Source organism: Dipodomys merriami, unplaced genomic scaffold, assembly GCF_024711535.1.
Source record: "Dipodomys merriami isolate MVZ:Mamm:240054 unplaced genomic scaffold, mDipMer1.0.p SCAF_129, whole genome shotgun sequence".
Classification (NCBI taxonomy): Eukaryota; Metazoa; Chordata; class Mammalia; order Rodentia; family Heteromyidae; genus Dipodomys; species Dipodomys merriami.
In genome coordinates this window covers 1,553,140-1,675,035 of record NW_027202593.1, presented here as the reverse complement: position 1 = coordinate 1,675,035, position 121,896 = coordinate 1,553,140, and the positions used below count along the sequence as shown (strand labels likewise).

Here is a 121,896-nt window from a genome sequence, read left to right as displayed (position 1 = left end):
GAGCTGCAAGGGGGAGGGGCCGGCTCTCAGCCAGAAAAGCACAGTTACAGGGAGTGCACAAGGCATTTGGCAATACAGTTAGGTGTGCTCACTTGCTTTTTCTTTTCTTCTTTTCTTCTCTTTTTTTGTCAGTCATGGGGCTTGAACTCTGGGCTTGGGTGCTGTCCCTCAGCTCTTCAGCTCAAGGCGAGCGCTCTACCTCTTGAGCCACAGCGCCACTTCTGGTTTTCTAGTGGTTTATTGGAGATAAGAGTCTCACGGACTTTTCTGCGCAGGCTGGCTTTGAACCATGATCCTCAGATTTCAGCCTCCTCAGTAGCTAAGATTACAGGTGTGAGCCACCGGCACATGCTGCTTTTTCTTTTTCAAAAAATATAATTATAACCCTTTTGTTCCAAATAAATACACCCCCATCACATAAAGATACAGCCATTTAACAAATGAGATAGAAAACAACATTCCATCCCCAAATAGCAGGTTTCAAATGGCCTTTGCTGAACGGACAGGCTATGGGATGCAGCGTCCATCTCCATACCAAAGACCAGAGCAGTACGTATTTGTCTTGACACACAGTCTGTGAATAGCTGAAGTCAATCAGCTCCAACATTCCCTTAAAAAAAAAAAAAAACAGCAATGCTGGGATTTGACCTCAGGACTTTGTACTTGCTAGGCAGGTTCTCTGTCACTTGAGTCATGCATGCCCTTAGCCCTTCTTGCTTTAGTCATTTGTTTTAGGCAGGGTACTGGCTTTCTGGCCTAGACCTTGCTCCTCTTCCTCCTCCTCCTGTGTAGCTAGGATGACAGCACAGGCCACGGCATGAGGCTGTGGCTGTTGTTGAGATGTGGGTCTTAGAGAAGTTTCTGCCCAGGATGGCCTCCAACAGCATTCCTCCCAGCCTCTGCCTCCCAAGTAGCTAAGGTTAGACATGTGCTATCATGCTCAGCTTAAAATTCTCATGTTTGTGTAATGGCAGATACGTGATACTGGGTAAAATATTTCAAAGAACGGACTACACATTCAGTTGGACTACTCAGCATTACAACTTTAAGCCTAGACACATTAAATGGAGTGTTGCACATATTTAAAAATCAAGTTATTTCCTCTGAAGTTAGACGCTCTTTTCCCTTGAATTTTCATGATAGGCAATCACCTTCCTTGATATGTTGATGTATGAAAGGGAAGTAGGTCCAATCTTAATTCTATTCTTAAGAATGAAAAACATCGGCCCTGGATGCTGAATTGCTCCCACCCTCGCAGCCCCTTCCCCTCCCAGACCAACGTGTCACCTTTCTCTCACATGTGCAGGATTACAATTTAAATGCAAATTGCTGGTGCAGTCCCAGCACGGTCCCCCCCCCCCCCCACAGCTGCCTGCTCACAGTAAGCAGAGGCTCATCTGTATTCTGCCACACGCATTACTTCAACTCAAAAGAGCGATTCATCACTGCCTAGAGACAAAACCCTGGTGTCGTCCAGTATCCAGGTTGGGGAGGAATGTCTTATTTGACCCCATCGGGAGGCTTTCTGCAAAAGCAAGGAGGGCTGGGAGCTTCTCTTCCTGTAGCTAGCCAGTCAGGGAGTTTCCCAGAGGCACTAGGTATTTGCAGTGAGAGACTTCATTCTGATTATGAATCCAGTGAGGTGGGGCACAGAACATCTATGGTCACCTGACACAGACAGGGAGACAGTCTACATGCGTCCTGACACCACCCACAAGAAGAAAACCAACAGCCACCTGCCAAATGGATGCCAGGTGGCATAGATTTTATTTTTATTAATTTTTTTTGGCAAATCTATCTTTTAAATATAAGGTTACTTGAAAATAATTCTTTGGTTATAGTAGAATTAAAATAAAAAGTAGAAAGGCCTCCAAACCTCTTACTACAGGATGAAAAATACCCTTGCTTTCAGCCACAGGATGGCCACCCAACCAGTGATTCAGATTCAATGAATCTAAATGTAAAGGAAGGAACACTGGGACCTGAACTCCAGGCAGGGCAGAGCAGGAACGGATTCCTGGCTCTCAGGCATGGTGGTGGAGAAGCCTGGGGAAACGAATGGCCCCAATGCATTAAAATGTGTCTTTGGAGGGAGAGTCATGACACTGGAAAGTACAGAAAACCAAGTCCCACTGGTCTGTGGCAGGGCACTGGAGCTTGGTGGGGAATACTCAGAGAAGAAGGAAGCAGGTGCAGACTTGGGATCCCAGGTTGAAGTTTCATTTCACCTGGTATATTTCAAATAGCTTAGAGGGGGAGGGGAGAAGGAGAGGGAGAGGGAGAGGGGAGAGAGGGGAGAGAGGGAGGGAGAGGGAGAGGGAGAGGGGGAGGGAGAGAATTTCCTCTGTATAAACCATTTGAGCTGCTTTCCTTCCTCCTCCCCTCCCTTTTTTCCTGTACTTCCCTCTATATATCATTTGATGTAATTAGACTCGGATCATCTTAAACATCAGGTTGTAATGTCATATAGTTTTTTGTGATATGAAATCTGTTATCATAGTTGTCTTTTCTTATTACACATTGATTCAACATGATTTCCCAGCTAGAGTGCACATTCAATTTTCTAAGTAAGTGAATGTGCACGGAGATTGTAAAGTCAGGTCACACCATGCAGTTGCTCTGATAAGCCATTTGGATAAGTCAAGCTGAGGAGCAAACTTGTTTTTCCTTTCCTGCTTTGTACTCAGGGCTTTCCACCTAAGTGATTCAGGAACTAAAGTCAGAGCTTTGCCTCTTTTGGTTCCTATAGCCTAGGGCTCTGTCCTTCTTGCACTAAGGACCCAGGAGTGTAGCCCAGCCAATTGGCTTCGTTTGCCAGGCCATCAGTGGACTGAGACAATGGGGAGGAACAAGCAGTTAACCTATGCTGAACCTGATTTTGTAGAAGTCTACACACAACACATTCCTACATATCTTCAAGGAAATCTGCCAAGTGTGTAAGCCCAGGACAATGCATGCGAATCGAACACACATTATCTGACCAGACAGTGGGTTCACATTGACACCAACACCAGAGGAATGAATGGTGGGGACAATCTCTTGGCTGCACTGTGGTGTCCCTGTGGGTGACTTTCACAGGAGGACTTGCCTCCCAGAGACAGGAGCAAGCCAGCACAGCACATGGTTACTTGTCTATCCAGCAATTGGATGCAGCTTGTGCAATGCTAGAAGAAGTCACAGCTGCTGCCCTAACATGTAAAACTCATGACATGTTTCTGAAAGTGGTTTCAAAAAAAAGACAAGCATCATCTCAGTCGTGCAGATTAGTCTCCGTAGACCTTTAACTTTCTCTTCTTCCTAGAGATCAGATTATGATCTCACACACAAGCACAGCTCTCTGTTCTAGCCCATAGGTTTGCCACTTCTGGGTTTTAAAAAATCTTCATGTGGAAAAAAAGAACAACAAACCTTCGTGTGGCTCCGACATAAATAGATTTGTTTTACACCAATGCTGCCTGGAAAGGGCTGGGTGTCATTGTGCCAGTGACTATCACAGCAGACCACTGCCGAGGGCCCACACGGCCAGCTAGCCAGACTATTAAATAGACATTGATAACGGACGTTTTGGTTTGATTGTCATTTATTGTCCTTTTAAATAATCCTCCTTCTAAATACAGGAAGTGGGGACCATGGGTAAGGATAGAATGTGGCCCTCCAGTTCTGTCAAGTGCTCCTACCTCCTATCTACTTTAAATTATCACAGACAAACAAGACAAAAGGAGGACAGCCAAAGTACAGTGTGGTCACAACTGTGGCTGCTGACATTAGCTCCCTGACGTCACGTCACTGGTGTCCCTGGAGGAGTTGGTGCTTTCACGGGTACTGCGTGACGGCTCCTGTGTACTGTGTGTACCACAGCCTGACCCTGGTATGTGTTAGAGAAGCATTTGTATTGCATGGAGCGAGCGTCTGGATGATTCCCGCATGGTGCTGTCCCCGCCTCCTCTCAGAGCACCCTCATCACCAATCAGGTAGCACTGTGGGCAGTTGAGGGGTCAAAGACCGGCCAATCATGGTGATGCAGAGGGGCTAATGCTCACTGGCTTATATGGTGGAGAGGTCTAATTCGCAATAGATTTTGCAGATTTTCTGCACCTACCAGTGAAGATGTCATCTGTACCTTGCCAGCCTCCTGAGTAACTAAAAATGCCTCTGGGGAGCCAAAGGGCTTTCTCTCTCCATTTCACAGAGAGAAGCAAGAAGGACCAGCTGATCTGGGAAAGGTGTGTTGGTACCAGGGTCAATGTCGAGTCCTTAGCAGGTGTCTTGAGCCAGCAGGCTGACTCAGGAACATTCTGCTGTCTGGAGTCTACTGCAGGTAGGATTTGATGCACAACCTAAAGACAACGGTGTAGGCTACAAGCATCTCCCAGCTTGGCTTTGCCTAATTTGAAGACAATGGCGATCAGAAGAAAACCCCATCCCCACAGTGTGGATTCTGGACCTGGTCAGCTCCCGCTCCCGCCCTGTGGAGAAGGGGGACAGCTCCCATGGGGAGGGGTGAGACTCCGAAGCCATGCATAGCTGCAAGGAGGAAGGCAGCCTGTGCTGTAACAGGGACCCCAGTTTAGGAAGACAATTCTCCAACGGTCTGTTGGCTAGGCAAGCGTCCAGGATTTCCCCCTGAAGCATGTCTTTCTCTCATGTACAGAGTCTCAGGAGAACCTTAAGCGTGAAAGAGAATATGCTAAATGATTTGGGTGACGGAACACTCCAAACACGCTTTTCCACGGAGTTTCTGCTCTTCCGACCGCGAGTGGCTTTACTCCTGCAGCAGGGTCTCTCTCCAGTTGAACCCCCCAGTCGGTCCATGGGTCAGGGGAAGGATGGGGGGGTCTGTGAGCTGCCATATTCCAGTTTCTCCCAATTCTTCACAAGAACAAAAGCCTAGGTATGGAATCTGAAGGCAGAGCAGTAAGGAAATAAAACACAGAAGACACAAGGTTAATACTTTCCTTTCATCTAGACTCAAAGACACCTGGGTGGCCCAGAGAAGCCAAGAGAAACATCACCTTATAACCCTTATCAAAAATGAAGAGCGGTCTCTTAGAGACACATCCCCTTCCAAAGTCAGTGACAACTGATAGAAGTGATAAATTAGGGGCAAGACGATTTGTCTTCATTAGAAGGATCCATCCACGTGAGCTCTCCTACTTGAAGTAATTGTCACAGATTGCTGTGTTCAGGGCGGGGAAGATGGAGTTAACATCCACACAGGGCTCCCCCTCTGCAGGGGGCATCCTCAGACCCCCCCTGCCCTCGTGGGTGCCTGCAACCTGAGCGAGCACTAAAGCCTCTGGACATTGTCCACCCTGTCTTTACATACCCATGAGCGATCATGTCTAAATTAGGCACAGCAAGAGATGGATAAAAAGGTAGGTAAAGATAGAGCAATTATAATAATGTGTTATGACAAAACATTATGGAGAATGTGGTCCCTCTCTCGGTATCTTACTGCATTATGCTGTATTTTCAGATTTTAGTTGACCTAATGACAGAACTCAAAGCTGCAGAGGAGGAGGGACGGCTGCAATGCTAACACAGCGATTCCATGCCAAGTTCAAAAGGCACCTCAAAGATTTCTGAAATTTTCCTTGGACACAATGGGAAAGATCGATCAATCCGTCTTTTAAAATGGAGTCACTCTTACGCTCATTGTAGGCACTGCTTCCCATGGCTGGCTGGCTCGGACTGCGCATCAGCCTCAGCTTTCAGCGGTGTCTGACTGACCTCTGCTCCTCCACTCCAACGTCCCTCACGGCTCCTCATTCCTGGCTACTCCCACAAGTCTTGGCCCCTAGAAGCCGGCACGAATGCCAACACATGCCTTTCTCTTACTCCAGGCTTAACGAAGTGCCTTACACAGGGCACCATCCAATAGGTCTTGCTCAAGTCAATCGGTAAATGACGCTCAGCTCAACAGAAATAGGCACAGCAGAGAAATTAGCTCTCCACCATTCACCGAACTGTGCGGAATGGCTAGGAACCACGACTGAACAAATAGGAGCGTGAATCACCTTTCGGACCATTTGCACGAAGTCCTTGGAGTTCTGAGGTGACAGGCCCTGCAGCTGGCAGGTGCAGGCTTCAAGGGAAGAGGCGTGGGCCACAATCAGGATGTTATTCCCTGGGGACAAAGGCAGGGATGAGAAGACACAGGCTTGGTAAGTGACGGAAGCCACATGCTCCACCATGGAATACACATTTTCAAAAAGAAGACAATGTGCCCAAGCAATATTCTGGAAACTCTTCCTTATTGTATGGTAGACTCAGCTTCCTTCTTTTTTTCTTTAGGAAAGAAAATCAACCTTTTAGTCTTCGGATAATTATATCCAAAACAAAGAAACAATAAAGGTTTCAGGGAGGGGGAAAACTATCATTCAAATTGGATCACCGTACATTAGGAACACTTATTAAAATACCACACTGAAGCATTGTGTTGATTATTTCATTGTGTTAATAATATGTACAACTATACTATATCAATTAAATATTCTTAAGGGGTTGGGTTATATCTTTAGTGACAGAGCATTGCCAAACTTACATAATGCCCCATCAATGGAAAGAAAAGAAAAAAGGAAGAAAGGAAAGAAGAAAGAAGGAAGGAAGAAGGAAAGAAAGAAGGAAGGAAGGAAAAAGAGGGAAGAAAGAAAATAATTATAACTTGCAGGTTTACACACACACACACACACACACACACACACACACACACACACACACACACACACACACACACACACACACACACACACACACACACACACACACACACACACCCCTCTTTAGCTATTCTCCTGAATGGTAATCTTGCATAACAATAGTGCACCACCAAAACCAAGAACTAGGCTATGGTAGAATTCACTCAGCATCTTCAGATCTCAGCAGGCTTCATGCATGGCCTCATACACACGCTTGTGTAACTAGAGTTAGGACTCAGGAGGCTGAGATCTGAGGTTGGCAGTCTGAAGCCAGCCTAGGCAAGAAAGTCCGTGAGACTCTCAGCACCCATTAAGCGACCAACAGCTAGAAATAGAGAGATGGTTCAAGTGGTAGGGTGCCAGTCTTGAGAGGAAAAACCTAAAGGACAGTGTCCAGGCCCCGAGTTCAAGCCCCAGGACAGGCACGCACACACACACAAGACACAGCTCGGGTTCCATATCCAAGGCACTCCCAGGGCTGTGAGCACTGGAGACTCCTGGTGAGTAGAACATATTGGCTCATGTTTATCTAAATGGTAATAAGCAGGAATTTTCCATTCACTGTGGCTCAGTGCCGCCCCAAATCCTAGTCTTTGCTCCTTTGTTTCTCTGACTGGGTTAACTTAAAATCTATGGTGACTCATAGGGCCAATGTATCATTCGCTGCTTGAGATTAAATTTTGGAAAATACAACAGCAGACAATCTGGATCCCTACCCATCCCTGCTCTTGGCAGCAGGAACTCAGCGTGTGTGAGATGTCCAGGCTTTGGGGTCAACTGTAGGCCGTCAGTGCTATCCCAGAGGACTTCTGGGAACTGCCATACAGGCGTGAAGTGACTGTAATGCAACCTGAGCTATTCAGTGGACTAACGAAGTCGACCAAGGTCCCCAGACTACATGTTGGGCACCCACCCCGAATATTACAAGCTCGTTGTGAGAAGATGCTGGAGAGAGTCTGGGAATCAAGCTCTATTTTTTTTTTTTAAAGCAAGTTTGTCCAAGCATGTTCAAGCATCTCGAATGGCCTCCACCAGGATGGAGAAAGGCCCACGTGTTTCAAGAGGAACTCCAAAATAATGCCACCTACCTTTGCTTTTACATTCGCTGATGATCTCCTTTGTGACTTGGAAGCTTCTACTAATGTACGTGTCATAGGATTCTGAAACCACTAATTTGCTGATTGGAATATGAGGTCTGCAAGAGACACAAAACAGGAGATGAAGAGACTTCACTCCTGAGGCAAAGCAACAGGCTTTGTCAGAACGCTTCCTGCCAAGGCCTGTTCCCAGCTACCACATTACCTAGTTCCCCATTTTCCTGGAAAGGAGAGGGGGACATGGAGAGTCTCCAGGACTTTTCTGCCTGGGGTGGATTTCAAATCATTAATGGGCACCAGTGGTTCACACCTATAATCCTAGCTACTCAGGAGGCAGTTCAAAGCCAGTCTGGGTGGAAGAATCTGAGCGACTATGACCTCCAGTTAACCTAGCAAAAAGCCAGAAACAGAGGTGTGGTTCAAGTGGTAGAGCACTGGCTTTGAGTGAAAAGGTCAAGCTTGCTAGGCCCCAAGTTTACATCCCAGTACTAGCACCATTAAGAAAAGAAAAGAAGAAGAAGAAAAAAAAGCCTAAGCCTGCAGAGAGCACCCGTGGCCCTCAGCGGGCTTGGTCATCTGGGCCGGGCGACCGTGCTTGCGTGTGTACATGTGTGTGTGTGCATGTGTGCGTGTGCGTGTGTGTGTGTGTGTGTGTGTACAGTGTTCCTCGCTGGCCTCATGTGGCCATTACCTGTAGGTTGTATCAACGCTTAGACTGGCAGCAGCTAGCTCGGAGGGAGGAATCCACGCAGGCAAGCTGTTCCCAGGAACCCACTTGGTCCACTCGAACAAGCCAGGCTCAACCCGGATCTTCAAGTGATTGTCTTGTTGTAAACCTTAGAAGCAAAATGAAACCAAGAGAACGGAACTATCTTATGTCCTTGGTAGAAAAACAAATTATAGACCAAATGTCTTTTTAAAAAATCCCAGTCAGTTTTTCTCTTCCCATTAGATTCTCTATACAGCTGTCCAAGTGCAGACATGTGGGTTTGGACAAGGGGCATCTTTTCTATGTTTGTCCACACATGAGCTTAAAAATGCCCTGGCCACACCTCTGCAAGGGATGCTGGTGACAAATGGGAGAAATCCTGCAAGTCAGCACACACACACACACTTCGTCCACCGCTGGGGCGGTTCTGCGTCCTGTGGGGGTCACCAAAAGACTTAGGCATTTGTCCCCTGAGCCTTCACTACTGTCCGATCACTTCCATTGGATTGGAATGTCATGTCAATCATTCACTTCATCAGAAATCCTAATGCTGAGTATTTCTAAGCTCTTCTTTTTTAATGTAGTGTGACCACACAGGTAGGATCTGGCAGCAAAGGGAGGGTTTGCTTAAGGCTACAGAACTGAGTCAAGTGCACTGTCAAATTATTTATGGGTTTATCTACAGCTGGCTCATTTGTTTGTCTGGCTCAAGTACATAGCCCATCTCTCTCTCTCTCTCTCTTAAAATTTTCTTCTCAGCAAAGTGCTCATGGATCCCTGCTGTGCAAACCTGTGGGGAATTTAGGGTTCACGTGGAATATCTTTAGAGCCTTGGTGCTTTTCAAGTCTTTCCAAGTCACTAAGGAGACTGGAATGAGGAAGGCTGTAGATTCACAGGGGCCCTGTGGCTGCTGTGAGCCAGGGAATCTATGCAGATAAGGGATGGGTCATGGCTCTCTAAGATGTAGGTATTCTGCAATCCCACAACTCATCCACGATGGCTTCAACTCCTCAGGCAGAAAGATGCTTAGTCATACTTCCTTTTATCTGTCATGTTGACAGAGTATGATTGTGTGATCTGTGTAAGTTAGGTCATCTTGTAAAAGAAATCTTGCTTAATAATTCCAGATTCAGAGCTCTCCCTGGTGACTACCCCCCGCCCTGCCCCCCCCCCCCCCCCCCCCCCCCCGCCATGAGCACTCATGCCCGGAGAGGGAGGGCTGAGCTGCTGACTTGCGTCACCTTTCAGGATGTTGTAGGCAGTCTGGACACAGCGCAGGGAAGGGGAGCAGTACACGTGATCGATCACCGTGTTGCTTTCCAGCAAGGCTTCACCTGCCAAGGAAAGTCAAAGGGAAATCAGCCGGACAGACTCGCAAGGGAAATCAGTAGACAGACTTGCGTGGCCTCTGTGGGCATTCAAGCAGACTTCTTGCTTCAGGTCCCACCTCACCTCTCTTTGCTTGTCTCTCTGGTCTTGCAGGGTGCTGTGTATATACGCGTTCACGCGCACGCATGTGTGCACATGCACACGCTCCCTGAAATATTTTTATTTTTTATTTTTTTTTGGGTCTGGTCGTGGGCCTAAACTCTGGGCCTGGGCGCTGTCCCTCAGCTCTTCAGCTCAAGGCTAGCGCTCTACCACCTGAGCCACAGCACCACTTCCAGCTTTTTTCTTTTTGCTTATGTGGTGCTGAGGAATCGAGCCCAGGGCCTCATGCGTGCAAGGCAAGCACTCTACCACTGAGCCACCTTCCCCGAACTGTTTTTAATGGGTGAGGGCTTATGCTTGTACCTCCAGCACCTAATGAAATAGCTTGCACAAAGTAAGTGATTTGAGTATCTTTCAATGGCTAAGCAGCAAAATGCCTCATCTCTGCATGGCCGGATGGAACAGGTGTGTGAGGAATGGAGATCTCTGGAGCAGCTTTTGTGAACTCAGTGCTCATGAGGCCTCTTCCTCCTTACCCTGGCGGATGCCGCTGTCTTGATCTGCTAGAAGCTGACCTGTGTGCCGCCCCAGAGATATAAGCCAACCAGGCCTGAGCTTGCCGGTCACATTCACCACTAAGTGTGCTAACTGCTGACTGCAGCCCACCTCCAGTGGCTGCGGGATTGATATCCTCCGTCTAGAAACGTTACAGAAGGCCCGGGAAGTATGCAGGCATGGCCAGGGCACCAGTCTCTCCACATAGGGGTCAGGAAACGCCAGCAGTCACTCCAGAATGCTTACCCACGAGTCGGGCTTGCATGCATCCAAACACAGTGATCGGGGCGTCCTTCTCATAGTCCCGGAAACCTCCGCTGCGCTGCGGTAAGCTGTGAGGCATGTTCAGGTTGGTGCGAATGTAGCGGCCTAGAAAAATAAGGCCACACAAAGCTCCCACGAGTCCCTCATCCCCCCCTCCCCCCTTATTGGTCCGGACTCCTCCCCCTCCTTCCCAGCCAGAGAGGCTGAATTTGGGCTCCCTGGAGCAGATGGAAAATGCTGCATCTGACATTCTTTCTTCAGTTGATGGACTCAGAATCTGCTCTTCCTTCTGTGCACGGAAGTGTCTGGTGCTAGTTTCTAAGTGAAACAGCAGCCAGCCACTCTGAAGGAGGTGGGGTTTTCTGACAGGCAAAGCCTCCTTGTGTTAAGATGACACTCCAATGAAAATGGAGCCTCTTTGGTCCCTAGTGCCCTCAGGTTACAGAGTGTGGACAAAAATACTCATCTCTTCCCTAAAACTCAAGACAAACAAGGACTTAAAAACTACAGGCAGGGTTGGGAAGGTGGCTCAGTGGTAGCATGCTTGCCTAGCATGCATGAAACCCTGAGTTTGATTCCTCAGTGCCACATACACAGAAAAAGCCGGAAGTGGCACTGTGGCTCAAGTGGTAGAGCTCTAGCCTTGAGCTGAAGAGCTGAGGGACAGCGCCCAGGCCCTGAGTTCAAGCCCCACAACTGACAAAACAAAAACAAAAATAAAAACAAAAAAACTATAGGCAGTAGCCAGGTGTTAATGGATCACACTGGTAATCCTAGCTGCTCAGGAGGCTGAGATCTGAGGATCGCAGTTTGAAGCTGGCCTGGACAGGAAAGTCTCCAAGACTCTTACTTCCAATAAACTACTGAAAACAGCTGGATGTGGCAATGTGGCCCAAGTGACAGAGAGCTAGCCTTGAGCCAAAGAAGCTCAGGGACAGAGCCTCAGACCTGAGTTCAAGTCCCAGGACTGGCAAAAAAAGAAAAAGAAAAAGAAAAAGGAATGAATGAAGGAAGGAAGGAAGGAAGGAAGGAAGGATGGGAGGGAGGGAGGGAGAGAGAGAAAAAAGAAATCACTGGCATTTTCTAATAGTCACCCAAACCCATAAATGACTGGATGTAGGTAAATGTAGCTTGACTCTGCCCCCTGGGGGCCGTAGCGAGCCACAGGGCAGAGCAGGGTAGCCAGCGACAGGGCTGACTAGGGCAGTCCTCTCACAGAATCCCCCAACTCCCCTGCCCCAGTGGATGTTGGAAACCACACACAGAACCAGCCCTGTACGTACAGGGTTCTCCCCCTGTGCAAAGGTACCTAATGCGGAGCTGAACTCAACAGTCAGGCATAGTAAGAGCTCGACAGCAGCAAGAAGAGCACAACAGGATGACAAGACATTCTGTAGTGACACACCGTCACGTGCTGTCTCAAACAAGGCGTCTTATTTAGACTTCTTTTGAGGATGTGAAGTGCTACAGAGCCTGTGCTGAGGAAGAGCCACAGAGGTGTGGCCGTGGACCTGTCTGGCCACCATGTCAGGGTTCCTTGAGTCCCATGCACGTGGGACACTGTGACGGAAGACCTGACGACCAACGTGGCCGTGGCGATGAGCAGGTGTGAGGTGCACCGTGTGGATAACACCGGACGTGGCCGGACAGCTTGGCCTTTCATGACTCAGAATGGTTCCTATAAGGCCCGAAGGGTTTACTTGTGCGATTTCTTTCCCGAGATGCTTAGGCTGTGGTTGACTGTGGGCCACGGAAGGCCCAGGGACTGAAATCGTGGCTGAGGGAGGGGTGGGGGCAGGGCCTGGCTGAGGGGGGTGATGGGTGGGCCTGGCTGAGTTCCCACCTTTGGCATCAAAGCACTGGGACAGCCAGTACTTCCCAAACACCACGTCCATCCGCTCCCCGTGCCGACACACGAAGAGGCATCGCTTCTGGGGGCCGGGCTGGCTGTTCACTCTCAGGGGCTGCGGAGAAAAAAAAAGACGTGGTCAGGACACACGGCCCAGTGAGACACCTCCGGACCGGGAGGGGAGCTCAGAGAGAAAGGTTCCTGCCAACAAGACCCCGGCCAGTCTTGAAGTTGGGTGGCCTGTGTATAAAACGGGAAGAAAAACATCCCATAGACCTCGCGGGTGATTTGGAGGCTCTAAGGAGATTCGTGACAGTGCTCTGTGGAAGCCCCACGGTCATCATCGTGGTGCTGCCTTCCGTGGTAGCAGCCACGAATGCAACGCGGGTGGTGGTTCAGAGGCCAGCTTGCTGCGGTGAGTTGAGACAGTTATCTGGTGAGACAACGTTCTCCAGCAGGGCACGGTGATTTTCTATGGCCACTTCTGCCACCTGCCCATTTCTAACGTCTGCTGGTGGCCACAGGGTCTTTTGGAAAGAAAAAGTCGTAACTGAATGGCCGTTTTATATTCCACACCGCCTGCAATAGCAGCGGAGCTCTGATTTGCATATGCTAATCGCCACTCGGTCTGGCCTCCGACTCTGTACACAATGGTTGTTTCTAGAAAGGGTTCAGGGTGAGGGAGACTAAGGATTATGGTTTCTGCAGCTGCTGGTGGAACCCGGTAGTTGTTTCTACATCCTTCTTTCTGGCAACGTCGTCAATACCATTGTCTTGGCTGCCAAGTCCTTGCTGGCCGCGCTCTCCGTGGGCTGCTAACTGCTCGGCCACAGCTAACGGTGCACTGGTGTTCTGCCCTTTCTCCCTAGTCCGGATTCAAACCCTGGGGCCCAGCCCAAGTGCTCCTCGCTCTCCATCCTCCACCAGCTTCTCTCTGCTCGGCTCAACCCCGCCCTCCTCCCATCTCCAGCCTTTCCAGCCAGCTGCCACACACAGACTAATTCAATGCTCACCACCCACCACTAGCGGAGCTGCTGCCGCTGTTCTCTTTCATCTTTACAACACAGATGCAGAAAGCAGATAAAACAGGAGTATCTATCTGTCCTGCTTTAGCGGGAAACCCTCTTCTTCCCTCCCTGCTGCGGCCCTCCCTCCCAGCCGGGTCTGAACTGCAAGGCTTGCGGGACTCCAGCCTCCACTGGCTGTGTGTGCTCTGTGGTGCTGTGTGCCTTCCCCCCTCGGGGACAGCGTGGCCATGCTGAGACTCAAGAACAGCATTAACCCCCCCCCCGCCCACCAGCATCCTGCCTGGACGCGAGGGCCGCCCTCGGGACCAGCCTTACCTGCATGGGCTGGCAGATGATGGTAAGAGGCGTGGTCTCCCCCAGGCTTTGGTCCTCATACTGCCTCCTGTCTAAGAGTCCATCGCCAAATGTGAGCGAGTTGGACGAGGCTGTGTTTAAGATCGAGTAAGAGCTGTAGAGGAAGAAGAGGAAGATGTAACCGCTGTGGCTGGAGGGGGTCACGGTGTCTAGTGCTGTGATCAGCGGGATGTGAGACCTGTCAGGAACCCATCTCTGGTTTGGCGGAGGATGGGAGGCTGACGCGGAGCGTGCCCTCCCTGGGAAGGCCCTTCTTGGTGTATGCTGAGGTCTTACGGCTAGTCAAGGAGGAGAGGATGGACCTCGGTGCCGGGAACAGATGCAAGCATCCCTTTGTGCAGGAAGGAGGCCGGTGCCCTGGCATGGCTGGTACCAAAGGCATGTTAGGACCGATGAGGCGTCAATTATGTGCCACCGTTTCAGCTGTTTTCAAGGCTCCAATCAATTAAACAATGTCTTTGGGGCCTTTACTCTTTTCCATTGGAGGAGTAAGAGGGAGTTTTGTTTTGTTTTTAAATACTATCTCCACCACTTCCCTAAGGGTCTAAGAAACCTCATGGCCAATATCCCCGTTCAGTTCCTTCTGTCTCCACCCAAGGCTTGCCCCAATCATACCCACAACAGGATGGTTAAAGGTAGAATTATTAGCACAGTGCTGGTGGCTTATGCCTATGATCCTAGCTACTCAGGAGGAGATCTGAGGATCGCAGTTCAAAGCCAGCCCGAGCAGCCAAGTCCCTAAGACTCGAATCTCTAATGAATCACCAAAATGCCAAAGTGGAGCCGTGGCTCCAAGTGGCAGAGTTCTAGCCTTGAGCAAAAAAACTCAGGGACAGAGCCCGGGCCTGAGTTCAAGCCCCAGACTGGTGTACACACACACACACACACACACACACACACACACACACACACACACAGAGAATTATTTCAGAGGATGACCCTCACAGATGGTTAGAGGCATGAGCCAGGTGCTCTCGTTTTTTGGGTACCTAGCTGACCACAGAAGCTCCAAACAGATCCAGCAGAGAGAACTGAGAAAACATGCCACGTTCAAGTCACTGGGCACAGAGAGACATTGAGAAGTTTCATCTCACAACAGTGCTATTTAAACATAGTTGTTAGGCAGATTCAGCAAACACCTTCCTCTCCATCACCGGGTCATGTGGATGGAGACTATTTAAACTTCAGGTTTCTCGCTTCTTGATAATTTAGGTGGACATACATATATGTCCCAGGTGCTCAGCACAGCCTGGCTTGTGTCTACTGACTCAGCATCTTTTCTGGATTATTCTTTTTTTTTTTTTTTTTTGCCAGTCGTGGGGCCTGAACTCTGGGCCTGGGCACTGTCCCTCAGCTCCTCAGCTCAAGGCTAGCGCTTTACCACTTGAGCCACAGTGCCACTTTTGGCTTTTTCTGCTTGTGGTGCTGAGGAATTGAACCCAGGGCCTCATTCATGCAAGGCAAGCGCTCTACCATTCAGCCACCTTCCCAGCCCTGGATTATTCATTTTTAACACAGTCTTACTATTAGAATCTTTGTTGTGGAAAGAACTCTGTAAGGCTCATTTCGAAAGCTCAGCATGACAGTACATCCCTATAATCTCAGCACGGGCAGGCTGAGGCAGAAGGATCTGCAGCCACCATAGCCACACATGGAGACCATCTCAGGTCAGTGAGAATGAAAAGACTCCTCATATTTGCAAGCAAAGACCTCTAGAGATCTCAGTTCCTGAGAGGGATTTTCCGCTCTTGTGCAACTCTGCATCCTGGGCCTTCCCTGTGGGGGGAGACTCAGTGGGTCGGGGCTGCGATCCCCAGAACGTAGGAGGCCTTGTTGCAGATGGCAGATGTACGGCCAAATTAAACCTGGTCGCAGCAACTTTAAGTAGTGGCAGCTCTTACCACCAGCACAGGCCGGATATTCTCCTTTATTTTACATCAAGACCCTCCCCAACGCCAGAGAGCTGACACAAACCCATGCTGTGAGGCCGAGGGCTGGTGTCTGACCCTGGAGCTATGCTCCCACTTGCGTTGCAGCCTAGGCTCCCCTCTCTCTGCAGCTCCTCCGGTGACAAGAGAGCCAGCTGTTTCTTTCCTATCATCCCTGGAACCCAAGGTCCAATGTGGTGGCCTGGGGCTGTCTGCTCAAGAAAAAAAAAAAAAAGATTGCCAGCTGCTGAAAGCGGGTGAGGGCGATGGCGCCCGGAGCCTCTCCTCGGGGCCAGCAGGGCACGGGCGCTGCCTGGAACATGCTGTCCTGTCCTGGGCCCGCGAGGGCTGGACGAGGATGTACTCGTGCCTCATGGGGAGGGGGGGATGCCAGGCCCAGGCCCCGAGGGCAGTGGGAGCCACTGAGCCGTCGCCGCATCTACCCGACCCCCTCTGTGGCCTCGGGTCCAGCCCCCCAGGACACAGGGGGGCACTGCCCTGTGCTCTTCCCCACCAGGCCGTCTCCGCTTGGCTCTGGAAGGTGGGCCACCCTGAATAATCAGAGCAGGACAAGGTGGAAGGCTGGTACCACAGAGCAGATTGACAGCGAGCCAGGAAGCGGCCCTTCTGGACTCACAGCCTCGGGAAGCCTTGGATTCAACTCCCACCAGGAGCTCAGACACACAGAGCCCAATGTGGACAGAGGGCGGGCAGAGCCGTGCACTTCCCCTGCCTGCCAGGCCTCAAGCTGGCCCATTTCCTGGCAATCTGGAGCCAATAAGGCCTGGCTCTCTTCCCCACTGACCATTTCCTTTACTGTTCCAGCCGCCTCCTGCCTCCTGAGTCTGCCGCAGCAACGTACTTCTCCAGGCCGCAGCCGGCCGGCTGGCCGGCATCCACTCACCCGTGGAAAATCCAGGTGCTGCACTCGTCCGCCTTGGTGATGTAGTTCTCAGGCAGGAGACCGGAGCAGCCGGTGGTCAGGGAGGTGCCGTAGATCCAGCCCTCGCTGGTGCTGGTCTGCTCCATCGGGGACATGAAGATGAAGTCCCCGGGGACCAGCTCGAGCTCGTCATCGTTCTGAGGGGTGTAGGGGTAGATCACCTGTAACGTCTGCAAAGGGAGGCGAAGGTGTGAGCCCGAGGGGGGCTGGGTGTTCTGTGCAGCACGCAGCCTCCCACAGCAGGCCCTGGGGTTCTCAGGCTCCAGAAATTCCTCCTGGAATTCCGATGAAAAAGTACTTCTTACTGAACACCATGCCTGTAATCGCAGCTACTCAGGAGGCTGAGATCTGAGGATCACGGTTCAAAGCCAGCCTGGGCAGGAAAGTCCGTGAGACACATATCCAGTGAACCATCAAAAAGCCAAAAGGAGAGGTGTGTGGCTCAAGTGTATGTGTGTGCATACACATGCATGCACACATGCACACCCGTGCACACACACAGAGCACGCCTCTTGCCAGATCTGGTGGCTGTACCTGCTACTCGGGCATGCTCCTTCCTTCCCCTCCTATCAAGATTCAGGGATGAGGAGTTTTTTTGGAGGCTCATCCCGAAGTGCAAAGCTCTGCTGTCCATGGGAGGAACTGGGACCCATCCCCTGCTCTGTCTGCAGTGCCACGCACAGGGAAGACATGGGAGACCCAGGGTGTGGGCCGTGTGTCTCTAGTGTGGGGCCCCAGAGGGGCTGATGGGGAGCTGCGGCTACAGGACGCACTTGGGAGTGAAGACCCGCCCTTGCCTGTAACTTGGCGTCTAAGCAACACATGGTCCCTGCCTTCAAGGAGCTTGCTCCAAACCTGCCACTCCCCCAGGGCCTGTGCAAGAAAACTGCCCTTCTTAGACCATAGTGAGCAGGAGGAGACCCGTTCCCCAGGGAGCCAAAGAACCCCCTCCCCTCACCCCTGTTCTTTCTTAGAGCTCAGAAGAAGCCGCCAGGGATGGCCACAGGGCCACACCACTGGATTGACTCCACTTTGGGGGACCCTTCCTGTCCTGTTCTATATGACATCACAGGGTCACTAGCAGCTTAGGCCTTCTATCATTCTCTTCCACTTCCCATGGGGAGAGGCACTGAGTGACAGGAAGGCTGGAGACCGGATCTACAAAGCACACAGCAGTTGGACACTAAGTAGCATTGATCTATTAATGAACCGCATGAGAATGAAGGTATTGCAGCAAATCTAAAAGTATAACGCAGGGAAGGGGGAGGTGGAGGAGCAGTTTAGTGGCAGTGTTTGCTTGTTAGCATGCTTCGGATCCTAGTTTGTAAAAGCTCCAGCACTGAAAAATAACAATTGGGACCCAAGCGTCCTCTGTCCATGTCTGTCTATCCTTCTTCCTTCCTTCCTTCTTTCCTTTCTTCTTTCTTTCTTTCTTTTTGGTGCCCATACTGGGACTTTAAATCAGGCCCGGGTGCTATCCTCTAGTTTTTTCTGTCAAGGCTGACAGTCCATCACTGGAACCCAGCTCCATGTCTGGCTTTGGCGTGGTTGACTGGAGAGGAAGTCTCAGGGCTTTGAATGGAGGTTCTCTGATAGAGCTGGGATCGCAGGCATGAGCTACTAGTGCCTGAGCCTCCCCGTCGTTTTCTACTTCCCAAAGCCAGCTTAGGAGAAAACCAACACCTCAGCCTGAGACCGAGGCAGTCAGGACACAAGCCTTGTTTGTGCTGTCACGCATGGATTCTTTTTTACATGTAGCTTCTGCCTGTCACAATTCCTGAGTCAACCTCAGGTACGTTTCCCTCTATGACCACACGGACGCCACGCTCAGGTGGCAGTGTGTTACTGTGTCCCCTCTGAGGTCGCAACGATGCTGCTGTGACAAACAGGGAGGCCCGCCGGGCTCCTGTGTCAGGCGTTAGAGAGAGGCTCTCCTCCTCCATGTACCACTTCCCAGGTCCAGGGAGCATGATGGCTGGTTTTTTTTGTTTTTTTTGTTTTTGCCAGTCATGGGGCCTGAGCTCTGGGCCTGGGCGCTGTCCCTCAGCTCTTCAGCTCAAGGCTAGCACTCTACCACTTGAGCCACAGCGCCACTTCTGGCTTTTTCTGCTTATGTGGTGCTGAGGAATCGAACCCAGGGCCTCATGCATGCAAGGCAAGCGCTCTACCACTGAGCCACCTTCCCAGCCCCTATGATGGCTGTTTCACAGCTGAGCAAACTGGAGATTACATAAGTCGTTAAACGTCAGCCCAAACTCCAGCTAAAGTGAAGAGGCCAGGCTTTAAAGCTAAGTGTGCTAGACTCCAAAATAAGTGCATTTTGAAGAACTCAGCCCTTCCTCGAGGTTTTGGTGGCTAGGCATATAAATGGCGCGGCCTCACCTCACGGCTAATGGGGAAGAGTCCAGGAGAGGCACAAACAGGCGTCTGCCAGCTCAACCCCCCCAGGTTGTCCCCAGGATCCCTGTGCTTTGCCCACGTCCTTGCCTGAAACTTTCTTCTCTGGACATCGGTGCCCCGATTGGAACACTCGATCCCGCCTGCTCCACGGGGACAGAGGAGGGAAGGAGAAGGAGAGGGACCCGGTGGGACCAAAAGACCCCTCGGGAGTCTAAGGGGGCCAACGAGCGTTTTATCAGGTGGAGCCGTAGTGCGGGAGCCTTTCCAAGTCAGAGATAAAAGAGGGCGGGTTATTTTTAGAAAATAATTCATGGGGCGCTGGCTGCCTCCTTCCTTCTGTGCCAGCTGAGAATGTGGGTCAGGCAGAAAGCAATTACCTCTGAGTTAACTGGAGGGCCGCGCTGATTAGAGGACAGACCAGGTAAAATTCCACAGCCAGCCGCTCCTCTGAGGAAGGTGACCTCTCTGAGGCCCTGTGCGGGCAGCCAGGACTTGTTGCTTTGCCAGGGCCCTCAGAGTGGGACCAGCCTCACCTCTCTCGTTCTCCTTAGGGCTCATCCTGACTCCAGGAGACGCCAGAGCCTCAAGTAAGATCAGACCCAGTCTGCTTCATCGACCTTTGGGGAACCCTGCCATCAGCCGGCCGGCCAAGGAGGACAGGTCAGGCCACACTGACACCTAGACCGGAAGCAGGCATTCACGCTCGGCCCTTCCCAGCCCTTCCAGAACAGAGACTGCCCAGCACACACTGCAGGCTCCCGCTGCCTTTTGAATTCAGAGTCCGAAAGACAGATTAAAAGTCCACGCAACAGGTAAAAGGGCAAAAAGGGGCAGCAGCGGAGCTCACGGGACACTGATGAATGTAAACTACGCAACTCTTGGGTGGAGACGGGAGGGAGGGAGGGACCAGAGAGGACACTGAATGAAAGGAAAGGCACTCAGCACCGACTCATTAAATAGCAAGGCCTTTGGACATCACCTGTATAATAACAGTAAATTAGATTACATTTTTTTTAAAGTATGTAATACCAGATGCTGTGGCTCACGCTTGTCATCTTCACTACTCAGGAGGCTGAGATATGAGGATTGGGGTTCAAAGCCAGCCTAATAAAACACTCAGAAAACTGGAAGTGGTGCTGTGGCTCAAGTGGTAGAGTGCTAGCCTTGAGCTGAAGAGCTGAGGGACAGCGCCCAGACCTGGAGTTCAAGCCCCATGACCAGCCAGAAAAAAATATCCAAAACTTATGAATTATTTCTGGAACTTTCTATGTAATATCATTGAACTATCACAGACTGGAAGGTCTGACTCTCATTGACTGGAAGGTCAATGAGGACACTGCGGGACTGATAGGGTCTGTCTTAGATGGAGGTGCCCATCTTTATTGGTCAAAAAACGTGGGCTCCGACTTCAGCTCTGATTCTCACTTTGCTCTGTGGCTTTGGACCACACACTTTCTCTCTGTGTTTCAGACTCCCCTTCTGATCAAAACGGACAAGACAGCCCTGTTTCACCATAGCCCGGGCCAGGCTGGGAAGGACACTTCATCTCTCAGGAGGATGCGGGTCGGGTCCTTCTTCCACGCCGGGCTCAGTGGCCCTCCCACGCTTCCTGCAGCCATGCACACTGCCCTCACGGGCACGGGTGTGCTTCCTTTTCCTATCTGTCCGTCCTCTCTCCTCAACGACATTCAAAAGTCCAGAGGGCAGGACCACATGCTAACCATCCCGGACAGGCCTGGGGCTGCCCGACCCACTGGCTGGCGGTGGCTGGGCCGCTTCTCTCTGCAGGGCCAGCAGCGGGCGCCCCTGCCTCTCGCGCTGGCCCTCTGCCCCCGGTGTTGGCAGCGGTGGGAGGGCTCACCTCATGGTTGGCGAATCGGATATCCCGAGAGAATATGGTGGCCACCCAGTCACAGCCCAGCTTGACGTCGATGTTCTGGGCCAGCTTCTCCAGGGTGGGCAAGTGGCTAGCTTGAAAGTGGTAGGCCAGGGTCACGTGCAGCTGCTTCTTGTGGGGCTCCACACGGACTTCTAGAGAAAAGGAGAAGGAGGGAGGGAGAACGGGGCGATGGCCACCACGGTGCAGGTCAAAGTGCAGTGGTTAGACCCAAGATCTCTCTCTCCTTCACTGGAGTGGAATCAGGGCGTGGTCCTCACCCCCAAACACCCCCCACCACTCAAGAGGTAAAGAGCCGCACACACAGCTGGGCTCTGTGGTGCAGGCCTGTAATCCCAGCGACTCAGGAGTTGAGACCTGAGGACTGCATTTTGAAACCAGGTGGGAAGAAAAGTCCGGGAGACTCTTATCTCCAATGAGCTACTAAAACAGCCATGTTACCGGCAGAGCACTAGCCTTGAGTAAAAGAGGCTCAGGGACAGTGCTGAGGCCCCAAGGACTGCCACAAAAGATGAAGAAGGAGAAGGAGCAGGAGAAGGAGGAGGAGGAGGAAGAGGAGGAGGAGGAGGAGGAGGAGGAAGAGGAGGAGGAAGAGGAGGAGGAGGAGGAGGAGGAGGAGGAGGAGGAGGAGGAGGAGGAGGAGGAGGAGGAGGGGAGGAGGAAGAGGAGAAGGAGGGGGAGGGGGAGGAGCCCAGCACGTGTAAGGAGTTAATCCCCTTGCCTTTCCTCTCAACTCTAGTCGGCCATCAAGATAAGGAAGTTGCAGCCTAAAGGGGGATATAAATTAAGGGGAAAATTCTATGAAGTGAAGTAAGCCAGGCCCAGAGAAACACAGGCCCCATGGTTTCCCTTATTTGCAATAACTAGTATATGTCTGAGACAAGCAGAAAAGGTCAGGTAAGTTGATGTTAGGTGAAATGAACCCCAAGATAAGGACTCAAATGTTTTTTCTTTCTTGTGTTTGTTTCTAACATATTTATATGATGATTTCTTTGTTGTTTTGTATATCTCTCCCCCATGGTATAACCCCTGCTTTCACTGTATTTGATGTTGGTATAATTTGTGGAGGGGAAGGGAAAAAACAAATTGTTTAAATAGGGATACAGGTGGACCCATTGCAACAATGAGAGGCATAAGACGTTATGTCGAAAAACAAACTTTACAACTTTGCCTCGGGGGTGGGGGGTGGACGGTGTGTGTGTGTGGGGGGGAGAGATGGGAAGGGATGGTAAGGGGAAGAAAAAAAAGAAAAAAAAAAAAAGCAACACAGAGCACACTTTGTAATCAGATGACTTTCCAAGGCTGCATTGCCTCCATTTGGGAGACAAGTCTATTTTCGAAGTCTACAGGCTAGAGATTTCCTTCTAAAATCATTTTGGCTTGACTAATTAATTATTCCTTGTAGGAAGCTGTCCTGTGACTACAAGGTGTTTATCAGCATCTCTGGTCTCTATCCAGTAGGTGCCCTAAGTGCTCCAAATGACTCTACATATTTCTACCCTGGAAGATCAAGTCCGCCTGGCTGCACACCACTGATTTAAACATCGACTGCCATTCTGAGACATTCTAAAACAAGAACAAAGTCCTCTACGTGAGAAAATGGCTTTTGCTTCTCTTTTGTACGACAGACGAGGGAAGATCTGTCTGTCTCCCAGGCTAGAAGAACGATGAAGATGCAACTAGGAAGAAAAATCAGGGAATCTAAGAAATCAGGGCTTTCTGCTAACCTAGAATGAGGCGTCGAGGCCTTCCGTCTGCAGTTCTTTCCCTTTCCTGACACACGGCCCTGCTGGGGGTATTCTCCAGGAGGCAGGTGCCTGTCTGTCTCTTGCTCACAAGGTAAAGCTACTCAGTGTATCCGCGAGGTTTTCAGAACTTGCTGAAGGAATGGATGCACACCGATGAGTCTTCCGAAATTTACTCAGGGAAGGAATGTCGGGTAATAAAGATCTGGACCAGACAGATTTGCTGCACCCAGCAGGGATCACGAAGTTTCCCAAGTCACCACCAGGGGGCTGCACAGGGCAGTAACGCCAAGCCCCCGGCAGAGTCTTGGAGAGGGCCGGGCTGGCCTCTATTCCCAGGCTGAATCAGGTGCGGGCCTTGTCTGCCTTACTCCATATGCGCTCCAAGAATCTGCCGGGGTCCTGGCTGAGCCCCGCTTTTCTGATTTGAAGATTTGGGTTTTGTGATGACAATGTGGGTGCTGACTCATTCAGTGGTTCTGACGAGGGCTACTTTAGGCATTTTAAAGAACAAAGCCATTCCCTTAAGGTCAAGGGAGAAAGGCAGGAAGTAATCTGCCTCTCCATTGTGCTGTCTCTGAAATATCCAATTTCTGTGGGATGTCAGCAGCTACTGAATGGAGAGACAGACTCAAGGCTGGGCTCCAGGAGAGAAGGGGTGCCTGGCTGGAGGCTTGCTCCCAAAATTCACGTCTTTCCCTCTCTGGCCCTCCACAAAATGAGGGGTTGGCTGGCTGTGGGCACCAGCCCTGGCACTGACGCACACAGCTCACACCTGCATGCTCTAGCTCCGGCTTCTGCCATCACGTTCTACCTTGTCAAAGGTTTTTAGCCTTTGACCATGGATATGAGCCACAATGAAGCTTTTCCCCTGCTGGGCACTGGTGGCTCACGCCTGAAACCCTAGCTGCTCAGGAGGCTGAGATCTGAGGATCGCGGTCCAAATTGGGCAGCGAAGTCCCTGTGAGACTCTTCTCTCCAATTACCACTCAAACCAGAAGTGGCTCCGTGGCTCCAAGAGGTAGAGCCTTGAACACAAAGAGGCTCAGGGACAGCGCCCAGGCTCTAAGCTCAAGCCCCATAACTGACCCAAAAAACCCAAACCATCCTGCCCCTTTAGAGGGGGATGATCCTAAGTATTTTGTCACCACCAGTGCAGCAGCCCCATTTCTTGTCCCTCTATTGCCCAGGGAGCTGGCCCGCGGGCAGATGCGCGCGCTCACCAGTTTTGGATGCGGCTTCGGCAGCAAAGTCGGCGGCGAATTTCTTGAGGACCTCCGCGCTGTCTTCCTTCACGAAGAGGCCGATGAAGTTGGAGGAGGTGTAGAGCTCCAGGGGCAGCGGGGCAGAGAACTTGCACTTCCAGCGGCTGACCGTGGCCTGCAGCGCCTCCCCGAGGGCGTCTACCTTGCTGTCCTCACACTGGCAGGGGCAAAAGCGGGTTTCATCAGCACAGTGGGGACAGGGAGGCCCGGGACAGGGAGGCTGGGAACAGGGAGGCCCGGGACAGGGAGGCCAGGGGACAGGGAGGCCGGGGACAGGAAGCCCCACCATTGTCACACAGCACTGGGTTTGCTGTCCCCAGGGCTGGGGGCCAATCACACAGTCATTCAACCACCACTGCTGTCTGCTCAGCAGGGGAAGAACTTCCGGGTCCCCACCATCAGGGCAGCGACTGACCTCTTCCCGCCCCCTTTGCCCTGCAGTGCCCCCTGGATGCCACCAAAGTGCCACAGGACTGGTCCGACAGGAAGCAAGAACAAGAGTTAGGATTGAAGTGATATTGGTCAAATGATGGAAAACTTCCCTGGGATGGATGGAGTAAATTCAAGAGTGACCACAATGCGCAACAATGTAGTGGCTACCTGAAAATTGCTAAGAATGTAGATTTCAGTGGTAGAGCCTAGTGGTCGGGTCTAGCATGCACGAGGCCCTGGGATTGATATACAACCCTGAAAAAAGACTTAAAAGATTTGAAGTGCTCACACAATACAGGATAAGTATGTGAGTTAATGCATAGATTACTTGGTTTGATTCAACAATGCCACCATCAACATACATGTCAAACTGTCACACCATACCTCACAAATATACACAACTTTTCTGTCATTAAAAAAAAATAAGTTGGTCACTGATGGCTCACATTTGTAATCCTAGCTACTCAAGAGGCTGAGATTGGAGGATCATGGTTTGCATCCAACCCTGGCCAAACAAATCCAAGAGACTTATCTCCAATTAACCACCCAAAAGCCAGAAGTAGAGATATGGTTCAAGTGGTAGAGCACCAGCCTTAAGCAAAAAAGCCAAGCAAGAGTGTGAGGTTCAGAGTTCAAGTCCCAGAACTGGCACAATGAAAGAAGTAAAAGTTTTAGAAAAGAAGAAGAGGAGGGGTAGGAAGAGGAGGAGGAGAGGAAGAGAAAGAAGAGGAGGAAAAGGAAGAGGAGGGGGAAGAGGAAGCGAGAGAGGAAGAGGAAGAGGAGGAGAAAACAGGAGGTTGGACAGGACAGCCATCCTGCGTCACCGCTGCCTTTCCTGTTCCCCCGGGGGAGGGGCGTCTGCCCCGACCTCCACCGTCACCGGGAAACGTGGATCTGGGCCCTGAGCTCCGGGGCTGGGGCGGGAGGGTGGAGCATGACTATCTCCAACTCTGGGATGACTAAGAGGAAGTGAAAATCACTTTAATTTGCAGAGTGAATGGCAAAAGAGAAGGTATTAGGAACATTCTTTTTTTGTTTTGTTTTAACCTGAGAGAGTCTATCCGAGGGGGAAAAAAGCCAAATGTTGTCTTAAAAATGGTTCTAAAATGCGACCATTCTACCTGGTGTTGGATGTCTGCAGACATGTCAGTTTTCCCCCGTCAGCACGGATTGTTGAAGTGAGTGAGTGGCATGGGTTTAGAACAGTATAGGGAGGAAGATTTCAGATTTAATGTGGTTGCCGAATAAGAGCTTCCTGATAGCTAGAACTGTGGACCAGGAGCTGTGGCGGATGAAAGGTTATCTTTGCTGTTTCTAGACACCTCTAGGACCTTGTGGGCAGCTTACATAAAGTGGGTATGGCCTTCTCTGCCCACAGAGCACATTTCTTGTTCTCCAGGCTCCAGGCTCCTCTCCTTCAGTGCTGCAGGAGGGGAGAGGACACACTGGGACCAGCCCTGAAAGCCGGGGCGGCCCCCGAGGGCCCTGCTCGCTCCACGTAGTGTTGGGCGCACGGGATGCTGCACCTAACCCGGGCACTACTGGGCCTCATGCGTGTAAGGACAGGGGAACGGGGGCTAGCCAGAAGCCCCCGATGACTGCCACGGCCTGGGAGCGGCCCCCCCTCCCACGCCAGCTCCCGGGGCCTGGCGGTGGCGGCCGGGCCCGCAGCTCACCATGAAGAACTGGCAGAGGGTGATGTGCGGGAAGATGTTGTGGGCCTTGTTCTTCCCGCAGATCTGCTTCGACTGCTGCCAGAAGTCCGAGAGCTTCTGCGCCAAGGGGCCGGTGGGGCGAAGGTAGAGGACGTACTCGCGGGGCAGGGGGTCATCCAGGAAGGGGTCCCCAACGTGGGAGAAGAGCCTGCAAGACAGACACGGGCCGGGAGGGCCTTCCTGGAGGACCGCGGGGGAGACCGGGTGACAGCGCAGGGCACAGACAAGGGCGCTGCCTTTCTCCGGGTCGCCTTGCGCCCTCCTCCCCCAGCTCCCTAGCAAACCCAGAGGTGCTCCCCAGGAAGAGTCGGCGGGCTAGGCTGGGTGCTGGTGGCTCACACCCGCAGCCCGAGCGATTCAGGAGGCTGAGATCCGAGGATCCCTGGCCAAAGTCAGCCCAGGCAGATGAATCCACCAGACTCTTATCTTCAATTAACTGGCAAAAAGCTGGAAGGGGAGGTGTGGCCACCCTGTGTGGTACTCAAGGGATGACATCTAAGTTCACCTGCCCAGCACCCAGACACCTGGGGAGAATCTTTAGGACCACAGTGTGACAGGTTCTATATTGGAAAGACTGGGAAAAAAAACAAACACATTTTTTTTTTTTTAGGTCAGTCATAGGGCTTGAACACAGGGCCTGGGTGATGTCTCTCCCTGAGCTTTTCTGTTCAGGGTGAGCGCTCTACCACTTTGAGCCACAGCACCACTTCCAGTTTTCTAGTGTTGGAGATAAGAGTCTCACAGACTTTCCTGCCCGGGCTGGCTTTGAGCCATGATCCTGAGATCTCTGCCTCCTGAGTAGCTAGGATGACAGGCATGAGCCACGGGTGCCGGGCTTGGAATGCCTTTAAACAATCCCAGGGAGAAGCACCAGCTGGGGTCCAGGCTGAGAAGACAATAGACTTGACAAATGGGCTGTCATCCAGGCTGTGGGCTCCTCCCCCCGCGGAAGGGTCTATTAGCGTCCAATGAACGCAGAATAATTACATGCTATTTTCTCCATTTGTTTATTTCATACCAACCAGTCACATGCTGCCTGAACGCTTCTTCCTCCCGTGGATGCCAAGGCTTTTTGTCTAGAAGAAAAAAATCAAGTATCTATTGTTAGTATTTTTAGCCTCCTCTCAGCTTTCCATGCTGTAGCGAAGCCGTAGTGACAAGACCTGAGCATGCAGACGACGTGCTGTGTGGATGGGGATGGGGAGGGAGGGTTGGGGGGAGGGGAGACACCTGCAGCAGGTTTGGCCGGCCGGGGGGGGGTCCACACCCAGACACAGGCATGGCAGGACTTGTCAGTAATTCCTGTGTAATTAGCATCTGATTTGCATGCGGCCCATGAGCTCTATTTTCAGTCTTTTCCATATTACGGTTTTATTTTTGCTTCTCTCCAAGTTGTCACGTCTTGCTTCTTGCCTCCTCCCTTGCCACCCACTGATTTTCGCTGACCCAGATCCCCTCCCGAGAGGCTCTTGTTGGCAGCCCCGGAAGGCACAGGTGGGCTGGATGGCCGTGAAGACACAGGGCCGCACGTCCCCAAGGACAACTGGGTTTGGATAAACCTACAGGCCTCTCTTGTCCCCCTCCAACCACGACCGCCACAGCACTGGGTCAGATCCGTCATCTCTAACTCTTCTAAAGGCATCTGGGGACACGCGGGGCTGCCTTAGAGTGTGGGCAGGGCCGTGAGACCAGACTCACTGGTGTGGGAACCACTCAAAGCTCGGCTGGTGGGGGAGGCCAGGGTCTGTGTCGGGGGGCCGTCAGCGCCGGCGTGTGGACGGGCAGGTAGTCAGTCAGAGGGTCCTGAGCACTGGGCACACGGCTTGAACACCATTCACGGCCCCTGCCCTCCCTCAGGGAGATTTCAGTTCATAGACCCAGACCCAGCTAATTCATTGTATTATTCACGTGGCAACTGCAATGGAGGGAAGGTATAGAAAGCCTCTAGGCTTCTGCCTGTTGAATGGAGGTAAGAGTCTCTCAGATGTATCTGTCCAGGCTGGCTTTGAACCATGATCCTCAAATCTCAGCCTCTCTAGTAGCTAAGGTTACAGGTATGAACCACCGATGCCAGAAAACCTCTTTTTTTTTGGTGGAGAAGCCATGTACCCAGGAAAGCACAGCCACGGCGATCTGTTAGAGGTTAGACTCTCTGAGGGATTGAATACACCAAAAAAAGAGGCCATTGTTTCACAAACAATGGCAAAAGGGGAAACTCACTGGTGGTCAGACAATGTACTGTTTATAAAAAGCATCCGATTCCTTCTCCCCACACTCTTCCCCCAGAGCCCACGGAATATATCTGACTGAAATTTAATTTATTTCATCAAAGAAGCTAAGGAGAATCCTCTGGAAATGAAAGATCTAATTAAGTTATGGTCTCCGTAACTCAAAAGACACATTTTTGGAGAGGGTTTATATAAAAATAAGTAACCGAGAAAGATAATGAAAGGTTTGCGTGTTATAAGACTGGGATAAAAGGTTAAGGAAAACCAAATTCTTTCTAAAAAAGAAAAGGAAGATCATTGTGCCTTTCTAGTGAGAGTCAACTGAACGAAAATAAATGTTGGCTGTAACACAAAGGACTCAAGTTAGTTCCCAGAAAGAACTTTCTGCAAGTAACAGGATATATACGCATATGCATATATATACGTACATATATATATATATATATACACACACATACATATGTAGATATATAATTTCTAGAAAGCATTTCCCTATCTAAAACAGGGGAGTGAAATTCCCAGAGCGTTGAGTCCTCTGGAAGAGTCCTCCTCCCAGCAGCCTCGGTGCTCCGGTGGCCCCTCCCCTTCACCCACCACCCGGCTGGCCGCGATCTGGGTTGATCTTGTTCCCAGAACTCTGCCCACAGAACAGACGGAACATGGCCAACGGTCCTACGAGTCTCCCCAGCCCTGCTCTGTGGAAGAGAGGCTGTTTGCACAGAACTCCACTTTTGTGACACGGCCCAGGGCCTGGGCCGCTGCCGAGGGTGTGTGGGAGGGGGTTGGAAGGGTGGGCCCTAAACCCCACGCTGGCCCGGACACCTGCTACCTCGGGGGGTGCCGAGGGCAGCACCCTGGGCAGTGCCCACAGCCTTGGCCCCACAGCAGGACCAAGCCGTGAGGGACATGCCCATTGGCCCTACACCAGGGGCACGCGTGCATGTGGCGGGAAAAACATCCCGGCTCTGTCAAGCTGGGGTGGCAGCCAGTAGTGTAAGAAGAAGCAAGCAGCCAACAAAATGCAGAGTGGCAGAGGTGGCAGAGGTCTGAGCAGTGTTCTAGCGGACACACAGGGGCTGCCACTAAGTAGTGGAGACCCGGCCACATTTCCTGGTGGCCTAATGGCTCCGATGCCCAGAAAGTTCTTCCTCCTGTCCCAACAGTGGCCCACATGACCCAGATGGCTGGCAGCCCCTTCCCTAGGCCTGGCTGGGCTGGCTACATCTTCCTTACCTCATAAAACGATTCGGTCTATCACTGCCAGCCAGGCAATTCCCCAAGGCTCGTGAAGCAGACCTGCTAAAAGCCTGGGTGGTTTGGCTGCACAATTTTATCTCCAAACTTGTGCCCCTCTGTGAGGATGCAGGAGGCAGGAGAGAGGCCTGTCAATCCACATCAACCACAATGACCCTACCATTTCCTTCAGAGGAAATGAAGCTAATGGAGAAAGGTATATTGATCCTCAAGGTCTAGTTTCAGGGCCAGTCTGCCAACGCCGTCAGTTGGCTGGGGTTATAATGGCTTCTGGTCTCCGCCCGTAGCTGGTGTGAGAGCTGTTCATCTAATGATCAATTGGACGGCAGGCTTGTCTGGCTGGTCAACGAAGGAAAATGCACTGGGCTCTTTAATAAAGCAAATCAGTACCGCCCCCCTCCCCCTTTCTTTTCACCAAGACTCTTTTTTTTTTTTTTTGTCGGTGGTGGGGCCTGAATTCTGGGCCTGGGCGCTGTCTCTCAGCTCTTTTTTTTTTTTTTTAATTGTGAAAATACTGAAGAGAGGGGTTACAATTACATGGGCAAGATAGTGAGTACATTTCTTATCAAGCATTGTAGCCTCCTCCTTTGTTTCCCCTTCCCATCCCTTCCCAGCCTCCCCCCACACCCCCACCCAACCTTCCTCGCCCCCCCCCCAAAGTTGTAAAGTTCACTTTTGACATAACGACTTGTACGTCTCATTGTTGCAATGGGTCCACCTGTGTCCCTATTTAAACGATTTGTTTTTTCCCTTCCCCTCCACAAATTATAACAACATCAAATACAGTGAAAGCAGGGGTTATACCGTGGGGGAGGGACATACAAAGCAACAAAGAAATCATCTTATAAATGTGTTAGAAACAATCGCATGAAAGAAAAAAAACATTTGAATACATATCTTAGGGTTCATTTCCCTAACATCACCTTATCTGACCTTTTCTGCTTGACTCAGACATATACTAGTGATTGCAAATAAGGGAGACCATGGGACCTATGTTTCTTTGGGCTTGGCTTACTTCACTTAATATAATTTTTTCCAAGTCTTTCCATTTCCTAACAAATGGGGCAATGCCATTCTTTCTGATGGAGGCATAGAATTCCATTGTGTATATATACCACATTTTCTTGATCCATTCATCTACTGAGGGGCATCTGGGTTGGTTCCATATAAACATAGTCATGCTGGCAGCTTTAGTATGGTCTTGTTTGTGAACATTTGGGTAAATGCCCAAAAGTGGGACTGCTGGGTCATAGAGGAGTTCTATGTGAAGTCTTTTGAGGAACCTCCATACTACTTTCCAAAGTGGTTGAACAAGTTTACACTCTCACCAACAATGCAGTAAGGTTACCTTTTGTCCACATCCCCTCCAGCATCTGTTGTTATTAGAGTTCTTGATTTTAGCCATTCTAACTGGGGTGAGGTGGTATCTCAGTGTTGTTTTGATTTGCATTTCTTTTATGGCTAGGGATGTTGAGCATTTCTTCATGTGTCTATTGGCCATCCTTCTTTCCTCTTCAGAGAAGTTTCTCTTTAAGTCTTTCGCCCACTTATTTATTGGGCAGTTGTTTCTTTGAGGATTTGTTGTTGGGGGATTTAATTTTTTGAGTTCCAGGTATATTTCAGATATGAGACCTTTGTCCGTTGTATGGCTAGTGAAGATCTTCTCCCAATCCGTGGGCTTTCTATTGATCTTGCTAGCTATGTCCTTTGCCATGCAGAAGCTCTGCAACTTCATGCAATCCCATTTGTCCAAACTTTCTTTGATTTGTTGTTTCTGGGTCTCTATTAAGAAAATTTTGGCCTGTGCCAAGAAGACCTAGAGTTTCTCCTATTCCATCCTGTAATGTTTTCAGAGTGTCTGCTTTGACTCCGAGGTCTTTGATCCATTTGGAGTTGATTCTGGTGCAGGGTGATATATAAGGATCTAGCTTTAGTTTTCTACAAGTAGTTAACCAATTTTGCCAGCACCATTTACTGAAGAGGCTGTCTTTCTTCCATTCTATTTTTTTAGCTCCCTTATCGAAGATTAGATGACTATAGGTCTGTAGGTTCATTTCTGGGTTTTCAATTCTATTCCATTGGTCCTGAGGTCTGTTCTTGTGCCAGTACCATGCTGTTTTGATTACTATGGCTTTATAGTAGAGTTTGAAATTTGGTATTGATATTCCTCCAGCACTGTTCTTTCTGTTGAGGATTGTTTTTGCTATTTGGGGTCTTTTATTGTTCCATATGAATTTTTGGATTGCCTCTTCTATTTCCTTGAAGAATGAGGTTGGAATATTGATAGGTATTGCATTGAATTTGTAGATAGCCTTGGGAAGTATTGTCATTTTCACGATGTTGATCTTTCCAATCCAGGAGCATGGGAGTTTTTGCCACTTTCTAAGTTCTGTTTTTATTTCCTTTTTCAAGTTTTTAAAGTTTTCATCATAGAGGTCCTTCACTTCTTTGGTTAAGTTAATTCCTAGGTATTTTATTTTTTGTGGTGTCCCTCAGCTCTTTAACTCAAGGCTACCACGCTCTACCACTTGAGCTACAGCGCCACTTCCTTTTATTTATTTATTTTTCTGCTTATGTGGTACTGAGGAATCAAACCCAGGGCCTCATGCATGCAAGGCAAGCGCTCTACCACTGAGACACCTTCCCAGCCCCAACCACCAAGACTCTTTTCTAACTCATAAAGAACCTAATAAGCCGCCCACCCCTCCATGTGTGTGTGTGTGTGTGTGTGTGTGTGTGTGTGTGTGTGTGTGTGTGTGTGTGTGTGTGTGAACATCCCCTGTAACAAATGACAAGACGGACGGAAAGCAACAAGAGAGAGGAGCCCCTGCCTCGCTCCACACCACTAAACTGGGGAAGGAGAGGGCGGGGCAGGGAAGCAGATGAATGTGAGGAGTCATTTCGGGTTGCTGATGACAAGAGACCAATTTCTTTCCCAATCCCTTCATTACCCCCTCCCCCACGGTCTACGCCACTAAGTGGCACCAGCTACAAATAACTCCAGTATGGGCGAGTCTGGACCTCCTGACATCCTGCGTCTCAGCCTTGGTGGGTCGGAGAGAGGAAGGCACCCAGAGCGGAGGAGCCTGCGCGGACGTCTTACGTTACGGAGCTGACTGGGCGCTGTGCGCGCTGAACACTCCACGCCAGCAGTCTAACCACAACCCTCCGGTGCCCTCAAATTCTCCTCATTGCACGGTGAGAAGAGTGAGGCTTAGGGTACCGTCCTTAGATTGATGGGGTACACCATAACGAAAAACCATCCCCTGCTGCCCGACACTCTGGCTTCCAAACCAAGCCACCTCCCCAACCCTCCCCCAGTTCTACAGAAGAGAGTACTGTTATGGCGTAATCAGACCCCATTCTGCCATTCACTGGTTCCAAGGGTATCAACTGTGTGCCGAGCAGACCCTTAGGGGGCGCTGTGGCCATCCTGCCTCTGGCTGTCAACGCCTTTGGCCGTGACTTAACTTCTCTCCAGTAGAATGGGGAGAGGGGATGACATCTGTGATTTCATGGGATCCGCACGCAAGACTCACCCTGGGGGCAGCCCTGAAGCAGCAGGAGGCTGTGGGCAGCCTGTGGAGAGCACGTGGAAGTGGATTCGAGTCCCGCTTCTAGGAGGGGGCACAGGGCTGGGGTCCCCATGAGCCAGGGCCAGGCTCCTGGCCTAAACAAACTGAAATAACAAATGTGCATGCACGTGTGTGTGTGTGTGTGTGTGTGTGTGTATGGGTGGGTGTTGTAAGCCCTTGTTTCTAGTGCCAAGTAGTAGAAAACAAATACACTCAACTTTTCAAGGGGGGGAGCGAGAGGCTGGAGAGAATGCACATCGACTTCCTCTTGGCCGGTCTGTGTGCATGTGACCTAGCCCAGCTTCAGGGCGAGCTAGGCATTTAATGCAAGAAGTGCAAAGCTCCAAACTAGAAGCAACTGGGCCGATTCCTTTCTCTCCTCTCTTTCCTGTTGCTTAAGTCATTCTAGGCCAAGAGTTACAGCTTGGTGCGGGAAGAGGAAGGACGTGGACTCCAGACGCTCACAGACTGTCCTCTCTACACTCAGTCCCCTGGGTGGACGCTGGGACTGATGGACCCCAAGGTCCCGGTCATCAGAATGTAGTAGGGAGGTGCTGGCTCAGACGGACCCTCCAGCCCCTTTCCTCTCTGGTCCCCACCACTGCCTGCCTCCTTAGTCCCTCCCACCCACCCATGAGGTTACGTCTGCTTCCAATCCTCCCGGATGGAATCCTTTGGCAACATGGTTCTTGGCAGGTGCTTGGGAGTTCCACCAGGCAGCTGAAATCCCAGGAAATTCCACCTCCCCATCCTCTACGACCCTTCTTACACTAAGTTACACCGCTAAGCTGCTGAGAAGGTCAGCAATGGCTGCTTTCCCTTCCCCAGGGCTGCCTGGTATGCACAAAAGGGACCTAACCAAATAGGAAGCAGAGGCCCCCAGCCCCTGGCATACACACTCTACTTGTCCTTCCTTCTGCACCTCAGCTCTCAGAGCTCAGGGTCCTGCCTTGAACTCTGGGGTGTGTTTCTCACCCCAGCACCTTCCCCTGGCTGCAGCCCTCAGGGAGCGGCTGAGGAAGGAGTGGATGAACTCCCTTCTGACAGGCTAGAGCCTCCCATCACACTAGCCCCCCCCCCCACCCCCAGCACCTGATCGAGGGCAGGAGAGAGGGACCAGGCGGCAATTAGGAATATTAAATTATAGAGAGAGCAAACAGAGCCTGTCTGCCTTCCACGGTCTGGATTACCTAGATTGAGCAGATAGGATCTGTCTCCATTCAGGCTGTAGTTAATGAAGGACCACAGACCCACGTGGCTTTGCAACATCAGGGATTTCTCGCCACAGTTTTGGAGCCTGAGCGAGAACAGGGAATGGAGTAGTTGGGGCTGGCATGGCCCCTTCCTGATGGCAGCCTGCTGACTCCTCCTTGTGTCCTGACACAGAGGGCAGTGGACAGGAGGGTCCTCTAAAGACTCTCTTCCCCCCTCCCCTCACCCCAGAGCTGGAGATCAAACCCAGAACCTTGCCCATGCTGGGAAAGTGCTCTACCATTGAGCTACCGGCTCTGGGATGTTTCAAAAGGCACTTATCCCATTTATTAGGGAGTCTGATGGCTCCTCAAGTCCACCGCACCCACAAAGGCCCAGGAGAGCATGGAACAGCCTAGAATGTGCGCATGCGCACACGCACACACGCACGCGCACACACCTATCTGTCCTTGTAGGTAGGGAGGTAGGTAAAAATACCTGCAGTCTGATTTTAACACCTGAGAAGGGCATGCATGCTGTGATACGAGAGCTAGGCTACAATGAACACACCATTTCAGGTCTCAGAGCCAAGGTCCCCGAGTTCAGTCTTCTCACATGACCAATGAGGAACTGAGGAGGTGGAAGATTTCCCAGGGTCCCCTAACACCTTGCCGTGTGCTCTTTGCACATAAATGTGGTCACTGTCTCTGTTTAGCTGCTGTTGCTTTAGGTCCTGTGCCAGATTGCAATCTCTCATGCCCCAGCAAGTGCTGGTTTACTGAGTACTCAGACCCTTTCACAGAAAGCAGCAAGCGGGAACCCCTTCAGGAGGGTCCTCTAAAGACTCTCTTCCCCCCTCCCCTCACCCCAGTGCTGTCGGGGTGCGGTTGGGCTGGGCCCTTCCACCCTGGTATAACTTCCTCCTCTGACTTCCTCTGCCCTGCAGACCCTACCACAGCCTTCCATGCAGCAGCCAGAGCCGCCTGGGCTGTACAGAGACACGGGGACGGGCTAAAGGGCTCTCTCTGTGGGATTTAGGAGAAGACACTGGGAAGGTTGGGGTGCAGATGGAGGAGCTAGGTTAAGGAAACAGGCCAGCTTCCTTGGAGGAGGGGGAAGAAGAGAGAAGGCAGCGCACAGAGAAACACAAGGCCGTGAGGCCTGGAGGGGCCTCGGCGGTGCGTGTGAGCCCTTCCCACTTCCGGTCACCCGAGGAAGCCGGGGCAAGACTGTACTGCTCATCACAATGTCTTCCACAGTCCTCCTGGCACGGCTCTGGGGCCACTTGTCAAGGGGAGGAACTAGGCAGGGGAAGGGGAGGAGAAAGAGAGAGGAGAGAGGAGAGGGCAGGGAGAGGAAGGGAGAGGAGAGAGAGATTAGGCTTCAGTTGACCCTGCTTAGGAATCTAGGTTAGCCACCGCTCTCATTACAGAGAAGATTGGGCCCGTGTTTCTGGAGGACAAAGAGGACCTGAGTCAGCTCTAGGTGGCTCTGCGTGGGTTCTCAAGGCCAGATGCTCTGGAGAATTTTCTGCACAGCTCATTCTTACGGCTGCATGCAAAAGCCACCCACGAATGTGGTGAGGCCACATGTGCCGCGCCTGCCAGCACAGCACCTCAACCTCGCTACTGACCCTCTTCCTTATCCGTGCCCAAACTGCCCGGGACTGCCAGGGCCCAGGGCCGCTGTGAGGATGCACACCTGCCTGTTGAGCTGGGCTTCAAGAGGCAGGAAACGCCTGACCCACCAAATGACCAAAGCAACCACCCGCCGGGGGCCTGGCCTCGGCCGGGTCCTTCTTTAGTCATGAGATTTTCTTAGCAGTCCATTCTTCTTTCTTTCCTCCTTCCCTCTTTTCCTTCCTTCTTCTTCTTTCTTCCCTTCCTCCCTCCCTCTCTGCCTAGTCTTAAAAATGACAGGCCCTTCCAGCTAACTTGAGGAAGTAGACTTCTGTCCCCAGTTCAGAGGACGGCCTGAGTCACTTCCCCTCCTTACTTCCTCCTGGCTGATGACCCCTCCCCCCCAGGGGTTTGGGGAGAGATCGCCAGTTGGGGCTAAACTGCTGGGTGGGGAGGGGATGGGTGGTATGCAGGAGCACAGGCAGAGCTGGCTTCCTCTGGAGGCTGGACAACCGGGGCTGGGAGCGCTCATTCTTCAGAGCTGTGGGCCCTAGGAATGTTCCCTTCCCATGCAGAAGCGAGGATTCAGAAATCCAACTTCCGAGCCAGGAAAATGACACCTGTGCGGTTTGCCTGAGACACTGGGAATTGCAGATCTTGGACAAGAGCCCCTCCCACCGCTGTGTGGGCCGGGTCATCTTCCCTGTCCCCCATTGGCTCCTGGGCAGGGAGGGAGGGGTCAGGGAGAACCCCAAGAGGGAGTGGAGCCCACTGGCCTCCGCAGGGTCCTACTTCCCAGCCCCAGTGCCTGGTGAAGCAGCCATCCCTCCAACTCCAGCCCATCCTGGGGGAGGGAGGAAGCCTGCAGCCTCCCCCAGCTCCTCCCAGGTGGAAGGGCCCTTGAGCATTCTCTGCAAGCTCATCATACACACCCTGGCCCTGCCACAGCCTGGCCTCGTAATGCAGATTGCCCGTTATCTCTCAGTACCCTCAGGGGATCACTATGAAAATCTACAGAAAATGGCATGGCCAAATACTCTAAATCATCCTTAAATTGTGGTTATATGGTATTGTTGGGGGACAATGCAGTTTTGCATGGGTTTTATTTGGGGAGAGGAAATAGCAAGAAAAGAGTTTATACATGTTCAGTCCTTATGTAGTTTCTTGTCTTTTCTCTTTCTCCTCTCTTCCCTCTCCTTCTCCCTCTCCCCCTGCCCATTTGGTGCCAATATAGTAGTGGGGCTGGAACTCGGGGGTCTGAGAACTGTCCCTTAGCTTATTCATTCAAGGCTGGTGTTTCTCTACTCGACTCCCAGCCCCACTTTAATTGGAGATAAGAGTCTTAACAGCTTTTCCTGCCTTGGCTGGCTTTGAACCTCGTTCCTCAGACTTCAGGCTCTTTAGTAGCAAGGCTTACAGGCATGAGTCACCAGCACCTAGCTTACTTGTGGGTTTAATTTTTAAGTTAGAAAGCTGGCTCCTGGTGTAGCAATTGGTGTCATCCTGGCTGGGACCTCTGTGATTGGGTGTAGCTTAGTGCTCGCCCAGCATGCACAACTCCCGGGTCTGCCTCCCCAGACAGCAAAACAACACAACAAAACAACAAAACCCCTCTGCGACCCTCTATTCATCTAAAGGCCTCTCCTGCTGGAGAAGGTGAATGGGTAGATCTAAAATGAGGTACAGTGGTGATAGCGGGATATGGAGATGGGTACCAAGACCATCTGGGAAGAGCTTACACTCCGATCCCAGCAGCAGCCTGGGGGTGGAGCTGGCCTCCATCCACAGTAATGGATGCCACCTTCCCGGGCAGCACCCCCAGCAGCATGCCAACTCTGAGGGCCAAGTATAAACAGATCGCCCAACCAAAATATCTAATTAGCAGGCAGCTGGGTGCTAGGAGGTGGCCCCCACGCAGGGCCACCAGCATCTCCCAGACCTGCCACAACCGGTCCCAGACAGGGCAGAGCCTTACGAGCTCGGATGCTCAAGGCTCAGGAAGGCAGAGCGGGCCGGGCCACCGTCCACCGCTTTGGAGCTCCTGGGTCTGCAGAAAGCGTCACCCAGTCTGGGGATGGATGGATGCCCTTGGTGTGAGGGTTAGATCTCATTTTGGGGACCTAGCTACTAACCTCGAGAGCAACATGACATCTAGCTTGCCAGGCTATGAGCAGAGGAGTCCTGCTGGGCTCTGCTCTCGGCCCAGCCCTGACATGGACGGTGCGCTTTCCTGTCCAGCCAGCCAGGCTCAGAGAGTGCTGTGAGCACCAGGGCCTCAAACCCTCGCTCAGTTCTTCATCTCGCTGGCCAGGCAGTAATGTGGCAATGCCAACTCAACTCAAACTCCATCCCCCACCATCAGCGATCCTGTACCAGCTCCAGGGACAAGGGCAAGAATTTGACTTCCTGAGTCTCACCAGGAGAGCCTGGGCTGTGTGTTCCACTGACTTGACCTCAGCTGCCTGGAAATGACAGAGCAAGGGCCGGGATAGGAAACGCAAGCCTTTAGGGTCATCTTCCTGAAGCCCACTGTGTGAGTCTCCAGGCTCTGCAGAGAGAGAACATTCTAGAAATGCAGAATTAGGCAACGCGCTCCAACATTCACCCGAGTCTAGATTCTCGGCATTTCCAGTCACTTTGCAAGACTCCTTGGGGAAGAAGGCTGTAACCGGATGGATGTGTTTGGTCCTTACTCATTCATCAAGTTCCCTGGCAGCATGTGGCCGGCTGAGTCTAGGCTTGTATCACTTCAGGGTTTTAGATGCCATTTCATGGGCATATGGTACCTTCGAGTCTTCTCAACCAGCCTGAGTAATATGCTAGAAGGAAAGGGGAAAGGCAGGCACCCTGCCCTCCCACCACATCTCAGTAAAGGGCACCCAGCCAGGGGTAGCCAGCTTCTTTCATGAAGACATGACTGAGTGTCAGGCGTGCACTAACAAACACACGTACTGTGGGATAGTGGAGCAAACTTTGAGCCCTGGCTCTGCTATTTACTACCAGCTGAAGTAGAAGAATACAGCTGAGCTGCCTAGCAAGTTCAAGGCTGGCCTGTGGAGCCCAGCCCTTTCTCATCTCCCAAAGAATACAGAATAACATCGATTAGCTCCTCGGCTATTATTAGAGTTAAAAGACCGTGGAATGGCATAGTCAAACCCACAGAAACTCCAGGTGCCAGGGGCTCACACCTGCAATCCTAGCTACTCGGGAACCAAGATCTGAGGGTCATGTTTCAGCGCCAGCTGCGTCTTGAAAGTCTGTCACCATTTTCTCAGATTAGCCAGCAAATATCTGGAAGTGGAGCTGTGGCTCAAGTGGTAGAATGCCAACCTTGATGGGAAAAGCTAAGGGATAGGTCCCAGGTCCTGAGTGCAAGCCCTAGGACTGATGTGTGTACATGCATGTGCACATACGCATGCACACACACACGCACATACACACACACGCACATACACACACACACACACACACACACACACACACACACACACACACACACACACACACACACACACACACACACACACACACACACACACACACACACACACACACACACACACCTTGGAACTGGAATTGAATGTTGTTCTACAGCTCACTAGCTGTTAATTTACTAAATCCAGCTCCCCTCAGTTTCCCATGTGACAGTACAGGGTAGTAATAATACACAGTGCTGTTTGGAGGTTTGACTGACATGGCATGCCGGGCACACGGGCATTCAATGAAGTTGCTCTGTTAACATTCTAGATGTACAAAGCGAAGTACAATGGTAAATGCAAACAGTTGTGATTATTTTTCTGGGCTTTGGGCAAATAAGGGATGCCAGTATGCAGAGTACTTTGCATATAGCCAATGCATAATAATTACCCACCGCGCAGATAATTATGGCATGCACAGAAGCAGTTCCACTGTGGAATTCAGCCCGGAGATTAGTATCATTTGCAATAACTACATTCCAGGCTGCCAGCCCTACAAATCAGACCCAACTAAAGAGCGGCACACAGGCCACAATGCAGCTGCGACTCAGAGGGGGGGGCGCTGGTGACAGCACAGAGCCACCAGGGACCGCAGCTAAGTACTTCCGCGTGTCAGCTGAGGGCTCTTCCTTCCCCAGCACCAATAATCATACTGCCATGTGTGGTCTGGCTGCCGGTGTGACCGGAGCAGGACACTGGGGAGCCAAGGGAACACACAGTCATCCGCTGTCACCGCCACAAAGAGACCCCTCCACGAGAGCACCCACACGTGAGGGCCCTCTCTCTCCCCTTCCTCCTTCCTGCCTTCCCGTCCATATCCTCGCTCCCTCCCTGACAGTCAAAGGACTGTGGCCAGCCAGCATCCAACACAACTAGCATTCACAAAGAACCTGGGTGCTAGGACACAGCACAGGGGACTGAGAAGAGATTATAGTTGGGTGTGGACCAGGCCTTAAACGTGGCCTTATGTCTCTGTGATCCTCAGGCTGATCTTTTACGAGGCTTTGGGTAGTGTCCAAAACCTACCATGGGGAAGGGAGGGAATAGAAATATTCAGAGAAGACTCAAGGAGAAGATAAACATAAAATAGTTGCATAGATCTATTTAGCCTACATGGAAAGTGATCTAATGCTGGGTACCAGTGGCTCACGCCTGTGATCCTAGCTACTCAGAAGGCTGAGTCTAAGGATTGAGGTTCGAAGCCAACCTAAGCAGAAAAGTCCAAGAGACCCTTAACTCCAATGAACCTGCAAAAGGCCAACAGTAGAGGTATGAGAGAAAAGCAAAATCAGAGTGTGAGGCCCTGAGTTCAAGCCCCAGGACTGCCACCAGCAGCAGCAAAAAATGCTAAAGTGAGTTCCCTTCCCAGGCCATTGTCCATTTTTGCTCAGAGATGGGCTCCCGGGGGGTTGGGGCTGGGTGATGGCCAGGCTTGGCTGGGTCCGGCCATGTGTTGATCATTACGGATGCTGGATGAAGATCCGCAGGGCTCATTATTCTATTCTCTCCACTTCTGTGAACGTTTGATCGTTTCCACAATAAAAAGTTAAAACAATGGAAGAAACAGGGCAGCTGCTACCCAGCTCCCGCCCACTGCTGGCATCTGGGATGAGCCCGAGGTGCCCACACTGAGGCTTCATAGTGCCAGATTTCATCAAACCACAGTGTGGTGTGGCTCCACTTTTCAGGGGCCACCCTGTATTTCTTCGAGCACCAAGGGGGGTCTTCTTGCCCCAGTTTCACAGGATCGAGGTGCTAAGTGTGGGGTTTTCCCCAGTAATTATTTCCTAGGTGATGGTTAAGTGTTTATTCTGTGTCACCATTTATACTATGCTCTTAACCTGCATTTAATCCTGGCAACAGATTAGATCTCTATGCTACCAGCTAATCTATACCACAATTGCTCTTTTTTTGGGGGGGTGGTGGAATGGGGGGTTGGTTTTCTAGTGGTTAAATGGAGATAAGAGTCTCTCGGACTTTCTTGTCTGGGGATGGATTTGAACCTCAATCCTCAGAGCTTAGCCTCTTGAGTAGCCAGGATTACAGGAGTACGCCACTGGCCCCAGACTCCAGACTCCAGCTTTTTATTTATTTATTCTTTTTTTTTTTTGTCGGTCGTGGGGCTTGAACTCCGGGCCTGGGCGCTGTCCCTCAGCTCTTCAGCTCAAGGCGAGCGCTCTACCACTTGAGCTACAGCACCACTTCCGGTTTTCTGGTGGTTTATTGGAGATAGGAGTCTCACGGTCTCTCCTGCCCGGGCTGGCTTTGAACCGCGATCCTCAGATCTCAGCCTCCTGAGTAGCTAGGATTACAGGCGTGAGCCACCAGCGCCCGGCTTTATTTATTTATTCTTAATCGTCGCCATTACTCACAAGGAGAAACTGAGGCTTAGAGAGGCTTACTACCTGCTAAGTTGCAGGCCCTGGTGGATCCTAGGCAGTCTGGCCTGAGTCCTCCTCCACTCCTGTGCTGGGAAGCCTGCGTGTTAACACTGATGTTTGCTGTTTCTCTATAAAGAAAACTTTCCCAGCTCTTCAGGGCCTCCTGGCCCCTCTTTGGCCCTTGGTTTTTATCTGTGTGTACAGCAGGGCGAACACAAACATCACTGCAGATACCGGCTCACCCTGCTGCTTAAAAAAACACGTTTATCTCACTTGGTTTTCAACAGCAGTCCCAAGGGGAGAGGAAGCTGTCTGGAGGTCAGCAAGCAGAGCAAGGCCACAGAGCCACCACCTGGCTCAGCCCCCAGAACGCGGGGCTCTTTGTTTCCCATCTAACATTGCTTCTACTTTGCTCTGGTCCTTCTGAACCTACTTATTTGTCCATTTTATCTCTAACATATATGCTGGCGTGTGTGTGTGTGTGTGTGTGTGTGTGTGCGTGCACATACACCAATATTAGGGTTTGGACTGAGGACCTGGACAGTGTCCCTTAGCTTACTCCCTCAGGGTTCTACCATTTGAACCACAGCTCCATGATCAGCTTTTTGCTGGTTAATTGGAGATAAGGGTACTGGGGACATTTCTGCTTGGGCTGGCTTTGAACTGTGATCCTCAGATCTCAGCTTCCTGAGTAACCAGGTTAACAGTTGTGAGCCACCAACTCCCAGTGCTATCCTTATTTATTTATTAATTTGTGGAGACAGGATCTCACTAGGTAGCCCAGAATGGCCTAAAACTTGCTATGCAGTCTGGGCCAGGGTTGAATTGATGATCCTCCTGCTTCGGTCTCCTTCGTGCTGGAATTACAGGCACACCTGTGACTCAGCACACCTGGCAGCCTGTTTTCCGGCTGAGTGGTTTTAGGGGTCTCTTAGTCGTTGTTTCTGCCTTTTCTTGCGTTCCCCTGTTGTCTGGTCCACCCTCACACAGGCCATAGAGGATCTTCCTAACATATTAACCCCGCCATGCCACTGTCTTGCTTCAAATTGCCCAGAGCTCCTCAACTCCCTGGCTGCCTCTCCAACATGGCGCCCGGGCCAGGGCCCCGGAAGCCTCTGCCCTGTTCCAGCCGGCTGCTGACGCCTGCTTTCTCTGGATCTGTCCCCACCCCGTCCTTCAGCCTCATGGAATTAAAAGCTGACTTTAAGCATGGGCCAAGGCATCACCTCCTTGGGAGGAAACTTCCAGAACTGCCTTTCTGAACTGCCCATCTCCCCTCCTGGCCCTCCTACATGTGACATCTGGAGGCCTGCCAGGGGGTCGCAGGCACCCTGGAAACAAGGCCCCAGGTCTGTGGGATGAACAACACACCTTCAGAAAGCAGCACACAGCGCATGCCCTGACAGAGGTTCGAAAACCGCCGGCCCCACCCCGGGTACAAGGGTGAACACGCTTGGAAGTCCATAGTCTCATCTCTGTTTCCTTCTATGTCCGTTCCCTCTTCCCCCCCTCCCCCCTCCGTCCCCCCCCCCCCCCGCATGGGGAAACATACTTCTCCATTGTCGGCACTGAGTGCAGCACAGCCCAGCCCAGCACTGTGAGGCTGAGGCTGAACGAACAACTCCCAGGCTTGTTGCTCTTTGCAACAGCTGTCAATCACCTGGGCAGCATTCCCACCCCCCACCCCCCACCGCGTCCGCCTGCACACTCCGGAAGCCAGCTTCCGCCTCTCGGCGGGAGACCCTCCCCCGTCTACCCACTACCGAAAGCTCTGTGCCACCCACAGGCTGGGGCAGGGGTGGGGGGTGGGGGGTGGTTGTCTCTCAAGTTCCTTTTCCAGCTCATTTGTAGAAATGCACACAGGGCCCCGACTACTCGCTGCTGTTGAAACTCCACCCATTGTGCTGACCCTGGACCGCGGGCCTCATCTCCACCACGGGCTGCCACCTCCAGCGCTGGGTGGGCATGAAGTTGGCAGGCGAGCCTTCTCCTAACCAGAGTCTATCCCCCCCCCATCCACTCTCCCACCCACACATACCCAGCGTCAGGCTGGGGGATGAACTTTGTGCCCAGCACTGGGAGATTTAGCAATCAGGGGAACATGCCTCAGTTCCCCCGGGGCTCAGCTGAGCCAGCAGACAAAGAACTTAGTGCAAATGACCCTCACGCTGGTCAGACTTGCAGCCAGGAGACTGGAGCTCACGCCTGTAATCCTAGCTATTTAGGAAGCTGAGATCTGAGGATTTCAGTTCAAAGCCAGCCAGGACAGAAAAGTCTGAGACTTTTATCTGCAATGAACAACCAAAAAACCATAAGTGGAGCTGTGGCTCAAGTGGTAGAGAACTAGTCTTGAACAAAAAGCTTCAGGGACAGCACCTGGTCCTTGAATTCAAGCTCTAGAATTGGCACACTAATAATAATTACTAACAATAATAATGATAAAAACCAGCACAAAGAGCCCTAAGAAATCCAAATTCATCTAACACGAACAGCCCCTGAAGCACTTCTATTTGTATGCTTGGGATTGTGTCCCTCTCCTTCCCCCACACTGTAAATTCTTAGGAACCAGAGAACCCCCTAATCCTCACATAGAACCCCCCAGTCCTCACACAGAACTTCCAAATCTGCATACAACCCTCAGGACGCAGTACCCCGCACATGCATGGGTGCACACACACACACTTGCTGTGTGAACTCACAACCCCTGCTCCCAGTGGGAATTGTCTTGCCCCCTGGGGACAGAGAAATGGATGAGGTGTCCTGTCCACCCAGGACAGCAGGCCAAGACCGGTCTGGTTTCTGACCCTAGTTGCTCAGGAAGCCATTTTTTCCAGTGATATTTTTTCTGGTTTAAAGCTGGAAAAACAAAGGCCTCACACAAATGGAGAGGTATGCCTTTATGCTAGCATGGCCAGGAATGGTCATAGAAGCTTTCCTGAAAATGCTGCATTACGAGGCTTCTCCTTGGCACAGGGCACAGGCAGCAGGTGGACACAGACACGTGAGCACACACTCAACACACGGTCACACGTACAGTCACCCACACTGGACACTGAAATCACACAGCGCTCTTACAGATGCACACATCAAAGTCACAATAGGAACTCACACACAGCCTCCATACACAACACAACCTGTACGCGAGCAGTCACACGCAGGATTCTGTAGGAAGCCAGCTAAGAGCCGCTTGTGCTGTGCCTGTGAATGAACTACACTGTGAGCCCAGTCAGAGGCCCCCTGTGCCCTTTGATCTGAACTGTTCCCTGTTTCAGTCACTTTACAAGCATCTTGGGCTCCAGGAAAAGCAGGATTCACTGATAAGACATCTCGTAACACAAGGCAAGCCACCATCAGACGAGCAATACCTTCTCATCATCTTAAGAGCTAAAAGCTCCGCAGGCCTCCAGAGTCCAAGACTGAGCTGATGGCCCACCAGGCAGCCGGGACTAGGCAGGCTCTGCAGACTGCCCTCCGACCTGCCTCCAGCGCTCTCCAACCCGAGGCCTCTGTCTGCTGAAGGTGGACTGAAGTGCTGCCTTCCCCCGGTGCCATGTAATAGATCTCCTCCGCCCTTCACCGTGTCTCTTTACTTGGCATGTGGGGGAGAGTGGCTGGGCCTAACGTGGGACTCTTGGACTTTGGTCTGGGGTCTGAACTGTGGTGGTGGTGGTGGTTGCCGGTCCTAGGTCTTGAACTCTTGTCCTCTACTTGAGCTGCAGCACTAAAGCTTTTTCTGTGATTAACTGAAAAGTCTCTGGGCCTTTCCTGTCCAGGTTGGCTTTGAACTGTGATCTTCAGACCTCAGGCCTCCTGAGTAGCCAGGATGACAGGCATAAGCCATTCCTCATGTCTGGCTTACCTGTTTCAATCGCACACAGAGAGGACACAGTCTGGAAACGTACACAACTCACACCCATGTACACTCACCCACACAGTCACATGCAGACATGCTCTCCCACACACAATATACACAGCCCGCCCTCGCACACACACATTCACGCATGCACACTCACTGCACAAGCTCACACCCCGGCTCACTCACACACCCCAGCGGGAGCCGTTAAAGCGGCAGCACTCACATTTTCCATCTATTGGTGGGTTCAAAACAGGAAGCATGTGTGGGGAGGGGAGGAGCTGGTGAAACGAGAAGGCTACGAGGCCCAGGTGTGGACAGACAGATGGACTGGAAGGGAATGGAAAGGGAATCTCCTGGTGTTGGCCCTTTGCAGGCAGGACAGCGGGGCTGTGTGAGGCGGGGCTTGGCCTGGTCCACAGCAGGACCGGACCCGGGGCGCTGGGCAGGTGCCCAGGAGCGGCCGCTCGGATCCACTGCATCTCTCCTTCAGCCAGGACTTTTGAGTTTGCGAGACTGTTCTTCTGAGAGCCATCCTAGCAAGGCCACCCTGCCCCTCGCGCCCTTCCTGCTCAGCCAGGGAACACTCTGTTTTCTGTCCTCACAGACCAGGTCCCTGCCCTCCAATACCCCAGTCCTTGTAGAACTGGAGGCTTCCCCAGTGTGTCATGACCAGTCTGTCCTTCCATCTTCCACACCGGGCTCTGAGGTGATGTCCATGCCCACCCTGGCCCTGTCTCCTCCCAGCTTGGCTCTGAAAGGCGTTAGGCCCTTCAGCACAGCTGGAGCAGCAGGAACTGACAGTGCTGAGACAGCTCTGAGAGGACCCGGGGCTGCTGCAGGCCGGGGAGGCTGGCCTGGGGGAGGCTGGCCTGGGGGAGGCTGGCCTGGGGGAGGCTGCGCAAGCATCTTCCTTTCCCCCCGCCTTACAGGCAGCACTGCACACCACACATGCATGTGCACGCACACACCTGCATGCACACTCACGCAAACATATGCATGTACACACTCACAAATGAGGTCAGGCTAACTGGCCGGCCTAGTGTTCAGATTTGGCTATTCTCTGCCTGTGTTTTAATGGCTGAAGACAGTTGGGCCTGAATTTCTACAACCTACAGCAAAGAGGGAGAGGATGCTATAGTCCGATGACAGTTTTGGGGGGTGGAAGACACTCTCTCTCTGTCTCTGTCTGTCTCTCTCTCTTGCTGTCTCCTTGAAAGGTTAAATCTGTTTCCCCTGAGCAGTGACTCTGGGAAGTTCACAGGTCCCATGCTGGGAGGTGGGCCTCTCTGTCCTTGGCCTCTTTCCTGTCATGGGGTACTAGGTGTCACATAAGAGACAAGCTCCAAGACGCTGTGTGTGTGTGTGACTGGAAAGAGACAAGGGGGACAGGAAAAGAGACCCAACTAGACTTTTCTGCCAGCTTAGCAGTTCCTGGTCTGGCCATGCCCTGGTTCACAATCCCTTCCCAGTCAGGGGGCAGACACTGAACAGCTGGGACCCGCAAGGCACAGAGGGGCAGGGAGAGGCCGGCCTGGCCAGGGGAGGCCTGGAATTTCCTTTCCTGGAAATCTGCAGAATGGGCCTAGAAAATTCTTGCTCTTGTTCTCTTTGGCTCATTCTGCCTCCTCTGTCTGGAATACTACCCCAATCTTTCTCCAAGTCCTGCCCTCTTCTGCAAAGATCCTTCCAGGCTTGAAGGCTCCCCTGAGGCCACAGACGGTGACAGTCACAGTGACTCGCAGTGAACCAATGGCTGACAAGTGAGGAGGTGGGGGGCAGGAGCTAGATGGGGGATAAGGAGGGGTGTTCAGGGCTGTACTCCACCATCAGACCAGCAAAGCAGAATGCAGGCTGTGCATGCTGCAGGTGGCCCCGGGGCTCCCAAAGACGGTGACAACATGGAACACAGCTGTCCCTGAGAGGCTGGCCTGCTTAGGGTGGGTGAAGCCCCTAGGAATTGTTCAAGGTTGGTTTCCTTGATCAACCTGGTGTCCAGGAAGCAGACAGCGTAGGAGGGAGGGAGGCGGGGCTGAAGTACTGCTGCTGACTCCAGGAAAGGCTCAGAAACAGCCAGGCCACCCAAGTTCAGAGAGTTCAAGTTCATGGGCCTGAGGGAAGGGGAGAGGCTGGGCCTTGTTTATGGGTGTGTAAACAAGTGGAGCATCCAGGGCCCCATGGTCCCAATGGATCCGTTTTTCTCGCAGAAGAGTAAAAAAGTGGAATGTTCCATGGTTCCTGTGGGTCCTTTCAGCAGGGGCTGGACAAGCAGACGCGAGCTGACAGATCTCACAGTGAGGGTCTGGGTTCATTTAGTCCTAAACAACCAATGTAAGGGCACCGTTGTTGTGGATTTGTATCTCTGTTCATTTGGGTTTGCTTCCGTTGGTTGAAAGGAACAATTCAGGATGGGGCACAGGATGAGCAGTCCTGGATTAAATCCCTGTAACACGCATGGACACACACACACACAGATGTATGTGGACATGCATACACAGAGAGTCACACATGGACACATACAGGACACACTGGTATGCACACATGAACACACACACATGGACACACAGGAATATGCACATACACACACAAGACACACACAAGGGGGCTGGGAAGGTGGCTCAGTGGTAGAGTGCTTGCCTTGTATGCATGAGGCCCTGGGTTCAATTCCTCAGCACCACATAAGCAGAAAAAGCTAGAAGTGGCATTGGGGCTCAAGTGGTAGAGTGCTAGCCTTGAGCTGAAGAGCTGAGGTATAGCGCCCAGGCCCAGATTCAGGCCCCACAACCAACAACAACCACCACAGACACACACAAGTAGCACAGGGCATGTAGTGATACCTGCTAAAACCAAATATAACTCAAGCATCAGGTTCTATGTCAAATCCTAAATTTTCCAGGCTTCCCTTTATGCATCCTAACTTCTGTGTCTTCATTCTGCTTCTGTTAGAATACAACACCTGTCTGTCTCTCTCCAGAAGTTTATAAGCTTCTGGTAGGACCACGGCGTCACCCAGATGCATTAACTTCTAGCACCATGTAAGGGTTGGTTACTGAATTAAAGAGCATCAGCCAGGCCCAGGTGGGTGGCTCACTCCTGTAATCCTAGGATCTCAGGAGGCTGAGATCTGAGGATGGCAGTCCATAAGCCAGCCCCGGTAAGAAATGCAGTTCAAAGACAGCCTTGTCAGGGAAGTCTGTAAGGCTAATATCTCCAATTAATCGCTAGAAAAGCTGGAAGTAGAGCTGTGGTTCAAGTGGTAGGAGCGCCGGCCTTGAGAAGAAGAAGACATAAAACCCTGAGTTTGATTCCCAGTACAGGAATAAAGAAAGAAAGAAAAAAAGGAAATAAGGAAGAAAAAAGAAAAAAAAAAAAGCAAAGAGCTAAGCTATACTAATTTTCTGCTACCCAAATATTGTTAAGATATCCATTGAAATTTCATCTGTTTGTCTGTTTGCTTGAGACTGAGTCTCGCTATGTAGCCCAAGCTAGACTTGAACTCCTGTCTCAGCCTCTTGAATGCTGGGATTCCAGTGTGTGCCACATCTGGCCCACTGTAAATTCTGCTGCCTATTTCTTATGCATGTAAGAATTGCAAAGGAAGCAATTTAATGCTAAAAATAAGATCTGAAGGACATTTGAAGGACAAACAAACAAGTGAGAGACGCATGGCTCGTGGGTGATTACTCTAGTGCCATTCTGCTGGTAATGTATGCATTTCTCCCTTTGGGAGACACAACCCTCTAAGTGCAAATAATTGCAGGCTGTCAAAGCATTTGAAATAACTGTGACCATCAGGAGCCCGGCGAGTAAGAAGGTACAGAAAAGCTACTGCCCTCCAAAAAAGGGGAAAAGTTCAGTTCTGTCTGGATGAAGAAAAGTTTATATAAAGCTTGGTAGGAAACAGGAAGTTTGGGGGAAAAAACTGATAAGGAAAGCCGTGAAGAAACATGCTGACCCAGGAAAGAGGGATTGGGAAGTGGAGAGGAAAACTTCTTTAAACAAAGATTCTCGATCATTTATGGGAGGCATTTTCCCCCCACCACTCTTTTTTTCTTTCTCCCCCCTTTTTCCCAAGAAAGTACTAAAACAATGAGACTAGAACTCATCATAATTCTGTAAGACAAAACATATTTGGTGTGTGTGTGGGGGGGTGATTATTCACTCGACTGGAGTTGCTTTAATGGAGTCTTCTGGATGAAAGCTGTGTCTTAAAATACACAGCCAGTGATGAGGAGTTATTTCAAGATGTGAGTCAAGGCCACTTGCAGCGAGCGGGGTTTGAACAGGAAGTGTTCCCATCTTCAGGAAGTGAACAGGGTGTTAACAGTTGTCCCCTACTCCCCTTTGGTAGACAGCTGGTTTCCACTGGGAACATGGAAGCATCAGCGACTAGTGAATCTATGAACACCACCCAGGTAAAAGACAGTGAGACAGCTCTGGAGCCTTGTCCTGCCCCACCCCCCACTACCCCCTTCCAACTCCAGAGTGCCTTCATTTTGCTCAGGCCTAATAAGGCCTTTGCAACTCCCTCTCCCTTCCTTGTAACCACTGACCAGGCTTCTGCTGCTCACCACAGCTTCTTTCTAGGTACAAGAAAACCAGAAGCTTTTGATGTGCAGATCTCAAGAGGAGATATTCCATAGTAAATGCCTGGTTCAGCTGTCCAGCCTCCGGGATTCTTAGATCTATCTTATTTCTAAGGTGGGAGACTCCACCTTTTCTGAATCCATACAACCTTCTTCTTCCCTCTTCTGTGGCAGTCCTGTCCACGCTGTAACCATCTGTTGGCATTCCAGTGGGAGTCAGGGCTCCACGGCCGTTCAACACTGTGGGGAGGTGCAGTTCTGAGTGGAGGATTGTGGGAAGGAGTTTGCTCTGTCCCACCCACTAAGACAAATGCTAAACACTTTGAATGGTAAGCCTTGCCAGTGTGAAATTCAGATCTGGTTGAGCTTGGGAGTCTGGCTGAGTGTGGCTAGAGTTGCTTTCTAGCGACTTATCCCTGAAGTCATTGTTGATGTGAAGCCTCTGCTTTGCAGTCATTATTTTCAGCCATCTCATCCCTCCCACCCCCCAGCCAGACACCTTTCCCGGAAACATTTATTAAATTGGGCACCAAGGAGTTCCAGAAATAATGGAGCTTGAAGAAAGCACTTTGCATTTGTGATGACTTGGATTAAAATTTAATTGGAGTCTGGGTTGGTGGAAGTGGGGAGCTGCTAAGATTAGTCTCCTAGAGCTGAGGAGAAACACATTTTCTGCTGTGTAGGAAGGCACTATTTGTCCATCCGCCTGTGTCCTCACTTCCAATCCAAACTCCTCTTGCATTTTCTACTTAGCCCAAGGGATGTTCTCTTTAAAAGAGGAAGGCCGACCTTTGATCCCATACTCAAAGCCTTCATAACTATCTGGCAGGATGGGTCCTGCCTATAATCCTAGATACTCAGAAGGCAGAGATCTGAGGATTGAGATTTGAAGCCAGTCCAAGCAGGAAAGCCATGAGACTTTCATCTCTAATTGATCACCAAAAAGCAGGAAATGGAGCTGTGGCTCAGGTGGTAAAACCCCAGCCTTGAGAGGAAAAAAAATCTCAGGGTGGCTAATTGGAGATTAGATTTTCCTTCCTGGGCTGGCTTTGAACTGTGATCCTCAGATCTCAGTTTCATGAATAGCTAGGATTACAGGCATGAGCCACTAGTACTCAGCCTTACTTTCTCTGGAAGTTCCCAATAAATTCCTTGAGTCCATCACCCACCTTCAATAATTGTAACTAACGTTTTGTGAGTTGTTCGTATGTTGTTCTTCAGCCTTTTACTCTGGAATATTTTAAGCAAACTGCAGGCATCATAAAATCTCATTACAAAAAATTATAACAATTTTTTCCCTTCTCAAGTATTTAAAGGCAACATTGACATAAGTATGCATGTGTGGCCGATAAGACCTATTTTCTAACATAATCACTTCCATCATCCTGTCTAACATCTTTCCTTGGCAGCCCTGAAATATCAAGTCCAGATTCATTTTTCCCTGATTGTCATTTAAAATAAAAAAGTCTTGTAATACGTAGTCGCTTTGGATCAGGCATATACAGGACCTGGCCTGATTTTGCCAGGATGGAAAGTTCTGACCACGGTTCAAGTGCCCAAACCGCTCACACTGCTCACCCTAACAAGAACAGTGCCCTGAGGTCAGGGGAGCTGCGGCTTCAGGGAGTTCTGGCCTCCCCGTGGGAGCTGCGGGCCACGGCCCTGCTGTCTGCTCACTGCGCACTCAAGTCCTGCGCTCTTGCCCAGAGCTTCCTGGAACTCACAGGATGTAGGTCACTACGCCACCGTGCTAGACCTGGAATAAAAGTGGCTTCTGCCCTTTCGGGACTGCCTCTCCCTTTCACAGTGTGATCTTTCTAGTTAAGGGCCAAACGCGAGCCGCATGGGGTGACACAAAGAGCAAAGGCGGAGACTGCAGAGTCCCTGTCTGACTGGGTAGCCATGAACAGGCCTCTTACCAATCAGTTCCCTCCCTCCCTCCCTCCCTCCCTCACTCCTCCCTCCCTCCCTCCTTTCCATATTTTTGGTGCTGGTCCTTGGGCTTGAACTCAGGGCCTGGCACTCTTACTTGGCTAGCACTCTTCCACTTGAGCCACAGCTCTACTTTTGGCTTTTTGCTGGTTAATTGGAAGTAAGTCTCATGGATTTTCCTGCCAGGCTGACTTTGAACCGCAGTCCTCAGATCTCAGCCTGTTGTGTATCTGGGCATTACAGGTGTGAGCCGCCTGCCTTAGGCTAGAGTCTTTCATTTCAGAAGGACTCAGGGATCCCAAGATGCTCTAGCTCTGACCGTGTGGCCCCTAAGCTCAATGGCCAGGCAGTGACCACTAACTTTCTGCCAGCATGGGGAACTGGGAGTCTTCCCAGATGACCAGCTCTTTATGGAGAGGGACTGTCGATTATTCTGCCATCACCAGATTCTACCTCAGCACAAAGCACACAATAAATGCGGCTGGGTAAAGTTCCAATTGATGAACAGCTGGTCTTTGAGCAGCCACAAGAAGCCAGGCACAGTGCTAATCTTGAGGCCCAAAACACCTCCCTGGAAATGCTAACTTGACGTGGGAGAAGGGAAGTCTCTAATGGAGAGGGGCGGTCACGGCCCATACAGTTTGGGTTGAGGCCCTGATGGTTCTAACTGAGCTTCCTGCTCTTCCCGTGGAAGTGTCTCATCAGCACCCCAAATCCTCCAGCCTCACACCCAAAAGAATGGTCTTAGCAGAGAGCTCTTGGATTCATCAAATGGAACGTCTCCGTGGGAGAAGCTGGTCCTTCCCAGGGTCACATTATCTTCTCTGTGAAAACCCATGGGAATGGGGCGTGGATCGGGGATTCTGCACCCCACCCCTACCCAGGATGGCCACATCATTCCACCCAGACTTACAGGGCAGTGTGTGTGTGTGTGTGGGTCCCCTCCTCCTGGCTGTCCCCTCAATGAGAGCTGAGAGCCTCCAGGCCAGGGGGCCACGCAGGGTGGGGGGGATGGCTGTGCGGAGCTTCTCTGGGCCCCTGGGTAAGCCGAGGAGTTCTTGAAGCAAGGGTTCGGCTCATGGCTCAAAATGAAGCTCTTCATTGCCAAACCCACATCGAAGAGAAAATGGCATTCTGCGCGCCCTAAGAGTCCAGATACACACACTGTCTCCGGCAAAGACATCCCGGAAGCTCCCCAGTGAAATCAACCCCAAATCCCTTCCTAACCAGGGACCAGCTCCTGTGGCTCACCATCACCAACACCAGCGCAAAGCCCTGTGTCCAGACAGGCTGCCCCCGGTGCCTGCAACAGACACAGTCGCCAATGTGTAATTTTAGAACCAAAGGCATCTGGACAGATCACGGGGCCGGCCCTCCCCCCAAAAGAGACACAGCTAACTTCCTTCCCATCTCCTGGGGAAATTCTCCACTGTAAGCAGAGATGCCCTGCCTACAGGGGGCGCTTGTCCTCCTAGCTAATTACAGCCTGCACTGGCTGGCTGTGGCCCTGGGAATCTTAAAGCGTCCGTGCAGCGCAACACACATGGCAGGAAGATAAAAAATAAATAAATAAATAAAAGAACCCCGGAACTGGTCCCAGGAAGTCCTGGCAGCCACATTGTCTGTGTCTCCAGCAGAATGACTCTGAAAATCAGATACGCATGGCCCTGGCGGAGACGGGGTGGGGGTCGGGGGGGTGGGGAGTTAATTAAGACTCAGAAGTTTTGAGAGGAAGAGCTGGAGGGGAGAAGGAAAAAAAAATCCTTTGATTTGCTAACAATTAGCAGTCTAAAGTCCCGGGACCCCCCCGAACAGAAGAAGTGATCAAATGGGTATCACTCCGGGAATCCCTTCCATTTAGCAGCATGAGAAAGTCCCTGGATGTGAAATCACTTGAACCTTCCCCCGTGGACAGCAAGGTAGGCAGAAAGTTGTCATGATTTTAAGAGCAGGGAGACAAAGCCATGGCCCAAACTTTCTGCTTTCCTTTAGTTCATTCTAGGTAATCCAGTTATAGGCTGGGCATGATCACACACAAATGTATAGTCCTAGAGTTTGGGGTCAGTCTGGGCTACAAGAGGGGAGAGAAGCCCTATCTCAAAACTAACAAGAAAGGAGCAAAAGAAAGAGGAGGAGGAGAAGGAGGAAGAGAAAGAGGAGGAAGAGGAAGTGTCCTAGCTTTACAAATACTGCATTGGGATGAAGCTCACGCCTGTCATCCTACCACTCAGGAGGCTGAGATCGGAGGCTCACAGTTCAAAGCCAGCCCCTGCCGCTCTCCAGGGATGGGTGGGAGGTGCTCACCAGGCATCTCACAGAGCACACAGACACGTCCCATTGCCCTTGAACTTGCGGAAGCAGGAGAGCCACACAGGTGCCAAGTTAGAAACCGACTCCTACTTGGGAAGCTGAGAATGGGGGAGGAGATATTCAAGGCCAGGCCAGGGAGAAAAGTTCAGGAAAACCCTTCTTAACCCATAGCTGCCCATAGGCGTGACACGGTTCTGTCATCTCAGGATATTTGTGAGGTGAGATTGGCAGGATTACGGTTCTAGGCCAATCCAGGCAGAAAAGTCTATGAGACTCAAATTTCCATAGAAGGAAGCTGGATGCCTGTGGTTCCAGCTCAGACTGGTAGATACCAGCTCAGACTGGACTGCGGCTCAGGTACGCACCTGACTAGGAGACTAGACCTTGTCTAAAAATAAATAAATAGGGCTGGGAAGGTGGCTCAGTGGTAGAGCGCTTGCCTTGCATGCATGAGGCCCTGGTTCAATTCCTCAGCACCACATAAGCAGAAAGAAAAAAGCTGAAAGTGGTGCTGTGGCTCAAGTGGTAGAGCGCTAGCCTTGAGCTGAAGAGCTGAGGGACAGCGCCCAGGCCCAGAGTTCAGGCCCCACGACTGGACCCAAAATAAATAAATAAATAAATAACCAGAGACAACCAAGGCTCAGCAGTAGAACACCTCCCCATCGAATGTGAGGCCTTGGGCTCAAACAATTGCTAAACAAAAGAAGAAAAAAAGAGCAAATGGGCACGGTGGTCCATGCCTGTAATCCAAGCACTCAGGAGGCTGAGGCAAACTGGGACTATATATTCTAAGACCCTGACTCAAAAATGAAAAGGAAAGATGAGAGGGAAGGAAGAAGGGAAGGGACGGGAAAGAAAGGAAAAGACAGGACTCCACAGAGACACGAGACCACCAAGTGTTTAAGTCCAAGACAGGCCAGAAGCAGAGAAACACCTGCAGGAGACAAAGACCAGAGGTGAACACAGCCCGTGAGCTCAGGAAGCGAGAGCGGGTGAGCTGGACTGCAGACCTGGCTGGCCGCGGGGCAGGAAGCCGCCACCCTTGCTGCCTCTCTGATCTCTTGCGTAAAATGTGGCTGCAACTCTTCTACTACAGGAAGCTTTCCTAGCATCAAACCAAGCAGCAGATGTGAAGGGAAGGGGTGCAGGGCATTGGGAACAGCCACGCAAGCACAATGCGGCGTTTCTATTCCTCTCCTGAATCGCACCACAAAAAAGAACATGCTTCAAAGGACCGAAAGTCTGTGTAACTGGGTCAATGCACTGGAGACTGTGCAAAGACCATTCCACCACTCCACCAGGAAGAGACAGTCAGAGAGGAAAAGGAGCGCTTCCGAATCCTGAACTTCACCACAGCAGATGAAAAAGTGCTTCGCGCTTTGCTAATGAGCCCTGGCGTCTGAGAGGTTATGTTGGGTGATTTGGAAAAGAAAGGTTAAAAGTGAACTAACTCGCTGGGGTAAGGAGGGGGAAAGGATCCTGGAAGGCTTTTTTGGAAACTAAATAACGAACGGAGATTTTCCTTCCCACCCCCGCACCACTGGGAGTAACCTTAAATAATGCAATGCGCATGTCTGCCCAACAGGCAGTGTGGATAAGGAATTGTGAAGGGATGAGGGTCCATCCGAGATCCTTTCCTGGAAATCCCTGAACTCTGAAGCAAGTTCATCCTGACACATGTTGGACAAGCTGTGAGCCAGCGTCCAGTCCCAGTATGGTACATTCCTGTGGAAGAGGGGACTTACGGTAAAAGGAAAGGCTGTGGACCAGGCAGCCCCGACGCTGGCATCTACCTTTAAACACTTACTCTGGAGTCCAAGTCAAAGAGCTTGTCCACCATTTGGGATCTCTTGCTACACACTAATCAAGAGCCGTTCATCCTCTTCACAAATGTTAATTGAACATCTATCACATGCCAGGTGGCAGAGCGGGAATTTCCACACAGATCTGCAAACACCACAGACTTGCACAAGTCCTCCCAGCCTACACATGGATGCCCCATCTGAAGATTATTACTATTATCACAGCAGTGGGCATCCAATTTAATGCCTTGGGCATGCCAGGCCAGTGCTCTGCTCTCAGGCTCTCCGCTGCCAGTTGTTTTGTTTTAGTGCCAGTACTAGGGACTGGATTTGTTCTGGGCACTGTCTCTGAGCTTTTTCACTCAAGGCCGGCACTCTACCACTTGAGCCTCATCTCCACTTCCAGCTTTTTTGCTAGTTAATTGGAGATTAGACTCTCATGGAATTTCCTGCTTGGGCTGGCTTTGAACTGTGATCCTCAGATCTCAGATCTCCTGAGTAGCTAGGATGACAGGTGTCTGGCAGCCGTTAATATTTTTTGTTGGTGGTGGTGGTTGTAGGGCTTGAACTCTGGGCCTGGGCGCTGTCCCTCAGCATTTCAGCTCAAGGCTAACGCTCTACTGCTTGAGCCACAGTGCCACTTCTGGTTTTCTAGTGGTTTACTGGAGATAAGAGTCTCACAGACTTTCCTGCCCGGGCTGAATTTCAACTGTGATCCTCAGATCGCAGCCTCTTGAGTAGCTAGGATGACAGGAGTGAGTCACCAGCACCCGGTTAGCTGTTAATATTTTTAAGGGAAGGTTTCACTGTGTCTCCCAGGCTGGTATGGGCTTGGGGCCTCCCAGGTGCTGGGATTACAGGTATGCAGCACCATGGCTGGCTCTCTTAAACACAATACTAGGTTGAAATGTTTCTCCTTGCTTGGGTGAGCTTAAAGCCTGGGTAAGAAACTCACTGTAATCACCAATGCTTGGCTGGGTGTGGGAGGGTGGGGGAAGGGACAGGAAATCATCTGCCAGTGGCTGACCCCCACCTCCAGCCCTCCCCACCACCGCAGTTACTGGGGAAATAGCAGCTCTGGTCAGCCAAAAGCACCTGTGGTGACATCACGGGCACAGCATGGAAAACACACCCTCTCCCCTCTGTGAAACTACCCCCCTCCCGCCGGGGAGGCTCATTACACCACCCTCTACCTCCCCAGCCCTCTAGTAATCTGTGGCCACAACCATGCCTATGCCTGTGGTGGAGACCACAGACCCATCCCCCGCCCCAGCTACTACCAGGAAATCTTGTAGGCTGACCACAGGTCCATTATGCTGATGTGGTGTCTGGTGGGAGCACTCCCTGGGGGCCAGAGCGAGAAGGGGACCGAACCCCTACACGGCCAGGCCGGAAATGTGCATCTGGACGGGAGCCAAAGATGGAAGAGGCGGAAGAGAGAACCCCCACCTCCCTGTCCGCCCCGGCTTCCAGGGAGCCTGGCAATCCTCAAGGAATTTTACTGCCAGCTTACATGTACAGATTTTTGGAGTACCATGTGCCACGTCAATCTGTGTAAACATTGTGTTCCAATCACATCCGTCCCTGCAAACATTTATTGGTTTTGTGGGGTTTTCTTTTGGGGGGGAGAGGGGAACAACCGATAGTATCTTTTTTCTTCTGGCCCTGCTGTGCGATAGACAGAAGAGCTTGTATCTCCTGTGTAACTCTGCAGCCATGGGCGGGCCTCGCTGCCTGCCCCCCTCCCCTGCGCTCCCCAGCCCTGGTGAGCACCAGCTGTGTACACGGTGAAGGCTCTACCCAGGAAGCCCGGTTGGGACGCCGACCCGACTTCCCCCGCCCCCTAGAGCTTCCTATTGACCCCCGTCCTCCGGAGGACAATCTGGGCATCTGGTTTCTGTACAATCTGCATCCGTACAGTGCACATAAACTCATCCTGCGGAGCCTCGCAGCGTACGCAGCTGAGTCCCTCTGCTGACTCTAGCAGTTGCTCTTGTCTCAGAAGAACAGATTCAATTAAAAAAAGAAGGGACAGATGCTACCAATCACTCCCTCATTTCCAGAAAAGTCGGTCCCTCCTCCTCCTTCCTTCTCCCCACCTCCCCCCAAATATCCTAAATTAGCTGATGATGAACAGCAATGCAGGGGGAAGCAGCTGCATGACAACTTCCCACCGGGAAGCAGCAGGATGCCCTGCGGGGTCTCCATGTCCTGGGGGGGGGGGATGGCACCGTACTGGTGTCTTGAGACCCTGGCTGGAGGTCGTCCAAGGGCATAACGAACCTCGGCATTTGCTTTCACCCCCTTGTCCCCGGATACGCTTGTGAGAGGGGTGTGTGGTCGGAGGACATCAGAGGCAGCCCCAGGGCTCCGATTTTGAGATGGCAAAGTGAAGGTATAAGGAGACCCAGGGGCGTGCCCAAACTTTACGAGAAATGTCAGTGCTACTAGAAAACCCGAGTCTCTTTCTTACACTGCATCTGTGCCCAATACACACACGCATGCCCAGAGAGCGTGTGCAGGAGACTGCAAGGCTTCATTCAGCATGGTGCCATACGAGGCATGTGCAGGTAGCTTGCCTCCCACCTAGATCTGCTCACAATGTGCATCGTGGCCTGGGCTCAGGTTCACTCTGAACAAACGGGACTCGGGGAACTAGCTGGTCATTGCTAGGACTCAGGGTAACTAGCTGGTCATTGCTAAGACTCAGGATAATTAGCTGGTCATTGCTAGGACTCAGGGAGGAAGGGAAGGAAGGCAGGAAGGAAGAAGGGGAAAAGGGAAGGGAAAGAGAGAGGGGGAGATTCTCCTCCAATGGAGCGACTTTCTTCTTGCCTTCATGTAAGGCTTAAAGTGATGGAAAACCCAAGAGTTTGGGCTGAGAATGGAGCCCCTCTCCTCCCTCTTTCCTCTGCAGGATGTTGACAATGGTGAGAATTTTGGAGATACTCTCTTAACCACATTCCTTTCCAGATAGAAACCTGAGTTACAAACAGTAAGAGGCTTGGAGGAGGGTCAGAACCAGAGGCCAGGTTTCAGGTCCAGTGTTTCTCTATACTTGGTATTACAACTTCAGGCTGCCAAGAGCAGCCTGTCAGAGGTACTTAGGTAGCACACATTACCATGAGAAAGGAGCTGTGATTGCTGCTGAGGGAGACGAAAAAGACAAGAGGCTTTAGTTTGTTTCAGCAGCAAATATATTGTTAGCAGGCATGCCTGGTAATCACACACACACACACACACACACACACACACGTTATCAAGGACTTCACGGCTTAGTGAGAAGGCAGTCACTATAATTACTCTCAGGGTCAGTACTATAACAACGCATAGACAACGTGCTAGGGAAGACCAGAGGGGGATGAGGGGCATGGGGGGGGAGGTTACCTAGAAGATAAGGAGTGTATCAAGCAGAGAGGAAACAGGTTAGAAAGTCTCACAGCTGCCCATTGGGGCAGAGGGAAAACACTGGGAAGGCTTGCAGAGAAGGGTGGTAACTTCTGATCTGGAGAGTGTTGTATGGCTGACAGCTCACAGGAGCTGGTAGACCAGTTGGCCTAGTTATTTGGGGTAAAGTTTGGATCCTCTTGATGTGGTCACGTTTTCTCAGTAAGAATCAGAATCTCTCCTCACAATTACATTCATTAGTGGATGTCTTCATACCCCCAAAATAGGAATGCTACAATCTCAAAATACAGTGAACTTCTACTCAGTGATCATCTGGTAATGTTTCCCAGTACTCCTCTTGACTAATTTCATTGTTGACTAATAACAACAACTTGGACAGAATTCAGGACTTAAGTCAAGACTGGAGAACACAGCTTATCAGTGCATTTCTATTTAGACACTTAGACACACACACTCACACACTCACACACACACACACACACACACACACACACACACACACACACACACACACACACACACACACACACACACACACACACACACACACACACACACACCACTTGGTGGTATTCCTTTCTAAGAATTTCTATAAACATCTATCTACATAGTTTTTCTGACCGCCTTCCACTCCTCCTTGTTGCACTCCACCATCAGGATAGTGCCACGCCTCCAACTCATTATTCTAAAGGCTTTCTTTGAGCCCCTTCCCTGTTATATATCCAATCATGAGGATCAGGAACTCCAGATGAACCCCGTATCCAGGGTGCTAGAGCAAAATGCGGAGTGTACACTCTGAGGCTTGACACCACACATTGCTAGCAATAAAGCCACGGCAACCCAAGCCCGTGAGATGGGCAAACAAGGCCTGTGAAGGCCTTTCTGCGTCCCGCATCACAGAAGCTGTTCTTCTTAGAAGCCACTTGAAGTTATATGGCCGAGGAGATAGTTTCTCAAATCTATTTTCTACAAGTGTGGTGGCACATGTCTATAATCTCACTCCTCGGGGAGGCTGAGGCCAGAGGATTATGAGTCAAGGCCAGTGCAAGCTACATAGGGAGACTCTGTCCCCAAACAACGAGACAGCATACCAACCAAACGCCGGAAGAACACACACAGCAGACGGACTCTCTACAGAGCCTGCACTTACCTATTTCTGAATCTATGGATGTAATGAGGTTCTCAAGTTCTGAATGCAAGTGTTGCTTAAGGGGTAGAGCACTTGCGAGCACAAGGCTCTGAGTTCAAAATCCCAGGACTGCCAATCAATCAATCAATCAATCAACAAGCTAAGGAACAGTGACCAAGCCCTGAGTTCAAGAGCGCGCACACGCGCTCTGAATGCACGCTCCAGCAGCTTGGATCCATGCAAGGAAGGAATCTGTGACGTCAAGCAGACTTTTGTGTCATTCGGCAGCTCCAGTGTCAGAAGGAAGAAAAGCTCATCTTAGCAAGCCACACACGTTGGAAACTGTGAGTTTTACCCCCGCCCCAAGGAAGCTGAGAGAGGCTGACCAGCAGAATGTGTCCCTACCACTGTGTCACTCTTCAGAGCAGTCGCTTTATTATTTCCACACTGTGTCATTTCTCCCAGTGCCTCACAGCCAGGAACGTGTGATGTGCCGCACTTTATGCTAATTACCCCGAGGGACCACAGGCCACAGTGAAAAATGAAAAAAAAATTAAAAGATTTAAAAAAAAAAGCACGCATAGTTTCTGGTGAGCAGAGCATTCTCTTCTTTCTCTGTTGCAGCTTTGCATCAGCCTATATTCCTGAATTCTCATAAGCCATCCCCTCCTTCTGGTTGCAAGGCAGGGAGAAATGTACAAGTTCCAGTTGGGCACAGCGATGCGTGAACAATCTTTGCCGAGGCTGACAGGAAGGACATGGGAGGATGCTGGAAGGTGGGAGGGAGCAACTAGATGGAAATCGATGGCTGATACGAACTGGCATGTGTGGAGAGCTCAGATGGACCAATGGCAGGCCATGGTAGCTGTGGGACCAAAAAGAGTCCCAGCTTTAAGAGCTGAGGTCTGCTCTTGCCCTGCGAGGCCCTGGGGCTGGTGCTGCTGAGACCGGGCCCTGCCCTTGACCAGCTGTGGGATGGAGTCAGCATGCTGCCATTCTGGGTTCCTCAGTAACAAGATAGGGGTTGTTCTGGGCTGGCTACGTTCATAACCAGGCTCTATCACTGACTTGATATGCAACTTCTATCTCTCTGCTCCCCTGCTCATTGCTCAGCTGGGGAGCAAACGTGTCTCCAGAGCTGACTTGAACACCAGAGGTATAACCATGAACCTCCTTACACAGGGTCTAGTCTATCAAAAATCCTCATTCCAGCTCTAAGCTGCTGAAAGCCTACGTTGGGACTACGACAACACAACTCCATTCCCAGTCATTTTACATGGCTGCGTAGTTCTCCTACGCATTGATTATCATGGCCTTTAAGCTCTCTGTCCTGAGGTTTCTGGTGGACAGATGAACTTGGAGAGGAAGACAGGAATGAGGGCGGGGGGCCCAGAAGAAGAGAGGGGAACCCAGGATTTAGAACTCCTGCTCCTTCTGTCTCTAGCCATAAAATACATGGCTTGGGTTTCTTCCTATATCCACCTTTCAGAGTTCCCATCTTTCACACAGGAATAATCACAGGTAAAAGTGCTCTGTGGGCTGGAAAGTGTACGTAGGTTGTAAGTGACCAATTTCCTGCCCCCATTTTTAGTATGTGGTGGTGGGAAAAGTCCAACGACCTGGTTTGAGAATCTAGTTTACGTGTCTGGAGAGCCACCTCACACTTTTGCTCAAACAAAATTCAAATCACACCCCTTCCCCATTTCCTAATCTGCAAAATCAAATGGCAATGCCGTGGATGACTAATGGATTCCTAAAAGAGTTGTGCTGGGTTTTCTTTGCTAGGAACAAATTACTTATTCCACGAGAGCCACTGGCCCTTGGTGGTCTGATCTTTGCTGAAAAAACAATGCAATAAACCACCCTGTTATTTTAACAGCGAGCACAGGGCTGGGCAGGAGGAACTTCTACCCACACTTGCCCTGAACCAGAAATCGGGCTGCTATCGACGTGAAAACAAGATAAGAAGACAAGTCGATCCACAGCCCTGGGCCTCCCCTACTACGGCTGTGCTTGATTTCTGGACAGACAGGGAACCGAAGGCTATGAAGTTTACCCAGGGTGCTGGTCTGGTGTTACTAGGGTGTCAATTATAGCCCCAGGAGGCCTAGGCAGCAGCTCGGAAATACATGCAAACACACACACACACACACACACACACACACACACTCTGACCTGATGCCCTATAGAAAACCTCACTAAAGCTTACCTTCTGCCTCTTTAGACATAAGATAGTAAAATCTCCTGAAGCTGGATGGAACCAGAAACTCAAATGTGTCTAGTTAGTAAGCTGCCAGCAGCAGTTTTATACGTAGACCTAAGTGAACGCTTCCTTCTGGCATGACTGAGATGCAGGAGCCAATGCAAAAGTTCTGCGAGCGGGTCTTTTCTGTGCATCATTGGACCTGCATGGAATCAGGTCATGCACTAAGGTTCTAGACACTCTACCCAAGCACTCAAGATGCCCATGATTCATGAAACACGACATGCATATATATTTGTGAGTAGTGAAAAAGAAAAGAAATCACCAAGTCTCACGTGTGTGTGTGTGTGCTCGCATGTGTGTGCTTGGACCTACACAAGGTTTGGCTCATTCTTGCAACGCAGGATTCCTTTGCACAGATGGGTAAGGCAGAAATAAACCACCCTCCGAGTACCAGGACAGATCAGAGGCCCAGCCTGGGCCAGACCTTCGACCTTGCAGCCCGCTGGGCTCATAGCCCCACAGAACAGAGACTCTGACCTCACCCTGTGGTCTGTGAGTTTCTCCTCAGATCTCAGCAGATGGGAGCTGGGATCTGAACCCGGAGCGTTGCGGGTTTGTGCCTCACGCACGGCAGGCACCGGGGAACAGACTCAACACGCAGCACAGCGCTGCAAACACCTCCCTGTGCGGCACTCTCTAAACACAGGAAACAGCAGCTGGGCCACGTTGCCAGGAACATTTATTTGCCAGTCGGGGTGCGAGAGCTGTGTGCGTAAGCTTAAAGCTGTGATCCAGGAAGGAAAATAAACCAGCGCAGCAAAAATCCAAGACGCCTGAACCAGAGGTTTCATGAAAAGGCTTCAGGGCGGGAGAAACTCAAGTTGGAAAACAGCTCTGCCCTCCTTCCCAGTGCCCTGGCGCCAACGCCTTCAGCCCCCATTCCTCCTCACTGGCAAGGCTGCCCAGGTTTGCAGCTGGCTTCAAAGGACAGGGTTTGGCAGGCGCTGGCCCGTTGGGTGGTGCATAAAGATGACAAAAGGGGTGGGGAACGTAGCCAGGTGGGAACGCGTGCATTTATTCAACACACACAAGAAACAAGGCTGGGTTCAATTATCCATGCTATGTATGTACATAGCTGCACTCATACGTGTGTGTGTGTGTGTGTGTGTGTGTGTGTGTGTGTGTGTGTGTGTGTGTGTGTGTGTGTGTGCTCGAGCCAGTGCTGGGCTTGAACTCAGAGCCTTGGCGCTGTCCCTTAGCTTTTTCATTCAAGGTTAGCACTCTTCCACTTGGACCACAGCTCCACTTCGGGATTTTTGATGGTTAACTGGAGATAAGAGTCTCACACACTTCCCTGCCCAGGCTGTCTCTGAACCATGATCCTCGGACCTCAGTCTCCCCGGTTGTGCCTAGACTTCTGAGGATCTAATGTGAATTTGTTTACAACCCGTTAGCTGCATGGGCCATTCCGAAACCTTGGGTAGGAAGGTCATAGTCAGAGGGGGTCCCAACTAGAAGCATTTCAGTTCAAGGCCAACCTGGGCAGAAGTTTGCAAGACACCTTCTTGTCAGAGGACTGGACTGGGTGGCCTGCACCTGACATCCTGGCTACCTCAAGAAACCTAACTATGGAGCTAGAAGAAATCATGTTGAGCGAGGTAAGCCAAGAGCAAAGAGACAAATGGTACATGGTCTCCCTGATAAGTGGATGTCAAATCCAAAATGTTAGGTGATACGACGAAATTAACAGGACTTAAGAAACAAAGAACTTCCACTCAACTGGTCAAACCACTAATAAATATCCTCATGCTGCTGATCACATGTATGGTGTATATGTGTACACTGTTATATGTTATAGACCATGATAGACAATTTGCTCCAGGAAAGTTAGAATGAACTAGTGACTTTAAATGAGCATCATTATTCCACAATACTGTGAAATCTGTAATCACTTAATCACAATAAAAAAAAAAAAAAAGAAACCTAACTTAGGTAGATATTGCCCAGGAGCTTTCCTAGGGAGGAAGCAGAGACCCTGGCTCAAATATAAGCATTAAAAGACAGGACTAGGGGCATGGCTCAGCAGTACGAGCAGCTGTCTGGCCCTGAGTTCAAAGCCCAGTACCACCCAAACAAAACCATCTCCATGCTGAGGCTGCTTCTCCACACCCCTGGCCCAGCCACCTACACAGAGCAGCCTCCATTTACTGGGGTCCCCAGAGTCACCCACGGGGGCCTGCACAGCTGTGTGGCCTGAGCCGTTCCTCAGGTGTCTGCCACCGCCACTGCCTCTTCTCCACCAGACAGAGCTAGCTGCTCCAGATCACAGGACGGCCGGGCCCATGGCCTCCGTCCCTGACGGATGGATGGGGCCATGCAGGACTGGAGTGGCCAGGGGGACATGGCAGGAGTCACGGCTGTCTCTCGGCCTTCCACGGGTGAGCCTGTGACCTTACATCTGGAACAAGAACTTAGGACAATCTCCCTAATGATGCACCTGAACTCCTTCAGGGCTGAGGCCGGAGGTCTGGGGTATTCATCTTGATGAGTCGGTTTTTCTAGACTGGTCTGCCCACTGGCTGACACAGGGTCCCCACCTCCTCTTCTGTGGCGATCAAACCCAAAGCCTTCTGCATGCAAGACAAATGCCCCACCACTGAGCCACATCCCCCGTCATCTTGACGCCCAGCCTGGCCTGGATATGTGCCATTCTTCCCTTCCCAGCCTCTCAAGTGCTGGGATTACAAGCATGCATGCACCACCACTCTTGGCTCACGAAGGTGCTGTGCTTTGATGAGCTCAGGCCTCTCTCTTGCTAAGCAGGTGCTCTACCACTTAAGCCCTCGGTCAACCCTCCACGGATTTGTGTTGATAAGAGATATCAGCTCTGTGCCCGGGAGAGGTCAGGCGGAAGGCGAGGTACCGAGTGGCAAAGCTGATAACACTGTGGGCTGGAAGAGGGCTATCTGTGTTCTTAAACCAGCCCCCTCTCCCCAACCCCTCCCCAGAGTGAAGTCACACTGATTGACAGGCACTATCTAAACTGTCCCCTTAGGGAGCTTCAAGGGGTTGAGGAGGAGATCTAGAAATACTCGGGACAAAGACAGGACTTACTATCTTATGCCTAGAGAGATGTGGAGCTCCTGCCTGTAATCCCAGCACTTGAAAGGTCCATTCTGCTATTCAGCCTTACATCTACAATCCACTTGTGAGGCTACTGGGTGACCCGGCTCAGATAGAGATAGGATGTCCCCTCAGTAGCCTACATTTATTGTGCATGTAGAGTCAGGCTCTCCATTATCCACGTCCTATCATGATCTCATTTAATCTCAGCAACGGGCCCTTGAGGAGGCCTCTTGACCTTCACTGAACAGGTGAGGTGAACCTTGTGACTCTAATATCCTAGCTACTCAGGAGGCTGAGATCTAGAGGATCATGGTTTGAAGCTAGCCTAGACCAAAAAAAGTCTACAAAACTCCATCTCCTAAACAACCAGCAAAATGCTGGCAAAGGAAAGAAGGAAGGAAGAAGGGAGGGAGGAGGATTTCACACCTGGTTCAAAGGGACATAGGAATGTGAAGATACACTGGCTGACCACAAAGTGTACTACACAAACCATTGGATCAGGGCCTCCCCGGAGCACAGGAGTAGGAGTAGACCGCGAGCACCTGGCAGCAGAGAGTGGACACTGAAACAGGAGGTTGGGAGGAACCGGAACGGGGTGTTGTGAACCCCCTCCCCCTACCATGACCCAGCCTCTGTCCTGGCAGTGGACAGTTGATGTGGATAGTGTCCACACAACACACACACACACACACACACACACACACACACACACACACACACACTTCCATAAACAGAGATAACATCATTGCAACTCCAGATCACCACACCACAGCGTGTGGGCCCAGAAACAGACAGAAATCAAGGGACAGAGCAGGTTCCCATTCTGTGTAACCTGGGGACATCCCAGCATCTTTTGGGCCTCAAGTCTCCTCTTTGTTCTGTTGTCCCGCAAGCTTGTTAGACACCAGCCATGTGTCGGTACTGCCGAGGCTGGCTACAAACCTCAACTCCGAACCAGAGGTCATGGCACGCATGCCTGTAATCCCAGCGCTTGGGAGGCTGAGACAGAGTCTGAGACCATTCTGAGCTACATAGCGAGACTTGACCTCAAAAGGAAAAACAAAACATAGACAATTTAAAAAGAAGATCGAACTTGCTGCCTGACCTGATGAAAGGGACCTAGAGAGGTGGCCAAGGGGAGCACAGTCGTGAGAGTCCTTACAGGGGAGTGAGCCATGGGCGAGAGTGCAGATGGCGATGGGGTCAGGGGTCAGGGGTCAGAGGGTATGTTCTGAGGGTGTAGACTCCAGATGCTAAACAGCCAAGCAGAGAGGGCCTCCCCACGGACGCCTGCCGCTGGCCTGTGACACACAGGATGCATGTCTGACCTCTGATCTAGAAGGGAATAAACCCTATTGGCTTACGGCACTGCATTTGGGGAGAGTCGTGGAAACAAGACTGCGGCCCCATGCCGTCTCCACCATGGGAGACCAGGCAGAGCCCCCAGAGTCTGGGAGAGCCCCCACACCCCGAGGTCCCAGCGGTGGCCCACAGCCTCCTGATTCACCCGGCCTTTAGAAATAACTCAGCCCAAACCACATCCTCAGCCAGGCACCAGTGGCACCTGCCTGCAGTCTTCACCACACTGGGTCTGAGAGCTGAAGACTGAGGCTCACAGTCACCCAGGCAGAAAAGTCCGAGAGGGCCTTATCTCTAACCAAATGCAAACAGGCAGGCGGGAAGACATGGCAAGTGCCAGCAGCGAGTGGAAAAAAAAAAATGGAGAGAAAAGCACTCAGTGCAACCCCTGGTATTCGTTCATACACTTGTGTGTACACATACACACATGTGCGCACACAAATCCAACTGGCCTGGGGCTGAGGAGCAAGCTAATGCCCAGCACTGGGAGGGGACCACAAGAAGACAAGACAGAGGAACAGCAGCAAGGGGAAAGGGTTGATGCAGACAGTCCATCAGCTCACATTTCCAGAAAACATGGCCAAGCCTGGGCAGAAATTTATTGCTTTGAGCCTGTGACTCCAAGAAGTAGTGTGATATGGAATAAAAAAAAATTGTGGTCTAGATTCATAGGGAGCAATTGCAGGCTCTACTGTCACCCCAGATTAGCTCCTGGATCTTTAAAAGCTCACCCCATTTGCTGGGCTTATATTAATTTTTTTAAAGGAGTGTTAGATCATCTAGGCTATATTCACACATGCAGCCACCTTTCTTCTCTTTCTTTCCTTTTTATTTATTTACTTACTTTTTTTGCCCACCTGGGGTTTGAACTCACGGCCTTGTACTTGGTAGGCTGGCACTCTACCCCTAGAGCCACACCTTCAGCCCAGCTTCTCCTTGGTAACTTTGGAGATGAGGTCTAGCTAACTTTTCTTCCAAGGCTGGCCTCAAACTGTCATCCTTCAGATCTCAGCCTCCTGCGTAGCTAGGATTACAGGCTTGAGCCACCAGCACCCAGCTACAGCTAAGCCCTTCTGAGCTTCTTAGCTGTGGAGGTTGTTTTGGTTATTTTCCCCCATGCAGTATCTTAGACTTGTATGTGCCGTTCCAGCATCCCTCATCCATAATGCCTGGAACCAGAAGGATCTCAGATTTCAAATTTCTTTATACGTTGTAATATTTGCAAATTCCCATTGTGGCATCTTGGAGCTGAATCACTAAGTTCATTTGTGTGTCACAGACACCTTGTATGCAGAGCGCGAGGGTGATCTTACACGGTGTTTTCAGTGCTTCTGTGATTTGACGGTGGCTTGTGTCTGGGTCATGGGGTCGGCCGTGCGGTGCTCACGGGTTTGAGGATTGGTGAACAGTGGGCGTGGAGGCGGGATTCTCAACAACCCTGCTACCCGGTCCAGGGACAAGGTTTTCCAGCCACACCACAGTGTGGAGGAAGTGTGGGGCGGTCCTGGCCCTTGGCGCTGCCCGCTCTCTCTGGGCATGCTGAAGGCTGCCGGGAAGCCCCGAGGCCCGCATCTCTCAGCTGCCCACTCGGTGTGGGAGCGGCCCGGGCCTGGAGTTCACCGCCACGGACAGGAATGTTTACGCTTCCAGAAGGACGGCAAGTGTTACACACACGGCGGGTGAGTGCACAGAGCCCAGAGGGCGGCTTCATCACAAAGGTGCCCGCGAGGAAAGCTTGTACCAGAGCTCAGGGCTCCTCTGTCTCTCTCTGCTTGAACTCACTTGTGTTTTGCAAAAAAGCACATTAGGCACCAATTTGGAAATTATCCTAATGCACGCTTGCTCGTGGACACCCCGCCGCCGTAATTGCTGCCTACCCCTCTCCCTTTCCATGTATTTTCCTCTCTAGCTTATCAGTAGTCCTGAAGGGTTCTCTTTGCAGCAGTGCAAGAGAAGTGGACAGTAAAACGCCGTAGCAAACCAAACCAAGGCAGACCAGGCAAGAGCGCAGGTGAAAACGCACACGGGACGGTCACAGAAAGGCCTCGCCATGCTGGGTCCTGGCATCGCCCATGGGCACGGGGTCACCGCGGAGGTGCGGCCTCATTCAACTCCTTCTGCCCTCCATCAGGGTCCCTGATGCTCTAGAAGGACAGGCCACCATCCAGAGAGGCCAGGCAAGCCCCTGAGCCTGTGGACATTCCCCAAGCCTTACGTATTCAGGTCCAACAAGCACAGAAGAGCTCTCTACAGGAAAGGGTCGCAGGTGCGGCCACCTGAGCAAGCGGCCAAGGCCAGGGTGCAGGGGCCCCTGGTGAAGGGCACTGGGTACAAGAGTGCAGGCCCTATCGGGGCCTTCGTGCAGCAGGGGTTGCCCTCCATCTTCACACAGGCTGGAGGCCGGAGCATGACCCAGAGTGGATGGAGCCACGGAAAGGGGCTACCTGAAATGTGCCCCGGACCCTGGCTCAGGACCGCCTCAAAGGAGAAGGAGCAGAGATTCTCCTAGAAGACTCTGGGACAATCCCAGGGTCCCCTAGGGAATCTTCCAGTGACAAAGCCACTTTCTGTCCCCAGGAGGAACACTGTGTCCTGCGTGGGGGTAGGCCCAACACAGGGCAGGGAGGGCTCTCTCTCTCTCTCTCTCTCATACGTGTGTGCACATGCACATGCACACGCGCACACACACACACACACACATGCATGCATGCATGCCAGGACTGGAGTCTGACGCTATTTCTCTATCTGTGGGTCATGAGCAGTCAGGCAGATGGTGCCCCTTTGAGTCCATAAACCCAGCCATTTATCACAGCTCGCATGGGAGCACTGGTTCTGCTCTCTGTCTCTTTCTCCCGGCCCTGGTGCCAAAACCACAGGAGAGAGACACGGGGCCATGCTCTTCCACACTTGGGTATGTCGTCTTCCAAACCCGCTTCCTCATCCCTTTCCAGTGCCTGAGACTTGATAGTGAATCCGCTTTATCACAGTAGCTAACAGTGGTCTGAAAACCAAAGGTATTGTTAGAAATTGGAGCATATCCGGGAATTTTCCTAGCAGCTGTGTGCCGGGGGTCACACGCCTGCAGCACATTGAGACAGCGCAAGGTCAAATGAAAGAGGCGCACGGCAAAGCACAGAGTCAAAGGTGCTGGGCTGAAGGAAGGAGCCAGTATGTGCCCCATGCAGCCTGCACGCTGCTGCTTGCACCAGGCAGGTCTGGAAGATGCAAACCGGTCTACGGTGACAAAGGGTAGACAGGGCTCCAGGCGGAGAGGGGCCGGGTGGCAAAGGGAAAACATCTGGGGACAATGGATGTGTTGATCACAGAGGTACATTCATTAGTCCAAACACATCTGTCTCTAGGTAGGTTTAATGAGCTATATGTAAGTTACATCTCAAAAAGCTTAAGAAAGCTTGCTGGCTAAGGCCTCCCTTCCCCCTCCCTCTTCTCTTCCTTTTGCATGTTTTGCCAGAGTTTGAAATCAGAGCTCTGGTGCTTGCTCAGGTGGCTGGCACTCTACCTACCGCCCTACTTTTATTTATTTATTTTATTTTTGAGTTAAGAGTCTCTTGGACTTTTCTGCCTGGGCTGGCTTTGAATTGAGGAGATCCTCTGGATTTCAGCCTTCTGAGTAGCTAGGGGTTATAGTGTTTTCCTTTTTCAACTGGGACCTCTAATGTAACTAGAAGACTCCCTCTCCCCTCCGCCGCCCCCCAACTCTCTGTCAGCGCTAAACTATATGATCATGGCTGAGTCCTGGCACCCCTCAGAGCCTGAGTCTCCTCCTTCCTAAACAAGGCATGCAGACGGTGCACTGAGATACTCAGTGCGCATCACGGCAACTTTTAGACTGCAGGAGAGCAGCTCAGAGATTAGAGGCTTCCTCACCCTGTCCCCCCCTTCAGCTGGGGGGTGAGGGTTGTGTTTTCCATCCAAGAGGCTCCTGGGAAAGCAGGCCCAGGGCTGGGGCCAGAACCAGCTACCTTTCAGAGTTACTGGCTTCACCTGAGTGCTTCCAGAGGCTCCAGTGTCCACCAACAGGTAAGCTGCAGAGAGCGAGTGAAACCAGACTCTCGAATTCCTGGCTCTGCAGGCTGCTTCTGGGCTCCTCTGGGCAGAGCCGGCTTTGCGCTGCCTTTATCTTTGGGCAGTGAGGCATGGCTAACTGCCCAGCGCCCGCAGCCAAGTCGACGGCACTCATTCCAGCAATTTCCCTCTGCCCCCGCCACACTCCTCAACTAGACACAGCTCAAATACTCTTGGAGGAAAACAGCCCCGTCCACTCCCCCCACCCCCCACTGCGCCTCCTGCCCTCCTTCCAGCGCAGGGTAACAGTACCATACTAGTGCCAGTATCTAGCTTCTAGCTTTAATTTCTCCAAGCCCTTCCGTATCCATTTCCCTCTGTTGTCTGTGCGCAGAGCCTCTTAGGTGAACAGGACGGGTTCTGACACACACCTGAACGTATCAGGATATTGAGGAAAAGGGGTTCCGCGGAAGACCTAAAAGCGTCAAGCATCAGGAACCTCAGAGGCCAAGATCAGGAAGATCCAGACTCAAGGCCGTCCCAGAGACTAGCTGGGCGTGACTGTGCGTGTCTGACATCACAGGCATGCAGGATGTGTAAATAGGAGAACCAGTCCAGTCTTACAGAAAGAGAGACTATTTGAGGAAATGAGGAGAATAAAAACATAAAGGATTTGAGAGCGGCTCAAATGATAGAGCACCTGCCTGGCGAGTACAAGGCCCCGTGTTCAAACCCTAGCACCTCCTACAAGCATCAACAAGAATCAGAACTACAACCAAGTATCTGATGCCTGATGGTTTCTTTCCCGTGACTGTTGTTACTACTGCCATGCTGGTGGTGTTGAGGATGAGGAAGAGGAGGATAGGTGGGGGGCAAGTGTTCCACCACTGATCTACACCCACAGCCGCCGAGATGACTGTGTTGGCTTCTCTCAGACAACACGTATCTGATTCCTGAGTGAAGACATGACAGCCATCTGCAGTAGACAAAGTTCTAGCCACAAGTGGCCTTAAAACCAAATAAATAATAAAAACAATCAGGTCAAGGTTGTGCCAGCAAGGACCTCTCAGATTCAGTGATGTGTGCCAAGGCCCCGGCTAGAGAATCGTGAGCATCTGTTCCCCAAAGCCATAGAGGGCAGCCGGAGACGCTGGCGCCGGTGGGCGTGGTCAGGTGTGTAAGGACGGCTCCCGGCAGAGTTCCCGGCCGCAGGTGCAGGTGCCAGTTGTCCCGGAGGCCCCTTCTTCCTCAGGGCCTGGCCCCAGGCTCCCCGCGCCTTCCCCTCCCTTCTCTAGCTTTAGGGGCCTAGAGGAAGTGGGACTTCTATATTTAGAGATTTTGGCATGCAACCTCATTAATGAAGGGAAGGGAAGGGAAGGGAAGGGAAGGGAAGGGAAGGGAAGGGAAGGGAAGGGAAGGGAAGGGAAGGGAAGGGCAAGGCTGCTCGGACCCCTTGAACGTTTCCTTCCTGTCTGATCTAGGGCACACGTCATTCACTCTGTCCATTAGTCTGCCTGCCAATCTCTTTACTTTTCTCTCCTCCTCTTCCTGCAAGTGTGTTCTGCAGCAGTGTTGAAGTTTGACCAAAGTTCTCCCAGGGATGAACAAGCTAGAGTGCAGCTCCCAGCTCCACAAAAGTGAGAAGCCAGAGAGGCCAGGCTAGAGGCTTGTGATCAGCCGGCAGGAGGGGAAGACGGGGTGTTGACAGGCCCTGTTCTGGGGCTCCTCCAGCAGCGAGGCCCTGTGGGCACTTGAAGTGCCTTTTCCAGAAGTGCACGGCACAGGTTAGAACCTGAGCCTTGTCCTGGTCCATCCTCTGCCAGCCACCCAGATCCTTTGTGTGTGAGCGTGGGTGTACATGCACTGATTCCTGAGGCTTGAACTTGGAGCCTAGGCGCTGTTCCTGAGTCTCTGTGCTCAAGGCAAGAGCTCTATCACGAGCCACAGCTCCACTTCCAGCTTTTTGCTGGCTAATTGTAGATAAGAGTCTTACAAACTTTCCTGCCTGGTCTGGCTTCAGACTGCGATCCTCAGATCTCAACCTCTCTAGAATAGCTAGGATAGAGGTCTGAGCCACCAGTCCCTGGCAAAGTTTCTCTTCTTGCTGCTACACCCCCAGGGGGGAACCCAGACCCCAGGTCTGCTTCCCCATCAGAAGGCCAAGCTCCTAACGCCTGCCTGTCCCTGCCAGTGGCACTGCAACCTTGTCCTCCACCCTAGACACATGGGTCCATCCTGCCCAGTGTCCTCATCCTGTTCCAGCCTCCAGGCTTCTGGTGTGAGAGAGGAGGAGCCTGATGCCCTCCTCCACTCTAAAAGGAAGCCACAAGCCCCTCCCCTCCCTGACTGCAGTGGTGAAGCACACGACCACAAAGGCCTCCTGGATGGAAGCATGAAGGTGAGAGGCTGGAAGGACGATTCGGCCTGCTCAGGGAGCTGAACACCATCCGATGACTCCGAGAGCCCTTCACCTTCTAGGCAAGATTAGAGAAAGACAGAGGAAGCCGGTAGTGATAGAGTGCTTGTGTGGCGCATACAGGTCCCGAGTTTGATCCCTAGCACCACGAAAATAAATAGAAGAAAGTGAAAAATCCGCCCAGCCATACCTTCTCTTTGGTAGGAAGGGGTAGTAACTATGAGAGTCTAAACAGTCCCCAAACACTAGCCACATCCTCATCCTTCTAACCTGTGAGTGCTTCACCTGGTAAAGCGGGACCTTTGCAGGTGTGGCTAATTGTCTCGAGATGGGGGGATTGTTCTATATTATCCAAGTGGGCCCTAAATGCAGCCATAGAAACATTTATACTAGGTGGAATACTAGTCAGTTGTAAAAAAAAAAATCTTGTAAACAGTGACCACTGATAAAACTGGAGACGGTTGTGTTACGTGAAATATGCCAGAGGAATCTAAAAACGGTTATCTCATAGGGGCTGGGAGGCAAATGGAGCTTATCAGAGTCAGGAGCAGGGAATGAAGAGGGATCCACGTGTCCCAAGTTACTATCAGACAGGGGTGAGAGGGTCAAAGCTGCAAGGAAGGATTCTCACTTTTTTTGTTTAATCATTAAAAAATGCTAAGTAAAACCAGATGTGATGGGAATGCCACTAAGCACAGCAGTGCAAGAGACTGAGGTTGGAGGATCAGGAGTTCAAGGCTGACCTAGAACAAAACAAACAACAACCCAACAACAAAAACAAAAACAGGAGGGGGAGAAAAGAAATGGCACATATTTGAATAGAATGACTCTGGCATGCAATCCCAGCACTCGGAAAGTTGAAGCAATTAGATCAAGAGTTCAAGTCTAGCCTGGGACCCTATCTCAAGAAAAAAGGAGGGGAAAAAAAAAGAAGGGGCTGGGGAAGGTGGCTCAGTGGTAGAGCGCTTGCCTTGCATGCCTGAGGCCCTGGGTTCGATTCCTCAGCACCACATAAGCAAAAAGAAAAAAGCCAGAAGTGGCGGTATGGCTCACGTGGTAGAGTGCTAGCCTTGAGCTGAAGAGCTGAGGGACAGCGCCCAGGCCCAGAGTTCAGGCCCCATGACCGGACCAAAAAAGAAAAAAAAAAAAAAGAAGAAAACTACCTAGCAAATATGAAGCCCTGTGATACATATACAATATTGTATAATACATATATGTACATATAATATATGTATAATACGTAATACATATTATATATGTAGTATATATATATATATGCTACACTGGGATTTGAACTCAGAATCTAGCATTGGTGCTCTACCACTTGAGCCACCTCCTAGACCTTTTTTGCTTCTGTTATTTCTAATACAGCCATCCTTTTTGCCAGGCCTGCCTGGACCGTGGCCTTCTATATAGACCTCCTACCCTAGCTCAGATGACAGGTGCATGCCACCACACCGGCTCTGCGATTGGTTGAGGTGGGGGGGAGGTCGACTTGGGAACTTTTTTATCTGCCTGGCCTTGGACATCTTGACCCTTCCAATCTCGGACTCCCAATTAGCTAGGATTATAGGCATGAGCCACCATGCTGGGCTGGACACCTTGATTTCAGCCACAGAGACTGTTCTTGAATGTCGGGCCCTAGAATTGTGCATTTCTGGGGATTGAAGCCACCGACTGGGTCATCATTCATTACAGCAGCTGCCCACTGTGTGCTAGGAACAGCCCTGTGCATTTCTCCACAGTGAACCGGGCACATCTTTGACCCTAAACGTGTAGCCCCACGGTCTGGGTTTGAATCCCAGCTTCACTAGTTACTATGATGACCTTCAGCAAGTTATATAAATTCTACACAAAACTCAGTTTCCCCACTCACAGAAGAGGCACATGGTGGCCTCCGGCGGTGTGTTGTGTGGAGCGCAGAATGGATCATAAAGATGAAATCAGTGCCTGGAGTAGAAAGTAGTAAGAACTCAGTGGATGCTAGCTACTCCGAGGTGTCAGGATTGGAACAAGCCAAAATCAGCCCATCACCCTCAGCTGTCAGGACAAGGACCAGGCCCCTGTAGTCCTTGCAGGAGGACAAGGCTCCTGGAAAGCCCATTGCACAGAAAGACAGCAGGGAAGTTATCTCTTCCCTTTATTAAACAATTTAAGTTCTCAATGTTGACCTCATTTCAGAAACGGCAGGGGCCTGGGATTATGCTAGCAGAATTCTTCCTCCCTTCCTCCAAGGCTCAGGAGCTCCGCATCTTCGGGAAGGACTCACAAGGGACAGGCCCCTGTGTGCCCACCTTCCCTCCTCCCTGTAATTCTGGGCATCCAGGACAGAAGCCCCCGGGCTTGGAAATCACAATTCATTCTTGACTTCCAGCACCACTCCAGCCTGGCGGCCCGGGGGAAATACTCAATGAAGGAGTTCGCTTCAACTCAGAGGTTATGTCCTGGGCACTGGCGCCTTTAATTCTAGCTAGCGACTCCGGAGGCTGAAGTCTGAAGATCATGGTGCCAGGCCTGGAGAGAAAAAGTCCATGAGACTCTTATCTCCAAGAGACCACGCAAAAGCCAGAGGTGGAGCTGTGGCTGCAGTGGGAGAGCGCCAGCTTTGAGCAAAGACACCAAGGGAGAGTACAGGGCCCTGTGGCTGCAATTAAATAAACAAACAAAGGCTATGGCCAAAGTAGGAAAGAATAAGGGAGGCTCACCAGGGGCAGAGGGAGAAGAAAATCAGAGGAGAAAGGAGATTCCATCCACCCGACCCTTCTGGAGAAAACCTGCCAACTCCGCAGTTCAGGTGATGTCACCGGAGGATGAGCCAGGCCAGGCCTGGCTGCGCGCCGGAGCGCGCGCGGGCTCAGCGCGGGAGGAGGGCGGCCCGGCGCGCCCGGCCCCGCGCTGGGGGCCCGCAGGCTCCGGGGATGCCGCCCAGGGCTGCCGCCGCCGCCGCCGCCGCCGGACACCGGCAGTCACCTCGTCCCAGATGCGCCCAGAGCCACCTGCGCCCCCCTCCGCCCTTCCCTGGCCCAGCCTCGGAGAGGAACCAGAGCGAAGGCTCGCGCCCCCTGCCCACCCCGCAGACCCCGCGCCGCCGCCCGCCCCGCCGAGGACTCTGGGCCCCGGGGAGGGGGTCGCCGCCCCCCCATCCCCGCGCCGCCACCAGCGGCCCGCGCCTCCTCCCCGGAGCGAGGCCGGACCCGAGCACGGCCCCCGGAGCTGGCCGCTCTCCAGGGCCCCGGCCCGGCCGTGCGCGTGGCTCCCCCGGCGGCCCCGATCTCCTGGGGGGGGGGGGGCGACGCCCGCGTCCTCCGGGGACCCCGCCTCCTCGGGGCGCGCGCCCGGGAACCGCTTCGTCCCGCCGCCCGCGGGGCGCCGGGCACCCCGGCTGGGACTCGCGCCTGAGGCTCCCCCGTCCCCCTTGCCCCAGGCGAGTCCCGCGCCCCACGCGCCCTACGGGCCCCAACAGGTCCCGGGCGGCGGGCGGAGCGCCACCCCGCGAGGCGCGGGCCCGGGGGCTGCGCGGGGCCGAGCGCGCGCCCGGAACCCGCGCCCCGCGTGCTTCGCCCCGTGCCCCGTGCCCCGTGCCCCGCGCTCCGCGCCCCGAGTCCCTCGCCCCTCGCCCCGCATCTCTCGCCCCGCGCCCCGCGCCCTTCGTCCCGCGCCCCGCGCCCCGGGTACCTCGCTCCGCGCCCCTGCCCCGCGCCCCTCGCCCCGGGTCCCGCGCCCCTCGCCCCGCGCTCCTGCCCCGCGTCCTGCGCCCCTGCCCCGCGTCCCGCGCCCCTGCCCCGCGCCCCTCGCCCCTCGCCCATGCCCCGCGTCCCGCGCCCCTGCCCCGCGTCCCGCGCCCCTGCCCCGCGTCCCGCGCCCCTGCCCGGCGCCCCTGCCCGGCGCCCCTGCCCGGCGCCCCTGCCCCGCGCCCCTGTCCCGCGCCCCTGCCCCGCGCCCCTGCCCCGCGCCCCGCGCCCCTCGCCCCTGCCCCGCGCCCCTGCCCGGCGCCCCTGCCCGGCGCCCCTGCCCCGCGCCCCGCGCCCCTGCCCCGCGCCCCTGCCCGGCGCCCCTGCCCCGCGTCCCGCGCCCCTGCCCCGCGCCCCTGCCCCGCGCCCCGCGCCCCGCGCCCCTGCCCCTCGCCCCTGCCCCGCGCCCCTGCCCCTCGCCCCTGCCCCGCGCCCCTGCCCCGCGCCCCTGCCCCGCCGGCCACTCACGCGCGGGCGCGGGGGAAGCCCATGGAGAGCAGCACGTCCAGGGCCGAGCCGTGCTTGACGGTGCCGGGGCGCTGGCGGCTCCTCCGCGGGGCGACTCTGCCGTACAGCTCCTCGCGCGCGGCCATGCCGGGCGGCGCCGGGGCTCAGCGGCCGGCCATCGCCGCGGGGTCGGGCGCGGGCGGCGGGACGCGGGGGGGGCGCCCGAGCGTCCCCGCGGCGGAGGCTGCGGCGCTTCCTGGAGCGGCCCCGAGCCCTTCGCCTGGGCGGCGGCTCCGCCGGCCGGCCCGGCCCCCGCGCTGCGCCCGCGGCCGCCCGCGTCCTCCGCGCCGCCTCCCGCCCGCCCGGCCCGGAGTTCGCGACGAGTAATTTCTGAATGGATAAAAGGGAGAGGGCGCGGGGGCGGGGCCTGCCGTGCCGGGGGCGGGGCCTGCCGCGCCGGGGGCGGGGCCTGCCGCGCCGGCGCCCGGCCCCGCCCCTCTCTTAAAGGGACGGCGGCGTCCGGGCCCTGAGCCCGGCCCGCGTGCGCCTCTGCCCCGCGCCCCGGGCCGCTCCTGGGGTGCGTACCGGGCGGCACTGCAACCCGGCTCAGGCTTCCGCTGCTCCTCGGTGGCGCCTAGGGCGGAGCTCCACGACCCTGGATGACATCAGTGGATCCCAAGGCCAAGCTTAATTTTATTTTATTAGCAAACAACAACAATAACAACAAACAACACCCCGCGAAACCCAGGGTAGGGTTAAGGCGGGGGGTGGGGGGGCACCCAGCCTGGAGAGGGAAGGGAGGAAGGGGGAGGGGGCCTCTCACCTTTGGGGGGAAGGGTGGAAGGAGGGAGGAGAAGAGAGAGAGGAAAGAGAGGAGGATGGAGGAAGGACAGGAAGGAGGGGAGAGAGAGGAGGGAGGAGAGGGGAAAGGAGAGAGGAAGGGAGAGCGAGGAGGAGGAAGGAGGGAGGAAGGCCTGGGGGCCTTTTTAGTCATAGGAGTGGTTTTTAGGCGGTCAGAGCATCAGGTTCACCGAAGGAAACCAAGGAAGAAGACTGGCACAGCCAAGGAAGGCTGCGCATGGCTGCGGGAACCATCAGAGAGCTCCGCCATAGCTGGACCACACAGCCCCCTCCTTGGCCTGAGGAAGGAGGCACAAGCCGGGTACCTGTGGCTCACGCCTGCCATCCTTGCTAACTGGAAGGCTGAGATCTGAGGCTCAAGGTTCAAAGCCAGCCCAGGCAGGAAAGTCCATCCGATTCTTATCTCCAAGGGGTAGAGCACCAGCCCCTAGTGAAAAAGCTAAGGGACAGGCCCTGAGAACACTCAAGTGCCCTTTATTGTACCTCTTACTGATCGGTGGATTGATAACAGTCACTGGGCTCTCTTTTATGTACCAGCCATCCTGTTAAGCATAATAAAGGAACTGACTCATGCAATGTCACACTAGCTCACAGAGTATGCACCTTCCCCGGATCAGTTTTATAGGTTGGGAAGCAGCTCCGATGGCCTGGGACCAACCATGGAAGCCAATAGCCAGAGCTTTACTCGCTGAGATGCCCTGGACCAGCAGACTGCTTCTCCCTGACAGCCTCGGGCCTTGTCTGTATAGACTGCCATCCCCTGGCACGGAACACTTTCGATGGTACCCGAAACCACAGCCCCTGGTCCTCCCCAGAGACAGGCGGAGGAGAGACGGTGACTGGTACACAAAGAGGGTACCAATGCCTTATAAGGCGTCCAATGTTGTGACCAGAGGAAGTGATTTTCATTATTTTCCGTCATCCTGTGGCCCCTTGTGTTCCTTCAAAAAATATCCTGGGACATTTGGAACTGGGGAGATAAGAGGGCTGGAGCAGCAGCAGCCATTGAGCATTAATGTGGAGGGCCGGAGGACCGTGTCTTTACATGGAAGAAACATTAGTTCCTCTTCCAGAGCCTAAAGGATGCCCAAGAAACTGAGTGGAACGCATTTCTAGAACTCAGAGCAAAAAAGACAAGAGCAGAATAGGGAAGCCATACCTGGTAGACCCAGTCTCTGGAGTTGATTCAGGAAAGCACTGCGGGACATGACCCAATATTCTAATTTTTCCTCCAAATGTGTTGGCTTAGAGCCAAATGATCTGGATGCGAGTGTATGTGGAAGCATCACGTTGGCACCCACAAAGCTCTGTACACATAACTACCCAAATTTATTGAACATCTACTATATGCCTGTATTCGTCTTTTTTTTTTTTTTTTGCTTTTGTTGTTGTTAGTGTTTTGTGAATTTTGTTCTTCTTTTTGTTTTTGCTGGTACTGGGGCTTTAAGTCCAGGACTTGGTCTCTCCTTTGGCTTTCTCATGTAAGACTGCTGTTCTGCCACTTGAGCCACACCTCCAGTCTGGTATTTTGCTGGCTGTTTTGGAAATAGAGTCTTACAACCTTTTCTTCCCCAGGGTTAGTTTGAATCTTGATCCTTGGGTCTCAGCCCCCGGAGTCCCAAGGATTACAGGTGTGAGCTACACAAATCTAGGTACTGCCTGGATATTTTTTTTCCCTTGAATATTAGTTCTTGTTTCCTTTTAAATCCCTCATCATTCTTTCCCTATATTGTCTTTGCAATTGCAGGAGCTGTTTCTCTAGAAAGTTTGAGTTCAGCATCTCTCTCTTCCACCTTTAGGCAAACTGTGGGACAGAGAAAGCACGGAGTACAAAAGCAGTTTTAGACAGCCTGCAGGAAAGCAGATGGAAGCCAGCAGGCTGTTTTGCCTGGGAAACTTCTGGACCTCCCAACATGGCACCCTTCAGCCTGATGCCAGTACTTAACCACCTTTGTCATGGTTTCCATTGCTCTGCCCCAGGTCGCAGGGCTGGCAATTAAGATGCATGGTGCGTTTGATGGTACTGAGTGTGGAAAGCCAAGAGGAGCTTTATGAACATCTATCTGGTTGTGTTCCACAGAGGGAAGAAAGATTACTCATCTGGCCGGCACCTTATAGCAGTGGGGAGGGAGGGAGGAGACACTGGTGGAATTAACACCTGAGCCTCTACCTGCTTCCTCCCGCAGGGAAGACCAGCTGGTCCCAGCCAGTCTGAATTCTCTCGGGACCACAAAGCCTGTTGACTAACGGCATGGGGTGTGGCTGTTTCCCTCCAGGCCACGAGTCCTAGTCACTTTCTCAGGATAGCTACCCAATAACCCCCAGGCAGCTGGGGTGGGCGTGGTTGATGACGCTGTCATTCTTTTAGTGTGTGCCTGCCTGGCCCTGTGGGAGAAAAGAGCAAGTGAAGGCATTGGCAACCAGCGGGGGAGGGGGGCTGTCTGAACAAATCCCCACCTCGCCCCACCCCTGGAGGAGACTCCTGGTCCTGGTCCTTCCTTAGGAAGGCCTCCCTCCCAGAGCCACTGCCCCAGGGGCTCTGTCCCTGATTCACCGAAGAACAATGACTGTGATATGAACTAAACGATACTAGCTAAAATGCGGAGTGCACTCCTTTGCTAACTTCTTTTTCCATATACAAAGGGACACACCCAGGCAACCTAAGGGGAAGTTTATTTACTGTTTTTTTTTATTTACTGTATTTACCATTCCGGGACTTGAACTCAGGGCCTCACACTCTCACTGAGCTTTTTCTGCCCAGGCTGGTGCTCTGCCACTTGAGACAAAGCTCCACTTCTGGCTTTTTGATGACTCACTGGTAATAAGATTCTTGCAGACGTTTTTGCCCCGGGGTGGCTTGGAACTGAGATCTTCAGGTCTCAGCCTCCTGAGTAGCTAGACTTACAGGCATGAGCCACCAGTGCCTGGCCTAATTTCAACTTCTATGTGAAAAATTACGTATCCATTTTCCTTTCATAGAACTGAGGACCAGTGCTCTGGCCTAGCCAGTTTGCTCTAAAGTCTGACAAGGGGGGATTTTATACCTTCACTGAACCCCTAGTTACCTGTCATGGATGGAGGTAGTCAAAGCCAGCGAATTTCCCCAAGGAAGGTGTGATAATGCAGCCTTAATCAAATACATGCATGGAGAGGCAACCTGCCCACTGTCAAAAGCGCAGGGCAGATTCCCTCCCCCGCCCCCCGCCCCCGCAACTCTTTAGGATGGAACCTCCAGTGTCAGCCAACTTCCTCTCCTCTGGGGATGAGGCACTAAATTATTGAAAACTAAACAAGCAAAATTAATAAAGCAAGGAACAAATCGTCCTGTTTTCTCCCTTCTCTTCTTCCTTCCAAAAGACCTGGAGGCAAAGAGATGCTTGATGTCGGGAGGAATGCGATTGCATTAGTTTCCTGCAGCTGTAACCAATGACCACAAACGGACAGAAGCAAAGGATGATAGTCTGTGCTGCCCTGGATCTGCAGGCCAGAGCCCTCACCAGAGAACACTGAAGTCAAGGACCCTCTGCAGGTCCCAGGGGAAAATCTGTCCCTTGCCTCTTCCAGCTTCTGGTGGTGACCAGCTTGCCCTGGCTTGTGGCCACATCCCTCCACTCTTAAGATTGTACCTTGTAGTGTCTTTCTTTCTATTCTGTCTTCACTCTGTGCTGTCTATCTGGAATCTCCCTTTGTCTTTTCCTTATAAGGATACTTGTGACTGCATTTAAGATCTGCTCAGATAATCCAAGATTTTTTTTTTCTACCTAAGGACCCTTAGTCTCATTGCATCTTGTAAAATCCATTTTTCCCCCTTACCAAGTAACATTTAGAGATTCCAGAGATTGGGGCCTGCCACCTGAGGAGAAAGGATGCAATATTTAGCCCATTCCATTAATATTCCTTTGTTGACTTGAGGCTGTATAGACTTCAAGATCCAGGAGAAGCCAGGGGCTGGTGGCTCTCACCTATAATCCTAGCTACTCTGGAGGCCAAGATCTTAGTGTTAGGTTTTTAAAAAGAGGTAGCCGAGTAAGAACAGCACCAGCACACACGTGGTATTCAGGTAAGGGGTAGGTTTATTCAGTAGACCTGCTGGGACCAGGCAAGGGTGGCACTCCACGTGGCTGGGAAAGGCCTGGGAATGAGAGAGAGCTGGGAAAGAGAGGAAAGAGCTAGAAAAGAGCAGAAAGAGGGGTAAGAACAGCAGCACTCACGTGGTATTCAGGTAAGGGGTAGGTTTATTCAGTAGACCTGATGGGACCAGGCAAGGTTAGCACTCCACGTGGCTGGGAAAGAGAGAGAGCAAGAAAAGAACAGAGAGAGAGCTAGAATAGAACAGAGAGAGCAAGAAGAGAGCAGCAAGAGCAAGAGGAAGAGCAAGAGAGTGTCTGGGCCTGCGCTAGGCCTTATCTAGGGTATAGGCGGGGAAAGGTGTGGCCACATCAAATTCAGATGTGACCTCAGCGGATGCAGATGTGACCTCTTCCAGGTGTCCCAGTTGCCTAGGTAATGCAGGTACTGGGTGGAGACTTTGCTGCGAGGAGGGTGGAGTCTGCTCGCCATCCAGGAGCGGACCTTACATTTAGGAGATCATGGTTCAAAGCCAACCCAGGCAGGAAAGTCTGTTAGACTCTTACCTTTAATTAACCACTAGAAAACCAGAAGTGGAGCTGTGGCTTAAGTGGTAGAGTGCTAGCCTTGAGCTGAAGAGCTGAGGGACAGCACCCAGGCCCAGAGTTCCAGCCCCATGGCCTAAAAAAAAAAAAAAAAAAAATCCAGGAGAAACGTGCTCAACTTCCAGACTGGGGTTAAGAGGAGGAGATGGGTGGCAGGGTGGGGCAGGAAGTGAGTGAGGGATTAGGCTTGCCTGTTCCTCTTTGGAAAAGGCCACTCCCAATTCATGCAGCTCCTTCTGTCCAGACCCCTTCCTACTGGCTCCTTTTAAAGACCAGGCCTGGCTCCATCGCTTTCACTGCTCATGAAACTGGGATCTTACACCCAGGCCCGAAGTCCAGGAGTCCCACGGTAGCCCCAACTACTTGTCCTCTTATGCCAAATAAAGAAGAGACATGGTAAAGGGCAGAAAAGAGAATTATTCCCAGCAGCCTTGGGAAGACAGCTCTTGAGTACATCCTCAGCAGTCTTTGGGGTGCAGACATCAGCCTCAGGTTAAATAGGGAGAATTGGGGGCAGGGGATGAGAACGGTCTGCAGAGTTCACACAGCCCCGGCTTCAGGTACGGCCTGGTGGCAGTTAGCTCAGTCTTTGTCCCGGAGGAATTCTGGAACAGATCAAGAGCAAGGCGATCTTCTAAGTCTTTGGCTGTTTCCTTTAAGATGGTAAGAAGCAGACTTTGCTTGTTTGAGGCCGTGTGTCTTCCACACGAGACAGATGGATGCCTGTGAATCAATTCTTTCTTGGAGTACGTGGTGATTGCAACGGTGACTACAGCAGAAATCCTCTCAGATCAAAGGCACAGATTCAACATGGGGGGGGGGGGAGCTTATCAGTAAATTCACAGGGCCCAGCCAGAGCAACTTTTCTGTTTTCTGTCCGCACATGGCACACGTGGAATCTAAGCCCACCCGGCCCTTGTCCCGGCGGCTGGCGTGTGGAGGCAGGGCTTCCGGCGACTTCCAGGGCACCACGAGCCTCTCCTGTAGCTGTGTCCTCTGTGGGTGAAGTTCTTGATAGCCCAGGGACAGCTGGGTTCTTCTCAGGTGTTGTCACTTTTTCTCAAACCACAATCCTCCCGTTTCCAGCCTCCCAAGTAGCTCGGACTATCGGCGTGAGCCACTGGAGCCTGGCTGTCCCAACCCTCTCCCCATCTTAGCTGGACTGGCTCAGAGCCCTGATCAGAGAGCTCTTCTCCCTCTCTCACTTTCCCTGGAGAGTGGACAGGCTCCACCCGGCCACACTCATGCCTCGGAAGGTTTAAGTCTAAAGCAAGTAATTCTCCCTGAAGCCAGTCCTGCGAGGGTTGCCTGGGGGGCATGCACTGGCAACGGAGCAAGGCTGGCTGGAGGCTGGCTGGGGAGGGGGCAGACTTAAAGCAGGAAGAGAGGTGGTGTGTGTGTGTGTGTGTGTGTGTGTGTGTGCGCGCGCGCGCGTGTGCATGCCTGTGCACCTGTGCCTGTGTGTGCTTGAGCAGACATGCTGGCATTTTGCTGGCTAATTAGAGGTAAGAGTCTGTTGGATTTGTCTGCCCAGGCTGGCTTTGAACCTCCACCCTCAGATCTCAGTAGCTAGTTTACAGGTTGAGCCACCAGCGCCCTGCAAGCGATTAGTTTTAAACCTCTCCATGGAGAAGAGCGCGCTGTCAGTATTTGCAATTCTGTTCCGCTCGCCTTTGTTTTCAGGGATGTCCCTTTCTTCCGGTGACAAACTCACACTCTTGCTCAGAGCCAGGCCGCAGCTGGTGGTCAAGCTGACCACGCATGTTCCTCTGAGCTTATCTTGAAGCAGTGTGGGAAGCTGGCGGGCCCTTGATTGGAGGGCTGACCGGCCGCTGGGAACCGGAGCTCTGGCTGTCCTGCGTTCTCTTCTCTAGGCCAAGTAACAGGCTGCTGATTGCATTTCCTGCTCCTTCAGGGCAGAGAGGAGCATTCCGATGTCGTCCTGGGCCGCACAGCACAGTCAGGCCAAGTGGCCCAGTTAGTTTCCCAGATGGACTGGCCCGAGGAGGCCAGCATTGACTAACTCAGGATATCGATCTTGCCTTTTCCTTTATTGCCCAGTCTCCTGGATGGACTTGGAACTCGATCTGGGTGGCGAGAGGACTCGGAGGGTTACCCATCGCTAAATGCACCTCAGGTGACGTACAGGAATGGCTTCACTTCACCAGACAGCTTCCCACTAGGACGTACTATCTTCAATCATTAATAGCCCATCGTGCCTGGACAGGTGATGATTCGGCAGTCTTCCACGTGCTTGCTTCCTTCTCCTGCCAGCACACATCTGCTCACCTCCTCCCCATGACTGGTGTATGCTCGGGTCGAGATGATCTTTGGTCAGTCTGTTCAGAAGTAAAGCAAGCCATTTGGAGCCACACACAAGGAGGCCCACATGGTCCTCGTCTGCATCTGTTTGAAAAGTGAGCAGAGAGCATCCCTTACAGCACCGGCCAACGTGCCCCAGATGCAGTCCCAGTCCTTACGGGACCCAAATTACGTCCTCAGTGCATCCAAAAGCGGTCCATTCTAAGATGTTACCAATTTATTTATTTAAAAGAGATACTGTGAGCCTGGGAAGGTGGCTCAGTGGTAGAGTGCTTGCCTTGCATGCATGAGGCCCTGGGTTCGATTCCTCAGCACCACATAAGCAGAAAAAAGCCAGAAGTGGTGCTGTGGCTCAAGTGGTAGAGCTAGCCTTGAGCTGAAGAGCTGAGGGACAGCGCCCAGGCCCAGAGTTCAGGCCCCATGACTGGTAGAGGGGGGGGGAGGAGAGGGAGAGGGAGAGGGAGGGAGAAAGAGAGAGGAAGAGAGAGACTGTGGATATTCTATTCTGAAACAAAAACAAAGCATTGGGGCTGGGTGTGTGGCTAAGGTTCACAGGTGTGAGCCGCTGGCTCCTGGCTAGCTCACCCTCACATTCATTTGTTCACTCATGCATTTCTTCACTCTCATGTTAATGTGTGCAGAAGAGAATGGGGGGGGGGGCGGGACAGGCAGGGATCAGCCCCTGGTGTCACCCACCTCCTTTCCCAGATAAGGAAATCGGGAACCTCCTGTGATGAGGTACCCAGCAGCCCCCACCTCTACCAGTGTGCATGTGCCTGAGGAGCAAACGTAGTGGCTGTCCTGAAATGCCTGGAAACTTCCAACCTCCAGGGCCCATCACAGAGGACGAAGCCAGCCGGAAGCCCCCCACAGCTGTCCCTCGCTCTTTCTGAAGGGGTTAGGAAGGCTCCCAGGCTCCGGAGGACAGGGGTGGGGCAGAGGCCTGGAGAGAGAGGCGAGAGGCACAGGCAGGGGCAGGAGGGAGAGGGGCCTCCATAACGGCTTCCTTCGGTGCAAGGACTCTCGGTTGCGCACTGGACATGAAGCGGGAAGAGAGGAAGAGCTCTTCATCTGAGTGTGCACCGTGCCCACCGGCTTGCGAGTGCCCGCTGCCCTTCCACCCCAGCAAGCTGGCTGCACAAGTGAGGCCGGATGGGAGGTGAGGAGGGAGGCTGGAGGGAGGGAGGGAGGAGCAAAGGCTGGAGGATGGATTCCTCCCGCCCGCCCCCCCATTCAGCCTTTATCTCCAGCAAACCACAAGGAGGAGGGGGAGGAGGAAGAAGAAGAAGAAATGATGACGAAGAGGGGGAGGAGGAGGAGGAGGAGGAGGAGGAGGAGGAGGAGGAGGAGGAGGAAGAAGAAGAATTGTTCTGTTACGTAAGTTCCATGTGTTCTTTCCTTCATCCAGCAGCAAGGTGTGCTAGGCATTGTTCTGAACACCAAGCTTTATATGGGAGTAGCCAAAACAAACACAACTCCTCTACCAATTTAAACACTGATGGAATATTGATTCATTTTTAAGGTCTGGCAAAGGTATTGTGGTTTTGTTTTTGGATTTAGTGTTTTCTAGAACCCCATCTTGAAAGACTTATCTAGGAGCTGCCCTGTTACCTGGGAGACTCTTGACCCCGTGAGCAGGGCACCAGTGGCTCACGCCTTCCATCCTACTCAGGAGGTTGAGATTGGTGGATCACGGTTCAAAGCCAGCCCAGGCAGGAAAGTCCATTAAGGCTCCTATCTCTAATTAACCATCAGGAAGCCAGAAGTGGAGCTGCGCCGGCTCAAGTGGTAGAGGGCATATGTTCTTGTGTGCGTGTGCACGTGCGTACACATACACACACCACACACACCGGCACTGGAACTCGGAAGATGTGGATTCTTGCCTTCAGAACCCCACTCCCCTGCCGGCTACATTCCGCATCCGTAGCCTTTGCACTCAGCCCCACAGAGCCTGGCTCTGAAGGCCCCACACAGAGCCCCAGCCACGGCTGCTTCTCCGAGCCAGAGGCTCAGACAGCCAGAAACAAGGCCGTAGCTGGAAGGCACTGCTGGTCATCCTGAACCAGGGCCAAGTCGGGTGGAACACGGCCCAGCGCCTCCCACTCTCTGCCCAGGCTGGTGGGGGTCACCGGACTCGCTTCTGGTCCCTGATGTCCAGGCCTGGCTTGCAGCCCTTTGGACTCTGCCTCCTGTTTTGGGGTCAGATTACAGCCAGTAAACAACCAACCCCCAGGAGGAACAAAAAGTGTTTCCGGTTTAGAAATTGGAGCCCATCTGTTTCTCATTCGACTCCCCTTCTCTGGGAAGGCTGGATTCCCCCCGCGCTCCCACCCGGGACCTCGGGCTCCTCTGGGAATGCAGTGGCCGCCATTGGCCACCTTGGCGTGAGGGAGGGGGGAGGGGGGAGGGGGCAGAGGGCGGAAGCCCCCTGTTTCCACTCGCAGTGGGTGTCCTGGATGGTTTACTTGATTTTTTTTTTTCATGAAAATTAAGTGTCTGTACTTAATCTAAAAAAAAAACAAGACTAAATAAAAATATAAAATCGTGGCTGATTAAACACGCATTGTTTTCTTGAAGACAATGGAAGCCTGTATCTTAATTCCTTATTAACAGACTCCTGTAATCGTGAGCAGCAGCTTACCGCGGCTGTGGGAACACTGGATTGAATACCGTTTTACAGGCTGTGTGGGTGTGGCGCCTCTGCCCCAGGCCTCTCTCCTGGGACTCAGGAGTGGGTGGCTCGCTGGAAAGCGTCTCTTTGTTCCTCTAGGCTGGTGTGACAGGTCCCTCTTGTGTTCGTTGTTAACATTGTCCTGTTTCTGTTCCCAGAACAGGAGGACTGAATTCAGTAACTGAGTCCCTAACATACTTTAATCCTTGTCCTCCTCTTCCTGTTCATCACCATTACCGTCATCATCATCACCGCCACCTTCATCATCTCCACTGCCATCACTGATGATGATCATCACCATCATCATCATCATCATCATCAATCCACCATCATCATCATCACCGCTACCTTCATCATCACCACCACCATCATTATCATCACCACCACCATCACTGATGATGATCATCACCATCATCATCATCATCATCAATCCACCACCACCACCATCATCAATCCACCACCATCATCATCACCACCATCATCATCATCAGTTCATCATCATCATCATTATCAATCCATTACCATCATCAATCTATCATCATCATCATCATCATCATCATCATCATCATCATCATCAATACACCATTATCATCATCAATCCACCACCATCATCATCCTCACCACTATGATTATCAGTCCACCACCACCATCATCATCACCACTGTCATCATCATCATCACCATCACCAGCATCACTGTTATCATTGCCATCAACACCATTGTCAGAACCATCATCACCATCAGCACTACCACTATTACCATCACCACCCTGGCCATCCCCCTGGTTAAGGCTGATCATCAGTACCATGGATACCTAGGTTGCATGTGGTTAGGCTGAGTGGCCAGCAATGTGGATAGAAGTGACAGAATTCTATTCCTGTCTGTGTTCCCTTGGCCAAGTTACTTCCAGCTTTGTATATCAGTTTCCACACTGACTAAGATGAGCTTGTGAAGAATAGCATTGGGATTGTGTGTGTGTGTGTGTGTGTGTGTGTGTGTGTGTGTGTGTGTGTGTGGTGTGTGTGTGTGTGTGTGTATGCTTGTGTCAGTACTGAGGCTTGAACTCTGGGCCTGGGCGCTGTCCCTCAGCTCTTCAGCTTAAGGCTAGTGCTCTACCACTTGAGCCACAGCACCACTTCTGGCTTTTTGATGGTGTATTGGAGATAAGAGTATCACGAACTTTCCTGCCTGGGCTGGCTTTGAACTGTGATTCTCAGATCTCAGCCTCTTGAGTAGCTAGGATTACAAGTGTGAGTCACTGGCATCCAGCATAGAGCTTTTTAAGTATAGAACATTTTCAGATTTCCCCCATTGTGTATGATGCTGGCTATAGTCTTACGCTTCCATTCCTGATCTCTTCAGTGCTTTTCTTATGAAGGGATGTTGAATTTTGTCATAGGATTTTTCTTCATTTATTGAGATAATTATGTGAGTTTGTCTTTTATTCTGATTATATGCTATATTATGTGTGTTGATCTGCATATATTGAACCATCCTTGCATCCCTGGATAAAAATGAGCTCAATCATGTGTGTGATGTGTGTGTGTATTCTGGTACTGAGGCTTGAACTTGGGGCCTGGATGCTGTCTCTTAGCTTTTTTTTTTTCCCTCAAGGCTGGTACTATACTATTTGAGCCATAGCTGTACTTCTGGCTTTTTGCTGGTTAATTGGAAATGAATCTCACAGACTTTCTTGCCTGGGCTTTGAACTGTAATCCTCAGATCTCAGCTTCCTGAGTAGCTACCCACCACCCAGCATCTTTTACCCACCACCCACCACCCAGCATCTTTTAAATTCTTTGTTGTTGTTGTTGTTGTTGACAGCGCCACTTCTGGCTTTTTCTGCTTATGTGGTGCTGAGGAATGGAACCCAGGGCCTCATGCAGGGAAGGCAAGCGCTCTACCACGGAGCCCCCTTCCCGGCCCCTTTAAAATTCTTTTAGGGCAGTTTTGTCCGATGCCATTTTGTTCACACCTGACTGTGTGTTACCCTCTGAGTGAGGGCATCTCACCCTTCGCCTCCATAGTCCCAGCCGGAGTATGCGGTCCTCAGAGCTGCACCAGACGGGCTCTTAGGGGTTGCGGAGACTGAGACTGACATCTTGGGTTAATCGAAAGACTCCTCGAGTAGCCTAACACACCATGATGTGACGCACCTGACACCCACACAATTTAGTGACTTCTTGTTTTGTGAGACTCGTAGTCTCTGATCAAATACATCTGCTAAACTCCAGCTCCGACGGGGCCAGGCCCCTTTCCCAAGATGCACAGAGGCACGCAGAGACTCGTGAACCGCACGCACGTGGGGTTTTTCAATTGTTTGGCTGTCAACACCGCCTCCAGCTCTGCTGGAAGTGACTCATATGTTCTGTCGCCATCCTGTTCCACTGTATTTTGTGCGAGAGAAAATTGGTTTGTTCAAGTAAGTCCGTTTTTATCATATGTCATGAAAATACTGGTTTATGATTGTGTGTGTGTGTGTGTCACTGGGAATAGAACCCAGGGCTTGACACATGCTAGGCCCTGCTTTGCCACTGAGCTACAACCCAGTCCTGCACAAGCTTTTCTCTCTCTCTCTTTCTTTTTTTGGTGTTGGTATTGAGGCTTGAACTAACGGCCAGAGTGCTGTCCTCTAGCTTTTTCGCTCAACGTTGGTGCCCTGCCACCTGAGCCACAACTCCACTTCCTGCCTTTTGGTGGTTCACCCGAGGACATGTCTCCCAGAGTTGTCTGCCTAGGCTGGCTTTGAACTGCGACCCTCAGCTCTCAGCCTCCTGAGTAGCTGGGGTGACAGACATGAGCCACCAGCACCCAGGTTGGCTTTTGTGTTCTTAAAAACCAAGATCCTCACAGCTGCCCGCCCCACAGAAGTGCACACAGGGCCGGGCACACAGAGCGGCCGTGTGTGGCCCATTTCTCCTGTGACCGAAGAGAGGAGAAGGAAAATTCCACTCTTTCAAATGAGGCTAGGGCAGTCCGCCTCTGCCCTCCTTACTCTGCGCTCCCTCCACCCTGTGAGCCTCCACCTGCTACCCAATTAACACCCAATTACACCCCACACCTGCACGGAAGCCAGCGCTGGGTGCTTTCCAGCTCCCTTGCTGCCTCCCTAACCCAGAGCCCAGTCCACCACCGGGCTGCACAGGTGTTTGCCTGCAGGAAGCTTTTCGGGTTTGCTGAGCTTTTCCCGGGATGGGAAATTAATGTGGTAATTAATGCAATGTCTTTGCAGAACCATCTCTTCTGGGCAAAAATAACCCCTTGTGTATGTGGGGTGTGTGTATGTGGGGCGTGTGGATGTATGTGTATGGTGTGCTCCTGGGTCTGAGCACATTAGTTCACTGGATGAGGAGGAGCGACCTGGGTGGGGAGGGGAGGAAAGAGAGGCCCAGAGGTGACAATGGGAAGACACACGCATCACAGCCCTGCTTCTGAGCCTGCTGCTGCCCGCTTTGCTCCGATCTGGGCAGCAAAGGGGAAGTTCAGCGTCATCAGCTTTGGGAATCTCGATCCTCTCCTCCTCCATGTCAAAATTCAGGAAAGCAAGAGGCCAGGGAATTTTGCTTTTCTCCTCCAGTGGACGAGCAAGCCCCTGGGGAGTGTCTCCACGCAGCTCACCTGGCAGGAACGCCTTACAGTTGTGGTGCTGGCTTTTGTGGAGCCGTCTGTGTGTGCGTCCACCATGGGGAAGTGGATCTCTGGTCCCTCCCACTGGCTTCTCCCACCCTCTCTCTCCCCTTCCTCCTCTTTCTCCTTCCTCCTCTTTCTCCTTCCTCCTTTTCCCACACAGTCTTCCCAGGCTGCCTTGGTATCTCAGGCTCTGGAGGAGCTGGGATTGCAGACATGAACTGCTGGCGTGGGGCAGAGGCCACGCCCCCCATTTTTTGCAGTCATTCTGTGGTTGTCATCCAGGAGCGGGGCTCGAACTCAGCTCGCTTTATCTGACCTGAGTGGGAAGGTCACAGCTTCTTGGTGATTCATCTAGGAATGGCTTCAAGTGCAAGTTCACCACCTGGGTTCGCATTTTCCGGGCCGCTTCTGTTCTTCCACGCTATTTACATGCAAATAAGTTTGTCAGGGCTTCCTGTTTAAGCCTGCAGAGGCTGGCTGTTCAGTGAGAGGAGTTTTAGAATGCTTGCATTTTGTCAGGGGAAGGATACGTTCCCAGCTGATTATCCCTGAGATTTCCTCCCACAGCCCCAACCAACCCGGACCCCACAATGGCTGCTTCTGTCCCCTCCCCGCAGGCCTGGCCCCGTGCAGCCGATGGGCTGCAGCACTTTCTTCCTTACTCACCAATAGTTTAACTATTTCATGAGCACACACGGACACAGCACCCAGGAACGGTGCTGTCCTGAGGACAGGAATGGCTTCCACCGCACTTCCTCCCGGTCCCTCTGCTGCTGATCCTTCTTTTCCTATCCAGCGTCCATTGGCCACCCTTTTCCCTCTTAGCAAATTTAATTTGTGTTCCAGACAGACATACACCCAGGCTGGTGTCCCTGGCTCATGCCTGTAATCTGAGCTACTCCAGAGGCTGAGATGTGAGGATGGAGATTCAAAGCCAGCACAGGCAGGAAATCTGTGCAAGTCATCTAAAACTAATCACTAAAAGGCCAGAAATGGAGGTGTGACTCAAGTTGTAGAGGACCAACCACGAGTGATCAAGTGTAGGGACAGTGCCCAGGCCATGACTTCAAGCCCCAGTTTGGGCACAAAGAACAAACAAACCAAAACCCAAAGGAAGAACAACAAAGGAGACCAAGGGAGAGGGAAGGAGGGTGAGCTTGTGATTCCTCATAAGCATGTATGGAAACATCACAGCGAAAGCCCTGTCCTGCAATCAGTACATATTAATTACAAAGCAAAAAACAGAGGCCTGGGAAGGTGGCTTAGTGGTAGAGCGCGTGCCTAGCATGCACGAAGCCCTGGGTTCCATTCCTCAGTACCGCATAAACAGAAAAAGCCAGAAGTGTTGCTCTGGGTCAAGTGGTAGAGTGTTAGTCTTGAGCAAAAGAAGCTCAGGGACAGTGCCCAGGCCCAGAGTTCAAACCCCAGGACTGGAAAACAAAACCAAAACCAAAACCAAAAAACAAACAAAAAATAGCCAGAACTAAAGGATAAAACATTTGCTGGAGAATCATAGATCTGCTCAGGTTTTCTTAATAGAATTTGGGCAACATTGATTTAATAAAATGATTATAAATCTTTTGGCCAAATAATAGTGAGGTCATAGGGCAATTCTTTGGTTCTTGGTCTGTCATGATATTAACTCGAGCTGCAAGATGGTGTCTAGGGGATAGGCCTCCAGACAGACCGCCAGGACTGAGCGCTGTGAGTGGACTAACCACTTGTTTGGGGCTGGATGCCGTTTCCTGCTCAGAAACAGGAATTATGCAAAACAATGACCTCTGAGAGGGTGGAGAAGCTTACATAAAACCCTGGCCGGCTTCAGTAAGCCCAGAAATAAATGGCTGTGGCCACCAGGGGGCGGTGCAGTCCCCCTGCGTCCCCTGGGGGACGCATTCTTTCTGAGCATCCTTTTAGTGTCAGCATCCGTTATCCTTCCAGGACCACTCCCCGTGTCTCTGTTCCTACAGAGTCCAAACCTTTGCTGAAAATATTCATTCCTGAGGGTGGGAGTGTAAGAGGAGGATCCTTAAAAGTGAAGGAAAATAAGATTGATTTCTGGGATCAACTGGGGATTTTTGCCCAAGGCAAACAGAGAAAGAGCCAAAATGGAGAAAGTTACTCATGGAGCTGCTCTGCCATCTGGTGGACACAGAGCACCCTGCACCCTGCACACTGTACTGGGCTTTTATGATTTTAAAAGCTAAGACAGCAAGCAATCAAGTAAGCCAGCAAAATCTCCACAAAAATCCTGAATAGCATACCTGAATAAAGTGAACACAAGTTTGCCGTTTTAAAAAATTGAGGATCAAATTAAAAAATATCATAGATGTTTTCTATCACTTACTTTTAAAGGGTAGTAACTCATACGAAGTGTGCATGCTGGTGCAGCTGGTAATCTTAGCACTGAAGAGACCCCGGCGGGTCTAGTGAATCCCAGGCCAGCCTGGGATACCTAATAAGACAGGAACGGACATTTCAGAAGCTTTGAAGTGATATATATGTATATATTAATATTACATATGTAGATATGTAATATATAAATGGTTTGTATACATCTGGTACTACCCTAAGAATTGCGATTTGAGCTTCCTTGGTGTGAAACACTTCATGCAGCGATTTCACAAATATTGAGGGGCTCTGAGATACTGCAGCAGACTTGGGGGTAAGTGGACACATTGGAAATTGTTCTTTCTCCACTTTTCATGGTTGCACAGGAATGCAAGGGTCTCACTGTGCTGATTTCTAGGCATGTACAGTGCTCTTTGAACAGACGCCTCAAATTCCTTTTGATACCATCCATTTCAAACACTATTGAATGGGTTTTATTTTTTTATGTAAATTTTTCTTTTTCTTTTTTTCTTTTTTTTGTCGGTTGTGGGGCTTGAACTCGGCCTGGGCGCTGTCTCTCGGCTCTTCAGCTCAAGGCTAGTGCTCTACCACTTGAGCCACAGTGCCACTTCTGGTTTTCTGGTGGTTTATTGGAGATAAGAGTTTCATGGACTTTCTTGCCCGGCTGGCTTTGAACTCTGATCCTCAGATCTCAGCCTCCTGAGTAGCTAGGATTACAGGCGTGAGCCACTGGCGCCGGGCTGTAACTTTTTCTTTTTAGCTTATTTATTTATTTTAGTGTCAGTCCTGAGGCTTGAACTCAGGGTCTGGGTGCTCTACCACTTGAGCCACAGCTCCATTTCTGGCCTTTTGGTGGCTAACCAGAGATAAGAATCTCATGGACTTTCCTGCCTGCCCTGGCTTTCAACCATGATCCTCCTATCTCGGCCTCTTGAGTAGCTTTGATTACAGGCGTGAGCTACAGGCTCCCAGATGCAAGCTTGTCTCCAGCATGAGGCTGATGGTTTCCGAGCAGTCCCCTGGACCTCCCTTCTCCACCTTGCTCAGGAGGAACACCAGTTTCACGATTTTGGAATCTTTGGCTATGAGTTTCTGAAAGTGCTACCACTTCCTTGAACTCAGTATTTTTACACTATTGACAAGAATATGTGTGTGTGTGTGTGTGTGTGTGTGTGTGTGTGTGTGTGTTTTCACATGCCCACTTCAAGAAGAGAATTGTGACTCATCATCTATCACCTGTCAATCTATCTGTCTGCCTGCCTGCCTGCCTGTCTGTCTGTCTGTCTGTCATCTATCCACTACCTACCCATCTATCTGCCTAGCTATCTGCTGGCAAGGTTGCTCTCAGCCTGACTTCAAACACGATCCTCCCGCCTCAGTCCCACCAGTGCTGGGTTTTTGGATGTGCATGTTCACGCCCAGCTCATTTATGTGTAAATAAATTACTCAGCGCGAATGTATTTATGCTTAAAGGAAATAAGAGAATGGCATAACTTGCACACACAATTCTTCTCAGTAAGTCACACCCTAACTAAACGCTGGAGTAGTATTGTATGACTATACTCATTACAGACATCTGAAGGAAAACGGCACATGTATTTATTTCTGTGTAATGAGTAATTATCATATGTAATTATATATATGTATATAATGATGATATTTTTACCCTGGTACCCGGGCAGGCTTGAACTCGGGGCCGGCCTCGCGCGCTCATGGCCGGTGTTCTGTGACCTGGGCAGGCTTGAACTCGGGGCCGGCCTCGCGCGCTCCCGGCCGGTGTTCTGTGACCTGGGCAGGCTTGAACTCGGGGCCGGCCTCGCGCGCTCCCGGCCGGTGTTCTGTGACCTGGGCAGGCTTGAACTTGGGGCCGGCCTCGCGTGCTCATGGCCGGTGTTCTGTGACCTGGGCCGTGGCCCAGCCCCTCAGGTCAGCAGCATTCCTCCATCAAAGCCTGGCTTCCCGCCTGCCTAGCTCCCATGGAGCTCACGTCGGGGCTGGGTGCTGGGTGCTGAGTGCTGGGTGCTGAGTGCTGAGTGTGACCTAAATAGCTCTTTTTACAGGGCGGGGACGGCCAAGTGTGTTCAATGGGTTCTGGAGCTGGGTGACTGGTGCGATGGAGCCAGATGTGTGGATTCCAGGCTGATTGCTGGTTCCCTTGCCCCCCCCCGCCCTCCCCCCACCCTCCCCCTGCCCTCCCCCTGGCCCTCCCCTCTGGTCACCCTCCCCCCTGCCCTGCCTTCCCCCTGGCCCTCCCCCTGCCATCTCCTGTCTCTCCCCCCTGCCCTCCCCCCATCCCCCCCACTCCCCCTGCCTTCCCCCTGCCCTCCCCCTGACCCTCCCCCTGCCCTCCCCCCTGCTCACCCTTGCGCAGAAGGAGGAGAGGGGACAGTGGTGGGGGTGGTGGCTGGCTGGGCATGGGCTGAAGGTGGGTGTAGAGGATGTCCAGCCGTAGGCCCAGGCTCTGTGGAGGCCGGGGGGAGTCCAGCTGGAGGCCCAGGCTCTGTGGAGGCCGGGGGGAGTCCAGCTGGAGGCCCAGGCTCTGTGGAGGCCGGGGGGAGTCCAGCTGGAGGCCCAGGCTCTGTGGAGGCCGGGGGGAGTCCAGCTGGAGGCCCAGGCTCTGTGGAGGCTGGGAGGGAGTCCAGCTGGAGGCCCAGGCTCTGTGGAGGCCGGGGGGAGTCCAGCTGGAGGCCCAGGCTCTGTGGAGGCTGGGGAGGGGGGGAGTCCAGCTGGAGGCCCAGGCTCTGTGGAGGTTGGGGGGGAGTCCGGCTGGAGGCCCAGGCTCTGTGGAGGCCGGCGGGGGGGAGTCCAGCCGGAGGCCCAGGCTCTGTGGAGGCCGGGGGGGAGTCTGGCTGGAGGCCCAGGCTCTGTGGAGGCCGGGGGGGAGTCCGGCTGGAGGCCCAGGCTCTGTGGAGGCTGGGGAGGGGGGGAGGGAGTCCAGCTGGAGGCCCAGGCTCTGTGGAGGCCGGGGGGAGTCCAGCCAGAGGCCCAGGCTCTGTGGAGGCTGGGAGGGAGTCCAGCTGGAGGCCCAGGCTCTGTGGAGGCCGGGGGGAATCCAGCTGGAGGCCCAGGCTCTGTGGAGGCCAGGGGGAGTCCAGCCGGAGGCCCAGGCTCTGTGGAGGCTGGGAGGGAGTCCAGCTGGAGGCCCAGGCTCTGTGGAGGCCGGCGGGGGGGGAGTCCAGCTGGAGGCCCAGGCTCTGTGGAGGCTGGGAGGGAGTCCAGCTGGAGGCCCAGGCTCTGTGGAGGCCGGAGGGAGTCCAGCTGGAGGCCCAGGCTCTGTGGAGGCCGGGGGGAGTCCAGCTGGAGGCCCAGGCTCTGTGGAGGCCAGGGGGAGTCCAGCCGGAGGCCCAGGCTCTGTGGAGGCTGGGAGGGAGTCCAGCTGGAGGCCCAGGCTCTGTGGAGGCCAGGGGGAGTCCAGCTGGAGGCCCAGGCTCTGTGGAGGCTGGGAGGGAGTCCAGCTGGAGGCCCAGGCTCTGTGGAGGCCGGAGGGAGTCCAGCTGGAGGCCCAGGCTCTGTGGAGGCCGGGGGGAGTCCAGCTGGAGGCCCAGGCTCTGTGGAGGCCGGGGGGGAGTCCAGCTGGAGGCCCAGGCTCTGTGGAGGCCGGAGGGAGTCCAGCTGGAGGCCCAGGCTCTGTGGAGGCCGGGGGGAGTCCAGCTGGAGGCCCGGCCCCTGTGGAGGCCTGCTGGCTGGACACCGCCGGCCCCTGCCTTGCTGTCAGTTAGCGGCTCAGGCTCCTCTGCTGCCGACTGGCTCTTGTTTTACGACGGTTTCACTGAGAGCCTCAGAGTCACTATGGATCCGGCGTGTGTCAGGCAGCCTTTGCGTTCTGCGCTTTTGTTCCATTAACGTCTCACACTTCCAGGCCACAGACCGGGGGTTGTGTGAGTGTGTGGCGTGTGATTGTGTGTGCTGTGTGTGGTGTGAGTGGTGTGTGATGTGTGTGTGGTGTGAGTTGTGTGATGGTGTGAGTGTGGTGTGAGTGTGGTGTGAGTGTGGTGTGAGTGTGAGTGTGGTGTGAGTGTGGTGTGAGTGTGAGTGTGGTGTGAGTGTGGTGTGAGTGTGGTGTGAGTGTGGTGTGAGTGTGGTGTGGTGTGAGTGTGGTGTGAGTGTGGTGTGAGTGTGGTGTGAGTGTGGTGTGGTGTGAGTGTGAGTGTGGTGTGGTGTGAGTGTGGTGTGAGTGTGGTGTGAGTGTGGTGTGAGTGTGAGTCATTCCGTCGTCCTCGGTGCTGGGTGTGATCGGTGCCTTGTGTTCCCGGCCGACCATCCAGGGAGCAGAGCGCGGAGCTTGCAGGTGACTTGCTGCCCTGCGTGGGGCCAGGGCCGTGCTCGCGGGGTCGTGGGGTCGCGGGGTCGGCGGGCCCCCACCCTGACCGTGCGGCGTCAGGAGGCAGAGGTCGGAGGCTCTGAGGTGGAGGCTCTGAGGTGGAGGCTCTGGGGTGGAGGCTCTCTGGTGGAGGCTCTGGGGTGGAGGCTCTGGGGTGGAGGCTCTGAGGTGGAGGCTCTGGGGTGGAGGCTCTGAGGTGGAGGCTCTCTGGTGGAGGCTCTCTGGTGGAGGTGGAGGCTCTGGGGTGGAGGCTCTGGGGTGGAGGCTCTGGGGTGGAGGCTCTGAGGTGGAGGCTCTCGGGTGGAGGCTCTGGGGTGGAGGCTCTGGGGTGGAGGCTCTTGGGTGGAGGCTCTGGGGTGGAGGCTCTGGGGTGGAGGCTCTGGGGTGGAGGCTCTGGGGTGGAGGCTCTGAGGTGGAGGCTCTCGGGTGGAGGCTCTGGGGTGGAGGCTCTGGGGTGGAGGCTCTCAGGTGGAGGCTCTGAGGTGGAGGCTCTGGGGTGGAGGCTCTGGGGTGGAGGCTCTGGGGTGGAGGCAGGCTGGACCAACTTCGGCCTCATCTCAGCGTCCGGTGAGGACGGGGCCTGGCACTGGCGGGGAGGCCAGGGGGGGCGCTGTCGTGGGGCGCTGTGGGGGGGCGCTGTCGGGGGGGCGCTGTGGGGGACGCTGTCGGGGGGGCGCTGTGGGGGGCGCTGTGGGGGGCGCTGTCGGGGGGCGCTGTCGGGGGGCGCTGTGGGGGGGCGCTGTCGGGGGGCGCTGTCGGGGGGCGCTGTCGGGGGGCGCTGTGGGGGGGCGCTGTGGGGGGGCGCTGTCGGGGGGCGCTGTCGGGGGGCGCTGTCGGGGGGCGCTGTCGGGGGGGCGCTGTGTGGGGGGCGCTGTGGGGGGCGCTGTGGGGGGCGCTGTGGGGGGGCGCTGTGGGGGGGGCTGTGGGGGGCGCTGTGGGGGGGCGCTGTCGGGGGGCGCTGTCGGGGGGCGCTGTCGGGGGGGGCGCTGTCGGGGGGCGCTGTGGGGGGGCGCTGTCGGGGGGCGCTGTCGGGGGGCGCTGTGGGGGGGCGCTGTGGGGGGGCGCTGTGGGGGGGCGCTGTGGGGGGGCGCTGTGGGGGGCGCTGTCGGGGGGCGCTGTCGGGGGGGGCGCTGTCGGGGGGCGCTGTCGGGGGGCGCTGTGGGGGGGCGCTGTGGGGGGGCGCTGTCGGGGGGCGCTGTCGGGGGGCGCTGTCGGGGGGCGCTGTCGGGGGGCGCTGTGGGGGGGCGCTGTGGGGGGGCGCTGTGGGGGGGCGCTGTGGGGGGGCGCTGTGGGGGGCGCTGTGGGGGGGGCGCTGTGGGGGGGGCGCTGTGGGGGGCGCTGTGGGGGGGGGGCGCTGTGGGGGGCGCTGTGGGGGGGCGCTGTGGGGGGCGCTGTCGGGGGGCGCTGTCGGGGGGCGCTGTGGGGGGCGCTGTGGGGGGGCGCTGTGGGGGGGCGCTGTGGGGGGGGCGCTGTGGGGGGCGCTGTGGGGGGGGGCGCTGTGGGGGGCGCTGTGGGGGGGCGCTGTGGGGGGCGCTGTCGGGGGGCGCTGTCGGGGGGCGCTGTGGGGGGCGCTGTGGGGGACGCTGTCGGGGGGGGCGCTGTGGGGGGGCGCTGTGGGGGGCGCTGTGGGGGGCGCTGTGGGGGGGCGCTGTGGGGGGCGCTGTGGGGGGGCGCTGTGGGGGGCGCTGTGGGGGGGGGCGCTGTGGGGGGGCGCTGTGGGGGGGCGCTGTGGGGGGCGCTGTCGGGGGCGCTGTGGGGGGCGCTGTGGGGGGCGCTGTGGGGGGCGCTGTGGGGGGCGCTGTCGGGGGCGCTGTGGGGGGCGCTGTGGGGGGCGCTGTGGGGGGGCGCTGTGGGGGGCGCTGTGGGGGGCGCTGTGGGGGGCGCTGTGGGGGGCGCTGTGGGGGGCGCTGTGGGGGGGGGCGCTGTGGGGGGGCGCTGTGGGGGGGCGCTGTGGGGGGCGCTGTCGGGGGCGCTGTGGGGGGCGCTGTGGGGGGCGCTGTGGGGGGCGCTGTGGGGGGGGGCGCTGTGGGGGGGCGCTGTGGGGGGGCGCTGTGGGGGGGCGCTGTGGGGGGCGCTGTCGGGGGCGCTGTGGGGGGCGCTGTGGGGGGCGCTGTGGGGGGGCGCTGTGGGGGGCGCTGTGGGGGGGGGCGCTGTGGGGGGGGGCGCTGTGGGGGGGCGCTGTGGGGGGCGCTGTGGGGGGCGCTGTGGGGGGGCGCTGTGGGGGGGCGCTGTGGGGGGGCGCTGTCGGGGGGCGCTGTGGGGGGCGCTGTGGGGGGGGCGCTGTGGGGGGGGCGCTGTGGGGGGCGCTGTGGGGGGGGGCGCTGTGGGGGGCGCTGTGGGGGGCGCTGTGGGGGGGCGCTGTGGGGGGCGCTGTCCGGCCGGGCTCCGCTGTCCCCTGGACGGGGCGGCAGGGCGTCTCCGCAGGCGGCCGCTGGAGGGCGCTGTGGCCCTGGGCCTGCGGAGCCGGCGGCAGGGGCGGCGGGACCGGGCGGTGCGGCCTGGATCCCATTAGGAGGGCGGCGGCGTCTGGCCCTGCGGGAGGGCGGCCCAGGGCAGGGCGCCTGCGCGGTCAGGGGGTGACGGGCCTGCGGGGAGCGGGGAGCGGGGAGCGGGGAGCGGGGAGCGGGGAGGCCCGCGGTGGGGGGGCGGGGGAGGCGGTGGGGGTCGCGGTGGGGGGGTGGGGGTCGCGGTGGGGGGGTGGGGGTCGCGGTGGGGGGTGGCGTGGGGGGTATTGTGGGGGGTGGGTCCCTCGTGGGGTGGGCGCGGTGTAGGGGTGTGGGGCGCGGTGGGTCCCTCGTGGGGTGGGCACGGTGTAGGGGTGTGGGGGGTGGGTCCCTCGTGGGGTGGGCGCGGTGTAGGGGTGTGGGGGGTGGGTCCCTCGTGGGGTGGGCACGGTGTAGGGGTGTGGGGGGTGGGTCCCTCGTGGGGTGGGCGCGGTGTAGGGGTGCGGTGGTCCCCGTGGCCCCCCCCGTGGGGCTCCGCGCCCAGGCCCGCCCCGGGCAGAGCTGCCCCTCCGCCCTCCTCTTCTTCACTCTTCCCTTTCGGCCTGTTTTAAACTTGGGGTCGGACCTGGGGCTCGAACCCGGGCCGCGCTGTCCCCAGCTCCCCCCTGGGGCCGGGCCTGGTGATGGAGGGAGGTGGAGCCCGGAGCCGGGGTTGGGCGCCGGCCGGCCGCCGTCCACCAGGCGGCGCTGCGGGACCCGCCCTGCTGTGGACCCGCCCTGCTGTGGGCCTGCTGTGGACCCGCCCTGCTGTGGGCCTGCTGTGGACCCGCCCTGCTGTGGACCCGGGCCTGCTGTGGACCCGCCCTGCTGTGGACCCGCCCTGCTGTGGACCCGCCCTGCTGTGGACCGGGGCCTGCTGTGGACCCGGGCCTGCTGTGGACCCGGGCCTGCTGTGGGCCTGCTGTGGACCCGGGCTGCTGTGGACCCGGGCCTGCTGTGGGCCTGCTGTGGACCCGGGCCTGCTGTGGGCCTGCTGTGGACCCGGGCTGCTGTGGACCCGGGCCTGCTGTGGGCCTGCTGTGGACCCGCCCTGCTGTGGACCCGCCCTGCTGTGGGCCTGCTGTGGACCCGGGCCTGCTGTGGACCCGGGCCTGCTGTGGGACTGCTGTGGACCCGGGCCTGCTGTGGGCCTGCTGTGGACCCGCCCTGCTGTGGACCCGGGCCTGCTGTGGGCCTGCTGTGGACCCGGGCCTGCTGTGGACCCGGGCCTGCTGTGGACCCGCCCTGCTGTGGACCCGGGCTGCTGTGGACCCGGGCCTGCTGTGGACCCGGGCCTGCTGTGGGCCTGCTGTGGGCCTGCTGTGGACCCGCCCTGCTGTGGGCCTGCTGTGGACCCGCCCTGCTGTGGGCCTGCTGTGGACCCGCCCTGCTGTGGGCCTGCTGTGGGCCTGCTGTGGACCCGGCCTGCTGTGGACCCGGGCCTGCTGTGGGCCTGCTGTGGGCCTGCTGTGGGCCTGCTGTGGACCCGGGCCTGCTGTGGGCCTGCTGTGGGCCTGCTGTGGACCTGCTGTGGACCCGGGCCTGCTGTGGACCTGCTGTGGGCCTGCTGTGGACCCGGGCCTGCTGTGGACCCGCCCTGCTGTGGACCCGGGCCTGCTGTGGGCCTGCTGTGGACCCGGGCCTGCTGTGGACCCGGGCCTGCTGTGGACCCGGGCCTGCTGTGGACCCGCCCTGCTGTGGACCTGCTGTGGGCCTGCTGTGGACCCGGGCCTGCTGTGGACCTGCTGTGGGCCTGCTGTGGACCCGGGCCTGCTGTGGACCGGGGCCTGCTGTGGGCCTGCTGTGGACCCGGGCCTGCTGTGGACCCGGGCCTGCTGTGGACCCGCCCTGCTGTGGACCCGGGCCTGCTGTGGGCCTGCTGTGGACCCGGGCCTGCTGTGGACCCGGGCCTGCTGTGGACCCGCCCTGCTGTGGACCCGGGCTGCTGTGGACCCGGGCCTGCTGTGGACCCGGGCCTGCTGTGGGCCTGCTGTGGGCCTGCTGTGGACCCGCCCTGCTGTGGGCTTGCTGTGGACCCGCCCTGCTGTGGGCCTGCTGTGGGCCTGCTGTGGACCTGCTGCGGGACCCGGGCCTGCTGTGGACCCGGCCTGCTGTGGACCCGGGCCTGCTGTGGGCCTGCTGTGGGCCTGCTGTGGGCCTGCTGTGGACCCGGGCCTGCTGTGGGCCTGCTGTGGGCCTGCTGTGGGCCTGCTGTGGACCTGCTGTGGACCCGGGCCTGCTGTGGACCTGCTGTGGGCCTGCTGTGGACCCGGGCCTGCTGTGGACCCGCCCTGCTGTGGACCCGGGCCTGCTGTGGGCCTGCTGTGGGCCTGCTGTGGACCCGGGCCTGCTGTGGACCCGGGCCTGCTGTGGACCCGCCCTGCTGTGGACCTGCTGTGGGCCTGCTGTGGACCCGGGCCTGCTGTGGACCTGCTGTGGGCCTGCTGTGGACCCGGGCCTGCTGTGGACCGGGGCCTGCTGTGGACCCGGGCCTGCTGTGGACCCGCCCTGCTGTGGACCCAGGCCTGCTGTGGACCCGCCCTGCTGTGGACCCGGGCCTGCTGTGGACCCGGGCCTGCTGTGGACCCGGGCCTGCTGTGGACCTGCTGTGGACCCGGGCCTGCTGTGGGCCTGCTGTGGACCCGGGCCTGCTGTGGGCCGGGGCCTGCTGTGGACCCGGGCCTGCGCGGCCCTCCAGGCGGATGCGCTTCACTGGTGACCAAGACGCGCGACCCTCAGAACGAGCACGAGGGGCCACACGTTTCCCTTCTTCCTTTTTCCTTTTCTTCTTGTTTTCTGTGCCGGTACCGGGGCTCGATCCTCCACTGGGCTAGAAGAGCAGCCAGAGCACCCCTGAGCACAGAAGCCCAGGGACAGCCCCCAGGGGATGAGGCCAAGCCCCAGGACTGACACACACACACACACACACGCACACACACGCACACACACGCACCCCCCCCACACACACGCGCACACACACGCACACACGCGTGCACACACACGCACACACACCCCCACACGCACACACACGCGCACACACGCGCACACACACACGCACACACACGCACACACATGCGCGCGCACACACACACGCGCACACACACACATGCGCACACACGCACACACACGCGCACACACACACGCACACGCACACACGCGCACGCATACACACACGCGCACACACACATGCACCCACACACACACGTGCACACACACACCCACACACGTGCACACACACCCACACGCGCACACACCCACACACCCACACATACACACACTCGTGCGCACACAGCGCGCGCACACACACACGTGCACACACACACGCACCCACACACACGTGTACACACGCACCCCCACACACGTGCACACCCACCCACACGCGCACACACCCACACACCCACCCACACCCACACGCACGCACACACACACGTGCGGACACACGCACACACACGCGCACACACACGTGCGCACACACACACGCACACACACGTGCACACACACACGCACACACCCACCCCCACACACGTGCACACACACGCACGCGCACACACACGCACACACGCGCGCGCACACACACACATGCGCACACACACGCGCGCACACACACGCACACACGCACCCCCACACACGCACACACGCACCCCCACACGCACACACACGTGCACACACACGCGCACACACCCACACACGCGCACACACACACGCGCACTCACACACGTGTTGGGGGATGCACATACAGTTTGTATCTCCACCACATGTGAGTTCGTCCTGGGATGGGAGGCATATTGCCTGTGAGCTAAGAAAGCACACAGTAGGCCGGAAAGACTTTGGGGCGTGCCCTTTGGAGCCTACATTGTACCCCCACCTCTGGCTCCTGTCATCGGGAGGCTCAAGGTGAGCTGAGCGTGTGGAGAGGCCTCTGACGCTCCTACTCGGAAGAGTCTCTGAACCGTCATGGCTCCTGGTGGGTTGACCACCTTAAACAGGAAAATGACCCAGGGCTGCAGGGGTGCACCGTCCAAATTCAGGACCCCTAGGGACCTGCAGGGCTCCACCTCTCAGAAATAAAGACGCCCTGAGCCCCAAATCCTCCCGTGGCCAACCTCGCCAATGCAGGGGCTGCTCACTGACGGCTGTGAAATGTAGGCCTTGGGTTCTGTGCTCACAGGACCTGCTGCAAAGACTCCCCGCCCCTCACCTCCCCAAGCACCTTCATCCCCTCTCCATCCCTGACCCCACAGCCCGCAGCCCACAGCCACGCATGGCCTGTGCACATGCTGGCTGACTTCTGCTCCAACGAGCTCTGTAATTACCACCCAGCCGCCTTCATCCTGTTCATTTCCTCTCATTCACAGGGAAGCGTGCGAGCGCTTCATGAAATCCTCGTTCTTCATGTGCATGCTGTGGTGCTGTTGCGCCTTTCTCCGCGTAGTTTCTCAGTTATGGCTGAGTGGCAGCTCCAGGATGGGAGGTGGGGTGTTTGTTACCCATATGCCTCTCTGTCCAGGCTACTTTCAGGCTTCAACGTTCCCTTCTGGCTGGTTTACTCGTAGTGTGTGTGTGTGTGTGTGTGTGTGTGTGTGTGTGTGTGTGTGTGTGTGTGTGTGTGTAATTGGAGATAAGAGTCTGTTGGCTCTGAATCTTGATCCTCAGATCTCAGCCTCATAAATAACGAGGATTAGGCTTACAGGTGTGAAGTGGACCTCTTATTTTCCCACCTAGATTAGAAACCTCTTGACAGCAAGAGCAGAATTTTCCTGATATTTGGGTCCTTGTGGCTTCTTACTTTGCCTTCCCATGTCGCCGTGTTCCACCTGCCAGGATGGTATCGGTTGTGGTTCTGTAGCTACTGAGCTTTTTGTGTCCACAGGCAAGCTAGGCCTTTCTTGATTGAAAGGAAGTGCCTGGATTCGTCTATTGGCCAGTCACAGTCCCTGGCATGAGTGTTTGGTGAAAGAACAAATGCACTCAGACTTTGTGGGAGAGCGCTCACTGTAAGACGTGGATCACTGTGCTGCTTTGTGAGCAGGCTGCAGCCCACAAGGGGTTTACTTCTGCAAATGCGATGCTTCTTTTCTTTGTTTCTTGGTGTACTTCCCCCTCCCTATTGGGTATAGAACTTGAGCAGATTAAACAGGACTCAGTCTTGAATCCACGATGACACTGAGGCTGAAATGACCCTGGGGTTGGAAGCGATCAGGTCACTTGAATTTTATTTGGAGGATAAAGTTTGCCTTCTGGGAAGAGAGATGCTAATGAAAAAAAAAATCACTCCCTGACTACAATTCAGAAGTAATAGGAATTTGGCTAGAAATAGGATCTTATGAAAACTCTCCAAGCAAAGCATCTTCTTCCCATGTCTTGGCCTTCGGGCTGGCATTCCAGTGTTAGCGTTTCTCTGGTTTCCGGAGCTCAGGGTGGGGACAGGCGCCAGGGTACTAGGCAAGCAAGCCGACGGGCTGGGCATGAGGGCAGCCTGCAGGACTTTATAGAGCTTATAACACATGGACAAGCCCAAGGCAATTTGCAAGGATCTGAGAGATTTGTGTTGTTGTTGTTATAAATGTCTGTATGATAAAATGAGTGAATCTCAGGATTGGACTGGATCGGAAAGCTGATCTCATAAAAGAGGGCCTCCGCTTTACGGAGAAGATCTGTTTTCCATATCCCGAACATTCTATCTTGTCATGGGGGGTGGTTGGTGGAGTCTGTTAAGTTATAAACGACAGGCAAAAATGGAAACGTGAGTCTTCCTTTCTCGTGAAGCTACGGAGACGGGACGAGGCAGGGCTGGCCAGCCATCTCCACCTTTCAGTGGTGAACCAGGGAGAGAGAGCGGGAAGGGAGCCAAGGATACACATTAACCAGGAAAGATTCCAAGATCCTGTGGATTACTGCTGCTCCAACTTAAAAGTTCATCCACTCACTTGGCGATCTGCCCCCCGTTTCCCCAGTCCTGGGGCTTGAACTCAGGGCCTGGGCACTGTCCCTGAGTTTTGTTTTTTTTTTCTGAGTTTTTAGTATAACTTTACTAGTGGTACATTCTTTAGCCCAGTGATGGTCTATATAAATCTTTTTTTAAAATTTTTAAATTTTTAATTTTTTATTGTGAAAATACCGTACAGAGGGGTTACAATTACATGGGCAAGGTAATGAGTACATTTCTTATCAAGCATTGTTGCCTCCTCCTTTGTTTCCCTTTTCCTGAGTTTCTTCTGCTCAAGACTAGCACTCTACCACTTGAGCCACTGTGCCACTTCTGGCTTTTTCTGCTTATGTGGTACTGAGGAATTGGACCCCGGGCTTCAGGCATGCTAGGCAAGCGCTCTACCACTGAGCCACCTTCCCAGCCTTGACTTGGTCAAGGCTTAGTCGATGCTCCTTTGGATTCAGGAGGTCTGGGGTGAGGCCTGGGGCTCTGCATTTCTGACAGGCTTCTGCATGCTGCTGCTGACGCCTGAGCCACCCCTTAAGGGGTGAGGTTCTGGAGGGGAGTGCTGTTCAGTGGGGTAAATCCCCATGGCAACCAGCCCCAAAGGAGAGGAAGCAGACCCTTGGGTGATAAAAGTTCACTGAAAAGTTTACAACTTCTAGGGGGTCACCCTAGATTCCCAGATTCCTGCTTTTGGTAATACCAGAGGCAGGAGATCTTTTTTCAAACTTGTGGGTGTTATTAAAATTCTTTTTTAAAAACCTCATATTATTAAAATGCAAGGAATCATTAGGATTATTGTCATAATTGAATAAGCTCTAAATCATCTATGGAGCTCTGGTAAGTACTGATGAAGAGGAGCTCCATTGCCTCTGCCTTTGACATCTATTTGCTTGCAAATAATGATCAGGACAAAGAGGACTTGGCCAGGTGTGCTGGTACACTCCTGGAATCCAAGTACGTGGGAGCCGAGGCACTGAGAATCGTGAGTTCAAGACCAGCCTGGGCTACATAGCAAGTTGGATTATACAAGGCTTAGTCAGAATAGAGCACAAACCCGATTGTTTCAAAAGGGTTTAGAAATGTCTTTCCATAATTTCTGGCATGAGAAGTGTATTTTAACACGAAGAGCAAGAATGAGCATATTTTAGGTGGAAAATGAAGACAGTAGTTGAGACTTCTATTTTTTTTTTTTTTTTTTAAATTTCAGGAAAGCAAGACAGGGGGTTTGAGTTAGCTTTCCTTCTGGAAACTAGAAAAAGCACGGGCAAGAGATGCAATTCCCAAATGTTGCTGTGTTCAGCACTTCTGGCAGCAGGGTCAAGCATCTGTGAGGGTGGAGGCCAGGATCAGCACTCTGACCAGACTCACTTCTGGTCCAGGGTCAAGGATCAAAGACGGCTGAACTTAGGGTAAAGAAAGGCACGGTGGACGGCCAGCGGCAAGCCCTTCCTTCTTGTCGCCCCGCACACGTTAGTGGCGAGCAAGGCAGTGCATAGCTGGTGGGTCTGGGGACGGGAAGCCGGGCTTCCACAGCAAGCGGGTGAGTTTTGAGCAAGTGCGCACCAGGATTCGTTTACCTTCTTGGCGGAGCAGACCTGCTGGTTCTGCTTGGGGAAAAGAGACTTCCTGAGACGTGAGGTAATTTTTATAAAGGGGAAACACATGTGGAGTCCTGCAGTACAAAACAATCTCAAGGTGCTGATAGCTGGTACTCTCAGTCATGTGACGGGAGACAGGCTATGGCCCCACAAGGCTCTCCGGAAGCCTTTGGGACTGGGGAAGGGAGAGAGAGGCAAAAATCTGTGAAGCTTTTCAAATACACAGCCTCCGTGAAGTTTATGAGAGTCTGGAGGAAATTCTTTTCTGTTTTCAGTTTTAACCATCTTTCTCCTTATAATAAACTCTGACATGTAGGCTCCTTTAAAACAACAACAACAAAAAACCAAGATGACAGCGAAGGACTGAATGAGGTTTGAGCGAGGCCTTGGGATGAGTAGCTAGAAGTGTGTGTGCAATGACTTGAGATTGATAAACGGTGGGCCAGGGAAAGGGGGATCATCCAATAAGCAAATGCATACTTGAAAGTCGGAGATGATTTTGTAAGATCCTTTAGGAAGGATTATCATGCAAGTGAGTGGGATTTTGTAGTTTAAATATTAACATCTGGTCACATTTAAATAATAATTATGTGAACAATAACTAAAAATTTAAAAGTTCAGTGTTGTAAAATAAAATAACTTATTTCATTTAGTCTTTATGGGCTCCAAATGTGCTAAGGGCTATTTTTTTTTTTTAATACTCCACGTGAGGCAAATTAGTGAAAAGGTAAGGAAAGGTGTTTTTTTTTTTTTTTTTTGGTCCGGTCGTGGGGCCTGAACTCTGGGCCTGGGTGCTGTCCCTCAGCTCTTCAGCTCAAGGCTAGCTCTCTACCACTTGAGCCACAGCGCCACTTCCGGCTTTTTTCTTTTTGGTTATGTGGTGCTGAGGAATCGAACCCAGGGCCTCATGCATGCAAGGCAAGTGCTCTACCACTGAGCCACCTTCCCAGCCCCTAAGGAAAGGTTTTTATGCCGGCTCAGGAATGCTGCATTTCCATTGTCTTCTGCCATGCATTAGTTCAGGTAAAATGTCTATAGTATAATATATGTGTTCTTCCTTTGTTTTTAATGAACAATGCACAATGCAATGATTATTCCCTGAGGAACTGTTCTTCAGGTTGTTTTAAGTTTAATTTGTGAAGAAATGAGTGAGCCCCAGCTGCCTCTACTCGACCATCTTGTCCCCTCCATCAGTGGTCATGAACCTAACACTTATGGCTATTGTAAATCTCTCTGTGCCTGTCTTGTTGTCTGTCTGTCTGTCTGTCTCTGGTAAAGGGAGCGAGAAGAGTCCAGTGGGATAATGTGGCTGGTTTCTTATCATCTACTTAGTAAGCAGTACGTTTGATTTCTCTTTCATGAACTTCAAGCCACTATTTTATGCCAGCACAACCATCGATAACTCATGCAGAAATGGTTGAATCCCAGAAAACAGAGTCACAGGGCCCATGAAAGGGCTACACTTGTGCTGAGTGTGCTATGAAAGAAAGACAGAAAGACTGCTCCTAAGGATGAGCTCTGAATGAGACGTGTTGGGGCAGATACTGCCTGATTGTGAGGCATATGCTAACGTTTAGCGTAAGTGCATTTCTTCCTTACCGAGCATTAAATTACTCTCTATTCTGCCACTAATTGCTCCGACTAGGATGGTTCTAATTGTTCCAAGTTCCCACTCTTTTCCTCTGGGCCCACTGCTGGAGAGCCTCACTCAGACATGCCACCCCTTCTCACTGCCGCTCAGACGCTGCTCTGGCTGCGGCCTGCCCTGCATGCGTGGCCAGGCTTCGGGAAGGGCTTCGCAGACACGCACCCATCGGCATGTTGAGGGCTGGGCAGTGACAGCCAGGTGTCTGGAGGTGGGTATGGTGATGGGCTCTGGCTTGACGCTGCGGCTGAAGTGGTAGAGATGGGTCTGAGAGGCTCCAGACTCAGAGAACATGAATCAGATCCCTGGCCTGCCACTGTACTGTTTCAGTGAGTGACACTGCAACACGAATCTGACCTTCTTCAGTTTCATCTAGGGGATGTGAAGTACCTTGCAAAGTTACATGACCAGACCAGACTGGTCCTGATGCAGTGTGTGTGGTGGGCAGAGCCCATTCACAGGGTGACCTTTGCAGCTCCAAAGGTGGCAGCAGCCATTCGTGTTGGAGCCCAGGGCTAGGCAAGGCTGCGGGTGCCAGGTCACAGCTTCGCTGCAGGCTGCCGCCACCCAGGAACCTTCTTGGGTTCCTGTCTTGCAAACTCACAGGACAGAATCTCAGACAATGAAGAATGAGTGCAAGGAATTTTATTCAGGTGAGACAAGTCCAGGTTGAAGGCTCCTGATCAAAAGTGGCTGAGTCGGGGCTGGGAAGGTGGCTCAGTGGTAGAGCGCTTGCCTTGCATGCCTGAGGCCCTGGGTTCGATTCCTCAGCACCACATAAGCAAAAAGAAAAAAGCCGGAAGTGGTGCTGTGGCTCAAGTGGTAGAGCATTAGCCTTGAGCTGAAGAGCTGAGGGACAGCACCCAGGCCCAGAGTTCAAGACCCATGACCAGACCCAAAACAAAACAAAACAAAAGTGGCTGAGTTTAGGGGTTTTTAGACCCCAATGGATCTGCTTCATAATGAAATAATGTGTGTAAAGCATTTAGCCCACAGAAAAGCGTGGAAACAAACCACATTTTCTTCCCCCTAAATAGTAAAAAAGAGAGAAACCATCCACAAAGTTTCAACTTCGCCTCCTGTTCCTTTCTACTTTTTTTTTTTTCTCAGTCTTTGACATTTAGACTTAGCCCCTGAGAAGCTTGTTCTAATGACTATCTCCAAACACTAGACACGATCACAATCAGGATTCCATCTAGAGAACAACAGCCATGTGGCCTTTTAAACACAGAGAAGGCAGGGATAGGAAAAGCTTAAAATACGGAGCTGGAGATCAGAAAGGTGAAGAGAGAGCCCGGAAGTGGCATGGACATTGCAAGGACAGGACGCCGCCAGCATCCCCACGCTCTCCCCTCCAAGAGCAACGAGACAAGTTTGCTCTGTTAGAACCTGAACTTGCAGAAATGGCCTGCTGCAGCTGGGCCTGGTCTTGTTGGTGCTTAGTGGGTCAGGGCTGGGACTGCTAAAGAGACTCAGACATCTGAGGAGGAGCTGGTGCTGGGAGAGCTGAAGTGCCTGGATTCTGAGTGGTTGTTCGAAGCCCTAACGGCTGCTGTTGACAGGGAGGAGTTTGTTGAGATGCTGGGAGAGTTCCCCCTTTCCCATTAACTTTACAGTCCATTGGTACAGCCAACAGGGACTGACGAGCCAAGAAGAGGTGCAGGTCTTTGAGTCTCTGCTCTTGTGTCATGAAGCAGAGTGCAAGGGCTGGAAGCTGAGCTCAGGGACCTGTCCTGGATGCCTGTGTTCAACACACACACACACAAGGACAGATCTCTCATCTCTCCCTTATCTTTTTGGTGCTGTATTCTGGGCTTTATTTCCTGTTTACAAGCTCGCCTTCATGCTAGAATTTGCTATTCATCTCCACATAACGCAGCTCTAATCTTTGGGATTCTCTCCTCGTGGTGAGAGGTAAGCCTCTTTGGGGAGCAAGTGAAAGGTCAGCTGGACTTGGTTTAACTAGAAAGGGGCTGTGCTGGGTGGCATAATCAGGAGGGGTCACTTTGGTGACTGCAGGGGCAGTTGCATCACTGGGGACAGAGTGCAATGTTGGCGGGGGGAGGGGGGCTCTCTCCGTCCCTGGGCTGGTTCCCTTGCTTCCGTGCTTGCGTGGTGAGGAGCAGCCTGTGCTCATGGCAGCAGGCCCTGGGGAACACAGAAAGGCAATTTTCTCTTTCCTGGCTTTAGCATGAACAGCTCCGGGGCTCGGCTCAGTCAGCGATGGTGCACAGCCCTGTGCCTGAGCCAGGGTGTGAAGGCATCCTGTGTATGGATTAGTTTACGTCTTACGTCAGCCCTTCTGAATTGGTGTGACCAGGAGACATGAAAACAAAAATCAGTGATGGGCTAGGGTAGGTTTTGTTTAATCTTGTTTAACAACAAGATGATGATTAGTGACGTGAAATACACTGAGTGCTGTTCACACGAAGGTCTGTGGTAGGTGACGTCCCTCTCTGTTTGTCATAGCCACAGACTGTGTGGTCAAGGCCTAACATGACGTTCGGGGCATGTCTGTGAAGTCAAATGTTGGGCAATTGGCCACTCCTATCCCCCTTTTAAATTGAATTTGGCACCTATGGCAAAAACCCGGAGAATTCCTCAGAAGACACGTAACTGGTGTCTTTCTTTTGTTTAAGTCCAAGATAGTGACTTGAGCCTTACCTGTGGCTCTTGCTCACTGGCCAGTGCTCTACCAACTGAGCCCTACCTCCAACCCCATGGTGCCGTTACATCTTAGCTCTGGGAGTCAGGAGTTAGGAGCATGGGTCTGCAGTTTTTCAAGAAAGGAGCCACTAAGGCCCAGGGGACGCAGGGACAAGGTGTAATGCGAGTGTCACAGCCAAAGGTGGGACACACAGGCTCCCCAGGGACTGGGTAATCACACAACGGGGCGGTGGTGGGGTGCAGGGGTGCGGGGGGGGGGGGAGATACACAGGATTAGCACACGGCTTGCGTTCAGTGTATGGGGGGATTTCCCAGTGGTACCTCCAAGGTATTTTACCTCTTGGTCTCCATTGCTGCCTTCTCTTCCATCTTCCTTCTATCCCTTCTCCTGCCATTTCTTTCCTTGCCTTTTGTGTGTTTGTTCATTTGTTTACTTGTTTTTTTTTTCCTGTACCAATAGAGACTGTCCTATTAGTCGGGGTTCAACCAGAGAAACGGAAACACTATGAGCTAGACGTTAAGAAGCATACTGCCGGGAATGGTTTACCGTGCTGTAGGAGTAGGCTAAACAAATCTGAAATCCCTGATCTTGAGGACCCGGCAGCCGTGGACCCGTCTTCTGTCTCTGTCACTTGCATTTATGACGGCTTTGCCTCTGCATGGTTCTTTCCCGGGCCCCAGCTTTGGCTCTGGAATTGCCTTGGATTCTTCCTGCTGCCGCATCTCCCATAGGAGTCGATGTGTAATACATGCATATTATGTGCCAGGGTCATATATATCTCAATTAAAAAATATAGATTCCTATAAAGATGGCGCTTGACTATTTTGGAAACAGTAAGTTTATATATTTTTTGTCAGTCATGGTTCTTGAACTCTGGGCCTGGGCATTGTCCCTGAGTTCTTCAGCTCAAGGTGAGCCACAGCGCCACTTCTGGTTTTCTGGTTGCTCATTGGAGAGAAGAGTCTCATGGAGGTTCCTGCTGGGGTTTGAACTATGATCCTCAGATTTCAGCCTCCTGAATAGCTGGGATTACAGCCGTGAGCCACTGGTGCCCGGAAAACTATAATTTTTTTTGGTTTGTACCTTTTCATTGTCTTTTCTTCTTTACAGTAGAAGCATTGGAGTTGGGGGCATGGCTTAGTTGGTAGAGCACTAGCCAATGATCAAACATATCAGGTATTGAGTTCAATTCCTGGTCTCAGACCTAAAAAAAGAAGGCATTATTTAGAAGTCCATGGTCCAGAAAGTGCCAGAAGGATCCAAAAGGTAGAGGCTGGGAATTGGCATTTAAACTCAAAGTCCAGAGCTTTGCTGAAGAGGATGTGGGTGAATGTTATCTGATCGCCATTAATTGAGATTCCAGGTTCCCGTGATTTCCTTTTCTCAAAGCCAAATGGTCCCAAAATAGACATAAAACTCTAAAGAGGCAAACTAGAAATATTTCACAAGGGGCAATTCAAAGGTTACGTGGAAGTCACTCAGCCAGAAGGCCACCTGGAAACCATGGTTCCATGTCCTGGAAACCCTGCATCGGGACCTAGATTTGCTGGGAGGGTGGAGAAGAGTTACGGTGGAGAAACCAATGAGCGGTACCCTCCCATTGCCCGTTCGATGTTTTGCCTGTCTTTCTGGCCTTCAGTGTCTGATGGAATGTGAGAAGGCCATACTCACACAAGATCCATTACGCCAGGCAGGATCCATTACGTGGCGGGGAGCTTGTGGTGAGCACAGACTGTGAATTGGGCAGGCCGGATCCTAGGGTGTGGATGGGTGCTGTGGCTTCTGCGCTAGGTGGTGTTTAACGTCGGGCTGGATTGGCTTACATGGGCTGGTAAGGGAAGATTCTTAAAACTTTCAGAAGTTAGTGACCATTCTTTAAAATGAGTACACTTACAATCAAATACAGTATGATAAAACAAAAGCAACAGAGGCTCAGCCGTCATTGTTTTCTACTTTACTACACTTCATTCTTTAGTATTGCCTGTGTTTTCAAGGTTACTGATGCTCGCTCTGTCTGCCTAGTGGAGATGTTATCTAATGATGCCATATTGCTCAAGCTTTCCTAACCCGACAATGAGTGCCATCCCATTGGTGGTTTCAACGTGGTCCCTCAGGGCCACATGGAGATAAGATGGGTATGTGTGGAGGCTGTGAGTGTGGTAAATAGAGCTGTGGCTGAGGAGCTTGGTCCTAGAGGTGCAAGTCATTTCCCCTCACGTAGTCACAACCGCACTTACATTATGGCCAGTTATGTCTGTTTGTCTGTCATGCTCATCAAGGATAGGCAGGGATTCGTGGACCCAGCTATAGGGCCAAGGAGTTGGCAAACATCAATGAATAAATCCATCCCCAGAACCAACGGCTACATGAGCTTTATGACAAAGAATATTCTATACTTTACTATTCTATGTGAATTTCACACTGCTCTCTATCTTCATTATCAGCATCAGTGTGTCTTTCCACACACACATAATAGTGTGTATATATAAACACATTTGCTAGCACGCTACTGGATGGCTTCCATGGAGGAGCTCCTGGTTATAAGATAACCTGGGCCTAGATGTGAAACTGCAAGAAGAGAAGAGGAGAGACAGTCTCGCAGTGGAGCTTGGATTATGGTCTTTGAAGAATTCAGAGGACAGAGGACCTTCATGTGTGAGGCTGGGACCCAGGGCTAGACAAGGTGGGCTCTGGGAACATGTGGGGAGGTGGTCTGATGTATAAATCTTCCCACCTTCAGTTCTCCTTAAGGGCAGGTGTCTCTGAGATGTTGGCATGGGTCCTTTTTCTGAGGGCCCAAGTAGCCCAAAGCTGCAGCTATGGGAGAAGGCTGGGGGTTGGAAGGAAGAGAGCAGAACTCCCTTGGTTCCCCCCCCTCCTCTTCCTGCAAAGTATCTAATTTACTTGTTAGAGCCAACCTCACATTGTTTATGCAGACTGTCTATTTTTTTAGTCCTAATTGATACTAATTAAAATCAAAATAAAATTACGCCTGTAAAACTTGGCTGGGGTTTTGATCTAGTGCCAGCATGCCCACATCCAGCGAGAGTTACTACGTAAATGCTCTAATTTGGAAACTCCAGGTATTTCAATGGTGGATGCATGTGTGGGGAAAGGGGGGAAGAAGAAGTAGAAGGAGAAGGAGGAGAAGAAGGAGAAGGAGGAAGAGGAGGAGGAGGAGGAGGAGGAGGAGGAGGAGGAGGAGGAGGAGGAGGAGGAGGAGGAGGAGGAGGAGGAGGAGGAGGAGGAAGGAGGAGGAGGAGGAGGAGGAGGAGGAGGAGGAGGAGGAGGAGGAGGAGGAGGAGGAGGAGGAGGAGAAGAAGAAGAAGAAGAAGAAGAAGAAGAAGAAGAAGAAGAAGAAGAAGAAGAAGAAGAAGAAGAAGAAGAAGAAGAAGAAGACTGGCATCCCCATACTTGCCTTTCTTGCCAGCTTATCTTCTGGAACATGACCAAAATTGAATGTAGTTAATTCTATGTTGAGACTGAAGACGTTTCACTCACCATCCAAAAGTATACTTGATAGCTGCGTATAGATACAGATAGGGAGACGGAACGGTCAATTGTTTACCAGGCAGGTGAATGCAGTTGGACTGCTGGGTTCTGTTTCTCTGTAAGCTGATTATCTTCACCTGGAGAAAAACTCAAACCCCCAGTGGGGGAGGCCGCACATGGGGGGGGGGACACATCCCGTAGGCATGGTGCTGACGGCTCATGTGGGGGTTCAGCAGGAGTGTGTGAGTGAGTTCAGGAAGATCAGCTGCCACAGTGACTTCAAGTCTGTCTGTGATTGGAGGTTGGTTCCGAGTCCCCACTTTGGGGTGCTGTCCTCTCTTAGGATGGCAGTGAGCCGAGCACAGAGCTGTGACACGTCTTACCCAGAGGAGCTGGAAGAGTTGCGAGGCTGGGAGATGAGAGAGAATAAGAGGTCTGGGTGCAGCGTGGGAGATCTGCCCCTGATGCCTGGCAGTTCCTCAAATCATCTTCACAACACATAGGAGCAGCCCCATCTTACACAAGAAATAAAGTAATTCAGGGCCAGGTAATCACGTGAACTGGCATTGACTTCAGGTCTGCCAGAGTTGGAAAACTTCATCTCTGCACTCAACCACTTTGTTCCAAAGGGAGTTGGAGTGTCAGTCTTCAGAATGTGGCTTTGCTCTGTTAAGAAATGGCCCCAGGGCTGGGCAGGTGGCTCAGTGGTAGAGCGCTTGCCTTGCATGCATGAGGCCCTGGGTTCGATTCCTCAGCACCACATAAGCAAACAGAAAAAAGCCGAAAGTGGCACTATGGCTCAAGTGGTAGAGCGCTAGCCTTGAGCTGAAGAGCTGAGGGACAGTGCCCAGGCCCAGAGTTCAGGCCCCACGACCGGACCCCCCCCCAAAAAAAAAAAAAGAAAAAAAAAAGAAATGGCCCCAATAAAAGCTGCTGTCTTCACTTGAAAGGTAGGGGAATCAGGAGATACTATAGGTGGGGCATAAAAGCCTGTGCAAACATAAAGGATCATCATTCTATTGTTGGTATACATCCTAGTAAGGACATTTTAAGTGCAATGCAAACATAACACGGATTCCCTGCTGGTGTTTCTAACTTAGTAATTTGTAAGTTCGGCTTCTGAGCAGATCTTCATTGAGACACTTAAGTTGTAAAGAAAAATAACACTTGGCTTTGGAGCTCATCAACTTGGAAATTTTTTTATTTTACTTTGTGAAGACAAGGCCTCTCACACATGGAAAGGAGAAGCTAATTCATAAGTGTACAAGTAAACAGACACAGTTTGTATGCAAGTGTGCACAGATGTATTAACTGAAGTATGGTATTTGCAGGGTAGAATTTGGGTGGTAAAATTCCTCAGGAAAACAAATGCACAGTCCGACAAAATGAATACCAGGAAACTGGCACTTTAAAGGCATGAGGAGGTCAAGGGGAGGGAGGGTGGATGAATGAAGAGAGGAAGGCAACCATAATACTTAACATGTATTCTGTGAAACTAAGAACTGAGAACAGGGCTGGTTTGGGGAGGGTTGGGAGAGAATGATGAAGGAGTGGCATGATCAAGGTGCATTGTATTTATAAACTGACGTGTGCCACCACTGATGACACAACCACAATATAAAAGGTGCAGCGAACACTGGGAGACATTGGCATAGGTGAGAATTACCTGCCTGACCACTCATAGAACCACACAGACACTTCAATGGGGAAAGCCATTTCCCAGAAATCATCTCAGGGAGACGGTGAATGTTTTGTCGTTAGGGGGTGTGCAATATTTGGATGTCATAGAAAGGAAGGATTCGAGGCTCGAGCAGGGGTGGTGGGGGAGGAATATGCCCGGTCCCTTCCTGTGCTGGTGAGGTGCAGCGGGACAGTAGGGTTGCGGTGGAGGCGTGGGGAGAGGAGGCTAGAGGAGACCTTGAATGTCACATGGAGGACGGGTTTTGTGCTGCAGCAGCAGAGGACTGTCAGGAGCACAGAGGGAAGATTTCCCCGGTGGTGCTGTGGAGGCAGAGACAGGAACCAGAACACTAATTAGGCGTTCATTGCTAATACGCTCATAGGAGGGGTGGCCAAGAGTAGGATGTGAGAGATGTGGAAAGTCAGTATGAAAGCACAGCTGAGTTACTCAAAGACAAATTTCCAAGTGGGTAATGAGAAGAGGAGAAACTCTGACACAAAAATAGAACAAGGTGAAGGAATTCGGTGGGGGCGGGCGGTTACGAAGGTGGCTATTTTGAGATAACAAACTTGCTTCCGGATGTAATGGGTTTTGATGTGCTGTTAGAACGTGACATGTAGACGTCCACATATCAAATTGCCAAGTGCAGATATCTGAATTCTGATGGTGTGAAGCCCTGGAGTGCCAGCGTGAACCGTGAAACCCAGAGCTTCTGAATAATTTAGGCCCAAACGCTCTGAGATGTCAAACCTCAACCTGTCACTAAATTATTCACATTTGATTTTGTTCTCATAATGAACGGAGCAAAGAATCTGTTTTTTTTTTCCCACAGATTTTTTTTTTTGAAGTTGGCAAAAATAATAGGTTTTAAAGAAGTCACCAGTGATCACTGAACTTACTTGGGAGATTTTGTTTTTCTTTTTGATGAGGAATGACTCACATACTGGAAAGTATAAAATCCAATGGCAAAATATTATACACGAGTCCCCCTATACATACCAGTCCCATCAGGAAGTGGAATGCTTCCAGCACCCCAAAAAGTGCCTTATAAGTAAAGGTCTCTCCAAGGTGCTACCTTCCGGAATGACCACCACTTTGAACAATATCCACTTAAGTTATTTTTATGTCTTCAGCTCTGTATGAATTGAATCATACAATGATATATAATCTGTATCACATACTACATATGATCTTGTATCTATGATAATATATATCTGTCTTTGGTTAAGATGCATTTTTCTAGTATATTTCATGGAAAGTTTTACAAATCTGGAGACGTGGATGTAATTTACACTGATCGAGGAACGATGCCACCCTAGTGCACCAATGCACACACAGCCCCTATGCGTGCTGTTGGCCTGGTGCTCCATAATTGTACACTGAACACATACCATTTGCTAAAATGGTCAAATCAATAAAAAAAATGGTAGATTTGGTGACTATATTCAAGTCTATTTCTGAGTATAGCCTGAAAACATGCTCTGTCACCTTCCCATTTTTCTCTTTTGATGTTGTTGAAACATCAAAACTAATGTTGCTCATGAAGTCTTCGTTTAGAGTCAGGTTTAGAGGCTATGCCCTTGGGATGCCCTTGGAGCTGTCTGGAACTGTCCCGTGACATCTTTCCATGAACAGGGCCAAGGAAAGTTGGGGTAAGCCAGCACCATACGGGGGCTGACCCACGGGGTCAGAGTTACTTTTATGATCGAGTGAGCCAAGTGTGTTGAGGGACGTGTGGAGGCATTGCAGGACGGCTGTGTCTAGCAGGGGTTGTTCATGGAGATGACTGCACCCTGCATATGGCCATTGTCCAGTTGTTCTCCAGGACAGGTTGACAGGTTGAATAAGAGATCCATCTCTGTGGTAGGTCTGGATTGTGGGTGGGTGTGGTAAGAGTAGGGGTGGAAGGTGGAACTTGGCTATTAGGGGGAGGAGGAGACGCAGAGGCTACCATGGGGTACAGAATGGATGGAGGGATGTTCACGTAGAGACTTCTGGAACCTGGCAGTAAACCATTTATGACCCAAACCTCCCACTCCTTGGTGGATTACTGTTGGCATCTGTGGTATTGGAGGTGGGGGAGTCTTTGTTTCTTAGAGGGAAAATGGTGAAGAAAATCAGGACATTGAAAAGTAGCACTGGGAACAAAAAGAAGGGGGTAAAACTGTACTTGGCAAGAATTCAGAGACCGCCAACTGTATTTATTGAAATGGCATTGAATTAAAAACCCGAAGGAGGAAAATGCATCTTCTTTGGTAGATTTAAAAATCAAAACACAACAACAACAACCACCAAGGCCATCCCTTACCAGTAGACAGCAAAAGAAAACAAATGCATGCAAGCTTTTTCTTTTTTCTTTTTCCCTCTTCTTTCTTCCCTAATCTCCAAACAAAGAGATCTGTGCTGGCTGTAGAGACATGTAAACAGCACCTCCATACCGGATGGCTCTCAAGCTTTCACCCCGTATCTCCTCCATTCTGGGCTCTGTCCTACCCCCTTCTCCTCCACCGGGGCAGAGCCCAGCCAGCACCCCATGCCCCCCAAAATACATGGCATTTGTTTCCAGAACATGAGCTTTTGCAATGGCAATAGGAGCTCCTCCCTCTCTCTCCCCCTTCTCTCTCCCTCCCTCCTCTCTCTCTCCTCTCTCTCCCCACCCTCTCTCTCCCTCTCTCCCCTCTCTCTTTCTCTCCTCTCTCCTCTCTCTCTTCCTCCCCCTCTCTCCTCCTCTCTCTTCCCTCTCCCCCCTCTCCCCTCCCTCCCTGTCTCTCTCCCTCTCCTTCCCCCCCTCTGTTTGATGGCCAAAACTGAGATTGTGGATGGCCGAGAACAATTAGAAATTCTACTTACCCCTCTGGGGATCACACGATGATAAACCACATTTAAAATTTTTGTGTGTAAGGAATTAGCTACAGATTGGGCAGTAGGCTTTTTGAAACATTTCCTGTGTCTTTCTGGCATTGGTAAGTTCTTGTTAGAATGCTGGTCCCACCCCTCTCTCTCCACTCACCCCCCCCCCCGCACACGCGTGTGCAAGCTCGCCAATTCCAGCACCTTCAAAAACATGTAAGGGGGGCCTTTCATCTCCAAGATGACCTGAAAAGACCTTTCGTTTGGCACAAGACGTGATTCTACTGATAATAAAGGACTTTCCGGGGCAGGGCTGAGGACAGGGAGGGCTGGGGAGGGGGGGCATATC

At 52.8% G+C, this 121,896-nt stretch overlaps 1 protein-coding gene across 3 annotated transcripts; it reads right to left on the bottom strand.

Annotated features, from left to right (window-relative positions):
* Positions 1 to 1,366: 1,366 nt before the first annotated feature.
* Positions 1,367 to 78,521, bottom strand: LOC138824440 (ubiquitin-associated and SH3 domain-containing protein B). Of its 3 annotated transcripts, none has more exons than XM_070018292.1 (15): positions 76,894 to 76,912; positions 27,334 to 27,387; positions 26,273 to 26,459; positions 25,944 to 26,019; positions 24,123 to 24,321; positions 21,119 to 21,288; positions 16,819 to 17,027; positions 13,948 to 14,080; positions 12,599 to 12,719; positions 10,738 to 10,860; positions 9,747 to 9,839; positions 8,487 to 8,631; positions 7,787 to 7,893; positions 6,018 to 6,127; positions 1,367 to 4,900 (listed from the first exon to the last, which is right to left on the bottom strand). In XM_070018292.1, the coding sequence occupies exons 3-15, from the start codon at positions 26,425 to 26,427 to the stop codon at positions 4,763 to 4,765; spliced, it is 1,779 nt and encodes a 592-aa protein (XP_069874393.1). In that variant the 5' UTR covers positions 26,428 to 26,459; positions 27,334 to 27,387; positions 76,894 to 76,912; the 3' UTR covers positions 1,367 to 4,762. The 3 variants fall into 3 exon arrangements, with proteins under 3 accessions (XP_069874393.1, XP_069874394.1, XP_069874395.1); XM_070018293.1 differs by having other exon boundaries at positions 27,330 to 27,387; positions 76,894 to 76,909; XM_070018294.1 differs by lacking the exons at positions 25,944 to 26,019; positions 76,894 to 76,912 and adding an exon at positions 78,388 to 78,521.
* Between the last annotated feature and the right edge of the window lie 43,375 nt (positions 78,522 to 121,896).

Coding starts and splice junctions, on each gene's coding strand:
- LOC138824440 (XM_070018294.1), bottom strand. CDS start 78,512: ATGGCCGCGCGCGAGGAGCTGTACGGCAGAGTCGCCCCGCGGAGGAGC. Junction 12,720..13,947: donor TCATCTGCCAGCCCATGCAG/GTAAGGCTGGTC, acceptor TTTTCTCCGCAG/CCCCTGAGAGTGAACAGCCA. Junction 9,840..10,737: donor CATGCAAGCCCGACTCGTGG/GTAAGCATTCTG, acceptor TTTCCTTGGCAG/GTGAAGCCTTGCTGGAAAGC.